The sequence below is a fragment of the Furipterus horrens genome, unplaced genomic scaffold (genome assembly GCF_987537825.1).
Source record: "Furipterus horrens unplaced genomic scaffold, mFurHor1.1.pri manual_scaffold_13, whole genome shotgun sequence".
Lineage (NCBI taxonomy): Eukaryota > Metazoa > Chordata > Mammalia > Chiroptera > Furipteridae > Furipterus > Furipterus horrens.
In genome coordinates this window covers 14,269,594-14,410,783 of record NW_028327183.1, presented here as the reverse complement: position 1 = coordinate 14,410,783, position 141,190 = coordinate 14,269,594, and the positions used below count along the sequence as shown (strand labels likewise).

Here is a 141,190-nt window from a genome sequence, read left to right as displayed (position 1 = left end):
GGGACCAGTATGTACAGAGCAGCCCTGGAGTGACATAGGGCAGCAGGGAGAGAGGGAGGGAGAAAGAGAGAGAGAGAGATGAGAGTGGATGAGAAATAGGGAGTCTTCCCTTGAAGGCTGAAGGACCTAAGCAACTCAACCGTTGCAGACACTTAAAATAATCACGTCTGAAAGGAGGCTGCACAGTTGGCACCTGTTACGGGTCCCTTGGGCTGTTGTAAACAGAAGTTTTGAAACTGAATTCTTTTCTTTTGATTTTGAAAAAATTAAATCTATTGAAGGTTGACATAATAGTAAAATAAACAACCCACACACACCATCTAGTTTCACTAATGATTAATATTTTGCCACATTTGCTCTTTGAAAGTAAATTACAAAAAAGACAGTTCTTCCCCGAATCCTTCAGCATACACGCCCCCAGCGGTGTACTCTCTGCGCCTCCAATGGGGGTGATTTTGTCCCCCGGGGGACATTTGAGAACGTCAAATGGAGACATTTTAAATTACATTTTTATTGAGAAAAAATGCACCTAACATAAAATTCACTGTTTTAACCATTTTGAAGTGTACAGCCCAGTGTTTTTAGTGTATTCATGACACGATGCAAACATTATTACTATCTAAAATATTTTTGCTTGTTGCAATTGAAGGGGGGGGTGTGCTCCTGACATCTAGTGGGCAGAGGCCAGAAATGCTGCTAAAAATCCCAGAATTATTTGGCCCCAAATGTCAAGTGTTGAGGTTGACAAACGCTGCTTTACACAATTACAGCACCATTATCACACCTAAGGAAATCAACAGCAATTCAGTAGTATCATTCTCAGTTGCCTCAAGAACGTCTTTTTAACATTCAAATTTTAGTTCAGGAGCTCAGGTTCACGTATTGCATTTGGTTACATCTCTTTAGTCTCTTTTGATCTAGAAGAACATTCTCTGCCCACACTCAGCCTTTTTGTTTGTTTGAGTCATTGTGTCATTTATTTATTTATTTTAGTTCATGCCTGTTTTATAGCATCATATTCTGGATTTATCTGATTTCTTCTTCAAATTAGATTCGTGTTACACATTCTTGGCAAGAATACTACACTGGTGACTATTGCATCACATCAGGAAGCCCATAATATAAGGTGCCTGTATTATTTATGATGTTGAAATTGGATGATAATGTAGTTTAGAAGACAGAGCTAGGTGCAGCCTTCCACACCCCACCCACCCACGTGTGGCATGCAGGTGGCCACCCTGGTTGGCTTAGCCTTTCTGAAAAGTAAGGATAGCCTGGGGAAATCCTCACTAGCGGAAATCCTCAGAACCTCTTCCCTCCTCTTTGCTGCCCCACCTTCAAGGGTCAAGGGAAAGGTCCCAAGAGTTGGGTTTTCCCTTTGTTATTGCAGGTTGGCTGGGAGGACTTGGGAGGACTCCTGGGACTTCAGCTCTTCCTTGGTTCCCAAGAAGAAAACTAGAGGGCAGAAGTGGGCAGAGTCCCTCGAGCCTGGAACCCAGAAGCCAAGGGTTTGGTCCAATGCGGGTCAAGGGGTGATGAGGCTGGAAACTGCAGGGCCTGTTAGCATTTCTGCTGCGAACAACTATGCAAAAGCTGTATTGGAAGTCACTTCCTACCTTCCTCCTTTCAAGAAGCTCCCTACACCTTTAGGAACACCCATCTTAAATAAGACCTCCTTGAGGAAATCTACCAGGCTGCAGGAAGAAAGAAATCGCTCCTGTTCTCCAAGCACTTCAGGCTAGAACCTCATTGAGGACAGAAGTTCTATACCATTACACTGGAAGTGGAAACCTGATGCAACGAAAGAGAGGTCGAAGGGCCATGTGCTTTAGTGAAATTGAAGAATATTCCTGCGTACTTAAAATGCAATCAATGTAAGTCTGTGTTAAAATATATGTAATGCCCAGTGCCATTGTGTCTCAGCATCAATGCTGTGGTTGGGGGGGAGTTCACTGGAGTGTCAGACTCCTCATTTTGACTCACCTGGCTCCATGACTTACAAGCTATGTCGTGATCTCATACAAAACTGTGACGATACTCAAATGTCTCTCCAGTTTAACCCTTTCTTGATTGCTCAAATACAGCTCGACTACTTATCCTAGTTACAAAACACCTGAGCACGTGACTTTCAAGGCTGCGCTGAGGAAGAATGAGTTCCTACATCCAAAATCTTTCTTTTTTGTGAGCTGAGAATTTGCCCAAAGTCCATACCTGCTCAGCCCAAAATCTAAACCGGGCTCCCAAGGACAGATTGCTGGCCCAGGTGACCCACTCTACCTCCAAGGCCACACAGCAGGGGCAAGGCCTATGGAAATCAAGCCTTTTGTGGAAGTCACAAGCTGACCTTTGGGGATGCTTAGGGCCTGTGGGGCTCAGCTAAGGGTCAAGGCAGTACCGTCAGGCCCCACCCAAATCAGAGGAACTCACCATGAGTTCTCTAGAAAACCTAACAATAGCTTAAGCAAATTTTTGTTCCATGTTTGTTTCATACAATACAATATCAGCCTTCAGCAGTAGAAGCCAGCAGGACTGGGACTCAGGAATTCTGGGACAAAAGTGACTCTCTCCTATAGGAAGTGAATGAGGAAGCAGAAGACTTCAGAGACAGCTGAAGTCAGTTTGGATCTACAAGGGGAGCAAGCCTGAGAAGGAAGCATTTACCACAGAAAATGTGGACAGGAGATATAAAGAAATTGAAGATATCAGTTGGGAATGTGTTTAGCAACAAGTAAGAAAAAAACTAACAATGGCTTAAAATTTTTTTTGTTTTATGTTTGTCTCATGTAATACAATATCAGGAGGTGAGCAGACCGGGGTTGGTACAACTGCTTTACAATACCATGAAGGCGTAGTTCTTTTCTTGTCCATCATCCTTAGCAAGTTAGTCCATCCCAAGGCTGTCCCTTCATGGTCACAAGTTGGCTGCTGAAGTTCTAGGCATATATTCACATTGTGGGCAGGAACAGAAAGGGAAAAGAAGCAGAAGGGGGAGGTACCTTTGCCAGTGTCAACAAAAGGTTGCTGCCACCAATCTAATGCCAACGGGAGTCCCCAATCTAGGGTATGGTCAAAGAATAATCTATTTGGGTAAACAATTTGCAAAATGAAGAGAGACAGAGCCTCCCAGAGGAAAGTGAAAGTGCTCTCCAGAAACAAAGAGAAAGCCCACTTTTGTAGAGGAAGTTCCCACCCGGGGTCCCTGACTGGTTTATTTCTATGCAAATGAGGAATCCAAATCTGCACTGTCTGATTGGTCCAAATAGCACTGGCCTGATTGCATGGAATCGTGCATCCAGATTCGTCATTATGGAGCTGCTCTAATTGGTCAGTAGATGCAAATGAGGCAACTAGCTGTGCCTGCCACACTAAGTCCTTATAAAATCAAGAGGCACTAAAACCAGCCCTATTTATAGGAGCCAGTAAATTATTTTTCTAATTTAAGATAGTTTGACTCAAGCTTTCTGTTCATTACAACTGACATCATCTCACTGGTACCATTTGCTTTTCCTTTTACTATTTTTATTGTGCATTATAAACAACAAAACCCACTAACATACGATACTGCTTTTCTTCACATTTGTACGGATTTTAGGAAATTATTGCCTTTTCCCTCATAGGAATAACCTAGAGACAAAAAGGTAGCACCACATTGTGAAATCTACAAATCCCAGAAGTCAACATCTTGAAGACAATCCCCAGGGAAGAAAAACAAGTGTCACAAGAGACAGACAAACAGATAAGAACACAAGCTGAGGAAAAGACCATTTTCTATGCCACTGACCCAGAGAGTAAGTACCGTTTTTCTCCCGGCACCCTCTGCCACCACCTCAGAGGGGTGGTTTTGGTCTGCGGTCTGAAGAACTCTTTTAAAATGACACAATGATTATTTTGAGGAGAATTGCAATGAGAAAGGTACAAGTATGAATAAGCATCATGCCAAAGTCCAAAGGCAGGAAAGAACCCACAATGAAAAGGAAACCTGTGCAACCACCACCCAGATCAAGATACAACAGTCTCCTCTTATCCGCAGAGGGTACATTCTAGGACTCCCAGTGGATGCCTGAAACTACGGATAGTGCTGTTTTTTCCCTACACATACATACTCATGATAAAGTTTAATTTATAAATTAGGCACAGTAGGAGATTAACAACAATAACTAATAATAAAATCGAACAACTGTAACAGTATATTGTAATCAAAGTTATGTGAGTGTGATCTCTCCCTGTCAAAACATTTCATTATACTGTTTGCACCTTTCACTTACAGGAAGCACTTTATGGCTTCTCTTTGACACACCAAACTGTCAGCATCACTATCTTGTGCTTCGGGGCCATTAAAATAAGGGTGACTTGAACACATGCATTGCCATAACAAGCTGGCTACTAATGGGTGGGAAGCTCTACAGCGTGGCTACCCTGGAACAAAGGGATGATTCACGTCCTGGGCAGGACGAAGTGGGATGGAATGAGATTTCATCACGCTGCTCAGAACAGCATGAAATTTTAAACTGAGGAATTGTTTATTTCTGGAATTTTCCATGTAATATTTTTGGACCTCAGTTGACAGTGGGTAACTAAAATCTTAGAAAGCGAAGCCTTGGATAAGGGGTCACTAGTGTATAAAATATTTCCAGCACTACAGAAGCCTTACTCATTCCCCTCCCGCAGTCACTATTCAGAGTTCTATTGCCATTTATTATAGTTTTGCCCAGTTTGGAACATCACGTAAATAGAATCATACTATATTTGCTATTCTGTGGCTGGCATCTTTTGTTCAGTAGTAGGTCTGTGAGAGTCATCCATGTTGTTGTGTGTACCATTTCATTCGTTTTTTAAGTTGTTTTGTGTCCAGTTGTGTGTGTGTGTGTATATATATATATATATATATAATTATTTGTCCATTTGATGGATATTTGAATTGTTTCTAGCTTTTAGCTATTATGAGTAAAATTGCTGAGAACATTTTATACATGCCTTATACTAGATGTTGCACTGATTTTTTTCGGGTTTGTACCAAGGAGTGAACTTGCTGGGAAGAAGGTCAGGTGTAGCAGTTATAGTAAGTATTACAGTTACCAGTTCCTCGACCACACTCAGTACTGTCAATCCTTTTCATTTTAGCTCACCTCATCAGTGTATCTCATTGTGGTTTTAATTCGCATTTCTCTATGGATTAAATTTCTCCAGTGATATTGAACACCTTTCCACATGCTTATTGGCCATTTGGAAATCCTCTTTCATGAAGAGCCTGTTCAAGTCCCTTTTCCTTCATGATGGTGGAATTTCTTACATATTCTGCATGAGTGTTTTTTTGTTTGTTTTTTTAGTATGTGGATTGCAGTGTTCTTTTCTTTTCACTTTTATAATTGTCTTTAATTACTAGCCAGAAGGTCTTAATTTAAATGCTCTAATTTGTCAAACCGATGGGTAGTACTTCGCCTTGTTTAAGAAATATTTGCGTATTTCAAGGTTATAAAAATGTTTTTTTTTCTAAAAGCTCTATTGTTTTACCTTCAACAATTATGTTTTATAATCCATCTTAATTTTTATGGAGGCTGTAAGGTACAGGTAAAACAGTTACTTGCTCCAACACCATTTATTGAAAATATCTTTCCCGCACTTAAAGAAGCTTACATAATTTATTTTCAATCATTCTTTTATAATATACACACTTAAATATTTACATTGCTTTAGCTGCATCCGATAAGTTTTGGTATATTGTATTTCATTTTCATTCATTTTGACACTTTCCATTTTCCCTTGTGATTTCTTCTTTGATTCATGGATTATTTAGAAACATCTCTAAGAGCATAAGGACACTTAGCACAGCTCCAGCAGCCAACTCAGCCCACGGCCTCATGGGGGATGAGCTGAGGGTGGGTGGAGCGGCTGCTTGCTTTTGTTTGCACACCGTTCCCGCCTAGAGCTCTGTGGATGGGTGAACTGCTTCCACAATCAAGAGGTGTGTGGGGAGACACCTTAGGGCAGAATGTCTGATGTACCTTCTGCCCCAGACACACACACATACACACACACACACACACACACACACACACACACACACACACACACACACACACGATCCTTCTCTAGCTTTAAAACATTCCCTGGGCTATATACGAGGAAGAAAGGAAAGCAAGCCAGCCCCTTCCTAGGTGAGTGATAGCAGGCACTTAACCTCTAAGCCCCGATTTCCTGCTCTTTAAAACGGGGATGATAATGTTTAGTTCAATGTTCTGCTGAGAGTTAAATGTGTGAGATGGGGGTTTTGCTGTGGAGCACTGGATAATCGTGTAGCAAGTAGTAAAGGGGTGAGGCGGGGAGGAAAACTTGCCTCTATACCAGATACCGATACAAGGTCTAGCTTTGGGCACAGTTGGGAGGAGGACACTTACCAGGGTTTGGTAAACAGTTTATGCAGGACCTACGGCTGGCAGGGGTGGGGGGACCCTGTGAGGTCCTCCCATACTGGGCTGGGGCTTTGGTACCTAGGAGATCGCTGTGCCCCAGGGGGGCTGGTTTAAGCTGCAAGGTTATCTTTTCCATCTAATGTCCCCAGTGACTGCTCCTCTTGTAACTCAACTCCCTCAAATTGCCACACCTCCACCTCCCAGGCCTGCTTTTCAGCCAGAGGCAGAGGATGGGATAGGGTAAAAGCAGAAAGGAGAAAGTCCAGAGGATCCTGGGAACAGCTGCAGGTCTCTCTGCTCTCTCCAGCTGACCCTGAGCTCACCTTGAACCTGTTGAAAGCCAGGCATGGGCTCATCCTTGTACCTGGCATCCTAGATAGCATCTTCTAGCCTATGTCCAGAGTTCCCGCAGCCTCTGTTCTTACCTTCACAGACCCTGAGTGAGCAGGTTGGAGAGCTGCTGGGTCTCTAGCAGAAAGAACGGTTTCTAAGTTGAGAATGATTTCCAGGTAATTCAATAATTCCTGTTGTGCAAATACCTTTGTTGAGCCACTGAACATACTCAGGGAGTTGGGTTGCTCCCTTCTATGGGGATGGATTAGGAACAATGCAGAGGACATCCTGAGTGCACCCTCCCCAGCCCAACAGGGCCGTGCCTCTGTGGATGGCTGCTGGGACTCAAAATGTACCTCCCCAGAAATCCTGTAATACTCAGGGGTCTTCTCACTGCCTGGAATGGAACAAGCTCCTTACCACTTTGTGTGGGGTTCCTCTGAATATGGGGGCTGATGTCCTGCTTTGGACATGAGGACTCACCCCAAGGCAGAAAATAGGGTGCTGCAACACCCCCAGAAATTAGATTTCACACAGAAAAGTGGGGCCTGGCAGGCAGGATTTGGACACTGTGGCTTGTAGATGTCTTCAGGAGGGGCTGGGGCCAGAATTTAGGATGACCTTTTCCACCTTAGAGGGGCCTGTGATGCAGACTGCAAGCCATAGCTAGTGAGTCAGATTGGCTGGGACTATTTGTCTTTGTCATCCCGAACCTTTTGTGAAGTTTCATCTGAGCAGTCCAGCCACAGCTCAGCTGTTCTGGGGACCCCAAGAAAGGGCCCATTTTCAGCACTGAAAGGGGAAAGGGTGAGGGAGTTAGGCAAGGCTCAGAATCTCTGGGCCTCCTTACAATCTGGTGTTCTGCCACCAGCTGGTCCTGTACCTTACCCCACTCTCCCTTGCTTGACTCCAGCCTACACTTTCTTTTTCTTCTTTTTCTAAAAATATTTGATTGATTTTTAGAGAGAGGGGAAGGGAAAGATAAAGAGAGGGAGAGTAAATCCATGTGTGGTTGCCTCTTGCATGCCCCCAATTTGGGACCCGGTCCGCAACCCAGGCATGTGCCCCAACTGGGAATCAAACCAGCAACCCTCTGGTTGGCAGGTGGCACTCAATCCACGGAGCCACACTAGCCAGAGCCAGCCTACACTTTCATTGCCAGAAGGCAAGTCCACAAAGCCTCGCTGACCCTAGAATCAGAAGCTGCGGGTCACCACGGCCTTTGACCTAGTCTCAGTTTAGATGCCTCGGCATAGTGCTGGTCAGGTAGCATGCCCTCAATAAACAGTTCTTGAATAAATGCGGTAATGGCAAGGGCTGGCATTTATGCAACAAATGTGACTCCCATCCTGGAACTCCTGATCACAGTGGGACCCCTGCAGCTGAGGGCTCCAGATACCAGCCTGAAATAACCCCTATCCATCCTGCTCCCCTCTCCCAGTGACTGAGGAGCTCATGTATCTTTAGATATCCTATGCCTTTTGGAAGTCTTAAAGATGAGCCACAGGGTCAGGGGCAGGGTCAGGGGCAGGGGCAGGGGCAGTGCACTGGGTGGGGACCTGGGTTTCAGAAAGAAGCTGGATTGGGGAGAGCCCGTGGGTGCTTATGGCTCTGCTGTCCCCTGCTGGACAAATCAGGAACAATGCCCTACTTTCAGGAGGAAAAAGTGTGTGGCGGGGGAGGTTCAAGCACCTCTCCTTGTCCTCATACTTGGTCTCTGGCACAGAGCATTCACACTCCCCTTTCACCTCCCTGAAGACAGGGTCCTTATGTTTGGGGTTTCCAGACTCACAAAATAAGCTCTGCATCCCCCCAGGTATCCCAAATCTTTCACCCAGAACATATCACACATTTCTGAAGTTCTTTTGCTGATAAGCAATGTCCTGGTGAAACTAGAAAAGCTGGCATTCATGCTGCCTGTCACTGCCGGAACCAATAAGTAGAGACAAGGATTGAATCTTTATGGGCACTTTATAAAGATGTTGGTGATCTGAGAAGACAATGGGTTATGTACCCTCAAAAACCGTCTTAACATCTCACCTCACACCGACCTTTTTATAAGGAGAAGAAAATGATGGTAAGGGGTTTGGGAAAAAAAACTAATCGGATAAGAGTTGCAGTATGGTGGCAATTTTCCTAGTATTTCTTTATCTGTTGATCAACAATTCTTTATCTGCCTCACAGATGTTCCCTCCCTGGGACACAATGGCTCAGATACCCTCTCCAACACTTGCAGACCCCCTGGGGCACAAGGTTGAATTGCTTATAGACCTTCTGGAGTCACGTAGTCATTTATTCCAGTTCCTGGAATAACAGTTTTCCACATGCATTAATCACTTAAGCCTAGCAACTATGGCTGAGGCTAAAATCGTTAACTCTTATGTTCCCTTTTCACTAGGCCCATCGCGTCAGTTCCTCACCAGTAAAATCGCCCATTTGGTGCATTAGGGAAGGAAATGGGCTCCTGAGGAGGGGCCTCTTGTAGACTACCAGAAGCAGGCAACTATGTTCATCAGGATGAAAGGTAAGTGTAAGGACTGACAAACCCAAGGAAAGCAGAAAATGATAGAAACTTGATTTGATAAACCAAGCCAAAGATTGGTTATTTGCAAAAACTAATAAAATTTGATTGATAAGCCAATGAAAACTTCACTTACATATATAGATATAGATAGATTTATCGAGAGAGCTATAGGCCATTTTTGGGTCAATTCCGTGGTGTCAGGAGGTAGGTGATACCTGCTGGAGGACAGAAGGAAGGTAGGGTGGGAAAGAGCGTAAACAAATGTTGATTTCCACCTGTGGACGCCACTTCGGTTCATGGGTGGCATGAGTGCTGCTGTGGTCTCAGCCTGCGCACACTCACAGCAGCTGGACACTGGGAAGGTGACTATGGATGTTTGCTGATTGACTCATGGACTGAATCAGCTCTGGGGGTAGCTGACTCCCCGGTCTGAGGTGACAGAAAACTCTACTGACTGTTTACCAGGGGCCCTTCAAGCAGGAAATAAGATTAGGACAGAGCCTTGCCAGCGTTAAGCTGTATAAACCGTGTGCCAGTTTTGGGTGCAGGAAACTTACAGTGTTCTTGCCTGGAATCTCTTCAACTCCTAATCAAGCATCATGACTGAGTAAAGGTCTCCTACCTTAGGAAGGCTTCCCTAGTCAACTTTCTTCCCTGTCCCTCGGTGCCCATCCTGTTCCCACATATCCCTGGGACATTCTTTTATCAAAGCACTGATCCCACTGCATTTAAATTTTTTTCTTTTGTTCTTAATTTTCATCACAAAAAATTTCTAATGTAAACAAAAGCAGCAGTGATAGAATAATGAAGCCCATCTACCCATCACCAACAACTTGTTGGTAATTTCAACAATTACCAACTCATGAACGATCTTGTTTCATCTATATCACCTCCCACTATCCCCCCTACTTTGGATTATTTGGAAGCAATCCCAGACTTCCTATAATTTTATCAGTAAATACGTCATTATGTTTCTCTAAAAGATGAGTCCTTTAAAATATTTTTAAAATATTTTATTAATTTATTTTTAGAGAGAGGGGAAGGCAGGGAGAAAGAGAGAGAGAAACATTGATGTGAGAGAGACACATTGATCAGTTGCCTTTGGTACTTGCCCTGACCAGGGACCAAATCCGAAAACCAGGCATGTGCTCTGACTGGGAAATTGATCTGGTGACCCTTCACTTTGCACAACGATGCTCAGCCACATGGGTCAGGATAAGCCCTTCCTAAAAATGGGAGGAGGATAAGCATAACACCATTATCAACACTAAAATAAATTTCAGTTATTCCTTAGTGTCATCAAATATTCAAATATCCAATGTTTATATTTCTCTGATCATCCCACTGCATTTTGATGGTTGGTTATCTTGCATCTCTCCGACTGGACCTGATCAGGGACCCAGGCTGCTAGTGTGAGTGCCTTAGCCCTAGTCCATTACTATTCATGGGGCTGATACACCTGTATGCACACACCCAGCTGAAGACAGTCACTGCTCTGTAGCTGAGTAAAGACACTGAGTGCCTGAGTGGGAGGAGGCTCCATCCTAGAATATGAAGAGCTCTCCTTAGCAGGGATGCTGACCAGGCCCACTTCAACTCAGTCAGGGCACCTTTCTAAAATCCACAAGCAGTCCCTGCTCCCTCCCCACTATCTCTTCAGTCAGAAACCCCAAGGATGGAGCCAGGGCACAGGGATTTGGGGAACGTGCCTCAGGTATATTTGTTCTTTCTACCCCCCAAGCAGCCCCACCAGGATGGGGTCACACGTGGGTGCCAGACACCTTCACCCTGCACCACTCTGAGAAGGGGAAGCCTTGGGGTGGTCACCAGGCCCAGTTACAGCCCACAGAAGAGAAAGATCAATGTCCAGGAAGGCCTTGACACCAGGTTAGCTTTGTGACAGAGCCACTAAAACAGCTAGCACCTTTCTCAGGGTAGAAACGGGGACCAGCCCTTTGCTGTAGTATCAGGGACCACTTTCTCAGAGAACTTTTCCCTGAGTCCCCAACCCCTACCCCCAGCAGTAGTGTAACCCCTTGAGCTCCTAGGACAGTTACCCTCAGCCAAACATAAGTGATCCCAGTGCCAACCTGATCCTAGAATAGACATCAGTGCCCATCTGTGGAAGAAGCTGCCATGGGACCACACTCTGCGGAGTGTCTCTTCCTTCCCCATGCAACCCGCACCCCAACACCAGTTGGTGTTGACACCAGACCAAAGGCTGTCAGATGACAACCTATGATATCTGCCTTCTGCTGAGAGAACTTTCTCAGGCCTTTGCCTGGTCAGAATATCCTGTGCGAACGTGGGTCAGCCCAGTTTGTACACCGAGGCCTCCAAGCTGATGGGCAAGGTGTGTTGATAAATCACCCTCCAGAAGGGCGAGGGAAGGCAGGGGTCCCGTGTGTCCTACCATCTCCATAAAAGAGCTGTTCTCACTGCAGCCTCTACTGATGAGGCCAGGTGTGGGCGGAGACCTAACAACGCAGGGAGGAAGGAAGCAACCATTAGCACTAATGAGGCCGGCAGCCTGAAAGCTTTTTACTGTGAAGCTGCTCGCCCACCCAGGGAACAGTCTGTTCTGCTTATTTGGCTTCCAGGAACCCTAGGCAGAAAGGGATTTGAGGGCCGGAGAAGGAGTGGGGGTCTTGGAGAAGCTCGGAAGGAGAAGGAGGAGGGGAGGCAGAGCCAGAGATGGAAGCAAGAGGGCCTGCGTAGGCTAGGCGGGCTTCTTCCGTTCCTTTCTCCCCCAAAAACCTCAGGATCTACGTCTGCACCCCATATTTGCCCCACTCTGGCCACTGGCCCATCACCCCCTTCAATGTCCTTGACCCACGCATGTTCCTGGAAGCAAAGTAAACAACATGCTCTGAGTATCTCAGTGAGCATCTCTGGGGCCACAAATTAAATTAAGCTCTCAGGGCCGCCTGCCTTGTTACTGCTAATGGCTCCAGCCTGCCCACCCTCAGGTCCCTGGCCTGTAGAAATTTTGGGGGCTCTGGGCACCCTATCTTGTTCCCAAGCTTTAACTGGCTCCTGGAGACCTCACCCACAATTGGAGATGGTCACCCTCTTGCAGAGCACCCAAAAGCTAAGATTCTAGGGAGAGAGGCCTGAACTGTACCTCCCACCCCTCTGGGGAGGGCTCCTTATGCCCTGGATGCAGGGAATAGTCACGTGTGGGCCCTTCATTAGACCCTGCTATATAAGTTGAGGGCACAGGGTGGCCAGGAACTCTCCGGGCAAGGATCCAGCAAGCAGAAGTAAGTCCTCAGGTTGTGCAGAGAGTCCTACTCTCTGGGGGGCTCTCTTAGGGGTTGGGCATTTAGAGGGTGCTGCAAGGATTAGGAGGGACTAATTGGTGGGTCTTCCTGCCGAGCCAGGACATGCTGACCACAATGCTGAGCTGTGCCCTGCTGCTGGCACTACCTGCCATGCAAGACGCCCAGATGAGCTTGGCACCCCTGGAGGGCATCAGAAGGCTTGACCAGGCCCTGTTCCCAGAGCTGTCAGGTTAGTTTGGGCAGGGGTGGGTCTGGGTAGAGCCTGGAATCCTCTGGCCACTAACTATTTTGCCTGGTATGAGCCCCCTCTGTCCCTTCCCGATCCCAGGCTGGGAGGTGGGTGTTTTGTGTGTGGGGGAGGAGAGGTGGGTGTTTTGTGCATGGGGGAGGGGAGGTGTATGTGTTCTACCCTCACATCATCTGTCCCAGGCCTGCGCCTGAGGCCTGGGCTGAAAAGGACAACTGCAGAACAGGCAGAAAAGGTTCTGCTGCAGGAGGTCAAGGACTTGGCAGAGGTAACTGTTCAGGGAAAGGGGTGAGGTCATAGGTCTGGCAGGGGACATCAGGCATCATCCCCATTCCCCATTTCATGACCTCCTTATATGGAGCAACATTGCAGACCCCTATGCTCCACAGCCATCCCACCTGAATCAGGGCAGGTAAGGTCCCTGGACCTGTTCTGGGAGGCCCATACTCCCGCATCCCTGCAGGTGCTAAATCCGGAAGGACGAGAGCCACGCTCCCCACGTCGCTGTGTGCGGCTGCACGAGTCCTGTCTGGGACACCAAGTACCATGCTGTGACCCATGTGCCACGTGCTACTGCCGGTTCTTCAACGCCTTCTGCTACTGCCGCAAGCTGGGTACTGCTGTGAACCCTTGCAGCCGCACCTAAGTGGTCAACGTCAGAGTCGGGGCTGGGATGGGGGGGCATGAATAAAGTTTGGGACCAACCCCAAGGCTGTGGCATTATTTCAAACGTGGCCTTTGGAGGGGTAGGTCACGGCAGGGATGGGGATGCCACACACACTTACCCCTGGGCCTGTGCTACCACATCATCTGAGTTACATGCACGCTTTTAGGGCACCAGGCGTCGTTGAGGGAAGCAGAGGAGAGGTGCTCTCCAGCCCTCAAGAATCTTGTATAGTATATAAGAGGAAGGGGTGGGGGGTGCAGCGCAGGATAGAGGCTGCAACTTCTGGCTGGTGAACAGGCATTAGGCACCAAAGCCTGCTTGCAGCTAACTCGATGTGTGACCCCTAGCGAAGGCCGCCCATGCCATACTTCAGCTCCCCTACGGAGAAGGCTGACTCAACAGTCTGGAATATTTCCAAGCATAAATAGCTCCCAACTTTACTCCGCATGACCCCCACAGTAACAGATTCACCAGACCCTGGAACGCTAGAGGGCCCAATCCAATTTCCACGGCCACGGGCGCCACCGCGCGGCGGGCCAGGGACACTCAGCCGACCCCGCTGGGAACCCGACACGCGCCTTCCCTCAGCGCGCAGGCGCTAGAGAGCTGCCCCGGCCCACACCCGCTCACCCGTTCGGTTCGAAGCCACCCGGAAGACTGGCACCGCTTAGAACCCCTCCCCTTTGTGGTCATTTGATGCTCTCGCGAGTCAGCTGACGCGCTTGACAGTCGGCTGCGTGGGCCTGGTCAGCTGATCTTGGAGTTGCGCTGCTTGTCTCCCGGTCGGGGTTCTCGGGTTCCACAGCCCCCGCCGCAGCCATGTCGTTCTTTCCGGAGCTTTACTTCAACGTGGACAATGGCTACTTGGAGGGACTAGTGCGCGGCCTGAAGGCCGGGGTGCTCAGCCAGACGGACTACCTTAACCTGGTGCAGTGCGAGACGCTCGAGGGTGAGCCCCAGAGCCGGGATGCCCGGCTGTGACAGGCCGGCAAGGAGGGCTGGCCCGGGTCCGAGGGTTCCGACTTCTTTGGGGGGGTTTTCGAAGGACCTGAGAGGCCTCGCTGGGAACTCGGGGGCTGGTGGATGCGCCAGAATGGGATCTACCCTCCAGCTGCGGCATGGCCCAGGCCCAAACGCAAGCGAGGCTTTAAAACCGCGATCGGTCGCCTCTCCTGAGGTTGCCTCTTCCACCATTATGCCCTCCATGTAGTTTGGCAGAGAGGGTCTCCCGGGAGTGGTTGGTCGGTGCGGGGTGCGCTCATGCAAGCCCCTTTACCCTGACGTAGCCAGAGTGAGGTGTCCGGTGGTAACGTCTAGGGAAACTAAGCGGAAAAGAGCCCCACTTCTCTCCCAGTACATACACCAAGGCATTTGGGATCATTGTGTCTTCTCGTTGGCTGCGGGGTGAACCTTCCTGGGGAACTGTGAGCCCGCTTAGTTTTCTTCCATCGCGGAACCACTGGCTGAACAGAGTCTTCTGAAGGCGGTGTTTGGGAGAGCAAGATGTGGCCCTACAGGTCTGGAAGTTCATACACGTGTATTTGGCCAGTAAGACTGAAACCCTCAGCTTGAAGGATGCTCGTCGGAATAGGGTTTCTTAGCAGAAGGATTGTGAGAAGCTGAGTTCTCCTTCTCAGCACGCAGAGCTGAGATGGACCTTCCCAAGATAGAGTTGGCGTCAAATTTACTGAATTAGAGATGTCCCTAATTCCAGTCTTCACCTCCCCCCTCTTCTCCAGGTGGTAGTGAAGGACACTGTGACTAGGATGTGAGTTCCCACCCCTCACCCCCAAGTGGACTCTTGAGCTGGTCTCATGGTAGCTGGAAGGGGAAGAGGACCAGATGAGTCACCCTCTGGAGAAAATTTTCAAATAAAAAGTGTATTGAGGTTAAAAGTGAGCTCAATTTAAAAACTAGTTTTTTTAAATCTTGCAATATGCAAAAATACATACCTTTAAACTTTATAACTTATTGAAATTAAAATACACGATCGTGTGTTTTATGGTTTTAATATAAATGTAATTTTAAAAAAGGTTGTTCACCTCCCTTATGGAAGCGAAGGATGTGGGGAAGGGAGGAGAGCACTTAGGGTGCTGGATTGTAAGGGCCTATCAGCAAACTGATTGCCCTCACCATTGGAAAAGCAGGAGAAGCAGGGAGGCTGTCTGGCGCAGGGCCTGGCACACAGTTGGCACTTAACGTGAGTTTTATGGACTGACTGGGTCTGGAGGAAGATCTCTGATGGCTTAAATCTGAGGGTGAACGCCATCGATTGCCAACTGGCATTTGGTAAACTTGTTTCTCTTACAGGCTTTCCTCATTCTTGCTGCTGACTCCTCCCTATCCCAACCTGCACCCCCTGTGCCCCAGCTTCTGAGGCCACAGGGTTTCCATTTTTCCAGCAGACCTTTCATCATCCTCCATAAACATGTGAGGCCACTACAACACTGCTCCGGACATGGCCCCCTTGTGGACCACCGTACAGACCTTTAGCACAGCACTCAGGGATTCCCTTGCTCTTTCATGCATATTCTTTTCCTTCACACAAGCCATGCCCCCAGTTCTTGGTGCACATAGTGTGGTGGACTTTGGAGTTGGACAAATCTGACTTTGAATCCCAGCCCTGCCAATTACTGGATTACCTTAGTCAAATTATTTAACCTCTCTGGACCGTGGGTTCTTCATCTAATATAGTAACAGTGCCTACTTCAGAAGGTTGTGAGATGGCCACTATTATATTTAAAACACTTAGCCCAGCACCAAACACAGAGCAAGCACTGGGTAAATGTTAGTTCTTGTCTTCAGTACTATTTGCATCTGCCATTCCCTCTGCTTCCTTCTTGTCCCCATGAAGCCCAGTGACTTCCATTCCTCAGGGCCCAGCCCTAGTAGTGTCTCATCTATGAACTTCTTTATGGCCATGATAGGCTAGAATGTGGTCCCTTATACCCAATTAGAGCTCCTGTGGTGTTTGTGCTGCTTTTCTAGATGTTTCTTAAAATAGAGTTTGGGATTTTTGGTACTGTGTATGCTGGAGATGCTCAGGACTTTTGGGGGCTGGGGATAACCAGAAGCAAGAAGTGATCAGAAACCCCATTTTATTCTCTACAGAAAGGCCGTCTCTGCTTCTGAAAGTGACACCAGAGGTCTGGCATCCAGGCCTTTGTTGCTGGATATTTTTGCCTCCCCATCCCCAGGGGAAGGTAGTGGAGAATGGGAGGAGAACACCAAGGAGGCCTGTGGTGCCTAGTGACATCTGTAGCAGTGTCCTGCGGTGATAAGGTTTCCACAGAACGTGTTTCAGGTGTTTTGACATTTCTCAGAAGGTACAGCGCCTTGGTCAGAGGGTGTTTGCTTGTTTTGCAATTTAGGGCAAATATAGACCCCCACCACATCCTAGCCTTCCTCCATGGATTCCACTCCAGCAGGGCATCTGCTACTGACCTCTACTCAGTTTCTTAGCATCTCTGAAGCCCATATGCGCTCCATTGTCCATCTTGCTTGATTGTCTCTTCTAAGAGGTAGGATAAAGAACCTGGAGAGGTCCTACCTTATTTGGTGAGCTGATGGGACAGAAAAACTTGATGGTCATAAAAGTTCTTTCCAGCTCTGAATGTTTCTGGATGTGTTGAGTACTTTTGGGAGCTGAGTCCCAGCTGGTGGGGAAGAGGAGGTGGGTCAGAAATGTACAAAGAAAAAACATACAGTATTACTTACTTTTAATGTTTTAATTCATTTAACATATACTTTTGGTATTTTCATTTATTCAATATATAGGAGCTGAGATACATTGTTGAATGATGTTCTCTTTTTTTTAAGGTAAAAAGCTATTTATACAACAAAATATTAGAAATCATTAAATAATAAGTAATGGTAGACAATTAAGTAGATTATGGTGAGGCTTTTAATTAATATAATAATTAAAATAGTATTTTAGTTCTTTATTGGCATGTAAAAGGCTAATTTGTTATGTAAGAAAAATGTATAGATAAGAGATGTATAATAAGTTTTTTTTCAATTATAGTTAACATTCAATATTATATTAGTTTCAGTTGTACAACATGGTGGTTAAACATTTATATAACTTATGAAGTGATCCCTGTGATGTCTAGCACCCCCCTGACACCATACGTAGTTACTACAATATTATTATTTTTTAAAACATTTTATTTATTTATTTTTAGAGAGAGGGGAAGGGAGGGAGAAAGAGAGGGAGAAACATTGATGTGAGAATGAAACATCGATCAGTTGCCTCTTGTATGTGCCCTGAGTGGGGACCGAACCTGTAACCCAGGCAACCCACTGACCTTTCACTTCGCAGGACGTCACCCAATATACTGAGCCACACCAATCAGGGTGGGATTGTTTTAATTTTTTTTTCTGATAGTTTGTATAGAAGTGCAACCAATTTCTGAATATTAAATTTGTATCCTGCTACTTTACTGAATTGATCTATTAGTTCCCTAATATTTTTTTGTGGACTCTTTAGGGTCCTCTCTGTATAAATAAGGACAGTTTTACTTCTTTCTTTCCTATTTGGATACTTTTATTTCTTTTTCTTGTCTGATTGCTGTGGCTAGGCCTTCCAAAACTATGTAGAATAGAAGTGGTGAAAGTGGACATCCCTGTCTTGTTCCTGATCTTAGGAAAAATGCTTTTAGCTTTTCATTGTTGGGTATCATTGATATTAGCTGCAGGTTTGTCATATATGGCCTTTATTGTGGTGAGATGTGCTCCCTTTATTCCCACTTTGCTTAGAATTTTTAGCATAAGTGGATGCTGAATTTTGTCAAATGTTTTTTCTGCATCTGTTGATATGGTCATATAATTTTTATCCTTCGTTTTGTTTATGTGGTGTGTCATGTTAATTGATTTGCAGATACTGAACCAACCTTGTATCCCAGGAATAAATCCCACTTGATAATGGTGTATGATCTTTTTAATTGCCCAATTTGGTTTGCTAATATTTTGTTGAGGATTTTTGCATCTATTTTCATCAGGGATATTGGCTTATAATTTTGTTTTATTTTTTGTAATATCTTTGGTTTTAGAATCAGGGTAATGCTGGTTTTGGAATAGTTTGAGAAAGATAGGTGTTAATTGTTTTTTGGATGTTTGGTATAATTCACCTGTGAAGTCATCTGGTCCAGGACTTTTATTTGTTGGGAGTTTTTTGATTACCGATTTGATTTCTTTCGTAATTATTGATTTGTTCAAATTATCTGTTTCTTCTTGGTTCAATCTAGGACGATCACATTTCTAGGAGTTTATTCATTTCTTCCAGGTTGTCCAATTTGTTGGCATTTAATTGTAGTATTTTCTTATAATCCTTTATATTTTTGTGGTGTCAGTTGTCACTTCTTCTCTTTTATTTTTGGTTTTATTAAGTTGAGTGAATGATGTTCTTTTCACCCTCATAATCTGGGAGTGGATGTCAGTGGGGGCAGGAAAACACATTTAGAGATCAGTGTAGCATAGCAGTTACAAATGTGGGCTTACTACTTTATGGCTCTGTGGCCATGTAACCTCTCTGTCCTGAGCTTCATCATCTGTAAAATGGTATAATAATGGCACCTGATGTGATGGTTATGAAGGTTAAACAAGATTATCCTTGTAAAGTATTTAGCATGAATTTGGTACATGATAAGTGCTGAGTCAGTTTGTTAGCTGCTGTTATTGTTATTTTGTTTTTTAAAGATTTTACTTATTTAGCCCTGGCTGGTGTGGCTCAGTGGATTGAGTGCCAACTTGTGAACCAAAAGGTCGCTGGTTTGATTCCTAGTCAGGGCTCATGCCTGGATTGCGGGCCAGTACCCTGTTGGGGGCATGCCAGAGGCAGCACATCCATGCTTCTCTCCCTCTCTCCCTCCCTTTCCCCCCTCTCTAAAAAAAATTAATAAAATCTTTAAAATAAAAAGTGAAAAAGGTCATGACTAATTTTTAGAAATAACCACAATACTGTTATTTATCTTTTAAAAAAATCAACAATAACTGTAAATGTCATCAGATATTTATTTTGTGTTCATATTGCTCCGTCTCAAATTTTAAAATATATGATTTGTCTGTTTCAATCAGGATACAAATATGATCTGTACATGTCAGTTGGTTGATGCTATCTCAGGTCTTTTAATATATAGGTGCCCTGTCTCTGTTAGTTTTTCTTTTATTTATTGAAGAGGCCAGGTCATTTGATTTATAGATTTTCCCTCCATCTCAATTTTGCTGATTGGATTCCTGCTGTCTAGTTTAACATGTTCCTCTGTACCTTGTTTTTTTCTGTAAATTGGTAGTTAGATATAAAGGCTTGATTAGATTCAATTTTTTAAAATAATTTTTAATAGGTAATATTTGTGTTTCCATTGGGAGGCACATAATTTGTTGTGGTCTCTCTTTTTGTGACATAAGGAATCATTGACATTTATTGCCATAATCATTTCAATAGAGCTTGTGAAATAGTGATATTCTACATTTCCTTCTGCAGTTGCTAGTTTGAATACTTTTATACCTGGTAACTACTTGATTACTCTGCAATACAGTTTGTATAGGAGAGGCAGGATAAATTCTTGATTCTTTTCCATATTCACCAGCTTTCAAAATAATGAGTTGGTTTTCTAACATCCTCCAAATATGGCTAATGAAGTTTGTTTGTTCTTTCTGTTTTTGTGTTGTAACACGGTATGGATTTTAATATATTTGTTGTGCTTTAGTCTTTTAACTTTATTGGTGTTCACGTTGACCCTTGGACAGTGGTAGCTCGTTCAGTAGCCTGCCATGCTTTTGGATACAACTTGTAGACTTTGAGAGCTTCCTTACTTCTGGATGACAATATGTTCTAACCTTATTCTGTACATTTCCTGACCCAGATCTAGAATCATCATTTCTCTTAGGGGACCTGGTTGTTTATATTGAAATATGGTATTTGGAGACCATAATTTAAGTCCAAGGGTTTCTCATTGCTACTGGGTTGGTCATTGTTTCTAGGATTTTTCTATGGATTAGCTCTTTTATTACTCAGAATCCTATAGAAAACATGAAGACACGGAAAATACAGAAAATTGTATAGCTTGCTGGATTATGCAGCCACAACTCAACTGATGGTACCAGATGCTAGCTTCCTAATTTGGAATGGAGGCACTACCTGACACTTGGGCCAGTCAGGATATCTTCTTCCTGTTGTAGAGAAACATAATTAACATTCAGGAGGGGAAGAGCCCGTGAGTTAGATACTTGGGGAACATGGCTGAAGAGCTCACATGTGTGATAATGCTGGCTGTCTTTCAGAACACTTTGTCTCTCCCTGTCCTGAGCCACTTGTCTTCTGTTCATTACAACATCTCCTTCTGCATTTCAGCATTATTTCATAAGAGACAGTCTCATATGGGAAGAAGAAAGAGATTCCAGACTGGGCTTGCCCAGTCACCAGTCACATGAAACTGCAGATGCAAGTGTAGCCAGTGTCTTCCAGGAGTGACAAGTCATTCACTGCTAATTGTGGTGTGACTGGAAAGTTATACAGAGATCAATCAGCTCTTGAAGGATTGCAAAGGCCATAGGAAGTGCTTTTTCTTGGGTACAGCTGTTGCGAGGGTAAACCTATTGGACTGGCACTTTAGAATGTATCTGCAATTTTTTAAAAAAGATTTTATTTATTTTTAGAGAGGGGAAGGGAGAAAGAGAGGGAGAAAACATCAATTGGTTGCCTCTCTCACACACTGACTGCGAATTAAACAGGCAACCTTTCAGTTTGCAAAATGACGCTCAACCCACTGAGCCACACCAGTGAGGGCTAGCTGCAGTTTTAAAAGTGGATTGGAGAGAGTCTTCTGGTCCAGATGGCAGATGCAGGAGAGGAACATGGCATTTGTGTGGATATTTTTTTTGCTCTGAGCAGAAGGTCCTGGCACTGAACATCCGGAAGCTTGTCCACTAAAACAAGAAAACAAAAACAAAGAAAAGGAGAGTGGATTGAAGGTAGGGGCCACATTAGAAGTGGGAAATACAGTTTGCATGGTCTTGTTGTAATCCAGGGCAGAGATGATGGCTCTCTGTTCTCAGGCATTGTCAGGGAGCATTGTGGGGGGATTTGAAGAAGAGGAACTGATAGGATTTGAGGGTTGGATAAGGAGGCTGAGGAAGAATAAGTCAAGGCTAATGCCTCACCTCTGGCTTAGTCAGTTGTGCAGAGTGAAATTATGGTGGCATGTCGAAAGAACAGGTTGGAGAAGGAGTGAGAAGATGGGATTGAGGAATCTGTGAGCCATCTGAGTGGTGATTTGGAGGCTATATTTGCTGATCAGGTGTGAGATCTGAGCTTGAGAGACAACTTGAGGAATCAGGGTAGAAGCGTGGCCATTGACCCCAAGAGAGAGTGTAAAGTCAGAAGAGGAGAGGCCCAAGATGAGAGCATCCCCTAGGAAGGACTTCAGTTAAACAAGATGGGCAAAAAGATAGTCCTGTCAGAAGGCCAAAGGCAGCCCCTGAGAGGTGGGTAGCCACAGGGGAGGACCTGAAAGAACAGGTGATGAATGCCAGATGTGGCCAAGAGATTGAAATAAAGTCAGACAGCCTTCCATTTGGTTTTGCCATTCAAAGGTCATTGACAACTTGAATGAGGACAGAGGCGAGAGGGCCTAGGAGCTGACGGCAGTAAGTGGAGTGGATGGGCAGAGACAGTGTCCAGGCAGAGCAGAGTTCACGGATCAGCTAATCTCAGCTCAGCCACTTACTGGCTTTGTGACCTCGGGCCAGTCATTTATCCGCAGCTGTACAATGGGAATATTAATAGGAACTCTTTGAAATATTAGTGGAGTGTAAGCACGGGGCCTGGTGCCGAGTGAGCCGTCAGAGAAGTCAGCTGCTCCCACCATGGTCATTCCTTCCTGTCACTTCTTGGAAGCAGGCGCCATGCTGTGCCTGGAGTAGGTAACGAAAACATGTCACACAGGTCTTGCTTAGGGGCAAGTGTACCTATCTAATGGGCAAGGTGCTGGACATCAAAGCAGCATTAAATGCACAGTAGGTGCAGGGGACATTTTGGGGCGCTAGAAGCATGTAAGGAGTGACAGTTAAAGGGTATATGGTTTCTTTTGGGGGTGATGAAATGTTCTCAAATTGCTTGTGATGATGGTTGCACAACTTTGTGAACATACTAAAAACCACTTAAATGGGCAAATTGTATGGTATATGAATTATATCTCAGTAACACTGTTATTTAAAAAAATTAGCCAGGCCAAGGAGGTGGGAAGAAGGAATGACATTAGCAGTCTCAGAAACATGAAACTGCATAGTGCCAGAGGAGCTTCAGAAACAGGAAGAGGGAGTAGAGGCCATGTCAGGGGTATGCAGGGCTGAGTGAGGAGAGATGCATCAGCTGGTTCGTGGAAGGGTTTGGGTGTCTTGGAAGGACATGCAACTCAGGAGGGATGAGGGTTATAATTCAAAAAAAGAGAGGCACACACATTCTTTAGTTAGATCAAGGATAATGTGTGGGAAATATCTTGCCTAAGATTTTCTGTTTATGTTCTTGCCTGAAAACATTTTGTATGTTCTGTTTTGTTCATCAAAGGAGACTATATTGAATTAGTGAAATTAGATCACTACAACTTGGACGGAACACAAGTTTAGCTCAATCCAAATTTCCTCAGAGTCAGATCTGGTCCAAAGGAAGAGATAACACAATCCTGACAATCCAGTGGTCACAAGCAAGAGGGAAGAGCTCAGGGGACATTGGGAGAATGGTGTGTTGAAGGTGATAACTGGGGAATGAAGGGAACAAGCTGGTTGAGTCTCTGAGCTGTGAGAGCTGGGCCCCACACATACCTGAGGTTTTTCCCTTGGTGTTTGAGGATCTGTGTTGTTCCGAATGCCCTGCATGGAGAGACCCCTGATGCCCTGTGACCTATGATCTGGCGTGGATCACTGGTGGTGACCATGGCAACCTGCTGCCTTGTTTGTTCCTCTCCAGCTTGCTCTTGCTGCAAGAGGTTGGAGCCCCTGAGCAGGGGAGGAGGCTAGGGATAGGCAGGAAGGAGGTCTCGCTGCCACGAGCCAGCTTGGGCTTGATCCCTCCATGGATGAAGAAGGGGGAATTGTGGGAGTGGACAGTGATGATGTGATGCAATTAAAAATTTGGTCTGGGGCCCTGGAGGGTTGATCTAGGAGGAGGCAGGCAGCTATTCCAGCTCTCCAGGAGAGCATATGGGCTGAACTGGGGCAGGAGAAGCATGTGCGGAGGTCAGACAAGCTATGGGATGAAATACACAGGACTGGGCGAGTTTTTATTAGATATGAGAGTGAGAGGGTTTAGAAGTCTGGCTTCTGACGCATAAGGGACTGGAGCTGCTTCTCAGATGGGGACCACCAGAGGAAGAGTGGGTTAGGGATGTGGATGGGGTGGTGGAAGAGGAGGTGTTCTGTCTCAGATGTGCTGGGTCGGAGTGTGTGAGGGAGGTGGCCTTGTGGGCCTGGAGCTTAGGGGAAGTAGCACTCAAGACACCAATCTGGAAGTCATCAGTACTCTGGCTGGTGGCAGTTCAGCCCACGCCCGGCCATCTGTTGGCTTGCAGTCAGGGCAAGCCTCCCTTAGAAGCCTAGTCCTGCCCATGAGTCCTGCCAGGAGACTGGAGAGCAGCCTTCACGGTGGGCCAAGTGAACACAAGCAGACACAAGCATGCCTGACAAGGACACCTGGCACGGAGCCTAATTTGGCAAGTGGAACAGGGAGAGCAACAGCCGGGGATTCCCCTCCTGATCCCTGCCGTGCCTTCTCCTGCATGACTGGCATGGTGATTTTTTAAAAAGCTAAACATATATATTTTTAAATTCCAAAAGTTAAGTTGGTGGAAGTGTGACTCAGTGTGAATCCTTTGGAGGATGTATTTTCAATACCTTGTTAACATTGCTTGTATATATGTTGTGTAACTCTATAGCCCCACTTACAGAATTGTATCCCCTAGATTAACATTAGATGGCATGTATAGAGGTGTTTATGCCAGCCTTATAGGTACCAGTAACCTGTTAGAATCAGTGGGATATCCATCGACAGGGGTGTGGTTAAATAAACCATCATCTGTGCTTACAAGGGAATACTATGCAAGACTGATTTAGAAATACATTGTATGGTGAGAAGTTGCAAAGCATTATTATAATATATTCCCATTTTAGTAGAATACCAAGTGAATGCGCGTGGACGGGCATGGGAAGCATAAATATCAAGCTGTTTAGAGTGACAGCCTCTGGGGAGAGAGACTAGGGAGGTGGTGGTGGGGAGTATTTCAGCTTCTATTTTATGTACCCTTCCACTGTTTGAAGGTATTACTGTAGACAGATATTTTATAATTTAAGACATTTGATAAAGGTATCTAAAATAAGGGAAATTAGAACACAGACATAAACAAAGAGAAGATACACCTAGCAGTCATCCAAGCTGAGACCCCTGCTGGTGACCCTGGAAATTTGACTCTAGATTTTGGTTTGCAGCATCGTGGGACAGGCCTGAGTCTTAGGGAACCCTCATCAAGCCCCTTCTCTTGACACTTGAAGACTCAGAGTCCTGGACATGGTGGTTGAGGGCCCAGGCCAGGGCTGGACACTTCATGTCCCCCAGGCCTCAGATGCCCTATTCTGGTGCAGTTCCCTTGCTCACCTCTCACCTGGCTATTTTTCCTTAGTCTCCTTCCCAGCCCCACTTACTGCATTCCCTTTACTAGATTACATCTTGCACTGGTATATAATTTAGCCTGATGTTATCTGGGAAGCTGTTTATGGTCAACATAGCAACAGTCCACATAAGAACTGATAACCCCCCATTTCACCCAGGAGGTTGAGTCAGAACTTGCTCCAGTGGGTAATAACATGCTTTTTCTTGGATTTACTCAGTGATTTCTTGGGCCTGGTTTCTGAGGTGGCGCCAGTGTCTGAACTCGTGCCTACGGCCTTTTGAGGTGCATAGGCAAATGTCAGCCATCCAGAACCTTTGAAGATAATAAGGCTTTCTGGATAACCAGGGTTTCTGGATGGCAGAGTGGGAAAGGCCCCAACACTTTATTTTATTTTATTTTATTTTTTATTTTAATTTATTTTAGAGAGAGAGGAAGGCAGGGGAGAGAAGCATTGATTTGTTTTCCACTCCTTATGCATTCATTGGTTGATTTTTCTCTGTGCCCTGACGGGGGATCAGACCTGCAATCTTGACATATTGGGATGACGCTCTAACCAACTGAGCTACCCCAGGGCCCAACACCTTATTTTAGACTTTCTGCAAAAAGGACTTCTGGAATGTATTAATCTCACTTTCCCTCTTTCTTAGCAGCATGCACTGAACATAGCAAAGCTGTTCCTGCGTTAGGGCTAGTAGACTTGAAATGAGATGGAACAGAACTGCCATCCCTGAGGGCCCAGGTCTGCCTCCAATAGTTTTGTACCTGGCCCCCTGTCAGGCTATCCCCTCACCCTTCCTGCCATGGTCAGAGTGCCTGCTACAGCACCCCAGACCCCTTTTCTTACTTGTGTCTGTTCTCGTGCTTTGGGCTCTGCTGCCAGATACATTCCAGCTTGTTAGGAGGGTCCACAGCAAGAATGAACATGATGTAATTGTCTCTCTTGTGACTCATCTGCCCCTGCTCAGGGTCAGGACCCTGAAGCCACTCTGAATTGACTTTTTGAGTTTTGTGTGAGGCCAGGCATCAGGCAGACCATGGCTTCCTTTCTGGCTAGCTGTGTGATGCTAACATGTGACTTAATGCCTTGAAGCTTATTTGCTCACCTGTAGAATGAAACAGAAATCAGTTGCACTTTCTTAGGATTAAACAGCACAATGCCTATGCCCTAGCCAGAGTCAATGCTCAATAGAATATTTATATGATTGGATGAGTGACAACGCTTTATTGGTATTGGCAGGGTACTGGGCTTTGAGGTACCGAGGAGGAGAAGCTGAGCCCGCCACCCACCCCCCCATCCTAGAGGGGTGTACCATGTCCTCGAATGTCCTGTTTCTGGACTGTTAAGTACTTGATATTTTTAGATGTAGCATTCGGCAGTAGAGGCGGGGTAGAGAGCTGGATAAAGGAATTTGGAAACCTGGGAGGGTCTGGCTGAGCTGGAGAACAAGAGTGTAGAGGTCTGAGGATGCCCACGCTTCCTTTACATCCTCTTCAGTTCTGTGCCTCAGACTCAAGCCCACCTCATCTCCATTCTGGCTTCCCCAGATTCATGTCTACCTTGGGCCTATTCCCTGTTCTTTACGTTACATTCCTGCATGGCTCTGTGGGTGCCTGCAGCGTACTCCCTCAGGGGTCGAGGTCTGGGGGAAATGCAGACCAGGAGGCTCGAGGCACTGATTAAACTGGAGGGTTGTGTTGAGAGCCCCAGAGCTAGAGGATGACAACGTCATCCTCCCTTTGGCCACAAGGGGGTGCACCAGGACCACTCCGCTGCCAGAGAGCTGAGGTAGGGCTTGTGGCTGGAACAGTGAGTCAGCTAAGCTGAGTCTCAGCACCTGCCTATGGCCACTCTCCCCGCCAGGTATCTTCCTGGGGCCCTACTTCCTTCACTCAAGTTCCCGATGACCTTCTTAGACTAAGTATGGCTCGTGCCATGGTTCCTCCTGTCTGTCCGTCTCTTCCCACTCTCCTCCCCCTGTGCCTTAGCTTCCTGGGTTGGGAAGGGGAAGGCCCTCTGCCTTGACCACCAAGCTTTCCTCATTTACCTCCACCTGGGTCATGCTGGGAGCTCTCAGGGTCAGAGCAGCAGCTGCAGCACAGTGTGCTAGCCGTGAACCAGGGGCTTGGGGCACCAGGTAGAATCTTGAGGCTGTCGAGGGGTTAGGGCCACGCTTTCCAGGCTCCCAGAAGTACTGCTTCTCTCCAGGTGGTCTGCACTCTTGTCCTGCCGCCATGGTCCCTCCAGGAGAGGGAAAATCAGCCTCAGGACAGACTCCTCCCAATCTCCTTCAGCTCTTTGGGGGACATGTAGGGGTGTATGTGGCAGGTACGTGCATGTAGAGTGACTCAGAAAGAGGTGCAGACCAGGTACCCCAAACTCTATAGGTACTATAGTTACACACAATTGTGCTTGAGTGGGGTTGTTATTGAGTGATTGACAATTCTCTTCCTATACCCCAATTTGGGGGGGGGGGTTGATTGGCCTCCCTGGCTCCTGCCCCATTCAACAACTACTACTTGGATGACTTTTTAGAAGAAAAATCTATCCTTCTCTGGAATATTGACATTCCTCTTCTGTTAGAGGTACAAACATCAAGGCCCTGAAGGGCCACTTAGTAGGCTAGGCTGCTATTGCATAGTCTGATGCCTGCTCTGCCTGTCTGCATCTAGCACCCTGCAGCTCACCCTGCAGTTTGAGGGGCAGGGCTGGGTTGTCCTTGTGTGCACACGGTGGTCCTGAGCAGTGGCAGGCAGAATTATGACAGGGGGCAGTGGTGCTTGGAGGAACAGCCCTAACCCGGGTGCTGGATGCTGCTTTCCTGGCCAACTCTGACCTGGCTGTTGGCACTTGTCCCAACCTAAGCCACTCAGGCAATGTTTTCAGGCCTTGACCTCAGCTAAGGCTCTGTGTTTGGCTGGTGGACGGGGCTTTCCCATCATCTGTGGTGTACCCGCTGCTGCAGCTTGGCCTTTTCTGCCTGCCCTTGCTCTGGTGGCTGCTCAGACGCTCTGCAGCCCTCTCTTGCGCCTGCTGGCTGTTCTGCCAGGGCTGCTCCATGGGTACTCAGGCCTCTGGGCTCATCTCGAGTACCTGAGTGACCCTCAAGAGCTGAGGTTACAGAGAATCAGTGTGATCCAGGCCTGATTAGGTACAGTGTCAGAGCTGGCCAGGCCCTTCTTATTTTTACCTGAGAAACTGGGTGCAGATGAGGCCCAAGGGCTTGCCTGTGGCCTCCTGACACCCATCTTGGCTCCACCTGTGCAAATCACTACGTTTTCCAATTTATTCCTTCATTTGTTCACTGAGGATTAGGCCTCTGTGTGCTTGGCCCCCGACTCAGGAAGGGATGGTTAGGTGAAAGAGGTCCTGTTTCAGGGGCCCTTGCCTTGCCATGTGGCATCTGGCTTGGAGATTAAAGGGGTAGGAGTGGAGGAGTATGGATGACCCACAGCCTGTGACCTGGCACACAGGACCCTAAGGCTTCCAGGTCAGGGACTGTGGCACGCCCATGTTCCCTGACCCTTGGCTGTTTAAGCCTGGGGGAAGTGAGGGTCCCGGAGTGTTACCCTTCAGGCCTGGCCCAGGCTCCATGTTACCCTCATTCCTCCCTTGCTTCTGTCGTTTAGACCCAGCTGCTGCTTTGAGGCAACCTGAGCAGGCGACCACCTCTCTCCTAGGGACTGGCCTAGGTCCACAGCGCTGATCATGCTCAGTGTGGCATGTTACAGCTTCCCTGGCACATGTTCTGCCGTGCCCTTTCACAGGGTGGGTGAGGGCGTCTGGGGCCCTCTGCAGGACCAGCTTGGATGCTTCCTGTTCCTGCCACCTCCCGCATGGCTCAAGCCTATTGGCTTTGCTGGTCATGGGTAATGAAAGGATGAGGCTACACAGACCAGTTTCTCTGAGTTGCAGGGAATGAGGCTTCCTGCTGGGAGTAGCATGACTTGCAGCCCCACACGAAGCTTGATTCTGTGAGCCCATCCATGAGGCCCAAGTCTAAGCAAAAGGAATAATATTTCCATAGCTTTAACTCCAGACACCGTGGAGCTGGCAGGATGCTGTAGCCAGAATCCAGCCTGACCTGGCTTAAATAATCTCACTGTTAACAGCTTCTGGTAGCTGTAAAACTGCCCTCCCCCATCCAAGGGAGCTCCAGCTTTCCTTAGTGTCCTTCCTCCAGAGGTCTACGCATGTAGAACAGATACCCAGCATCAAGGGAAGACAGGATTGCTTAGGTGGTGAGGGCCAGCAGACCTGGGAGCCAGCTGCCTGCCACAGCTGGCCTTCCCTGGGCTGCCTTGCACGTGGCCACTCTGGACCGCTTTACCTCTCTCACTCACATTCAGGCATATTTACATCTTTGGGAAAACGAAAAGAAGCTCTTCCTCACAACCCCGGATCCACTCCAACCTCTAGGTTTTGTAATTGGAGTGTCAAACCTGGAGAATGAAGAGCTTGCTCAAGGCCAAAGTACAGGGCAGCAGCAGAGGTGTGGCCCTTGCCTTCCAGGGCACAGCTGGGTCTCCTGATTCCCAGGCAGGGCTGCGTTGAGGCAACACATAGGCAAGTTGCCCTTCAAGCCCTATGTCTCCTGGGATATGTCCTGTGGAGCTGTAGGGCCAGGGAGGGGTGTCCTGGTGAGGGGCTATCCAGATGGATCGCTGGATCTCTGCTCAGAGGAGAACTTCTTGGAACTTGCCCCGGGTGCAGCCGCAACCAGTTCTGCCCCTCCTTTTGGCACATGGGACCGTCACCTACCTGGCACCCTCCTGACTGTTGCATGGGTTGACTTCCTCATGGTATATGAGAGATGCTTTTATTCTTCCAGCCACAGGGACGAGGTGTTCTTGAGAGCATAAGGGTAATTAAATGTGGCTCCACCACCACCTGCCACCTGTCTTGGAGCAGGGAGAAGGGTGGTGAACTTGGGTCAGATGTCCCGCAGTCTCCTGGACATGGGGAGTGACACACCCATTTGATTCCTATATTTGATATGCTGGTGGGCGGTGCCACTGGCCCCAAGTTTTAGCGGGGCCACCTCTGCAGATCAGTCCCATCCCCTTCTGCAAATGCCTCCAGCACGAAATGAAATGCTGGTTCCGGGACCACGGAAGGAGAACTTACTGTCCTTTCCCTGCAGAAGCCCTTCCTTGCACCGACTGAAACCCTGTAACTTGCGTGTGGCTGCGCCAGCAGTAGACTCCAGGTTCTTCCCGAGATGGCTGGCCCGCCGGCCTGGGGGCTTCCCATGGGGCAAAAGTTGCCCTTGGCTTCACCATCTTCTGCTTGCTCCCGCAGTCCCCAGGGTAGCAGCTCAGGGTGTAGCAGGTGGTGCAGAGTTGGGTCCTAGCCTCTGACCAGGTCCCGGGGGCTGCCCATAGCTCTATGTGATCTTGCTGGTAGGTAAGGTGAGACGCGGGCTTGGGAGCAAGAGTCCCAAATTTCAAGCCAGCTCTCTTCCTCCTTTGCCGTGAGATAGCAGAGTGGGGTCTGTGTGTTTGTATGCCCAGGCTGCACAAGGCCCCACACAGCCTTCATGACGGGGAAGAGAACATGGCTGAGCCCCGGGGAGAGGGGAGGGACAGACCATGGGAAGGAAGGGCAGGGGGCATTCTGTGGAGCCCTGAGCAGCAACCCGGAGTCAAGCACCTAGATCACCTGATGGGGGCTGAGGGTATTTATTGGGAAGCTTTGGATGCGATCCTCTCTGCTAGGAGAGATGGACTGTGGTGGGCTGTGCTCAGTTCCCTCTGTGTAATGCTGCCTCTGTTCAGGGTCTATGGCAGGTGCCCTGGGAGGCTGGCACTAGAGGGACTTTCACTAGGTGACCAACCTGGAGCCTGAGTTCAGAGACATTCCACAAGATGCTCAGGGCCAAACTGTGGGATAGGTTTGAACCCAGGGGACTGACTTCAAAGCCCAGGTTTTCTCTCCCCTTCCCCACTTAGCCACCCAAGGAGCAATATCCTGAAACCAGTGACGGGGCTGCAGAGGGGGCCTGGGGCTGTGGCATGGACCAGCTAATGGATGATGGGTGGACCCTCTACTGGCCAGGGAGAGAGGCCGTGGGCACCTTAGTTGGGGGCAGGGGCAAAGCGAAGGCTGTGCATGTGGAATGGCAGATGGCTCCTGAGAGAGGGGAGGAAGAACTGACATTTGATAGGAAGAGTTGGAAGCCAGAGTTAGTTGGTATTGCGTGAGATTTTCAGGGAGCCTGTGATGTGCCCTGGCAGAGCCCTGGAGGTGAAGAGGATGCTAAGTCTGTACTGCAGGCCCCAGGTAAACCCAGGGTTAATGGTTTCCATGCCATGGCTCCCACACTGGGAGTTCCAGATGTGGTGCTCTCACCCTGCAGAGCCCGGCAGCCAGTGTACACGTCTGCTTTGGAGCTGATACGAAGATACCTCACCCACCCCCAGAGCCTGTGGAGGAGACTCAGGCACAGGACATTTGCCGAGGGGGGTGGCTCTGGGTCCATTGGGCCACCAGCCTGGCCATCTGGCCATGTCTGTCCATCTGTTTGAGTTTCCCTGCTTTGAGCCCTGGAAGTTGCAGCATCAGAGAGCCCCTGGGGCAGAATGAATATCAGAGCTAGAGCCAGGTCCAGTTCCTTCAAAGCAGACTCCTCACCTGGGTCCAGGAGAGAGGTGTAATAGGCTCCAATGCCCTCTCCCCCTTGCAGGGAGTGGCAGGGTGGGCACACTAGACTCTAGGGAGCATATTTGCACATCTGGTTTCACTCAGCAGGCCGCAATTCCTGAAAACCCCTGAGCTCCCCAGGAGTGTCGTTGAGTGACCTTTGGAAAAGCAGAAGTAAAGTCTGGGAACACACTGTCCTCTCACAGTCTGCCGTGGCCAGCTGGCCAGTAGGGTCCCTCCGTGGGCCATGAGGCTGTGGGTGAATCTAGAGCAGGGGGCTGCCCCGCCTAGTATGCTGTTCCCGGGGTTGCCTCCATGCCTCCTGGGCCCCTGGAACATCATGGAGCCAAGACCCTCCCTTCCTGTCTTCCTGGGACCCTTGGGAAGGTGCTGCAGAGGTGTGGAGGCTAGAGAGGCCATGTGCCTTCTGTCTTTGGGAGCCCTGGAGGGCTGAAAGATCACTTTCAGGGCTGGCAGGATCAGGGAAAGATTTTAGAAAGTGGATAGGGGTCAGACTGCCCAGCTGCCACCTCTCAAATCCTGGCTGGGGACTGGCTGCCACGCCCACACTTCGTCCTGCAGAGAGTAAAGATCAGGCTAGGGATCCTCATGCCGTCCTGTTGTTAATCAGAGGTGCCAGCTGGGGCCAGTGCTCTGCTGCTGAGGGGTCTTGGACCAGAAGACCGGGGTTGAGGAGCAGCCAGGAGATGGAGGGACAGATGGAAGCTCGGGGCCAGCTTGAATCTGGTGTGGTCCTAACTAGGAGCCCTGGGAGGAAGAGCCATGCCAGGTGGGTGTAGGGCTGCAGCCTGCTCAGACACCTTCAGAGAGCTCAGCGGGATCCTGCTGGAACTGGGGCAATGGTCTCTGACACAGACAACCTCAAGGTGGACAGTAGTGCCTGGTAGAAGAGGGAGGGCAGGGACTCTCTAAGCTGGGGATGTGCCCTCCCAACTCAGCCTTTGTGGCAGGGCCTGATGGAGCAGCCCTGTTTCCTGCATTTCAGGAGCTTCTTTTTGGGAGGCATCCTGTGGACCTCCCTGGAGCACTTGGTTGGAGCAGAGGTCACAGGCAGGTTGCCCTAGGTGGCGAATAGCACTGGTAGGGCCCAGGGGTCCAGGTCTGAGGCTGAGGCGGTGCTAGGACTGAGGGCATGGTGCTTCTTAGGCTGAGGGGAGGAGGCAGGGATCTAGTTCTGGAGCCACAGGGGCCACTGGGTAAAGGTAACAATGACACGTTTGAGTACTTTACTCTCATGATGGTGTGGAGAGTAGACTTGGGAGCAGGGAGCCACTATGTGAGTCAGGAGGCCAGCAAAAGGGCACTGTGGCAGTGAGGAGCCCTGGGTGGTGCCAGGAAAGGGAGTTGTGGGCAAGAACACCAGGACAGCAACACTGGGAAGCAGAGGAGGTATGGAAAGGTCCTGGGTGGGGTGAGGGGTGCTGAGGAGCAGGCCCAAGGCCCTCAGGGGAGGCTGGAGGCACTGGGAAGCTGTGTTGGTCAGCTTCCTTTGTGGAGGGGTATAGGTCAGACTGCAGAGAGAACTTCCTGATAGCAGCAGCATCTTCTTAGACATGAGAAGGCAGCCTCTGAGGAAGCCTTTGGTGTGAGAGATCCCAAGCTGCCCAGGCATTCTTGCTGCTGGGCCATAGATGGGAGGATTTTGGGTAGACAGCTGGGCATGTGGGGAGACCAACGTGGTCCCCAGAGTCTGTGCTAACCAGAACTGCTCAGCCACAGCCCAGGCACGTCTGGGGCTCTCTGGGGCCATCTCTGAGGCTGTCAGGCTTCTGAGCACAGAGCAGAACTAGCCCCTTCCTTCCCAGAGCCCCTGGCGTCCTCGGCTGCCCTCGGGGGCTGGGCCAGGGCTGGGTGGCCAGGTCTCCCACGAAGCTCTTAACAAGTTCCAAGCCGCTCCTCCTGTGCTCAGATCCCACCCCCCAGTCACACTCCCTTCCTCCTCCTTGCATCCCTCAGAGAGAGCAGGAAGCTGGGGTGGGAGGTGGCGGGAGGTTTCTAACGGGCCTTGTCCCAGCCCTGAGGAGTGTCTAAAAAGGCTTGGGGCTGCCATCCACTGAGCCTGGGCGCCAGGTTTCTCGAATAGGGTCAGAGCTGGTTCAGAAGCCCTGTGTGGGCCAAGCTGAGGCATCCAAGTCGCCTTCCTGGCTGGCAGGCTGTCCTCTCTCCCTGGGTCACAGGGAGACACGAGGCTTGGCCAGGGAAAGTGGTCTGGAATGGCCCTTTGACATAATCCCTGGGGACTTTTAAAAATGAGTTTCCTGGTAAGGAAGACTCTCAGGCCTTGGGCAGGATTCTCGGTAGAGTCTCCCGGGTTTGCTCTGATCTGACAAACGCCAGCAGAAACCACCCGGCTGTCTGCCTTCCAGCAGTGCTGGAAGCCGTGGCTTCCCCAGATGCAGCGTCAGCAAAACGAAGCAGCCAAGGCACAGGGGTGTTTGCTTTAAGGCCCGTCCTGAGCTCCAGGGGGAGGCATGCAAAGTAGAGCCCACCCCTTGGCTTTGCCCCTCTTGGTTAAGGACACACGTTCCTGCTTCTCAAGGAATGGCTGTCGCCACAAGTGGTGCCAGAGGGGCTCATCAGGCAGGTGGACAGTGAGTATCTAAGTTGCCTTTGAGGTCATGCCCTCTCTCACCTCTCTGCCAGCTCTTGTGGGATCAAAGTCTGCTGGGACTAAAGTCTATATTTGAAAGGCCCATCCTGGGCCAGGGGGGAGTGTGGTCAGGGATGTAAGGGAGGAGAGGAGACCAGAGTCGGGGATGGACAGCACTCCCAAGGCCTGATCCACATCTCAGCCCCTCTACACCTGACGGTTGAACTCCGGTCAACTTTCATGTTCCCGCTGACTTCTGTCTTCTGAGTCTGTGTAATGGTCATGCCTGGAGGGCCCAGGATACAGGTTTTTCCTGGCAGGGGCTGAGTCCTCACCAGGGCCCCATCTGTTTCCAGTTACAGTGGTCTTAATTCCCTCTTATGTTGGGGTGCTGACTCCCACTTGACCAGTGCCAGGTGTCGGATGGGGGCTGGAGAGGGGAGAGGGTAATTGGCGGTGGGGAGGTTGTTGAGTGAGTGAAGGGGAGAAGAGTGGACCACTTTGGGTCTCGCGCTAGGCTTCCAGCTGCTGTCTGCTCCACAGCTTCTTCTAGTGGGGATTTGAGCACTTGCTGTGCCGGGGTCAGAACCCTTGCCCACTTTTTTTGTCAAGGATCACAATGTTTATTAATAGATAAAAGTATATGAATCAGGGCATTGACATGACTTGATAAATTAATTAGACTGAATGCTATAATAAGAGGGACTAATTTGTATCCTCACTATTTGTTTCATATCCAGAAAAACCACTTGAAGGTCATTAACAATCTCTCAAAGCTGATGAGTTTTGTGCAAGTAAACCATGTTTGTTTTAAAAGGACTTGTGCCCTTGCCCAGTATCAAGAATATTAACATCTAGCACATAAAGCCCATTACTAGAGATAAAAATACAGTTGATATACTATTATATCAACAACCACCAGTGACAGTTAAGAATTTTTCTGTAACAACCAAATGGATAATGAGGTATTGCAACAACTGAAGCATTACTAAGCCAAGCACCTTCTCCCACCCATGCTTTATTCTAGGCATAAGTGGCATTTGGCCAGACTGTGGTGAGGCTAAGGATAAGCAGAGCCCAGGGCAGCGGCTTATGGCAGATGAGTGTGCACATATTTGGGGCAAAAAGGCAGCAGGGTCTATGTGACAGAGCAGGAGGCTGTGGGCTTCTGCTTGTTCTACCTTGCTTTTAGTTCTGTTCCCCTTTGGTTGGCCATGGGAGAAAAGTAGATGTGAATGGTAGAGTTACAGTGAAGCCAACAGATGGTGAAGGCCTCCTGCAGGCTTCATGAGTTTAAAGTCCACTCTGTGTGTGCCCAGGAGCTACAGAGAACCTGAGAGCTGCTTGCCACCCAGATGTCACCCAGAGATGCAGGTGGAAGCGGTCTACCCCAGTGGCATGCACAGTCCTCCTTCCCTCTCACTGTTCCCCTCCACATACTCTCCCATCTTTCCTTTAGCACACCTGATTCTAGGCTGGAAGCATTCTTCTCTTGATAGGATACAGAAGGGGGGGCATCACATCTGTAGATGGGTTATGTGCTCTACTCTTGCTTCCTCTTTAAGCAGCCCAGGATAGCATGGCCTGCTAGGCCACAGACACACGCAGGAAGGCTTTGGTCAGGGGGGCTTGTGGAAATGCTCATCGTTCCTGTCGTCCTCCAGTTAACTTCCCCAGGGGACAGAAAGCATGCAGTCCCCTGCAGCAGAAGCTAGCCCCAGCTGTTGGGCCTTCATACACACATGCACGCACACATGGTCCCTTCTCAGCCACTGTCCTTGGTATGCCAGCACTACCACAGTGTTCCCGTTTCAGAATTCAGTAGTAACCCCTCTGTTGTCTTCACCAACCCTCTCCCCAGTCTTTCATTTATTCCAGTTATTTACTGAGTATCAGAATGCACCAGAACTATTGTGTTTTAGATTGTAAGATTACACAGTGACCAAAACTCCCTGCTCTCATGGAGCTTATATGTGCTGTGCAAGGCGGAATGTGTGTTACAAAGAAAAGTGGTGCGAGTGAAGGCTGATGGGGTTGTAGGAGAGGCCTCTGTAGAGGGTGTGTTTGCGGAGCAGAACAATCCTCACTCCCCAGACAGGGGGCAGGGAAAGGCCCTGCGGTGAGGATGTACAGACGATTGATGTGGTCTGCTTTGTGTTTTAAGACCACCGGGCTGTGTGTGGAGAATAGACTGGGGCAGTGGAGAGCAAGGCCAAACCTGGGAGACTGCTGGGTTGTTGCCATGACCCCCGGGGCTCACCTGTACTGCCTCTATCCTTTCCTCCCTTTTTCTTCCCACCTATCCCTACGAGTTCAGGAGTCTGTAGGATTGGCTTGTCTGCCCCCAGCCACTCCTAGGGAACGGTCAGTCTTTTTTCTCGGCTCCCTCTCCCCCTCACACATGTGACCTATAGGTCATTTGTCCCTTACACTATCCTTCTGGCTGTTTCCCTTTGTATTTTCCTGTCCCTGCCCTCTTCCGTGGCCCAGCCTAGCATGCCCTCTCCTCCTCTCAGTCCTAGTTTGGTGCCTTCTCTGCTCTAATTCCAGGGCGTGTAGCTTCTCCTTTATTTCATATGTATTATTTCTTCCTGGAGGTAGGTTGGATCACTCTGCTAGCCCTGGAAGGCAAGGCTTGTGTCTTATTCTGCTCCAGGTTAGGGTCATCCTGGAGCCCACCATGCAGAAAGGCTGCAAAGGCTTGTGAATGGCACCTTTGGTTGGGGTTTCCCAAGCCTTGTCATTTGGAGAAACAATGGTTCTGCTTGTGCTTAGACTCTGTACTGTACTTGGAAAGTGTACTGGCTCATGGCCCAAGGGTCTGGGGCATCTCCAGGGCCTTGGCTGACTGCTTTGGAGTAGGCTCTGAGCCAACAGGGAGGTGGAAGTGAAGACAGGAAGTCAGGGTAGCAGCAGAACACAACTCTAGGAGAGAGGCTGGGCCCCAGAATCAGGGTGGAGATGGGGACTGGAGGCCCTGGAGAGACTCAGGATGGCCAGCCCTCACACCCCACCCTTGGGTTTCAGACCTGAAACTGCACCTGCAGAGCACCGACTACGGCAACTTCCTGGCCAACGAGGCGTCGCCACTGACAGTGTCAGTCATTGATGACCGGCTCAAGGAGAAGATGGTGGTGGAGTTCCGCCACATGAGGAACCATGCCTATGAGCCACTCGCCAGCTTCCTGGATTTCATTACGTGAGTGTGCCCTGTAGTGCCTCATCCCATCCCCAGCTGGGCAGGACAGCTGTACCTGATGGACCAGGCCCAGCATGGGCTTCGGCCAGCTGCCTATAGAGTCCTCCTGGGGTATAAGGCTTGGCTCTTCACTCAACAACCCTGCACCTCCAGGCCACCACTCATAGAGTAAGTAGGTTCACCAGGCTCTTCACTGCTGGCTGGGAATCTGGTGGGCAGGCAAGTGGCCCATGTTGTGGTGCTAGATGAAGCCCCTCCTCCTGCACCCCTGGTGTTGCAGAGATTAGGGTGCAGAGACCAGGGATGATAGGAGCCTTTCTCACTCACCTTCCGGCACCTACTATGAACACTCACTGGGCCCTCAACCCCCATATCAGGGTCAGAGCTCAGGGGATGGACAGAGCTCTGAAGAGCCAGGTTCTTGAGATGGACCATTCAGGCTTTCTGGTCCTGGTCGTGTCTGTGCTAAGGCCCATTCCTCATCTCTGACCATGGCCCTGGGTTTCAGGGAGAGGGGATGGTGGGGTTGGTGGGGGGAGAGGCTAAACACATTGTTGCCTTTCCAAGTTTTGGCCAGGCTCCCATGCTTATGACTCTTCGCTGCCCAGATTTCCCATTGTCTAACCCTTGGGTGCAGCCCTGCCTCCATTAAGCTCCTGGAGATGCTGAAAGAGGAAAGGATTTGGGACCTGCAGACTAGGGGAGGGCACTTGGACAAGACAACCTCTGCTTGCCAGATGTACCTATGCAAAGCAGGGAGGTAGAGAGAGCCTCCTTTGCAGTGATGGCCCAGGAACCATGAGCTAGGGCCTGGTAGACAAAGAGATGGCCCCTGTCCAGGTAGTTGCCTCATACAGTGGTGAGCAGAGGCGTGGTCAGTGGCTGGCTTATATTAGTGGGCTCTGAGTTGGTGGAGTGTGAGTGTGTGTTCTGGGTACCACCTAGTTTTTACCATTCCCTGATTGCAGTGTCCCTACCCTCCTCCTTGGGACCTGACATACCTGTCCTGCTTATCATCCCCTATAGGGACAGGGCTAGGTTTCTGCTGCCTGGCCTGATATCCCCTACCCCCCACCCCCAGGAGCAGCCACTTTCTCAAGAGCAACTATAAGGGCACCATCCTTAGGTGATGGTCATAGGCTGGTACACCCAAAGGACTCAGGGAACCTGCCCAGTTTAGGAAGCAGGCTCTCTCCTGGCCACAGGCTTTCTTCCCAGGTGTCTCCTTCTTTTCCTGGCTGGGGCCCATAATCACTGCCCTGGCTCTGGTCAAAGTACAGCTAACATGGTCCTACTGGGGCAGAAGGCCAGAGGTGAGGTGTGTCTTGTGCTGCTGCATTGGGGAATCGCACCACAGAACCCCATCTGTCAATCAGCCCCTACCCTGGGCTTGTGTATGCTTAGCCTCAAGGCCAGAGGTGAGGACATACAAGGAAACTGTGTATTTATTGCCAGAGCCCGGCCTTCACCTTGTTTGCACAAGATTCCTTCAGTTTCCTGATGAATGTTCCAGTCTTTCTATTTAGGCTGGCCAGAGGAGGCCTGACCCAACCCCATGCCAGTGGTCAAAGGGCAGATGTCCGCTTGGCCACCTGCCTGTGTAGCTTGCCCCTGGCCTGTCTTGGTGCCGTCGGAGACTTGGTCTCAGCCTGCCAGGCCATGAAACCGGAGAAAACTCTGAGCATGACTGAGGCCGCACACCCGCCAGCTCTTTGCTGGAGGTTGGCTGCAAGCACCAAGTATGCTTCAAGCAGCCAAGCATTGTCCTGTGGCAGGCTGTCACATCCCGCCTCTTTCATTCATGGGTGATTGTGGCTCACAGTGTTCCCATCCCTTTACTCCTGCCCTCACTTAGGAATTGCTCAGCAGCCACGTGTCAGCCTATCTGAACCTGTGGCTGCTCAGTCCATGACCTTGTCATCCAGTGACCCACTCCTAAGCTCTCCACTTCAGCCGCCCCCAGTGATGGCAGCCCAAGGCCATGTCACCACCTGGAACTGCTCCACTCTTGAAATCGCTGAGTCAGGCACCCCTTCTCTACCCACAGCCTTCAGGCCCTCCAGCCCACTCTTAGTCCCTTGTGGAACGCGGGTTCCGGACTCAGCGGGACACGGGGCTTTGCTTCCTCCCTTGCTGCCCCTCTGTCTTCATTTTGCTCCCTCCCCAGCTGAGGTTCCCTGGTCCATCATTCGAGCACTCTTCTGCCAACATCCGTAGCTCGCTTGGCCGCCCATCTCATGGTCCCGCCCGGCTGGCATCCTCCCAGCCCTGGAGGAATCCCAGCAGCCTTCAGCCTGGAGGTGCCCTCCCCCACCTCCGCTGCTGGGAGCAAAGCTGGGGAAACCGGCAGCATTGGGTGGGTGATCCCTGATGCCAGACATGCACGCAGACCAGCTCAGCTGGCTTTGGCTTGTCCCTGCCCAGGCGGCCGCTTGCTTTTCCTGCTCAGCACCCTGGAGCCTCCCTTCATGGGTGGGAAGACCACCTCCCCATTTTAAACACCAGCCCTCTACCACCTCCCAGCCATCTCTCTGGGCTGTTGGTCCACCTCCTGCCCCACAGAGACAGCAGAGGCCGGTCTGTCTTCCAGCACTGCATCTGTACCTCCAATCCCAACCCAGTGGCAGAGATGCGCTCCTCTTCTTTTGGTCCTACTGCCAATGTTCACTGTCCTTTCACCCCATTCCCTCGACCCTGAGTGGCCACTCACCTGCACTTCTGTCTGTGCAGCTGCCTTCCTTTCCAAATTCTTCCCATCAGCATCTAAGAAACCTCAAATCTTACACCATTTAAAACCATCTCTTGGGCCCTAAACGTACACATTCACTGTCTGTCCTCTCACCTGCCCCCACCCTTCCAGTCCCCAGTCAGCTTCCACAGCCCCATCACTCCACCACAAGGCCCTGGCTCAGGTCACCACTGACTTCCATGTGGCCAAGGTCTCCAGGTCTAATCAGGAGCTCCACGCTGTCACTCCCACTCCAGTAGTCTGTCCTCTCACGGTGTCCCTCTGATTTAACTCCTGTCTCCACTTCTCCACTCCACCCCCTCCACCTCCTTCACTCTGGCTCAACCCAAGAATGAGGAGTGGCATTGCAGAAAGGGGTGAACCCTTCCATCGGGGCCTAGGATTTCCCCCAGGCTGGAGACTCAGAACTGGCTTCCCTGAGGAAGTGGCTTTTTGGTTAAGAGGAAGGGTATTTAAAGGAGAAATAGGGGAGGAGGACTCTAGACTGAGGGAGCCATACATCCAGGGTGAGCAGCTGGAGCATGGAGCCCCCACGCCCCAGAGAGAAGGGTGCAGTCCCCCCAAGCAGTGGAAGTGTCAGCTAGCGGCTCCATCCTGGGTGTGGAGACTTGAAGGAACAATGCCATTGTTGCCCACAGGCAAACCTGGTCGAGCTGGGGCAGAGGTTGGGACCACAACAGAGGTCACCTCAGCTCCATCTCTCAGTCTCTCCGTGGCCTTCAGAGCTGCCCCAGGGTGGCTGGAATAGGCTTCTGCAGGAGGCAGTGAGTTCCTTGTCACTGAAGGTGTGCAAGCAGAAGCTGGTCAAGACTTCCTCTGCCTTCCCGTGGTTAAAGACAGTGTCCAGTGTAGATTTCCACCCAGCCTATAGCCACCACACGTGACCAATATCAGCTCTGGGCCAGGCCCAGTGCCAGGAGGGAGGGAGGGCGATGTATGGATGCAGTGAGGTGGGTGCCAGCGGCGGTGGAGATAGCTCCTGGAGAGGCTTGTGAGCAGCTGCCACAAATAGAGCCAGGGGTCACGGGAAGCTTCCCAGCCCTGAGCGGACTCCAGGACCAGGTGGGGTTAGAGAGGCCACTGGGGAGAGTGGGTGGCCAGAGCAGAGGCAGCTGCCTGGCGTGGGGCCGACAGACCCGAAGTGAGAGAGGTCACCCTGAAGTAGACTGTTATCAGTCATATGGTCTTAAGATGATTCAGCTCTATCTCATGCAGTAACTTGTAATATGTCACTGTACCAAGAGCTTCTTCCAGGGCCAGCCATTAACTTGCTGTGGGATAGAGCTTCCAATAGGATTTTTTGGCTTCGGAGAGGGTTTTGATTTGGACCATTCCTTGATGGTTTCCCATGTAAAAGGAGGTCCCTGGAAGGGAAACTGGGAGAGTTGCTTGTGGGAGAAGTGAGTCTGGTCTCTGGGAATTCTCAGGTGGGCCCCAAAGACCTTTGTACTCAAACGAGCGAGCCTCCCTGAAGGGGCCACTCCCAGTGTGCAGTACCTGCCTGCACCGCAGGCACCCATTGGCAGAGCCTGGGCACGGGAACCATCTTTCTCCTGGACCGGGGGCCTCAGTGCTACCAGCCTGGGGTGGGCAGCTGGAAGGAGGCTTTGTTTCAGGACAATAGCCTCAAGCGCCCAGTGGGCCTGTTAGCACACTTGCCATTCTCCCCAGGACTCATTACTCCACCCTTGGGCCCTGCTTGGGCCCTGCTGCACCAGGTTTCCAGGACAGGTTTCCTCCCTATCCTGGCCATTCAGCCCTCGCTGCCCACAGCTAGTGTTTCTGCGTTGACGGCAGGGTCTCGCTGGTTACGGCTCTAGGCCTGCTGTGGTTTCTGGGTCCTGAGCTAGACCTGGTTCCTACCGTGAGGGGGAGCCAGTCCCCACACTTTTCCTGAGCCTGAGGAAGAGCACACAGGAGCTTGTCAAGGCCCCAAAGGCTCAGGTCACGTGGGAGGACCCAGCTGCATCTCTGTGGTTGGGGTAGGATTTTAATGAGGAGTAGGTCAGGGCCTCACTAGTTCTGCTATGGGCCACACTATGGTCATCCTGATTGCGGAAAGGAAACTGAGACTTGAAAGGTGGTATGCTGAGACCATAGCTTAATATGTCTTCACTTTGCTCCCTGGGCAGGGTTCTGAAGGACTCAGATGTGACTGAGCACAGATACTGTTACTAGCAGTTCCTGTTGGGGAGATTTGGATGGCCAGACTGGCAGGGATACCTACTCATCATGCCCTCACCAGTGCCAGGCTGGCCCCCAGGGGGATGGATGGTGAGAATGTAGAGTAGAAGTAAGCCATGGTGCTCCAGCAGGTGGCACCAAGGGCACAGCAGAGGAACAGGGCTTGGCTAAGGGACTCTGAAGACTCCTTGGAGGGAGTGTCTTCCTAAACTCCAGCCTGATATTTCTGTGGGCCCCCGCTGGACCTACAAGGCACAGGGCAAGGGAGGGCCTTTGGGCAGAGAAATACAGGCTGCCCCACTCCTACCCCCCGAGGGCCTCTTTGGCCTGGCGGGCAGCCGCCTGTCCGCTCCCCAGCTGTCTTCCTCTGGAGGGAGACACTGACCAGCTGGAACCTCAATCTCTCCCACTGAGGCCAAATGAGGGGAGGACTGTGGAGTGGCTTTCTGTGGGCTGGGAAGCAGCTGCTAAAGCCAGGCAAGGAGAAGGAGGAGGATTTCCCTGCCTGCTGAAGTCCTTGGGAGAGAAGCAGACATCTGGGCCAGTGTCATCTCTACCAGGCCTGCCCTGCCTTCTTTGTCCCAGGAAAGAAGATTCTAGCCCTTGTTGGGCAAGGGAGAAAATCAGAGGCAGCTGCTACAGCAACCCTGTAGTTGACCCAAGGGGAGGAAGTGCTGGACCTGGCACAGGATCATTCAGGCCCTGCCTAGCCTGGGTTTGACAGGGGGCTTGGAAAGGGCTGGTGGGCTGTGATCGCAAGTGACCCTTACTTGGCCTAGTGTTTTCTTTGGTACCCAGCTAGGTCTTCTAGCAGGAGAGGCTGAGGGCAGCCAGGGGATACTACCACCGGCCCCGAAGTCTGCTGTCAAGGCTGAAAAGTGAGTCATAGTTGGCCTGTTCCACACCACTGGAGGGCTAACAGCGGGGCTGAACGACGTGTCTTCCCACAGAGCTCTCCTCTGAGGTGGGGCCACGACCCTGAGGCACCTCCTTTGGGCTCTGACCCCAGCCCCACTTGCAATGTAAACTAATACCCTGAGTTGTGGGTGCAGGGAGTAGGGATGTTTAGATAATGAAGACTGGCTTGTGGGGGTCCCTCTGAGAAGACATGGCCAGAGGGGGATTGCAGAGCCCTAAGGCATGGGAAGCCTGGACATGGGTGGGGATGTGTGGACATTGGCCATGTCTCATGCTATGACAGGCCTGGTGCATGCACTCTCTGTGCTTTATTTCCTCTGACAGCTGATGATGCAGGTGGTTGTGAAATCAATTGGATGGTACTCCCCACCCCCACATCCTGCCACCCAGAGGGTTGTGAGAGCGTAAAAGAGCCTCCTTAGGTCCGGTGGGGGTCCTTGTGGCTCTCTCAGGAAACAGGATGGCTAGAGCGGGGCTGCAGGAGGTGCAGGCGGGGTGTTGCAGGACGTGAAGCATAGCATGGTCCTGGGGTAGGTGAGATTCTGGAGGCATCAGGGTCAGGAGGGATGCGCTGTCCAGTGCAGAGAAGATGCAGGCTGGGGCCAGAGACCAAGGCACTAAGCTCTCTCTGAGGTGCCTCCACTTTGCCAGCTGTAAGGTCAGGGCCAGCAGGCTGGCCGTTTGGGCCTCTTGGCTTGCAGCTGCAATGAGCCCTGCTTGAAGCCCTCCGTTTGAGAAGGGGGGCCTGTCTCTTCTTAGCACACATCCTGTAGCTGACCCAGCCAGGCTGGGGTGGAGGGAGGGCAGCTGTCTGGCTCTTAGCCCAGGAGAGCAGAGGTTGTAGCAGGGCGCTGGGCTGGGTGGTAGCTGGGGGAGCAGCAAGCAGGCAGAGTGGGGGTCAGACCAGGACAGGAGCTGTGGCGTCTTTCTCCTGCTGCCTTCTGGAGGGCCCTGTGGGAGCTCCCCGAATGGCCAGCCCTCTGAGCTGAAGCCTGGACCATCAGCCTCCTTCCCTTTCTTCCCTTGGTTTTGGGGGCCACTTCTTACTGGGGTTGTCTTCCTCAGACAGCATTCACACTGGTGCTCAAGGTACTGTTACAGGGCAGGGGCCTGGCTATGGCCCACACAAAAGTTCAGGTTGGGCCCATGCTCAGTGCCTATTTTAGGGCAGTAGCCTCTACCCAAGATTTCACCCTTCAATGGGAGCCCCACTTTGGCCTTGGGGGATGTCCTCCAGGCCTCCTCCAGCCCCCTTGTGCCCTGAATTCATCACTGGTGCAGCTAGACTGTAGGAATGTTGTGGCTATGGCAGCTGGACTGTGGCCTGAGGCCCTCCCCCGCCTTCACCCCATCCGCACATAGGTGACCGCACAGAATCTGCCCCAGCCCATTTGTGGCATTGTTGTAATGGTCGGAGGCAGAGCTTGTCACTTGCCAAGTCTGAACTGGGTAGCCCCACCTTCCCCAGATCCACAGTCCCTTCTGCTGCGCATGTACTACCCAGAGCAGAGAGCCAGGGGGAACCCCTGCCCGGGACTGACTGTAGCCCAGCGTCCCGTCCAGGTCTCTGGGTCTCCTCCAGGCCACCCTGGGCAGGCACCTGGCCCTGGCCTCAGGCCCAAATATGGGAGGCGGCGCTCAGTCTTTGGAGTGGGGTGCGCAGGGCAGCTGTCTGGAACCTTACTCCAGAGGCACCTTCCCACTGGCTCCCCTCTGACCTTTCCTAGAGAAGCTTCTCCCCACCCCACTTCTCCCACTTTTCTCCCCTTCCCATCTTCCCCTCCCACTCTGTTCCTACTCAGCAGCCAAAGTGACCCTAACTGGACTAGATACTCACTGCTTACATCCTGCTCACAGATCCCTGTGCTCAAAATGAAGGCAGGACCCTCAGCCTCACCTGCAGGACCAGTCTCCAGGCCCCAGCCTGCTGGCAGCACTGCCCTGGTTCTGTTCCTTCTGCCAACCCTAGCTGACTGTGTTCAGTTCCTCGAATGCGTCTGTCACTCAGTGAATGCTTGCAGGTTTTTGCACACACTGTTCCCTCTTCCAGAACACACTTTCATCTCCTAGTTCTTTCATCCTCCAGGCTGGCCAGTGCACCTCACCGCCGTGTGCCCATGGTCCCTGTGTCCTGCCAGAACACTGTTCACACCCATTTTTCAATCATTGGTGGGGCCGAATTCTATCCTCCCTCCACCAAGGGAGGGGCCACGCCTGTCTTGTGCTCCTGGTACTAGAGAAGGGGCCACTCTTGGGCAGGGAGTTGAGCCAGTGGTGCTTCTCTGCAGCACCCTCGAGGCAGCATTCATCATCAAGGAACTGATGGCCTGCGCCGGGTTGGGGCAGGGGCGTGGTATCAGGACTTCCAGCCCTACCCTGACAGGCTGCCTGCTGTTGTGTGCCTCCCGTAGTTACAGCTACATGATTGACAACGTGATCCTACTCATCACCGGCACGCTGCACCAGCGCTCCATCGCTGAGCTTGTGCCCAAGTGCCACCCACTAGGCAGCTTTGAGCAGATGGAGGCCGTGAACATTGCGCAGACACCTGCCGAGCTCTACAATGCCATCCTGGTGGACACGCCCCTGGGTGAGCCGCTGTGGTGGAGGAGGGAGGAGGTGGGCATGAGTGTGAGGTTTGCGGACCCCTGGGGGTGACTCTCACTCAGAATTTGAGGCCTGTCCACTGCTGCTAACCTTTTTGTCCCCCCTTGACTTTCTCTCCCATTCTTTCCTCCTCACCCTACCTTCTCCTTTGCTGTTGCTCTTGCTGGGCCAGGAAGGCTACCCCTAGGACCCAACTCAGACCATCTAACTTTGCGAAACTGGATGATTTCTCAGAATGCAGGGGAGGGCTGAGCCCAGGGAGAGTGTGAGAGGCTTGGGTCCCTTGGAGTCTTGGGAGTACTGACATGTCAGACTGTGGCCGCAAACAGGGTGGAAATAGCAGGCTGCCCAAGAGCAGAGGAGGGAAGCAAATAGCTTTACTTGCCTCTATCAGGCAGGTCCCAGGGGCCTGGATGCAGGGTTAATGTTAGAGGCCAAGGAAGGGGCTCTGGGAGCTTCCCGCAGGGACCCGCCTAGGCACTGCTGGCTCCTGCCTGCCTGTGTTGGCTAGGTAGAAGGCACTAAGGCCATCATCAGCTAGTGCCTTCATGGCCAGAGTCCTAGTCCCCTGGCACCACTTCCAGGAAGCCACCAGGGTTGAACCACAGGGCTCCAAGCTGCATTTGGTCCTACAGAAAGAGGCCTGAGCCCTACCTGCTGGCCTTGTCTGTCATAGAATCTCTCAGTAGTTCTGAACTGTTTGTGGCTTCTTCAGTTTCTCCATATTTAAAGAAGAGATAGACCAGTGAGTCCACAGGTTCCCCTTGGAGTAGGGTGGCTTTATCCTGCTCCAACCTCTACTTCCAACCTGACAGTGGCCCCTTGGATCTGGCCTATGCCCACTCGGATGTTGAACACATTCCTTGTCCTAAGGAGGAGGCTGGTTTTCCAAATATGGGCCCCAGGTCCTTCTGGGGGATGCAGAGAAGTACAATCACCCCATATCCACAGTTGCCCCTCAATAAGAGAGGGTGTCATGGCCTTTTATGCAAGCCTGTCTTTGGCATGGCAGCGCTTGGGTCTGCCCCAGCAGCAATTAGATCATGCTATGGCTGGCTGCCACCTTTATAAATCAGTTTTAAGAGTAAGAAGGCAGGAGAAGCTTAGGTCAGTGTACGTAGTCCAGAGTATTGCTCCTGCCACTTGCAAGGCAGTAAGCAGGGTGGGAGGCCCCCCAGTACCCAGCCAGATGGACCTCATGGCAGGGGCCCTCCATGCCCTGCAGGAGCGGTTGAACACCAGCAGGATTTGCATCTAGCCTCTCCCACCCCTCACACCGAGTCTTTTCTCCCCAGCGGCTTTTTTCCAGGACTGCATTTCAGAGCAGGACCTTGATGAGATGAACATCGAGATCATCCGCAACACGCTCTACAAGGTAGCCCCCCCTCCATGAGCAGTGGGGGGTTGGCCTGCATGCGGGCGGGCTGTGGGCGTGGTGGGCCTGTGATTTATGTAGGGTGCTGGGGCAGGGTGCAGCTGCACCGGGCTCTAACCCTAGGGGCTTGTGCACTCACTTCCTGGCTCCCGTGAGGGGTGCAAGGCTCCATGGGACAGGTTTTGTACCCTGAGGTGCCCACAGTGGGCCTAGATAAGATCAACGGGAGTGGCGGGTGCTCCACAGCTTGGCTTGTCAGAGCTGGCTCCTGGATGACTGCTCTTCCTGCATCCTGGAGGGTCACGACCACCCTCCAGGCCATAGCTCTCAGACATACCTCACCTAAACTGCTGCTGGCGAGGCCAGGCACAGGAGCAGAGGCAACAGTGTTCTCAGTTACAGTGGGGCAGGGACCCTGCCAGGAGTAGCCAGGTCACCGTGTCCCTGTCAGATTCCCAGGCCTAGAGCCAGTGCCACGTCCCATTATTCTGTTTCCCACCAGACTGTGGCACAAGCTGGTGGGTGACCTCCGGAGGTAGAGTGGGTTTGGGATTCCTAGGTCAGCACTGCCCTGGCCTAAAGAGGTGAGGAGCAGGGCTGGCCAGGGACCAGTGAGGCCCATTTGGAATAAACTAGGCTATAATTGTGGTGAAGTACTAAGCTGTGGTGCCAGGAGGCCAATGGGCTGCAGCCAGGAACATGGGTCAGCCAGCCATGGGCAGGCCCTGGATAGCACTGGCCAAGGGCCCTGCTGACCTAACCCTGAGAACATCTGTCTGTCGGATTTTTTTTTTTTTTTTTTTTTTTTTTATATCCTTACCTGAGGACACATTCATTGATTTGTTAAAGAGAGAGGGAGAGGGAAAGAGAGAGAGACATTAATGTAAGGGAGAAACATTGATCAGTTGCTTCCCATTTGTGCCCCAACTGAGGATCAGACTGCAACTTAGGCATGTGCTCTGGCTGGGGATTGAACCCACAGCCTTTTGGGGTATGGGATGACACTCCAACCAGCTGAGCCACCCAGCCAGGGCATCTAAGGGATCTTTATAGCCAGGGTCCTCTCCTGCCCTGGTTGGAGTTAGGTGGCCATCTCTTTGCTTCCTACTGAGCCCAGGCCCTCCAGTCTCCCTGCAAGGCTCTTGGCCAGAGTGCAGGGAGGGTCTGGTGCTAGTGAAGGGTCTGGTGTAGGCAGAGGAACAGCACATTCAGAAGCAAGCATGGAGCATGGGCCAAGTGGCAAGCAAGATTTGCAGGTTCCAGATGGAAAAAGAAGCAGGCATAGGATCAAGTCACACAGGCCAGGAGTTTGAACTTTATCCTGTATGCAGGGCCAGCAAGTAAAAGTTTCCAGCAGGTCAAAGTATCAGGAAGCCCCTCTGATTGCAATGTGGAGGACAGATTAGAGGGGAGGAGGCCAGAGGTAGGAAGACTCACTTCTTTATAATCCTCAGGACTGCCCTAGGAGCTAGGTAGGCATCAGTCTTCTCATTTGTAAGAGGAAGAAACTGAGGGCTCAGAGAAGTGGGGTGGGTTGCTGGAAGCCACTTACTAGACACTGGCAGCACTGGGGATCCCGCCTGGCTCAGCCTGTTTGCAAAGCAAGTGCTCTTATCTACCTGCTAGTAGGGAGGCAGGTTAGCGAGTCGGCAGAGAGAGAGTGTGCGTGCGCTCCTGCCCACCCAGCTGGCCTGTTGCCGGGATCCCTGCCCTGAGACAGGGCGAGGGGTGCGGCTGTCCCCCCAGCCTTACCCAGACCCTCACCGGGCCTGACTGGTTCTGCCCGGAGTCACTGGCAAGGGCTGCTTGGGCACCAGCTTGTAAACCCTGATCCAATGCTGCAGGCGCAGTGCCAGGACCGCCCACCCAGCAGGCAGTGTCCCAGCCCAGTGGCCACAGATGGGAGATTAGGCAGACCCTCAGCCGTCTACCGGGTGGGAACTCTAGGCAGCTGGCAAAGCAGCCATGAGCTGGCAGATTCCTCCAGGTCACAGAGTGGGGGTGTGGGGGTGACCATGGTACCTGGGCCTTTGGGTCTTGCCATTTTCTTCAGCTTCCCTAGCCTCCAGAAGAGTCTGGGTCTGTCCCACCAACCTCCTTCACCTGGAATCAGCCTCTGCAGAAGCTGGTGGCTTCCCCCTAGACAGGAACTGCAGACCCCACTAGATGGAGCATGCCTGGGGATTTGGGCACAGCCAGATGGCTGGGTGCAGGGACAGTGCTAGAAGGACTGAACAATACCACCAAGCCATGGTAGGGTTGGCAGCTGTTTCTGTCACTCTGACTCCTGGAGATCTGCTATACTGTGGCCCACTCTCCCCTTCTAGCTTCTTACTCCCTAACCTGTCCTAGACTTTTGTTTTCTGCGACACCAGTGGTCACTCAGGCCTTTCTCTGAGCCTTGCTTGCCCAGTGCTGCTGGTCAGGATGAGCCTGGGCTGCTAGATCTCATCTCACCTCCTCCCTTGGGGGTAGCAGAGTTGGTGGCCCATGTCAGCTGGCAGTGGGCGCAGAGGTCTCTGCACCTGGAGGGCAGACCTCAGTATGGAAAGCATTTTCCACACCTCCCAGCCCTCACCCCCAAAATAGTCTCTAGCCTGTGAAGCCAGAGTCTCTGTGACCATGCCACCAGATGGGACTCAGGAGGATCTGAGTGAAGGGAGCTCTCCAGGGAGGCTGCAAGACCATCCCCCTTTTCCTTGACATAGAGAGGTGTGGGGAAGGAAGCCTGGGTCTGCCTGCCTTTAAGAGTGAGAGCTGGGAGGGACCCAGGGCCTGGACTGACCTGTCTTCTCACGCCCAGCAGATCCAATTTTCCTGGGCAGGAAGTGCTTGTTCCCTCCAGCAGCCAGTATGTCCGGCCATTGCTGTGCAGGGCTGACGTCCATGTAGGCAATAATCATCCCTCAGCAGGAACTGGGCTGACAGTTCGGTTCCTACTGTGTGATGCCTGAGGGATGGGAGGAGGAAAAAGTGTTCTGTAAGGTGGGTGGCCAAGAGGGACCAGGACACCCAGTCCAGGCCGTCTCTGTGAACTCTCAGGAGTAACCGTCCCTCACTAGCCCATCAACGTGTGGTTTTCTGAGGCTGAGGGGGGAGGATCTGGGGGAAAGGCGGCTAGAACAGCCAGGGGAAGACAGAGTGCCCCTCTGAGCCTGGCCTTCTGTGGGATGAGGGTGAGGGGGACACTGCTCCCTGAACAGACTGTCAGCCAGAAATTGCTGTCACTCCTGGGTTGGGGGACAAGACAACAGGCTATCACTGCTTGACTGGTTAACAGTCGGAGTTTGTAGCTGTTTCCTGGGCTCTTATATGGCCAACCCATGGGTGTGATGTTTGGACTCACCGTGAAAGGGGCTGGGAGGGAGGGGGGACTATGAGTAGGAGGCCCGGCAAGCCCCCTCAGTCTCCCTGCTTAGCCTGAGCAAGCCCCATGCCCTGCACAGGCCTACCTGGAGTCTTTCTACAAGTTCTGCACCCTACTGGGCGGGACCACGGCCGATGCCATGTGCCCCATCCTAGAGGTGAGTGCCTGTCCACCCTCCCCACCTGCTGGAAAGAAAGGCCTAGGGGAGGTCCTGCCAACTGACTGACTGTTGCCTTCCTCTCCTCCCTCTCTCCTTGCCTGTGCTCTGATCCTACAGTTTGAAGCAGACCGCCGCGCCTTCATTATTACCATCAATTCCTTCGGCACAGAGCTGTCCAAGGAGGACCGTGCCAAGCTCTTTCCACACTGCGGGCGGCTTTACCCAGAGGGCCTGGCCCAGCTAGCTCGGGCTGATGACTACGAGCAGGTGAAGAATGTGGCTGACTACTACCCAGTGAGTGTTCTACAGGACTGAGGGGTGGGCATATTGACACTTGAATCTCCACCCCACAGCCAATAGCCCCCTCATGCTTATGCTTCCCATCATTCCCCTGGGTCAGGAGTACAAGCTGCTTTTTGAGGGTGCAGGCAGTAACCCTGGAGACAAGACCCTGGAGGACCGATTCTTTGAGCATGAGGTAGGTGCTGGGCCTGCCCGTCATAGGGAGGGGTTGGCGGCCCAGGCCTGCCTCTGTGGTCATGACCACCTGCGCACCATGCCTGCCTCTGTCCTCAGGTGAAACTGAACAAGTTGGCCTTCCTGAACCAGTTCCACTTTGGTGTCTTCTATGCCTTTGTGAAGCTCAAGGAACAGGAGTGTCGCAACATCGTGTGGATTGCTGAGTGCATTGCCCAGCGCCACCGCGCCAAGATTGACAACTATATCCCCATCTTCTAGCGCCCTGGCCGAAGGCTCCCCCCACGTACGTGTGTCTATGCGTGCTGGGACCAAGGCCACAGCTCACATGCTGGCCCTGGGGGTAGCACATTGTCCTAGCAGCTGCCCAGCTTCCCTGCTCTTCTGAGATAGCTCTTGGGCTGAAAAGGGGCTGGGTACCTGCTCCCTCTACCAAGGATGGACCAAGTACCCCTCCAGATCAAGGAGGCCCTGTCAGCCTTGTTACAGCCACTGATATGTCTGAGAAGCATGTGGTCACTTTTGTGCCCCTTCCCAACCTGAGAATCCATGGGGGCAGCGTGAGCTTCCTCTCCCCTGTGGGTCATCCCCAGAGCCAAGGGGAGCAGTGTGTTTGTGTCCTGGGGGCATGGGGCAAGTAGCTGTGCATACCCCTTCCTCAATTTTACCCCTCTGAACAATAAACTGCCCTCTCTAAGCCTGGCTGTCTGCTCTCTCCTTTGAGCTCTAGTTCCTTTCCCAGACTGCCCGTTTTCCTTGGGTGCACCCTTACTGAGTCCACCCCCACCTAGTCTAAGCCTGCTACCTCCCTCATTGAGTCTCTGTTGGCAGCCCCAGGCTGGCCCTCTCCTGAGCAGCCAGAGTCCTGCGGGCAGGAGTCACGGGAGGATAGCTCCTCTGTCTGTTGGAGGCTTGGGTCCTGGCCCTGCAGGTCCCCCAGGCCTCCCTGTTTGCTTCATTGAGCTCCACCATTCCCCAGACCAGGGTTATTACCTCCATTTCACTATGAGGAAACCTTAACCTATGGGTAAGTGATCTGCCAAGGTCAGTGAAGGGGGTAGCTATGAATTATGGTCTGTGCCTAGAGCCTCATCCCCCATGCTAAGCCCCAGGGGTTCCCCAGGTAGTACCCAGCATGTCATACAGCCACAGCCTTTCACCCCTCCAACACAGTGTCTACCTCATTCTAGGAGAAATTATAAAGTTTATCTTTATTTTTAAAATGGCAGTCAGGCAAGTAGGGTATGCAGCCTCCCTGTGGCTTGGGGTGGGTGGTTTGGGGCCCTAATTCTTGAGCCAGTCAAGAAATAGTTGGGATTCACCCTTTGAATCAGAGCACTGAGGCACTAGTGCTGAGAAATAATCCTGAGAGGGTCAACAACCTACCCTGTCACTTCTTGGTTTGCAGAGGCACTGACTGGGATCCTATCAAAGTCTACAGCTATGTCTTACACTATACTCCCCATCCAGCTGGGTTCTCTAAACTACAGGGTGGAGCCTTGTGCCCTGGAGGGTCTGTTTGGGCCCATGAAGCAGGAGAGAGACCCAGAGGTTCACTGGGAAGCCTCAGCTTCACCAGGCCTGACCTGGGGTATCGGCAGTGGGGTGGCGGGGGCTGGGGGTCCTTTAGGCAAGGCTCTAGGGAAGATTTTGGGGTCACAATGCTCAGGGGAGGCCAAGGGCTCATGGGACCTCCTCTGCTGGAACAGTGTACACTTCTTATTGTGCCACTGTGGGGGGAGGGCCAGGGTTTGGGTCTGGTTCTTGGGCTTCATCCTGGGTGGGGGTAAGGCCAGGCTTGCCAGGCTGCAGTGCTCTTGGCAGACAGGGACTAATGAAGAAGGTTTGCAGGAAGCGGCGCCGCAGGCCCTCGGGCAGGTAGTAGTGGATGAAGTACATGAGCCCCACGCCAGGGCCGGGGTAATAGCGCCGTTGCGGCTGGGTGGCCAGCAGCGCCTCCACGATGGCATCTACAACTGGGCTGAGGTCGGGCACGGCCAGGCTCAGCGAGTGCAAGAACTGCCCGTATATGTGATCGATGTAGTCCTTGCCATAGGCCTGCAGCAGCTCCTGGGGCAGGCTGGTGAGCAGCTGCTGCTTGCGCCGCTCCCAGTGGTTGACATTTTTAACTGACTCTGAGGAAAGAGTGGTAAAATCGGCATGGAGTCAGCTAGGGAAGCCAAAGACCCAGGCCTAACTCACCAGTGACCCGCCTCCTGCCAAAGCCACACTCATTCTATAGACCTGTCCCTGCCCAGGTAGGACCATAGCCACCCCCTCCCCTTTTACCGCCCCAGGTCTCCCTCACCACCCAACTCTGACCTTCACCTGTCTTGAAGCATCCAGGCTGGATGACGCTGACCTTGACTCCCCAGGGCAGAAGTTCACTGCTGAATATGTCCATGAGCAGCACCATAGCCGCTTTGGAAGTCCCATAGGCCCCCAAGCACGGATATGGCATGTCTCCTGGGGATGGATTGGGGGTGAGGCAGCTCAGCTTGGGCCAGGGGCTCCAGCATCCCTCCCCATCAATGGCTCCTTTTCTGCTGCAGTGTGGACGTGCACTCACCTGCTGGGCTGCCCAGGGTCACAATACGGCCCCTGGAACTGCGCAAAAGCGGCAAGAGGCCCTTGGTCAGCTGCAGTGTGCCAAAGAAGTTCACCTCCATGCAGTTGCGGAATGTGGCCACTGGAGACAGCTCTGCATCGGCCACTACATCATTTAAGCCCGCATTGTTGACCAGGCCCCATAAGCCTGAGGACATGGAGCAGGGAGGGAAGCTGTGGGTCAGCCCTGCAGCAAACCTACAATCACTGCCCCTTCACGCCCACCCACCCCAGCCCTCTCCTCGAGAAGCTGCACCCGCTGACCTGTGCTGGTGGTATGAGCCTTGGTGAACTCCAGTGCACGGCTAATATCAGCTGGTTTGGTCAGGTCCATCTGTAGCAGCCTTAGGTTCGGGGAACAGCAGGCACGCAGCTCTAGGGCGCCAGGGCTTTCCAAGTCCAACACAGTGGCCAGCACCATGAAGCCCAGGGCATCTAGCTTCTTGGCTGCCTCCTTGCCAAAACCAGAGTCACAGCCTGGCCAGAACAGGGCAGCCAGTGAACTCCCACTGTGGCCCAGTCCAGCCCGAGACAGCCCCAGGATCACCAGAGTCCAGACAAGATCCAGACCCCTGGTCACCCAACCTACCAGCAGTCAGAAGCCCTCCCTCCATCTCTGGCAGGTTTTGTCCCCTGGCTAAGCACCTGCGCATCAACTCTTACAGCTGTCATCTATCTGACTCCAAATTGCAACCCCAGCAAGCATGGCTCATGAACCCCGCTTTACAGATAAGGATACCGAGACCTACTAATGCTAAGTTGCTTCCCAAAGTCACTCAGGCAGCAAAGAGTAAGGTCAGGACTCTATCTCAGGTCAGCCTGGGACCCAATCCCAGTCCTAATGTCCTTCTGCCTGCTTGATATCAAGCTTCTGCTCAAATGCTCAGTGTTACTGCACAACCTCCCTTTTTTTCTCACTGTTCTTGCCCAGGCTTCTTCCTCCTACCTGGACACTGAAGCAGCCCCCTCTTTAGTCCCCTCCCATCTTAGTCCCTTGAATCCATTCTCTACCTAAGCAGCTACAGGGATGTTCCAAAAATTGACAGTATAACTGTTGCCGAAAACCTTCCCAAGGCTCCCACAGTGTGTAGGCTGAAGCCCAAGCCCTCTGCTCCCATCCTCCAGGCCCTGCCCAACCTGAGCTAGCCTGCCTTCCCAACCTCAACATCCCCTACTGTTGTTCTGGGCGCTCTAGGCAAGGAGGAGGCCCATCCCCACCTCACCCCTGATCCCCCACCCTTGGAATTTCAATCAGTGGCGACAGTAGGGCATTCTCTGAGCTCCAGACCACTTGCCCTCAGGACAGGGACAATGATGGATGGAGAACAGACCTGCATTTTAATCCCTTCCCACACCCACCAAGTGTGACCTTAGGTCAGTTATCACTCTTGAAGGATTAACGTTCTGTCTTTGGTATGCAGAGAGAAATCACCAGGCAGGGCCAGGGTCGGTAAGCCCCTGCTTCCTTGATTGTTCGCATTTTGGTTCTGTGGGCAGCCTCCTCCCTCACTGGCCTTGCCCCTGAGCAGAAGCTGCAAAGCTGCCCCGCTTCCCCACTCCTGGACAGTTCTGCACCCGCTCCCTGCAGTGAGGCAGACAACACAGCTGGGCAGGGGGCTTTGAGCTGGGCTTTGTGGTGCTGGGGGCCTGCCAGCCAGCCCAGGCTGTGAGAACATGGGGGTGGGGGTGGGGAATAAGCATTGGGGTAGGGGGCTTCCTGGGCCAATCGAGCTGAGGCAGGGGCATGAGCATGTGTGTGTCCACTTGCCTAAGAACTGCCCCCACCTCAGCGCAGACAGGTCCTTCACAAGGAAACTGAGACCTCCCAGAGCCTTACCTCTGCTGTCCCAGCACAGTTAACCACACCTTGTACCTGCTTTTACTCACCTGCACGCACATACCTGTACCTACCTCCAACCTACCTGCAGTGAGCCATGAACAGCACACTGGCTCACTCCCATGAGACCCTTGCTGCCATCAGTGCACAGATATGCACATGGCCACTCGTCCCAAACCCTGACCCTAGGGATGAGCTTTGTGCATAGCTTTGGCCAGTGGTTCTCAGGGAGAGGTGGGTGGCAGCGCTGGCAGGAGGGGCAGGGTCTGGTCACCTACATGACTCATAGTCAGGTGGTGAGGGAGCTCCAGAACTTTCAGGTACTGGGAAAGTTGGAGACTTATAACTGATGCTTAGATGGGATGGGCAGTCCCCTTTCTCTTCCCCTCCCCCATTGTGGGGCTTTGCAACCAGAGATGGGGGAGCCCAAGTCACAAAGGCCTCCCTCCTCTCACCCCCTCTCAGACTCAAGGCTAGAAGTAAGCAGTACCAAAGCCTGAGCTGAGGGATCTCAGGAAAGACTCCAGTATGTACTTGCAGAAGGCCTCGGTGCTGTTGAGGCAGCTCAAAATTTAGATGGCAGTATGGGGGCTACCCAGTCTCTGAGGACAGATCACAATCTAGTCCCTACTTCATACCAAGAGGGTCTATCATCTTTCTTCCTCGAACTCTTAAAACTGGGGTCCCCAAAAGGTTCACACTGCACCCTGAACTCAGGTCTCTCCCGTCCAGCTGATCCCTGCTCTGTCTCCACTCTCTTTGCTGGGAGCCCAAAGCCCTCGTGCCACCTCCACCCCACCCCAGCTCAGTCTGGCTTCTTGTTCAACGTTCAAGGCCCCACCTGAGGAAGATAACTTCACATCCCAGAAGCCAGACGGATCACTGATTGTCCCCTACCCAGACCTTGCTCATTACTGCCTCAAGCCTTTGTTCCACACCCTTTGCCTCATACAAAACACCTTCCATACTCCACCTATCTCCACCCATCCTCTGAGGCCCAGCTCTAGGATGGCCTCCTCTGGAAAGTTCTCTGAGCTCCATCTGATCATGCAGGGCTCACTGCTGGACCCAGATCTCTGAGAAACCAGTCTGGTGGCTGTCCCCAGACCAAGCTCAATGCAAAGGCAGAGCCCTGAGCACCTGTCCAAAGCCACTAGGGTTGGGGGAGAGACTAGGCTGCCCTCCCCCCATACAATGGAGCCAGTGCCCCCTGGCCTTTCTCCCCCTCCCCACTTCCGGCTGGGCCTCAGCCCCCCTTTCCCTTCCCTCAATCTGGTGGCAGATTTATTCCCTGCTCCAGATAAAGGGAGCTCAGCCAGGCTGCCAGAGGCACCTTAGCCCAGCTCTCTAAGGCCTCCTTCGGGGGCACAGAGGACCAGAAGGAATGGCAGAAGGGGTGCAGACTTTGGGTTCTACCTCAGTAGTTCGAGGGTGGTCAAGTGGATCTGAGAGGCAGCTGAATGCCCAGCTGCTTTTCATGGTAACCTCAAGCCTTTCTGGGCTCTAAGGATCCCAGTCAATTGGGTGGTGAGGATCCCAACTACCTAAGCACCTTTCTCTGGCCCCAGGAAAGAGATGGGTCATCCCACTGGGGATGTTAAGCAGAGTTCAAGGGGTAACCACCCTCTTAAATCCCTCAGAGATTGCTCTCTTGGGGAGCATAAACTCCAAACTCCAGGAGCCTCCACCTTTCTCAGTCACCAGTTTCCCCTGCGCACCTGCCCACTCCCTTCCTCATTTTCCCTCCAGCACTCTCCGCAGTGGCATAGTTAACCCGGACTTGGGGCGGTGCCTTGTTTCCTACTCGTTTGCTCCCTGCACCCAGGAAAAGGGGAGTCTCCTTCTCTTGCGCTGTGGGGTCCGCCTTGCTTTGGTGTGCCCATAGGATCCTTATGGGTGTCCGGTCCCGTCCTAGAGCCTGGAGTCCCCGCGCTCCGCGCACTCACCGGTGATGAGTACCGTGCGAGTGGCCACGGGCAGGCGTGGCGGGCGCGCAAGGCAGGACAGCGCGATCCAGCCGGCAGCGGCCAGCAAGACGAGTGCAGCCAGCGGGGGTAGCAGGCGCTGGCACAGCCAGTCGAAGGCAGCCAACAGCGCCAGCGCCGCCAACAGCGGGCGGCCCAGACGCAGGTCTGCGCGCAGTAGCTGCAGTAGCGCACGGGCTGCCACGAGCAGCCAGGCGGCACCCGACGGCCAAGACCATTGCTCCATAGCTGCCGGCCGAGCTGGGGAGGGTCGGGCGGTGTCTGGGCTGAGGCTCGGGGAGAGGAACTCGGGGCCCGGGCGAGGCGAGGAGCGCGGGATGCAGCAGAAAATCAGCGAGGGGTGGAAGGAAAACTCGCTTTCTCGATTCGCCCTCGGGCCGCGCTTATAAAGAGCCCCGGGGGCGGGGAGAAGGCGGAGCGGAGGCGGGGAGGGGGCGTGTTTTTTCCCCACCCTCTGTCCTGCACCGGGTGCGGGACAGGTGCCCCCCGCCTCCGCCCCGCCCCCCGCACACAGAACCGCTTTCGAAGAAGCTGGAACAAAGTCCCAAAGTTGCGGCTGGAGAAGAAGACGCCTTGCCGCGGGTCGTGCCAGGGAGGGGACCGGTCGGTCTAGCCCTCGTGGTCCGCACCCGCTCACCTCTGCGCCCCCGCCACATAGTCCCCGACCTCTGAGCTGCCGCTCCCAGGTGAACACAGTCCGCTCACACTTTCTTGGGACAAGTGATACCTGCACAACCTCCCTCCAAGCACGCTACACTGACAGCGCGCCGCGGCTACCCGGACTGCCGGAACACCGCGGGAAACCATCCCGTTCTTCCCGGCAGAGTGGCCGCTGCGGCCGGCACGCGCGCCGCACTCCTATGCGGTCCGGGCCGCAAAGCCATCTCACAAACGTCCTGACGCGCGCTCACACCTAAGCTGCCTGGGGCCGCAAAACCGGCTGGGGGGGTGGGGGTGCTGCAGGAAGCAGGATGACCACCCGTGTCTTGGGCCGGGTTCCTCGTAGTCCTTGACCTGCCTTCCCCTTCCCAGCCCTGGGGATGCACCAGCTCCACCTCCTCCTGCCACACAAGTTTATGTGTGTGGGAGCAGTGTCTAGGCCTCCCATTACCTTCACCCCAGACTCCTACCCCAGGGACTCCAAGAGCCAGGCCAATGGGGACACCTGGAGAGTCAGGGAGGGCAGCCTCTAGGACAGGGTGATGCCTGCCCTGTTCTCATGATTCTCCAGGGGATAAAACAAGTGATGAGTGTGGGTGCGTTTTCCTCCCTGTGTATATGAAGGTTTGTGCTTGTGTGTGGCCTGGCGGCCCCCCACCCTGCCCACCCCCGTGTTTGGCACTTTATGCTTAGCATTCATGCCAGGGCTCTGCCAGGCAGTAGGAGTTGTTGCCAGTACCTGGCTGCCAGGCCCTATGCTGAGGGCAGTAGGTGTAGCTATGGTTCCCTGCTTCCTGTGGACTTCTGGGCCTTGCCCAGTGTCTCATCCATGCCCGAACTAGGTCTTAGAAGGTCATGGACCCCTCCCAGCTCTCTTGCCCATTCTATATTTTACATGCCCAGGCTCTGCCAGGGCTTCAAAGCAATGCTTCCACCAAAGCCTTCCCTGCCACCCAGGCATGGCACCCTGGTGGGCCAGGGGATTTTCAGTAAGGTGGCTGGGGAGCCCGATCTACCTATGGGGATAGTCTTTGGGTGGAGGATCCATTTTCATCTTTTCCTCCCAAAAGTACAGATGACAGACTAGCCCTGGCCCTGGAGGGCAGGATTTGCTTGGAGAGGGTGTGTGTGCCTGACCTTGGTACATGACCTTGTGTGTCTATATTTATATACATTCAAGTCCACAGGCACCATGGCTTCTCTGTGCATTTATGCAGTGTCTTTCCCTGTGCCATAATGCTGGCCTGTGAGTACATTAGTGTGTTTCCAGTAACTTTCTTCCTTGGTCCAGGTCATCCTTTGGAAACTCAGGGCTACATTTCTTTTCCAAAACCTGCTGATTCCTGTTACTCTGAATCTATGGCCCAGACCCAGAGGTAGGCACAGCACCCTTGGCCTGGCTCCCTGATCTGAGCTGTATACCCTGGATTGGTGGGACTCCCCCTCCAGTTCTAGTCTCCTTACATAGAGTCTGGCTGTAGTTTCTCCAGCTTCAGTCCATTAAAGGCTTCCCTTTGGGGCTAGGGATAGGGTGTAGAGGAGAGGGTGAGGTGGGGATCCCAGATAGCTTTCAAGGCCAAGGCCACATAAGTAATACCAGCACCTGCCAAGAGCAGGTGTTGAAGGGTAAGGAGGTGAAAGTGGGAAAGCAAGGTGAGAACAGAGACTGCGAAACAGGAGCCTCTGCTGTCCTAGGAAGGAACCATGGAAGATCCTGTCTCACTGAGATGCCTGCAATGGGGAGAAAGACCTACTGAGAGAGGGTGTAGGGAATTGTCTTTCGCTGCAAAGTATAGGATGGCTAGGAAGGGGAGGGGGTTTCTGGCCCAGCTTCTGGGACATTGCCACCTTGGACAGAACCATTAGTCTGTGTCATCTGCGTCTTATGGGGCTAGATGATCTGCCACATTCTTTTTTTTTAAGATTTTATTTATTTATTTTTAGAGAGAGGGGGAGGGAGGAAGAAAGAGAGGGAGAAAAACATCAATGTGTGGTTGCCTCTTGTGCACTCCCAAATGGGGACCTGGCCTGCAACCCAGGCATGTGCCCTGACTGGGAATTGAACTGGTGACCCTTTGGTTCACAGGCTGGAGCTCAATCCACTGAGCCACACCAGCCAGGGTACACATTTTTATATATATGCCCTCTTGACATACTTCTTCCTACCTCTAGGCCAGGAGGCTATGCTTCCTTCCTAGGATCTATGCTTCAGCTCCCTGCAACCTCCTCAAGGTTACGGTAAGCTAACCCCTTATCCCTCGTCAGGTGGAGATGTCCTGGAAGTAAATGGAAGGTGTTTCGGGCAGTCATGGCTGGGAGTGGCTGACCCAGCCCTGTCTGGGGCCTGATGCCAGGTGTTCCTGCCCAGGGGCAGAGAACCAACCTCTGCCAGACCCAGGAGTCTGGGTTGACAGGGGCCTCCAGGGAAGAGAAAGCAAGGGGAGCAATAGCCCCAGCAGGTAAGGCAGGGCCTGGCAGGGACCATGAAGGGGAACCAGAAGGAGCAGAGCCCCTGAGCCACCCCACCCCAAAGCCATCAAGCCCAAAGCCTCCCTTCGTTCTTAGTCCTCCCCACTGATCAGAAATCAGGCTCTGGACGGCCACAGAGTTGCTGGGGGGCTGGAGGGTGGGGGAGCCACCCCCTGCTCTGGTCAGCTCCACCCGAATCCAGCAGCTCACTGGCACCATCTGCTGGCCTTTGGGGGAGGGTGTGGCTTGAAAGGGATAAAGCCAGAGTGACTGGGGGATTTAAGGATGGGAGAACAAAAGTGCTGGGTGTGGGGTGCCAAGTTGCTGTGTTCAAGAGCTCAGGCTCTGTCCCCCGACTACACATAGGGTTCCTGGAGTCATATACTCCCTTATCATCTCTTCCCCCTTCTGTGACCCAGCTCAGAGGCGGCAGCAGAGCCGCAGGGAGGCCCTGCCCTGCACTGTGTTCACCCCTGGCTCCTCTTTACCCCTCCCACCTGGCACAATGGTAGAGGGACCCCAATGGTCAGCTCCTCCTCCTGGGTTCTGGATTCCAGCCTCAAAGACAGCAACCTTCTATTGAGTTTCTACTGCATGCGAGGCCTTGTGCTAGGCACCAACCACTGGCCTCTGCCCAGTAGCACACATGCGCACTCTGGCCTCTCCCACTGGTAACACAGTAAAGAACCTCTTTCACTTTGCTCCACTATCCTTTTACTCAAGCATTGTTCTCACATACCCCTGTCCCCCATTCTCAGCCACATTTCTCTAAAATTGTCTGCAATCCCTGTTATCACTCTCCCCTCCCCCAGTCTAGCTCAGAGCCAGCTTCCCCTTCTGACCTCACCAAAGGTCACCACTGAATGACAGTTTAGTCCCCAAATACCCTAGACACATCTCTGCTTTCAGTTAACTTGGCTTCCTTGAAACTTCTGCCCTGTGGCCAGGCCTCAGGCCCCAGCCCCTTTCCCCCTTGGGTACTTGTGAAGCCACCCCTGTGGGTGTCCCCCTAGCCGCCTGGCTCCCCTTCTGGAATTTCTCCTTCTTTGGATGAACCTCTGGCTGTGAAGACCCCTCCCCCAGCATGAGCTCATCTTCCTACTCACATGCTGGTGACTCCCACGCTCCTTTCCAGCCACAGCTTTGCTCTTGACTCCAGGCCCACATGTCCAGCTGCCCCTGGACGCCTCCCTTGGACACCCATAGGCCCCTTACACTCAGCATACCGAAGATGGTCTCATCATCTTCCCTAGTTCTGACAGCCACTCTCCCCCTACGTCATCCTTACTCTCCATTCCATGAACTGGCCCCCAAACCTCTAATTCTATCCCAGCCCTTGGTTTGGTGCAGAGGCCTCACACTAGCCCTTTGCGGTAGGTAGCATTATTACTATTTTATATTCAAGAGAACTGAGGTTTCCAGAGGCATCTTGGACTCAAGATTCAAATTCAGATGTCCGTGAGTCCAAAGTCTGGACTCTTGAGAACTATGTTAATCCAGGGCCATGTTTACAGGGCTTCTCAGATGTCATTATGAGGGACAGGAGAGCTGGAGATGGCTTTGAGCAAATGAGACCCCTGTTCTGGTTAGCCAGGAAATGGATTTGCAGACAGGGAAAGAGTGGAGGGGCCAGGGGAAGAGTGGAAGCTGGGGGTCCTATTGCTACATGCAGACAAGGGACAGAAGCAGAGGTCTGTTTGGGACAAATTGAGCCTGAGGTGCTTGTGGACATGCAAGATTGAGCCCTGAGGTAGCCAGATGCCTGTGGATCCCAGCACATGACTCACATCGCCTGGGAGCCTGGGAGACAGCTGACTCACCTCCTCATGCTCTGGGCATGAACTGAACCCTCTCCTCATTTCCTGAGGTACCCCATCTAGGCTGTGTACCTAGAGATCAGGCCCTTGGGTTACCTGGGAGAGGAGAAAGAGATACACAGGAGCATCACTTGTATTTTCAAATGGTGTCTGGTACCCTCCTCTGAACTTTTATTTTGCCTCCAGGATTGAAGACAGGTGTTTGGGGATTAGGGCCCTCGTGTTTGGGAAACACTAAGACAATGAGTCCTGAAGGGTTTTCTGGACCAGTCCCAGGGGAAAGGCAAGTCCCAGCTGGGAACACTTGCAGGGAGAGCTTGGCTGACTCCAGGTGAAACTGGCCTTCTTGGATCCTACTGTGTGGCTTTGAGCTATTCATTTACTGTGTTTGCCGTATGCCGGCCCTTGTGTCCAGCCTGCTCGTACTTTATTTACTCCCTGTCCTCACATCATCACTGTGAAGCAGGTCCTATCGTTATCGCCAACCCATACATAAGAAACCAGACTCGGAGAGGTTAAATGACATGCCCTATGTCACATAGATCTCCCAACACTACGCTCCTATTCTAAGCAGCACTGCTGCCTGGCCTTCAGCCTAGGAGGTTGGCATTGCGCCGTGGGCAATACCCAGCAAAAGACCATCAACCTTTTAAAATTTGCTTCTGGATTAGAAACATGTCTCTCAATGGTAGAATTAAGACAAGTTGTGAAAACTAATTCTAAAACTTCCTTCCTTACAGCTTCCATCACCCCTTTTCAGGCCTTTTCTTGGCAGAACAACTGCAAAAAGATACAAAAATTAGTTGCTGTTGGCTGACTGGTTTAATTTATTTGTATATACATAATTCAGCCCCACTCCTGATGGCTAATACCAGGCCTGGGGAAGCCGCGGCTGTTTTCTGATTGCTGGTGGGGAGGCCTGTGTGTGTTGTTTTTTAAATAAACTGAAACCAGATGGAAGGGGGTTTTGTTCACAGCCTGGCCTAACATTTTCTCAAGCAAATTCCTTGAAAAGCCAACCACCTACCAGTGGTGCCTATTCTCCTGGAGGTCCCTCACTGCCGGTAGGCAAATAGTGAGCAGGGTTGGGCTTTCTCAAAGTGAAAACAAAAGGCAGTTTAAAAGAAGCTTCTAGGCCCAGGGGCACCCCGCAATGGGGTGGAGGGTGGGATTATTTCCTGATCTGTGTCCCGGGCTGGGGCCTGAGTCAGAATCACCTGGACCGACAACTTGGTGAAAATGTGGGATCCAGATCCCCCACATATACGCCATTTGCAGCGCTAACTACCAGCAGGAGACCCCAGCTTTCAGGACAGGTTGATTTTCTGACTCAGGGCAGGGGGTTATCCCCCCTGGAAAGGGGCCCAGGCCACTCTCATTCCCATTCTGGGAAGGCCAGTTGTTCAAGGCGATTACTGAAATATTTTTAACCACCAGCCAGGTCGAGAGCGTTGTAATGTCCCAGGTGCACCTCATTAAACGATTCCTTGTTCAGAGAGATGAAGCAAGTGCACCCCGGGGTCACGGTGCCAGGGGTTTCACATTTTTCTTTGGAACGTGAACTGGGTATTGTCATAGTGAAGTGAGACCCAGTCCCCAGGCAGGGAAAAGCACTTCTTTCCCAGCTCCGACCTTCATTCCTAGCTCAGAGCATTTTTCTTTTGGATTCTGAGACTTTTCAGATAATTGTGTCAGGTTAAACAAGGTTTCACAGAGTTTCCTTTGAGACATGACGTTCAAAGGAAATTCCACTGGGAGCAGGCCTGAGGAGTACCCGCATACAATTTGCTTTCAAGTATCTGAGGGAAAATGCAGGTATCTCAGCCCTGCGCATTTCTGAGAAAAAGTAGGACTAGCCAGCATCTTTGCATGTACGTACCCTTCCCCATAGAAATGAGCAAAGAGATAGCTTTCATGGTGAGTGGAAATACCCTTCCCCACGGAGCACATGCGGGATGAGGTGGAATCTGTTGCAAAAAAGGCCCGCTTTCCCAGGGCTGCATGACGTTCAAAGGAAATTCCACTGGGAGCAGGCCTGAGGAGTACCCGCATATAATTTGCTTTCAAGTATTTGAGGAAAAATGCAGGTATCTCAGCCCTGCGCATTTCTGGAAAAAAAAAAAGTAGGACTAGCCAGCATCTTTGCATGTACGTACCCTTCCCCATAGAAATGAGCAAAGAGACAGCTTTCATGGTGAGTGGAAATACCCTTCCCCACGGAGCACATGCAGGGTGGGGTGGAATCTGTTGCAAAAAAGGTCCGCTTTCCCCGGGCAGCCTTGGAAATCCTTACCAGCCTGGGATACCTTTTTCCCCTCTTTTCTGCATCTTAGGTAACACATGTGGTAAATATAAGCCTTCAGTTTTCCAAGAAACATAAAATAAAGAACTGAATTACTGGCAGAGAAGCTTTAACCTCATTGGTTCCTAGGACTCGGCGAACACATTTTCCACACACCATGATTTTATTTCATTTGCCTCCAAGGGACGGGCCTGGAGCAGCTCTGTTGCATAAGGTGCTGTTTCCAAACACCTTGTTCCTAACTAGAGACACAGAATAAGTTTTTTCTAGATCCGAGAGAGTTCTGGAGGGGGTGACATCGTGTTCCAAGCTGCACTGGTTATAGTCAACAGTGGGAAAGTTGCCAGAGCCTTCTCACCTAGGAAGCTGACGGAATATTCTAAATACTGAACAGCGGTTCTTGCTTAAAGCACAAAGTGCTCATAAAAACCACTTAACTAAAAGCTAATGGGAGGAAAATGTCTTGAATGTAGCAAATAAAAAACAACTTTATGAGGGACATGGGAAAAATAGATTTACTACGGAGGGATGGTAATATAGAAAAGTAAATATTACACCAAAAATAATTCAACAAGTAGTATTTATAAAAGCCTCACAAAAGAATTCCTATAAATAGCAGTATCCTTCCCTTTTTTTTTTCCCTTTCCCTCCTTCCTTCATTCAACAAAGGTCTATTGGGTACTTATTGTGTTGGGAAGCCAAGGGGAGCTAGTACAACATCATTCCCTGCCTTGTGGTCTCTCTGGCTAGCTGGAGGGACAGCCCCTAATCAGATCGCTACACGATCAAGGGATCAAGGAGCCCCTGACAGAAGGAACTAGAAAGCAGAGTCCCATGGTGCTATGGCAGCATGCTTCTTCTATTCTGAGGGCCAGAGCACACTTTCGTGGAGGAAGTGATTCCAGGTAGTGAGAGCATCACATGCAAAGGCCCTATATAGAAGGAGCCTGGTCCTTTGAGGATAGGGGGTCACAGGGCTGCAGAGGTCAGCGGGAGCCACGGGGCAAAGGAGGTCTTCTTGGAGGCTGTGGTGAGGAGGAGGTTTTGATTCTAATTTTATGGCATATAGAAATACCGCTCCCTGGGGGAGCAGGGAGAGTCACTGAGGGTTGTAAGCAGGAAGTTCAATAATCAGCTTGGCTTAAAAAAAAAAAGACAGCCACAAGCTGTGAGGAGAATGGACTGACAGTGTGGGGAGTTCACAATGGAAGCAGAAAGACCAGTCAGGAGGCCGCTGTGCTTGCTGGGCAAGAGCTGCTGGTGGTCATGGGGCTGAGCCAAATGGACGGGCTGACTCATCCAGGGCTCGTTGGAAAGGGTACTGTGACCCAGATGAAGTGGACTCAGAGGGCAAGAACTAGAGCTGACCACATCCCACCCAGGCTAATCTGATCATTAAAATTTAATTCTATTAGTTGATGAAATGGATAGCATCATCCCCGGTCCAAAGACAAATAAGGTCCAGATTATGTGTGTTAATGTCTACTACCAAATGAATGCTCTGTGTGTTTATGGGCCTAACCACATTTTTCAGGCCACATTATAGTCCTATGTAGTAGCTATTGTTACCCCCATTTCACATAGGTGCAAACTGAAATTTAGTGAGGTTAAGGAATTTGCCCAGCTGGTGCCTGGCAAAACTGGGACTGAAACAGATAACTAATGACCTGCCCTGGGACAAGTGATGAGTCCCAGGAAACCTGGGCACACACTGGCCATAAGGATGGGCTGTTGGTTCCAGCCCAGGGTAGGATGAGCTGCCTTTGCCCACCCACCCAAGAGTGTCCTCTGGCAATTCTAGAAGCCATGTAAGCCAGCTCAGGATCTCCTTCCACATGTGTGTACCCAAGCCTTCCCAACCACAGCTGAGCTTTTTCCCCCCATGGCCTGGGCTATTCCACCCAGGGCAGACCTGCCTTGTAGGTCATGGGCAGCAGCTCTGAGGCAGAAACAAGGCCTGACCAAGGGGCTACTGACTTCTGTTCCAGAAAAATGTGTCACATTTTCATAGAAACTGGCCAGAGCGGGTGGGAAGAGTTGGAACAATACTCTAAGTCAAGGGAACCCTGAGGGAAAAGGCCTGGGGGTGGGAGTGAATGCTGCAGTTTCCAGGAGTTGCACAAGGGTCACAAGGTACAGAGATGACTGATTAGGTGATGTTTTCACGTTAAAAAGATTTCTGCCATCTGCCTGCCTGGAGCAGGCAATGCGTGGCCTTCCTCAGTAAGTAACGCCCTGGGCAGTATCAGGTTCTGGATTGGAGACCACATGATAAAGACAGATTCAGAAGAATGTGATCAAACTGCCTATGCCTTTTAAAAGGAACTTTGGCCTGAGGGAGTCCTCAGACAGATATCAAGGGAATCTGAGCTGTCATTGCATTTTTGTTTCAAATGAAACAGCATTAATTGGTTAGATGTATATATACTGAATCCTATTTGAAATTTACTAGTGTCCTGTTGCTGCTATAACAACTTGCCACAAATCTACTGGCTTAAAACAACACAAATTTATTTCCTTACAGTTCTGGAGGTCAGAAGTTTAAAATGGTTCTCACTGGGCTAAAGTCAAGGTGTCAACAGACTGGTTCCTTCTGGAGGCTCCAGGAGAGTATATGTTTTCTTGTCTTTTTCAGCTTCTGAGGCCCCTGCATTCCTTGGCTCATGGCTTCTTCCTTTATCTTCAAAGCCAGCAGCATAGTATCTTCAAAGCCAGCAGCATAGTATCTTCACATTTCTGAGTAGGCTTTCAACATCACATCTCCCACTTTGAACTTCATGCATCCCTTGTATAAGGGCCCTTGTGATCATACTTGGGCCTATGTAGATAATCTTCCATTTCAAGATCCTTACTCAAAAGTCCCTTTTGCCATGTAAGGTAGTATATTCATAGGTTTCATAGATTTAGAATATGGACATCTTTAGGGGCTGTTATTTTGGGGACTTGATTTGTTAAAGTTGGACTACCTCCTACTTTAACAAACTAAGGGAAATAAGGATAAGTCTGGCAGCTAGAAGGAGGATGGACTGGAAGCAGGAGGATTGATGTTAGGGAGATCAAACCAAAGTCAGCAAGGAAGATGCTGGTGGTCTGGGCTGGAGTAGAGAGGGAAGAATGAACACAGGGCATGTTTCAGAGGGAGGATTGCCTGGTACTGGGAACTGTTGGGGTTAGATGGGCAAAGACTAGAAGGAGACTGGGTAGATGGTAGTACCCCTTTGTAGGTCCCAAGAGGAGGAACAGGTTTGTGGCAAGAACAAAGAGGTAATGTAGGGATGGGTTGCTTCTAGACACCCATGGGACATTCAGGAGAGGTGCCTGGGAGGCAGGTGGACCCAGGGTCTAGATAGCTGTGACTCTTGGAGCCTTCCTCTCCCTGAGGGCATACATACATGGGCTCATTCTCCACCTTGATTTCTGGGTTACCATCTCTGTTTGACCCTAAGTTCTCCTATTCCACATAGGAGCTGAGGAGCTATCTTGTATTTCTGAGGTCAGGGTAGCACTAATACATATTCCACATCAAGTTTGTGTTTATTCGTCCTAGAAACAAGACTTTAAATCATAGAGAGATAAAGTCACTTGCACAAGACTCTCAACCAGCATGCAGTAGGGCAGGAGTTGTTGAGCATACATTTTAGAGACTGGGATGTTTTAAGCAGGTAATCAGCCAGCTGCTCACCATTTTAGAGCCTTGGAGATATGAATGCTACCGTTGGTGGAAGGCAAAGGCTCTTCCTTTCTTTTACCTGAGTTAATGGTTTTCAGGGAAACCAAGTCCACAGGGACGTCCATAGGCAGGGAAAGAAGAGTCCGAAGGCCCTGGAACAGAGGATGCAGGTGCCTCCTGTGTGAGCCCCACAGGGGGCTTAGGCTTTGGCCTCAATGCCCCAGAGGGTGATTTTCAGACTGTTAAAAAAGAAAAAAAAAGACTTTATTTATTTTTTATACAGAAGGAAAGGGAGAAAAAGAGGTAGAGAAATCTTGATGTATGAGAGAAACATCAATTGGTTGCCTCGCGCACACAACCCAGGAATGTGCCCTGACTGGGAATTGAACCAAACTGAGCCCACAACCTTCAACTGTCAGGCCGGACCTCAACCCACTGAGCCACACCAGCTGTAGGTGATCCTGGTCCTTGGAATAACCGGGATAAGAGGAGCTCAGGGGAGACCAAGATTGAATTTCCCACCAACCAGCCTGGAAGATGGGGGGTCCCAGTAGGTTTTTTGCTTGATTTACAGGAAATAAAGGGGATACTTTGTACAACATATTTTAAGCTCTTATACTTCACACTGTATATTATGGGGGCACCTGTAGAGTTGTTTTTTTATTTGTCTAGCTCTGTCTTCCCCTTAGCAGGGATCTCATGGGTGGTCCCCCTAATACGCCCAGGGCCCTGAACCGACTCATTAAAATGTGCAGGAATCCCCTTGAGAATGGTGGTCTGGGGAGAAACTGGAAGGGGCGCTTTTGCTACAAGTTAGGGTTTCCAGAAGACAAGCTGTGCATCGGGGTGGTGAGGGAATGAGTTTCCTAGGAGAAGGGCTGTAAAGGAACGAAGAATGGGCCGGCTGGGGAGCCAAGGGGTCCTTGTAGAACCACAGCTCAGCCGGGGTGCCGGCGCGAAATGACGCAGCGCGGTTTGGCCGCTGTGGGGCGCCGTAGCTCGTGCCGTTGCCAGGGGAACGGTTCCAGCGCCGGACGAGGCCGAGCCCGTCTCGGCCTGGCCCGGCTGTACAGCCATCATACCCCTGGATCCGGAGCCCTAGGACTCGCCGTCCTAATCTCCGCCGCGCAGCCCGGGGTGGGGCTCCGCTCCGTAGTGTGCCACCGCCCGGTTCCGGGGGCCGTCCCAGCCGCGAGGGTCTGAAGCGCGGCCGGCCGGGGAAGGGGGTGGTGGGGTGTGGACGGCCACATGAGAGGGCTGAACCTCTGGGAGACCTTGGCCGATATGGCTCGGCCTAAACGACGCGCAGGTGAGGAGCTACCGCCGCGGTTCTCACCTCGAAGCCTGGCCCGAGCCACCAGGTTGCGGCTACCTCTGCACAGCCTTGTTCTGCGCTCGCCTGGGCCTGGAGCCCGCGGCGTCGGCTCCGGGGACCCGTCAGAGCGGCGGGGCTCCCTCTAGTACTTACCAGGTTCACAGATTTGCATTGAGAGCCTACTGTGTGCCAGGGGAGGGGCCAGGGAGGGCTCCAAACCGCCAATCTCCAGACCCCACAGAGCGTTCAGGTGGGGAAGGGGGGTTGGGAACAGGCGCCAGATTCACGACTGAAGTGATTTCAGGTGGAGATAAGTGCTCTGGGGATGAAATGGAAGGAGGTGGCCCCCAAGGAGGGTCTGTTGTCAAAGCTGACTCTGAAGCTAAGACCTGAAGGTTGAAAAGGAGCCAGCACTGTGAGCAGGGGAGGGGTGTTTCTGGAAGAATGAAAAGCAAGTGCAAAAAGGTCTGGAGTCAGCAAAGTACAATTAAGGAACAGAAAGGGTGAGGGAGCCCTGAAGGATGTGGTGGGAGTTTCAACTTTATTCTAGCAGGAGGTGGAAGCCATTGAAGAGTTTTGATGAAGTTTCGAGTTTTGAAAAGCTCACCTCACTCTGGTTGCTGCGGGCAGCGTGGTGGAGACAGGACGCACCAGGAAGCCAGTTGAAGGCCATCCTAGTTCTGCTGGTCACCAGGGACTAAGATGCACTTACTTAGTCTCTCTGAGCCTCCGTGTCCTCATCTGTGAAAGGGGGATGTTGCTCTGTATGGGGTTTACAAGCGAGGAAGTGAGGGGCCTGCTATCCCTGAGGCCAATGACCGGGGGGTCTGTGAGGACAGTTTGAAATTATAGGATCTAACTCAAGAGAGTTGTGAGAGTTTTAATATGGAAATTCCTTCGAAGTATTTAAGGCAGTGCCTGGCACTGAAGTGCCCTCTAAATGCTAGTGGTGGTGATTATTGAAACCCTGTAGGGGAGCAATTATTGCAGCCTTGTAGGGGAGCAATCATGGAGGCTTGGGGTAAGGCGACGGCAGCAGAGATGGTAAGAAGTGGCCTAACTTCCCTTATGAAAGGAGAGCTGGGTTTAGAAGTGGGTGAAGGGTGGTCCCTGCTCTTGTGGAACTGGTGGTTCACTGTGGGGGACGGGTTTATAAACAGATAATCTTCCTAAGATGGAACAAAACAACATTGGGGCTTAATTAACTAGTTTCCTTCTTTCGTTTTTCTTACTCTGTTCTGTCACAACTTGGTTCTTAATGACTGTTTCTTGGTGGGTGTTCCTCAGGGCTGGCTCCTATAATCAAGTGAGTTGATTTCCTGGTTGAAATCAACAACCCTTGCCTCTGCTCCTGGGCCTTGTTACTGCTCCACGTTACTCTGTCCTTGTCCCCAGTTTGCGGTGGTTCCTTCAGGAGAATGGCACAGAAAATGTTTGCAGACCACATCAACTCAGGAATGACTGAGGTTTCAAGCCTTTCTTGCCCTAGCGTCAGACCCCTGCATGTTGTTTATGTGAGAAGCACAGCCTTATCTGAGACCAATGACTGGAGAGATCTATGAGAATGGCTTGAAGTTCCAGTTCATTTTCTGGGAGTTGTGATACGCATCTCTTAGTCAGACTAGAGCACTGTCTAGAATTTTAAGGCCAGACTTCTCAGGACCTGTAGGGAATTTTAATAAACAAAGCACCTGTCCCTAAAAGTTCTTTTTAAAGACTTTTTATGCTGTAAAACAGTGTGCACCATGCCCTCCTTTAGGTGGTTAAATTGGGCATCTGTTAAATCTTGGTGAAAATTATTTTAAAAGTAGATCCTGGGAGAAAAACAGATAATGTGTTTAGAAATATCCATAGAAAATCTCTCACACAGTAACCATAAATCCTGTAGCTAAAATAAAAGACGGTTGGGAGCAAAACCTTCCTGGGGCGTGTGTCTTCTCTTTGGGTTTGGAGCTGAGTTGGCCCTTGGCCAAGGACTAGAACAAGGTCCTGCCCAGCAACTCCTCTGTTGTGCTGTCTGGTTGTCTGATTCCCGCTTGGACAAGACCCCCAACACCCTGTAGGGAGCTCTGCGGCTCTTCCTTACAGCTCTTTAGCTAGATGAGTCAGAATTGCTCTCGAGACTGAGAAAACATTGACCTAAAACCCGAGCGCTCCTGCTGCACGGTTGTCAGCAAGGAGTTCCTTGTTTGTTTGGTGTGGTACAGGGCCCTGGATCACATGAGCACATTTGGTCCTCATGGCAGCTTAGTGGGGCCAGGAGGGCAAAAGGTGACACCACTCTGTGTTTTATTACTTGACAGTTTTTTTTTTCTTCAAAAGCAGTACATGCACATGATTAAAATAAACAAATAAATAAAGTAAACCGTACCAAGGAGTACATAGTAAAAGCAAATCTCTGTCTCACTCCCAGCCTCTAGATCCCCTTTCCAAACGCTCTGCCTGTGTTTGCTTCCTTGTATTTCCTTCCAGAGAGAACCTGTGCATGTAGGAACACAGATGTCTGTCCACCGCCTTTGATTTTGCTCCCCTGTTGGCACTCTCTACAGCCACCACACATCTGGCTTTTCCACTTACTTGTCGTTTCTTCCCTCCTTGTTTCTGATGTTGACTAGCATTCCGTTGTGTGGATGTGCTACAGTTTTATATATTGTTTTTCTTTGTCCTTTATTATTACAAACAAGACTTCGGTGTACTTTTGTGTACTTTGTGAGTATACGAAATGGAATGTGGGCCTAAGGGCATGTATATATTCTAAAGCCAAATTGCCTTTCAGCAAAGTTTTTTGAAAGGTGAGTGAAGGAGAGACCCAGAGGTGGCTTTATGAAATTTGCACCCCTCTCCCAGTTCCTCGGTCTGTGAGCGGCAATGCAGGAACCAGAACTGGGCTCAGTCTCTGGGCTTAGCCCTCGTCCCTTGCTCCAGCCTGCCTCTCCTCATTGGTGGCTCAGGACTCTGGGACCTCCAAGCACCCCCCTCTGACTCCATCACTCCTCTGACCCTTCCTCCCAGTTCCGTGGCCTCCCTCCACTAGTCCTCTTTAGTAACTGAGTTAATTGTTTCTTGAAATCCTCAACCGTCTTGCAGGAATCCAGGAATGCCCTCTCCAGGGCTGTTACTTTTCCCTAGTTTGCTTCTTTGGACAACACCATGCATGAATTTCAGAATTACATTTCTAAATATTTTTTTCGTGGGAGTGGAGGTGGCAAGAGGAAAGTGGATCAGTCATGCAACTGTTCTACAGCTGCATGTTCACAGTTCTCATAGAGAACCTGAAATGTTAAGATTTTCCCCATTTAAATAAATTCAAGTAGCCTAACCTTATTTGGAAAATGCTGTTTTAGGCTTTTAGCAACTGAACGTTAACATGAACAGATTATTGTCATCCTGGCAATGGACTTCCCCTTGCGAGGACAAGGCGGGGGTCCTGCATAGTTCGTCTAGCCTGCCTTAGAAGCCAGGTGGCTCCTTAGCTTACCAAGGTGGCAGCTGCCTTTGGCTCTAACATTCATGGGGCCTCTTCCCTCTTGTCTTCTCTCTTGTCTTCCCTCTGTCTCTACCAGCCTGACTCTGTGGTTTGTTCTGTGGCAGCAGAAGGTACATGGAAGAATCTTTTTTTGCCCTGGCTGGTGTGACTCAGTGGGAAAGTGAGCATGAGCAAGAGCGAAAGGTTTTGGGGGGCGGTGACACCACAACAGTTCAGCAGCCCTGTACTTCGGGAGGAGATGGCTGGGAGATAGTAGTCAAGCTCACACTCTCCCCGCTGCCCCCAGCTGCATCTTTAGTGGGCTGAGAGCTATGTAGGCCTTGGATAAAGATTCTTTGCCCTGGATGGTGTGGCTCAGTGGATTGAGCGCTGGCCTGTGAGCTGAAGGGTCAACTGGAGAGTTGCGGGAGGCAACCAATCTCTTGTGCATTGATGCTTCTCTCCCTCTCTTTCTCCTGCCCTTCCCCTCTCTAAAAATAAATAAATAAATAAAACTTAAAAAAAAAAAAAGCTTTCCAAAAGCTCTATCACCTTTCTGTCACTCTTCTGCTTTAAACTTCCTATGACTCCCTGTGGCTCTTTCAACAGTACCCACTGTTTCCTCACCTGGCCCCCTGTGATCTAACCCTGCCGCTCCCCAGGGCTCATCTCTCTCTCTTTCTCTTCCCCTCCCCGATCTTTGCCTGCCCCACCCCGGCCCCTAACCCCATCCACCTGTGTTCTGTCACACTGAATGGATGGCCCTTGCAAGGCTGCCAGATCACCCCTTCACCCATTGCCCTGATGTCTGTCTGGGTCTTTCTGGGCCCCAGGAGCCTGGTCTCATCTGTGTTTACATCCTCAGTGCCCATAGTGTTGATTGGGCCAAGGTGTGAGTGTACAACTGGTCACAGTGTCCAGGAGCAGAGCCACGAATCTTTCAATCTGGTCTTCTTGAGACGTGCTGAGACGGGAGGAAGGGCCAGAGAAGTCCCTGGGTCTGGTGACTGTACTTAGTCCTATTTTGGATTCTCTCTGACCTCCCAGTTATTTTGATCAAAATCTTCTGGGCCAAAAGAATGTGTGTAGTCGTCATCTCTACAAGGGAAAATGTCATCAGTTAAGAGCTGACGGCCCAGGCTTTGGGGCAGGTGGCATGTCTCCTGACCAGATCAGGTATCTACTCTAGAGTGCTGCCATTGCTTCAAGGGACTTAAACCTAACAGCACTGTCCCCTTACCCATGGTCTCATCAGTGCTACCTCTCTGGGCCAAGGGCACCCTGGTTTTGAGCAGAGCCACACCAAAGGCTGTTTGTATAGGCTTCTGGCCTCAGATGCTATCTCCTGCCTCCCTAGGTACCTGGGCTGCACCAGGACTGGGGGTCCCTGTGGCCACTGCTGGCCCATTCTGGGCAGCAGGGATATGTCAGCTATGTACCTCTGCCTCTTCCTTAGAAAGTCCCTCAAGGTATAGGGCTGTTAAGGTGTGGGGATGGCAAACAGAAACCCAGGATTTAGGGATCCCTTCAAAGTCATTGCCCTGGTGATGACATCACTGGAGAAGCGATATGCAAGCCATAGGGGTTTGCCCCCACCCCAAGCAGAACCACCCAGCTGAACTGTATTCACAGGGCTTGACCTGGTAACCTTTGACTGTTTCCAGAAATCAAGGACAAAAATTTGCTACCACTGGGGACATCCAAAATAAAGAGAAGCCAGCTTTTTAGTCACCTTTGACTGAAGGTGAGGTTAGAACAGTGATCCAATGGCCCAGCTCTTATGACAATGGGTTCCCTGGGGCCATGGATGTAAGAAGGCAACTTCAACCAACCCCAACACTTTGGACATAAACTTCATAGAATGTCAGATACCAGATGCCTCAGTCGGGAGAGATGAGAACAGCCACCCAAAGGGCTGTTTTAAGGCTAATTATGACAGCTACCATTTAGGGAGCATTTATGTGTCAGGCTTTACCTAGTGTCGCCGATCTATACACAGCCCTATGTAGGCAACCCTAACCCTATTTTTCAAATGAAGAAACAGGCCATTCAGCTAGTAGGTGCAGAGGCAGGACTTAAACCTAGATCTTTTTCCTCCAAAGCTGGAGCTCTTTTTTCATCTTTTGCAGCTTCTTATTGAAGACAAAGCAAATGACCAAAGGATTCCAGTTGAGTCCCTAGAAAAACACTAAGGTCATTTCATTTAGCCTTGAGATGAGGCTACTCAGAAGTGGCTTCAGATATGCCAGGCTTGGTGTTCAGGAGGCTCTGAGCCTCAGGCTAATAGCCAGTGGGCAGGGGAGCGGTGGGGGAGGAGGTGTGGGTGCATGCCTTCTGTGTGGAACTGGTGAGTTGTGTGTGCGTGGCATTGTGCAGATTGAGAACAGGGCAGAGCAGGCCAGATGGCTTTGGGGGGACCAGAGTTCCACACCATTTACCATGCCCGCATTTCCTTTTATTTCAGATGTTCTCAAGTCAGCAAACATTTACTAAGTACCTTCTCTGTACAAGGTATGTTCTGGGTACTTGGGGAGGGGACGCAGAGAACAGAGCTGAATGAATCGGAGCATACTTACTGCCCTTAGGGGAAGCTGGAGTAACGGGGCAGACACAGGGGGATGGCAGAGTGTTCCCAATGGCAAAGTGACTTGCTCAGTAAAGACTGAGCACGAGGTCCCTGACTCCACTTGGAGTACACCTGGCCGAGGAGATGCTTTCAGTGGGCTCTACGGTCAAGTAACATTTGTTGGGCTGAGAAGTGAGGCAGGCCCATGGGCACGGACTCCTGAGAGTCCAGCTGTCAGGGTTTGTCCCAAACTCCTGCCCTTCCTACCAAGAACTCCAAGTGGGCCTATCTCTCCACCAAGGATGGTGCTGCCTGCCCAGGCTCTTGCCCCACCTCAAGCCAGGAAGATACTGTGGTAGGCTCTTCTTCCTATAGCCTGCCTGTAATTTTGGCAGCTAGGACAGCTCTCATTTCTAAAGATGGCTGAGTGGGGTAGTGCTGCCATCTGGTGGCAGACTCTGGCCGAGGCCTGGCCTTCCCGAGCTCCCTCAGGTCAGCCTTTCTTTTCTTTTATTTATTTTCAGAGAGAGGGGAAAAGAGGGAGAAAGGAAGGGAGAGAAACACCCATGTACGAGAGAAACCAGTTACATGAATCAGTTGCCTCTCTCATGCTCCCAACTGGGGACCTGGCCTGCAATCCAGGCACGTGCCCTGACTAGGAATTGAATCAGTGACCTTTCAGTTCTCAGGCTGGTGCCCAGTCCACTGAGCCACACCAGCCAGGGCTATCCCACCTTTCTGTTCTTGGTGTACTAGGCCCAGATTTTACTAGGAGAGACATGATTATTTTCTCTGCTTGTGGGAACCAAGGAGGAATCCTTCCTTCTCTCTTGTGTGCTGGCTCCTCCCCAGCCATGAGGCCTCAGCAGCCCTTCTGAGGCACAGGAGAGACTGTCCACAGTCCTCCCAGTCCTAAAGGGATTACATGCTTGCCTAGGAGCAGCAGCCAGCTTCCCCTTCTGGACGACTCCACTCCCTGTTTCCCTTAGCAAGTGGTAAGGGGTTCTCTCTGACACTTGCATTTGGGCCACAGGACAGAGGTGACTAATCGTAACAGAATCAGCATGTGTTCTCATTGCTCTGGCCCCAGCCTGATATTGTTACCAGATGAGAACATGTCTTATTGGGTTTAACTTTGATGGCTATGGAGACAGAACACTTTGAGTAACAGGCAGCCACACTGTGTCCTGAATAAACCCTGGACCTTCCTCCCTTGTACTGGCCAGGGCCGGGGCCACGGCTGGCTCTGGGGCTTTGAGACCACACTGCACTACTATGCTCCCGCACTGCCCGCCTTCATCATGCTAGGACACCGGGTTCCCCTGCAGAGTAGCTGGGAGGTGGCTTTACACCCCTGCCTACGTCCCCACCTGCTGAAAGCTGGCTGCATGGTGGGCTCTGGGCTCCATCCCGGGCCTCCTCAGGCTAATGTTCTCTCTGCTCTTTCTCCCTCTGGAGATGAACATCTGCAACAAGCCCTCCAACAAGACAGCTCCTGAGAAGAGCGTGTGGACAGCACCCACACAGGCCAGCGGACCCTCCCCAGAGCTGCAGGGCCAGCGGTCACGCCGGAATGGGTGGAGCTGGCCCCCTCACCCGCTCCAGATTGTGGCCTGGCTGCTGTATCTCTTCTTCGCTGTGATCGGCTTTGGGGTCCTTGTCCCTCTCCTGCCTCACCACTGGGTGCCTGCTAGCTATGCTGTATCCTTGGGAGAGTGTAGGGCTGGTGCATGGAATTGTGGGGGCATTGGATGGAGAACGTGGCAGAGGCCTGAAGGTGGGCTCCAGAGTTTCAGCACAGGCAGGTGTTGTCTCTTCCCCAGGGGTGGGGGGGCGGTGGGACCAGCTGCCTGCCTGCCTGCCTGGCCTCCATCCTCCATCTGACCCCTCTGCCCGATGCAGTGAGCCTACAGAGCTAAAGTCCCTTGGAGCATTTAAAGCCCCGCAACAGAAGGGAACCCCATCAACCAAGGTACCACTGGAAAGCGCTCTTTAAGCTAATTGTGTCCAGAGCTCAATAAGGGATAGAAAGTAATTATTTCATTTATGAAAGAATTTTTCACTTTTCAAAAAGGGTTATGGTAGCATTCTTTTACATAGTAAGTTTTCTGGTACATTTAAAATGTGGCTTTATTTTGGACAGATTATTATGCTATACTCATTGATTTTCTAAACTATGCCCTTATACGGTAAGGTTGAATTGACAAGAGGAGGGATAAAGACACCCTGGAGGCTCCTAGGAACAGTGACGAACATAAACATGCATGAGCCTAGTGGTGTGACTGCAAAGGTCGTGGCTGCCCAGCTGAGAGATTGGAGTGCAGTGGGCAGCCACGTGCTCCTGTCCAGCGGGTGCCCACATGCATGTGCCCTGGAGTGTGTGCTTCACGGAGACGATTCCTTAGGCCTCTCAGGGAGGAGGGCTAGGATGAGCTAAAGGAGGTTAGCAAGGATGAACCTGAATACCTCTGACATAGCAGCGGAGCTTGGTTCCAGCTCAGCTCTTTCAGCGCTACCCAGGGCTAGGCAGCTTCTGCCAGCTCTCTGGGTCTTAGCTGTCTGACTGGAAGAGTCTGCCTGCTTTCCGGGGTGGGGACAAGGAGCACGCAAGGATGTGTGTCTGAGCACCAGAATGCATGAGCCCTAAATGTAAGCATACTGCCTTGGGAAATCACAGAGCCCTGGGCTGGTGAGTGACAGGGCAAGTGTGTGGAGAAGGACTCTATAGAGAAGGGTGCCATCCTCAGACACCAGTAGTATCATTGCGGGACTTCCTGGTTCACTAGGCCCGGGCTGGTCAGCTCCGTGAGTGGGAAACTGGACTTTCCCTGAGGTGACCAATAGGCCTTAGTCAGGGCTACTGATTAGAATGCTTCATGGGATTTTCTTCTCATGATGTGGAATGGGCACTCCCCTCACCCAGGGTTAGCTGGGTTTGTGCCATGTGGCTTGAAGTGAGTACAATCAGAACAAATATCAGGAAACAAGAGTAACTATCACTTACTGAGCACTTATATATGCCAAGCCCTGGGCCAACTCCTGTACCTGGATTAGCTTATTTGATCCTCAATAATTTGAAGGTTTTCCTCCCACTTTACAAAGAAATCAGAGCTCAGAGAGTTTAAGTGACTTTCTGAGGTCACACAGCTGGTACCTAGTGAGGCCCGCAGAGATGCTCAGGCACTGGGATGGTTTGAGGGTTTTGCCCTCTCCACATTCACTGCTTTGGATGATGTGGGGGCTCATAGAACCACCCAATCTGGCACACCATTTCCAGACCTGGGTGGTTCTCCTTTCTTCTCAAAGCCCCCGCAGGTGAGGTAGGGTAATAGTGAGTACCAAGCACCCACCACAGGCCTGGATCTGGCCTGGGACCGAGGGTTGCAAAGATTAGCAAGACGGGGCCACAGCCCTGGGGTGCTTAGCCTCCAGCTGGGGGAGAGCTTTGTAGACTGGAGATGGTCCCGTGGTGAGTGTGGGGGTAGGGGCTCATAGAACATACTGTGGGGGCAGGAGGTGGGTCACTAGGCCAACTTCAGCACTGGCCCGGACGCACACCTGCCGCTCACAGCACGCCTCTTCACCAATGCCTAACCCACCCGCCCAGTTGCTCCTGACTCTGCCCTTTTTCTTCATCACCTGTATCCAGTCAGTCATCAAGTCCTGTTGATTTTACCTCCTAAATAGCTATCAAATTGCCCTCTTTTCTCCACTGCCATCTGCCTCTCTTGTCTAGAGGACCATATCCTTGCCAAACCTGTCCCCTGACACACTCTCACTCTGGCCAATCCATCTGTGTCTCTGCTGCCACCATGACCATTCAAAAACAAATATGATGAAGTCATTCCCCAGCTAAATACCCTCTAATGGCTTTTTTTTGCCTTAAGGAATGAGAGTCAAGATGCTCAAGGCTGTGTTCTTGCCTCTGCTTGTCTCTCCAGCCTCTTATATTATTTCCTCTGTTGCTCTCTGCTGTGACATTGGTCTCTGCCTGGAAGCCCCTGGCCTCTCTCTCCACCCTACACCCAGCTAAGTCAGAAGTCAAGAATTGACAGCCCACGAACCAGATTCGGGTACAGATTTTTTACATTTTAATTGAGGTATAATTAACATACGAAAAGCACAGATCTTAAATGTTCCTTCAGAGCAGATGGGTTTAAAAAAATTATTTCCTTGTCAACATTTAAAAAAATAAGAGACCTCACATAAAAATCCAGATTTCTGGTTCCTTTGAAAAGCCAGAATTTGGTGACATGGACCCTCTTTCTTTTTGGAGGGCGGGGCCTCAATCTTGCATGGCAGCTGTGGGCTGAGCTGGAACCACCCTGCTCTGGTTGGAACTCCACTTGCTTCCAGTAGCAAGCCAGGCCTGCTTTCCGCCTTACACTACCTGCTAGGTTGGGTCTGCTGCATGGGCAACAGCAGACCCTCCATATCACCCTGCCCAGGCTCTGTAGCTTCAGCTTCACTGGAGAGGACACTCCAGCGTCATCGCAAGATGTCGATTTAACACGGGAGGAGACAGATACCGTGTCACTCCCAAGTCGGACTGCACAGCCATTCTCGGCGGTGCAGATAGACTTAAGAAGCTACACCATCGTCTCTCGAGACGGACGGCTGCCGACGACCTGCTAGGTCCTTGTTACCCATTCCTCTTCAAGTCTCAACTGAGGCAATACTTTCTCAGGGAAGCTTTTTGGATCCCTTCCAGCTAGCTGAGGTCACACAAACTCACACAGTCCCATGAACTTTCTTCATTGTAATCAACCCATTATTTGATCAACATTTGTGTTTCCCAGCAGACTGTAGGCTCCTTGGGGCTAAGGACCATGTCTGTCTTGCTCCTGCCATATCTCTCAGTGTCTGGCATAGAGAAAGACCTCTGTAAACAGTTGAATGAATGAACCAGGTTGTGGGGGCGGGAGAAGTGTTGGAACAGGCAGGGAACTAAATGTTTGCCCACAGTCAGTGTGTCTGAAGAGAGGCTGGAATGGTGAGGAATAGAGGTTGCTGATACCAGAGGGGTTTGAGAGGGGCCAGAGCGTAAGGGGCTTCAGCACTGAACTGAAGAGTAAACTTAGCTTGAGGGCCATTGGGAGCCAGTGTAGGAGTTCGAGCAGGCAAGGCTTTAGGTTTAAGCTCTTCAAAGCTCACTTTGGGACCAAGTAAAAGGCAGATTCAAGGGGAGTGAGAGAGGAGGAGCAGAGTTGGGAGACTGTGGAATAACCCAGGCAAGAGGTAAAAGCCTGACCCACAGCCAGGGCCATAGAGGGGTTTTGATGGGTCACAGGATTGTCTCCGTGAACTCTACAGCACATTAAGATGGATCCTGGCTCATGCAGACATGTAGGGGGATTTGAGGAAGAGGAGGAGGGGAGAAGAGGAGGTAGGACAGCTGATGGATGGAAGATGATTGTATGGTGGAGGGATGATGTTTGCCTGGCTAGCAAGAGTGTCAATGAATGGAGGACAGATGGCTGCCTGGGTGGAATCTATAGGTGAATTTTTAAACATTTAAACTTTGTAGGAAGTTGTCAGCATACTCATCTCCAGCATTTGGTCCGATAACTGAGCAGATAGGTCCTGGAAGAGCTATGTTTCAGCTCTAGGAACTAGGTAGGCTGGTTCTGGTCAGGCCCTGAATGCATCATGACATCCTAGATGCGCAGCCCCGGGGTTCCATGTACCTGGCCTCCAGGTCAGGGAGGCAATGGGTGTATGAGGCCTGCCTGCAAGTGAGTCTCTGGTCCAGCTGCTGAGACAGGATGGCTTTTTCCCTTTCAGAGTAGACTTCCTGTGAAAGCAAGACAGAGAAGATTAGAACTTATATTTTGGGTCCCTCGACTTTAGAGCATGGTCTCTTTCAGTCTCACTGCACCATTTAGAATCTGAAACCAGACCAGAATCGGAGGTCAGACCAGGCAGGGCCTGTGCCAAGCCTGAACCAGCAGCAGGCAGTGCTGGCTTGTGAGCTCTGTTACCAGGTGGCTGCTCTCCTCGTCCATCTGGGGCTGGGTACACTGGAGAGGTCCGACAAGGAGGTTCTCAGTCTATTAGTGAAGGAGTCACATGGAGGTGGAGAACAGCTCTCTGGCCACAGAAAACAGGGGTGGGGCTTCCAACTGGCAGTGTGTGGAGTGAGCCTTTAACCTGCTGGGCCAGTGCATGGGCGCCATCTTTGCCGGCCACCTTGTGGTGCACCTGACTGCTGTCTCCATCGATCCAGCAGATGCCAACGTGCGAGACAAGAGCTATGCAGGACACTTGCCCATCTTCAACCGCAGCCAACACGCACATGTCATTGAAGACCTGCACTGTAATTTGTGCGACGTGGATGTGTGAGTGCACATGGACTGAGTGTGTGTGTGTGGGCGATGAGTGTGCCTGGGAACTGTCAGTGGGAGCTCAAGGCAGAGAGGGGCATGCCCAGGGCTTTACAGCCATCCTAATAACACATGTGTTTTACACAGTCAAGAATCTTGATGGAGTGACAGAGAATTGGGTGAAGGAGAAGGTAAGGAGAAAGTAATTGGAAACAGAAGATGAGGAATAGCATTTCCAACGGTATAAGTAGGAAACCTCTGGCCTGACCACAAACCCACGAACATTTCTAATGACTAACGCTGCCAATCACGATCCCTCACCCCAATCTCACAAGCATTCGCAGATAGGGACAGGGAGGGAAGTTGACACTTGAGTACCTACTGTGTGCCCGGTACTTATGAACAACCACCCTGCAGGGTGGGCAGCATCTTTCTCCACAGAGGAGGAAGAGCCCAAAGCTCACAAAGTCTGAAAGGCCTGCCTGGGGTCATGTGGCTATTGGGTGACAGAGCCAGATTCACCACCAGCCTGCCTGGTGCCTGAGCTGATATGGTCACCCTTGTTTACCCATGAGGACTCTGAGGCCCAGAGAGGCCAAGTGACTTGCTCCAGGTCACACTGCTAGTGGAGAGATGAGTCAGAATGCACAGAGCCCATACCCCCTTGGCTGGTCCAGACTCCCTCCCTAGAGCCCTCCCCACCCTCCTAGAGCTTATCGTCTCCCAGCCTCAGGTAGAGGACTGGGCATGGGGGTGTGGTCCAAGGGCAGCTCCGTACTTCTAATCTGAAGACCCAGGCAGCCTGTCGGAAGAGGGTCTGTCCACAGGACTGCGAAAGAGTCCGTGGCATTAAGTAAGGCGCTGAGGACTTCGGCATCAGACCGTCCTCTCCTTCACTAGGCAGTAGTCAGTGTGGTGTTCCTCGGTGGGTGCTTTGGCAGTTGCTGCCCATTCCAGGGCTCCATCCAGCCGTGGGGGAGGTCTCCCCACTCTTTCACACTAGGCGCTCCATGGGGCTTCCCCAGTCCCTCGCTGGGGCTGGGAGACTCCTATTCCTAATGTGACTTCACCTCATCTCCAGTGAACTGCCCTGAGTTCACCCAGGTGTCATCTCGCTCCTCTTCCTTTGGCTCCCTTTGGATGAGCCCAGACAAGCTGAGGTTTTCTGGGAGAATGCCAGGGAAACAGGCACTCAAAAGGAGATGTCAGAAAGAGCAATGTAGGCCCTGAGCCTGGCTCCCTGGCCCCACACCTGCATCGTCTCCTGGTTCAGTGCAGGGGTCCTTGCTTGAAACGGAAGCCCCATTTCCGTGTCACACCACTGTCACCTGGTGCGCCGTCCCCAAGTGGGAGAATGTAATACCCTCCACCTGTCCTGCTTCTGGGTCCCCAGCTCTTCAGAAACTCTGCTTCCTCCGGGTGCCCCGCCCTTCAGTGCCGGCAGAGGGCGCGCAAGCTCCCCAGCACCAAGCTCCGCGTCCCGTGGAGGCGCCCGGTGGGTAAGTGGGTAACCCGCGGGCCAACCGCACTGTTCCTCCCCCTCCCGCAGAAGTGCTCGCTCCAAGCACTGCAGTGCCTGCAACAAGTGTGTGTGCGGCTTCGACCACCACTGCAAGTGGCTTAACAACTGCGTGGGCGAAAGGAACTACCGGTGAGAGCAGACGCCTCGGGATGTGCGGGTCTGAATGTGGGAGTCGCAATGTTGAGACTGCAGTAGGGTGGGGCGGGGCTGAGGGTATTTGGAGGAGCTGGGTGCCCGTGTGTGTCACTGTGTGCTCCTGCCTCCTGGGACTGCTGAGGGTAGGTTTGGTTGGGGTCTTCCCTCTGCTGGACCAGGGAAAAGTGGGGTCCTGAGGGGTGGCCACCCATCTTTGCCTTTGCCCTAAGTTGGGTGAGGAGTTGGGGCTGTGGGATCAGGCCTCGCTCCCCATCCCAACCATGCATGGGTCCTTCTGAGCTCTGGACCTTACCCAGCTGGAGCACCTGGGTGCTGACAGCTGCCCACGGCTGGGCCCAGGCTTTTTCTACACAGTGTGGCATCTGCTTTACTGGGTGTCCTGCTCCTCGTGTTGGTGGCCACTTATGTCTTCGTGGAGTTCTTTGTCAATCCCATGAGGCTGCGTACCAACTACCACTTTGAAGGTCAGTTTGGGCTCCAGGCCTGCTCCCACCCCTCAATCCTGGGTCTGTTCTGGTCACTGGGCACAGCCCCAGCTAAGCGCAGTCTGCCTGTGCCTTACAGTCTTAAAGAATCAGACGGATGTGTGGTTCGTGTTCCTGCCTGCTGCTCCCGTGGAGACCCAGGCTCCTGCCATCCTGGCTCTGGCTGCGCTGCTCATCCTTCTGGGCCTGCTCTCCATAGCCCTGCTCGGCCACCTGCTCTGTTTCCACATTTACCTCAGTAAGTGCCCCTGCACTCCTGCCTTGCAGGCGGTAGGGGTTCCTGGGCTGCAGGGAGGTTCCAGCTGGGCTGTAGAGCTCTGAAGCCATGCCCCTTCCCACTGCTGGCTCTCTGTGGTAGCCTGGTCTCACGCCACAGCTTAGTGTGTACAGTAGGCCCTCTCTATATCGCGGTTCACTTATCACAGCCGCACTGTATTGCGGGATTTTTAAAAATATTATATTTATTTATCGTGGATTTTTCGCTGTATCACAGGATTTTGCAGTACTGTATACATATGTTGTTAAAGTTACGTAGGTTTAAGAGTGTAGAATATGTTTAAGAACATAAGTAGTGTTTATAAAAGTGTGGAAAAGGTTAATAAGGGAGTGGGAAAGGTTAATAAGGGACTGGGAACGGTCTCTAAGTGTGAGGGAAGGGTTTATAAAGCCTTAAAATATATATAAATATTAAAATAAATGTAAGGTTCCTACTTCGCGGATTTTCACCTATCCTGGGGCGGAGGGTGGTGGTTAAGAACATAATACCTGTGATAAGTGAGGGAATACTGTATAAGGACAGTGGTTTCAATCTGGGACTTGGTACCCTCTCTCAGCTTCTGAACTCCAGGGTCCCCTTTCCACTGCATTGAGCCCTCTCCTCCCCCCCTCAGTGTGGCACAAGCTCACCACCTATGAGTACATCGTGCAGCATCGTCCACCACAGGAGGCCAGGGGGGCCCACAGGAAGTTCGAGTCATGTCCCCCCAGGATGCGGCCCATTCAGGTATAGAAGTGGCCCAGAGGGCTGAGGGGGTGGGAGATGGGAACAGGGTGGTGGGCTGTGCAGATAGCAGCCAATGGTGAGAAAAGGCAAAGGGAAGCAGATCTGGAACAGCAGCTGGGGTAGGGGTGCTGGGTATCAGGGGTGCAGCCAAACCTGTACTGAGCACATGCCTGTTTGCTCAAGTGTGGGCATAGCACAAAGGAGCCCTGTGTTTCCCTGACCCCATGTGACCACCAGTCTGGGCTCCAAGCATGTGCTGGAGGATCTGGAACCTGGGAGCCTGGAAGCGGGCAGGGTGGGGCTGTGGCGGAAGAGAAGGATGGACCAGTTATCTCCACCTATGACCCTGAGCCCTTATACCCTATTTAGTCCTTAAACCAATCCATGAGGCAGGTCATGTTGGCACATCCATGTTGCATATGAACACACTAAGGCCGAGAAAGGTTAAACAGAAGCTGAGTTTGGGAAGAGTTAAGGTCTCAACACTCTGAAGCAGAAACCCTCCAACCCAGGCTAGGGCCTGGCCAGCCCAGCTGCTGACCAGCCTATCCCCATTCCCACGCCCCGTGGCTTCCTGAGGTCAGCAGCTGAGGGGAGGGGAGGTCCAGTCCTCAGAGCCCCCAGGGACTGGGAAGGCGGGGGGCCCAGGCAGGCCCTTGCTGGGAAGGCTGAGCCCTGAATCCCAAGTCCTCATGGCAACTAGACACAAACACAGCCTGGTGGGCGGGCTGGGAGAGAACTTGGGACCCTGCCTCTCCTGTTCTCATTGCCCAGGGTGGGCCAGGCTGCCAGGTCTGGAGGAGTGCTGGCTATTGGTGGAGACCCCTTGCCACACCACTGTGTACCTGCCTTGGTGCTGGGCGCTGACCCCGTGTAAGCACAGTGGCAGCCATCCTGGGGAGTGGGCATCATCCCCACCTCCACTTCACAGAGAAGTCAGGCTCAAACTGCACAGCGGTGCCCATTGAGGCAAGGCTGGCCCTGGGATGTCCAGGCTCCAGAGCTCTGGGCCTCTGCCCTTGTAGTCACTGCCTACCTAGGCTTTGGAGCCAGATGTGCCAGCAGCAAGGACATTTAACATCATCTGCAAAAGACCTGAGGGAGGCCTCCCCAATGGGAGGAGGGGCGTGCAGAAGAGAAAGCAGAGGCTGAGAGGAGCCACAGTACCATTCAGGAATGTGCACATGTTGAAGACCTCTGAGGGAGGAGAGGAGAGGAGATCTCTGAGCTGTGGTGAGGGGAGGGGGATTTGAGTCAGGACACCCTGGTGACGCCCTCAGACTTCCCCAGCTGTCTAGGGCCTAGCTCCTGCCCTGTCCTGGCCCCTCGGCCTTCTGGGACCATCCTCTATGGATACCAGCTTCCTCTGCCCAACCCTTCTGGAGCCCAGGGACACCAGGGTAGGCTTTACCTGTCTCTACTGGGCCTTGGAGGGGTGCTAGGTCCACAATGCGGCAGAGGAACAATGTGGAGGGAGGATTACCTTGAGGTCCCAGTCCTTGTGACTGGCCTCAGACCCCTTCCCCTTTCCCAGGGTTCTTCTGCTTAGGCTGGCACACCCACGCTCCTGGCCCAAGGGCCAGCCTGGGCAGAGGTTGCACATGCAACTTGCCCAAGGCTTCAATCTCTGCAATTGTGCAGCCAGCCTGTGGCCAGCTAGGCTTGGTCCCCTAGATCTGCCAGTGCCCCAGGCAGCCTCCCCACCCCCACCCTGAGCAGGAATGCGGGAGGGGCCCCACTCTGGAGCCGTTGCCCCCAAACATAGGCTTGTTTTAGAGACCGCGTGTGCTGTTACATTGTCGTCTCTGCATTAGTCAGGACGCTTGGGTCTCCATAGAAACAGCTGCGGAGCAGGCGACAGCTGTCAGGGTGTGGGGTGGGGTCAGGACCATGACCAGGCCCTGCCCCACATCCTTGGCTGGAGGCCTTCCAGGGCTGGTTTTTTCCTGGCTTTTGTTTCCTCACCTGCAGTCCTCATGGGCGTACAGCTGGAGCATGTCCTGTGTGCTGGGATGGAGGCCTAGGCCACTCCTGTGACTCCTTGACCTCAGGCCCCACTGCTTGCAGGCTCTGCAACAAACTGGTCCCTGTTAGGATCAGCTTCTAAACAAGACACAGAATTTACCCATAAGCCTGGTCCTGTATCCCCCGGGTTGTGGTGCTGTTTTTTCCACCACCCACTGCTTTCCCTTTCTGGTTAGGGGTGGGGGAGATGGAGCATTCCCCGATAGCCAAGACTGTGGTTGGTACCTTGAGGATTCAGCTCAGTGCGAGCTGTGAAGCCATGCACACAACCTTGGGTGTACACCTGGCCTGTTAACAGCCGGCTGCCCCTTTTCTCAGCTTGGGAAAAAGATAGGTTCAGAGACCGGAGTCCTGGGAGGGGCTAGGAGCATGAGGGGCCAGTCTGAGTACCTCTTCCCCACCACCACCCTTGTCTTGAGCAGCTCTAGATGATGCATGAACCCATGAGGCTGGGGGGCTTCTGGGAGGAAGTAGAGTTTGACAAGATGAAATGAGGAGGTCTGTGGGGGTGGGGTGAGGTCCAGAATGGATGTTTTAAGCTTCATCCTGCAAAGGGGTATTTTTCCAGCATAGCTTGGGAGCCTCAAGGAGAATAGCAGAGCTCTGCACCCAGACTTCCCACAGAGGCCTCCGGGGGAGGTGTTATGTCCAGGACTCGGTGGGCTCAGGACCTGTAAAGCCCTGGGTTCACACCTGGCTTCCCAGCCTCCCTGACCCCCACTTTCCCAGGAGATGGACTTCTACATGCGGACCTTCAGCCATGTGCGTCCAGAGCCCCCTGGCCAGGCCAGGCCTGCTGCAGTGAATGCCAAGTGAGTGTGATCTGGGCATGTGCCTGCTGGGCATCTCCCACTGTCATGGCAGTGCTATCTGAGGTGGGTGAAAGGGGGTGGGCCAATACCAAGGCCAAAGCAAGGGTCTGGGTCCAGTCCAGCCTCGCCTTGGACAATCAATGCCCCTCTACTGTCTGCTAGGAAGGGAGGCTTATTTGAGGACCTCCATCTGGGTGGGATTTGTGGGATCATCCACATTCAGAGCTTACCTTCCCACTTCCCCCTCAGTCCCTCCCCATTTCTTGCCACCAGCAGCCAAGTGGAGCCTCCACCGCCCTCTTCCCCAGAGACTCTGGCTCTGCCCCCGAGGATCCGACCCCAGGTATGGGGTACTGTGCTGGGCTCCCTTCCCCTGTGGTGGAAGGGGTTGGGAAAGAAGCCTCCACCCTGCCTCACTCCTCTGCCTCTTTTGGTGGTGAGGGACCTGGGGAAGGGGCACTTAGGCTCCCTGCTCTCTCTGCAGAAAAAGAGGAAGCCGGGTGAGGGCCCTTCCTGACCGGATCCTGCACCGGGAGCTCCGAGGGAAGGAAAGGTAGGGGCCCGAGAGAGTCGCAGTCAGTAGTCTCACGTTTCCCTCCACCCTGCAGGGCCCCGGGCCCCGGGCCACAGCTCCAGCTCGTCGTCGGATTCTGCTGGCGCTAGCCCGGTGCACGCCGCTGGCCCTGCAGGCACCTATCACTCGGCGTCAGCCGAGTCCATGGACGAGATTCCCGTGGCTCAGACGCGCCTGGGCAGCGCCGCCCTGGCCGTTCCTGGAGGCAACGGCGGAGATCCGGGGCTGGCGTTGCAGGCGCGTGTGCCTGCTGTTTTCGTGAGCCCAAGCAGCGGCGAGCCCGGGGCGCGGGGCGGCCCGGAGGCTGGTCTGGCTTAGCCGGGCCGGGAGGCAGAGGAGGGCTGAGGAGGAGCGCCGGCCGGCCCGACCCGACTCTATGCAACACCCCCACCCTCGCAGACCGAGTGCACTTTAGGAGCCCCTACGGCCAGCGGGATCGCCCCCCCGCCCCCACGACTCAGCAATACCTGCCCCACTGGCCATGATGCTCCAATAAACTTTTTTATGCTTTTGCGGGTTTACTGCAAACTTTTTTAAAAGCAAGGGCCGCGGACCCTCCTGGAGTTGGATCATTGCCCGTCAGCCTAGGGGCAGAGGATGGGTGGGTGCCCTTATAGTAGGTTGCCACCCAGTTTGTCATATGGAGATAAACGAGGACCGGAGGTGCTCAGACACAGGGCTCCCGGTTAGGAAAGATCCTAGAAGGCTGCTTGGTGGAGGCTGTTTTTCTTGAAGACAGAGTTTTCACTTGGATACATGAAGGGAAGCAGGCTTTGCGTGCTGGAGGCAGCAGCGGGAGCGGAGGCCTGGGAAGTCCAGGAGCTTTTTCCTGGCAGCTGGACGGCCGTAGGTGTACCAGGATGCTGGAGCTAGGCACTCTTGATTCGCCCATTGTCCCTTCTCCTAGTGCCCGCAAGTTGTGACCTGGGGTGCCACACGTTAACTGGCGAGGCATGGTCTTGAGCCAACTATAGACTCCACCGCCCTCTGGCACTGAGGGAAGGGAACCGTCCTGATCTTCTGCCCCACCTCTCTCCCTCCCGGAGCCCCCACCCCCCACCCCTCCTTCGGTTGTGGCTCTGGGAAGCTGGGTCTCTCCCGGAGGCGGAGGCCTGCTTTGAACTTTGAGTGGAGCCCAGAATGGGGGATTGCTTTCCCATTAGGAAGCCATCCGAGGACGTCCAGAACTGCAGAGGACTGGTCTCCCGGGCGGCGAAGGCCGCAGAGCTGCCCAGGGAGCGAAAGAGGAAGGTTATCTCTGCGGCTCTGCTCACGCGAATCTCCGAGCGTTGTTGGGGCGGGGTCCGGTGGGTGGAGCCGGCATGACCTTGGTCACTCTCCTGCTGAGACAGCCCCGGGGGTGGGACTCGCTGTCTCTATGGAGACCGAGAAACAGGGGATAATACTGCAGAGTCGCCCAGGCTGCAGTCCCGCCCTGAAGCCGGCAGGGAGCAGAGCTGCGGAGCCGCCAGGTCTCCGGCGTCCGTGGGTCCATTCTTGTGTCCTCCTGTCCATCGAACGCGCGCTGCAGGAGCAGCCACGAGGTAGAAGTCGGTAGGAGATCCCGGCGTCGACCCCCCTACCTCAAGAGTATCCTGCACGATAAGAAAAAGGGGTGGGGGTGGGAGCGGCCTGGAAGGGGTCCCAACCCTGGAGGGTACCGAGCTTAGGACGCCAGCTGAGCCGCCCTGCCCTGGGCCGAGCGTTCCATTCCCACCCCCACCTCCTTGCTGGGCTGATTGATGACTCCAGCTGTCCCAGCCGGAGCAAGCTGGTGGCCCCAGTTCACGGGCGTGGCTGCTCCATCCATGGCCTGCAAGCCCCTGGGACTGCAGCCTGTGACCTGGCTCTATCTAATCAGCCCCGCAATTACCAAGAATCTATCTTCTCATTGAAAAGAGTGAATGAACACTGGATGCAGGATCCTGCCAGTCTCTAGGACAAGCATCCAGTGGCACAAAAGCTGCCCTAGACTTGACCCTCCGTGAACCCAGCGCTGGGTCCCTGGGGATCCCTGGTGGAAGGTTGCAGTGTAGGGAGAGGGAAGGTTAGTGCAGCGTGGATTGAGATTGTGGACAGAGTTGCTGCAATGCAACAGATGTGAGTGCTCCTGGTTGCAGAAACTGCAACTTAGAGATGGGCGAGTGTGGTCACTGGCCAGTGGTAGCGGAAGAGGGGGTAGTTGGGCAGAGGCACAGGCCACGGTCACTGGAGGCTCTAGTATAAAATGCAGGGCTATAAGATGGTTGCTGAAGATAAAGCTGCGGTCAGGAGGCTGTAGTGGAGGAGGTGGGTTGCTTAGGGGGTTCTCAACACAGGGTGGGTCCCCAACATAGTACCTGGGAACCTGGAAATGCATGTCTGTGGGTGTGGACTCTGGGAGGCTTCAGTGCAGGGCTGAGAGTGTGGCCAGAAGATTGTGGGTATGTGGACAGGGTGGGGGTATAGGGGAGTGGTCAGGGCTGTTTGGAGAGGGGGTGTGTTGTAAGGCTCTGGTTGGGGGTCTCAGGAAGGGCTGAGGCTGTGTGGATGGAGCTGCCTGCAGTGCAGGGCTTAGGGTGTGGTCAGGGAGGCGCCAGTGCTGGGCTGTGGCATTACATGGTGCAGCACTGTGGCTGTGGTCAGAGGACTGCAGGGGGACTGTGGGGGTATGGGGGACCCTTAAGTGCAGGGCTGAGAGCAGTACCGGGGAAGTCCTTGGTACAGGGCGATTAGTATCTGTGTCAAGGATGGATATCTAAAGAATGGGCCAAGCCCTCAGTCTCAGGGCTGCTGGTGTGGTCAGCAGAGTGCAGGAGGGTGTGAGGGGGGCCCTTCAGGGTGGGGCTGTGGGTGTGGTCATGGAGGTCTGAGTACCAGGGGAAGGATGTGGTGAGGGGGAATAAGGCTGGGGCTGTGAGGCCAGGGCAGAGTGCACAATGCTGCGGGAGTGTGGGCTGGTGTGGCGGTGCTCAGGGTTGGCCAAGGGGCCTTCGTGGAGGGCTGAAGGTGTGGGGAAGTGTGCTTTCATGCAGTGTGTAGGTGCAAGGGTCACAGGGCTGGGACCACAGTCCCACTTACCAGCATGCCTCTGGGGGCTTGTAGCTCTACAAACCCTACCCTAGGCTAGCCCCCCAATCTCCTGCTCCTCACCAACTCCACAGATTGGGAGGTTACAGCCCCAATGGGTGGCAAGGGACCAGGAAGCCATGGCTGTGCCCCAGGTGCTGGGAGTGCTAGTGTGCCCCACCCGTGGGCCCCTGTTCCCCGGCCCAACCCAGCCCAGCAGCAATGGGAGCTTCTCCCGGAGCCACACTGACACCATCCTGCCCTTAGCAACATTCTCCAAGTAGCACCACCCTCCCTTAGCAACCGTCTCCAGGCTTCACAAACTGTGGCCAGGCCAGCCCCAGGCTCCTGCTCCCCTCATGTTTTTGTTTAACAGCAAATAGTAACAAGGTCCCGGCTGGGCCAGCTGCACCCCTGCCTAGGGCATGTACCCCTGCCTGTGCTCTGGCTCCCTTCTCAGCCAGGGCTGGGTCTGGCTGGCTCCTCATGACCCTGACACAGACCCTGTCCTGCCTAAATACCTGACTAAATACCTGACTAAATAGCAGCCTAGCCTGGCCCTGACCCAGCTTGGCATGGAACTCCCAGGGAGGGAGGCCTGCTCTGCCACTCTCACTTCCCCCTAAGCAGGCCTTGTGCCAGGGCCAGACAAAGCCATGATCCCAGCTGCTGCCCTCACAGTCTTTCTGGACAGTGCCACTCTGTTCTCGGCTTGGTGCGGGCATCATAATTTCACCTTCTGTGCTCCACTCCAAGCCAGGGCTGGCGTGAAGCAACAGGACCTTTCCTCTTGGGGCTCTTTCTCAGGGCTCGGGGGCCCAGGGAGACATTGATTGAGTGCTGGCCCCTCTCCACAGGCAGCTCCCACCCCAGCTCTTGAGGGTATGTAGCCTAAGTGCCCCCAGCTCAGACCTTGCAGATTTTGAGGCAGTGGCAGTGATGTCTGTGCTGTGGGGAGGAGAGGAGCAGCTTGGCTGGGAGGTGACCGAGGTGGATCCCTATAGGGTGGCATGGCGTCGAGCACAGACATGGCTGGGCTGGAGGACAGCTTCCGCAAGTTTGCCATCCATGGTGACCCCAAGGCCAGTGGGCAGGAGATGAATGGCAAGAACTGGGCCAAGCTGTGCAAGGACTGCAAGGTGGCTGATGGAAAGGCCGTGACAGGGACCGACGTCGACATTGTCTTCTCCAAAGTCAAGTGAGCCCCAGGCAGTCTCTGCTTCTGATGTTCCCAGGTGGGGAGTTGAGGGGCTGGAAGTAGGGAGGACATTGGGAAGGGGGAAAACTCATGGTGCCCACATACCTGGCAGGGGGAAGTCTGCTCGGGTCATCAACTATGAGGAGTTCAAGAAGGCCCTGGAAGAGCTGGCACCCAAGCGATTCAAGGGGAAGAGCAAGGAGGAGGCCTTCGATGCCATCTGCCAGTTGGTAGCAGGCAAGGAACCAGCCAATGTGGGCGTCACCGTAAGTGCCCTGCTGGTCTCAGGGAGACCCTGAGGGGCTTGTGGGGAATTTCAGCTGGGGGTGGGAAGGGCTGGGCTCCCTAACCAGGTGCTCCTGGGGGAACTCTGTCCAAACAGAAAGCAAAAACAGGGGGTGCTGTGGAACGGCTGACCGACACCAGCAAGTACACGGGCTCCCACAAGGAACGCTTCGACGAGAGCGGCAAGGGCAAGGGCATTGCTGGGCGGCAGGACATCCTTGATGACAGTGGCTATGTGAGTGCCTACAAGAATGCAGGCACCTATGACGCCAAAGTGAAGAAGTGAGGCCTGGGAAGAGCCCCCCAGCATGGCAGCCCCAGCCAGAGGCTCAGGCCTGGTCTAAGGGGCACGTGGAACAAGAAAGCGTGGTCCCCTCCCAGCTGGACCTGCCATTCAGAGCTTCCTGCCCAGCCCCATGGGGCCAGCCCACCAGGTCTCTGACCCAGACTTCTCTATGTCCCCTTTCCCTTTCTTCCATGACTTCTGTCCCTTGAGGGACAGTCTGCCTATAGCCTTACCGCCCCAACCTAGCCCCGGGCATGGCTAAAAACCCGACTGCTTGCCTCATATTTAAGCTGCTGCTCTGGCCAAGTGCCTAATTCTTACCCAGACCTCAATAAAGACACCTTTTGTATCAATATGGCTTGGTCACATATATGACAATGTGGATAATGACATTCACACCCCTCTGACCCCTCAGTATCATCACCCACCTGCCTGTCACATTGCTGATCCTTCCACTGGCAGCCCTGCCCAGAAAAAGACACACAAGTCCCTTCCTGTCAGCAGAGCCAGCCTGCCTGAGGATGCTCCTTAGGAAAATCAAAGCCTCTACCTCTGCCCTGACCCAGAGGCCTAGCACCACAGCTTGCCTCCCTGCAGTTAGGGCCTCCGTCTCAGCCTTGCTGCTTCTACAGCAGGAGGAGGGATGAGACAGCAGATCTGGCCTGTGCCGAGTGTTGGCAGGGGGCCCAGTGCCGGGCTCGGTGTCAGCCTGCTGACAGGCCCCCACTCCAGGGGGCTACTGAGGCGAAGCATTTTGGGCTCCAGCTCAGGATATCAGAAAATGCAGGAAGAACTTCAAGGGGTAGATAGTCCGACTCCCTAATTTTACAGCTGAGGAAACTGAGGCCCAGAGAGTAAGGGGCCTCTGCAGAATAGGTGCCAGAACCATGCCACTTGACTCTCAGGCCAGGCTCTTTCTCACACAGCAAGCCCCAATACGATTTCCAAAAATGGGACTGGATGGCCCGTGACAGAGCCTGGCACCTAACACCAGCCTTTGGCAGGTGAGCAGGGCACCCCAGGGTGAAGGGGCTTCTTCCTTGCTGACTCCCTCCCACCTGTTCAACATCCCAGGTTGGGAGGAGGGTGGGGGCCTCTCTGGTCCTGAGGCCTCCTGGGAGTTTCGGATTAACCTTTTCTCTCTGAGGCTCTGGTGGTTAGGCCAGAGATATAACAAGCTCAAGGCTTTGGGGCCAGCTCTCCTTCCTGCTGACAAACAGGCTGGATGGGACTGTCTTCCCTGTAGAGGGCAGCTCCCAAAGGGGCTAGAAGGGGCTCAAAGGCACACACACGGAACTTTCTTTCCCAACCCTGTTAACATGACGAGGTAGCACAACAGCTTATTTCTTCATCCCACAGACTGTTCTGGGATATTCCTGCCCTAACTGGCCCCAGAGTCCCTTCCCTGAACCCATGTTCTTTTGGGACTGGAAGTACAGAGGAATAGTGTGGCTCAGGACTGGGATGCTGGGGAGGCGAGGTGGGAATTAGAGGGCCGAGGATCAACACCCGGCCACAGCAAAGCCTTGACACACAGCTGGCAGCTGTGGGCTCCTCCTGACTGGCTGTCCACCTCGCCTTGCACTGGCCCAGGGAAGAGTTTCAGAGAGCTCTACCTCTCCCACCAGCAAAAATCATTCCTCTATCCTTGGGGAATTTGTTTCCATTGTAAGCTTACTTAAATGAGCATAATGGAAGTGAAACCCAATCCTTCCGGCTTTCACTTGCTAAAATATCCTCACAGTGAAAAGAATTGAGCTGGGTTGCAAATTGGTCCAGGCTATTAAGTGATTAAGCTACAAGTGAGAGTACCATCCAAGAAATTGGGGAGCAGCAGCTCAGCACCTCCTATGACTGGCAGTGTGGTTTAGAGGAACACACACAGAGTACTGGGTGAGCCCTGAAACTGCTTTATAGGCGTAAAGTTCCCTTTTCCTGAAAAGTGGTCATGGAGCCCACAAGAAATCAAGACCCACCTAGAGCCAGGAAGAATCTTAAAGACAATGGGTCCACTAGCAGAATCTGGTACAAGGCAGCAACTGACCAAACTGCACTTCGGCCCCATAGTTATCACCCTCCACAGACTCCTCATGGTGGAAAGCTTTGGGTACGTCTGCTAGCAAAGCCAGGTGTGCAAGGAAGAGTAGTTAGGATCTGCGGGATGAAGCCGTTAAAACCTTCTACAGCCCTGGCTGGTGTGGCTCAGTGGATTGAGCGCCAGCCTGTGAATCAAAGGGTCTCTGATTTGATTCCCGGTCGGGGCACATGCCTGGGTGGCAGGCTGGGTCCCTAGTCGGGGATACGCGGGAGGCAACCACACATTGATGTTTCTCTTCCTCTCTTTCTCCCTCCCTTCCCCTCTCTCTAAAAATAAGTAAATAAAATCTTTAGAAAAAAAAACAAAACAAAAACCTACAAAAACGTACATATAGCTGGTGGGAAGGCCAACTCTTTCAGAGTGGCTCTGCCCCTGCTTTGGGCACAGAACTTCCCAGAGGACTCAGCCCTGTTTCCTTCTTTCTCCCAATAATGCCAGGCCTTGAGCAAGGAATTCTTCTCCAGTTGTTTTCTCGTTGCTTCAGGAGACTTGCCCCTTCCAGGCTGAGCTCATGTAGCCCCCACAATTCTCTGACACTTTTAATCCCTACACCTGCCCTCTGGAACAAGGGCCACACAAGGAAAATCAGAAACACAGTCAACTTCCCCAAGAGTGGCCATCAACCCTAGAGAGGTACCTGGCCTGGGGAAGGGCCAGCCACTTTCAGCGGCATTAGAAAATGGGTGGAAAGTCACTCACTCTGGGTCAGCTCTTTGCTCCTTCCTAACGTTACCCTGAATAGGCTGGGGCTGGCATTATCAGATGTTCATAGGGGAGGGAAGGGAGGGCTGGGGCTGTAGGAAGAAGTGTGTTATCTTCCCTCTCAACAGTCTGCCCAGTGGCTTGCCCTGTGTGCTGGGCTGGAACCCTGAAATATGGTAATTCAGGGCTTCAGGTCACTCAGGTTCCCTGGAGAACAGGCGCAGGAAAGCGGTGCTGGCAGTGGCGGGTGCTGATCTTACTGACATTTCTGCGGAGCACGAGCTCATTCTAGTTCCCTCAGAAATGCACGGCTCTCCTGTACATGCTCTTCTGGGAACCCACATAACATCCAGAAGTCTGTGGATTTGATTTATAACTTAGAAATGGGTGATCTTGGTTGTACTCGTCGTCATCTCATTGCTATGGCAATAGCTTGCCTGCCCTGCACAGCACCTGGGTCAGGGGAGCGAATAAGTATCTAATCTGTCCCCTGGCTCCTCTCTCTGACTTGGCCTTGGAGAAGTACAACGTGCCATCAGGTCACAATCCTTCGGCCTCTGCACACCTTCTGGCAACATTAGCTCCCTGGGTGACCCTGAAGCAGATACATACCACTTTCATTATCTTTTCCCATTGATTTAAAAAATGCCCCATCAATCAGAATTAAAAGAAAGATTGTGCCTCTGCCTGAGCCCAAAGCTAACACCCAGGGAGCCGCAGCTCTGGTCTGGACTTCACCAGCCTTTTCTCTCATCTCTCTGCTCCTCGCTGGTCCTTCCCCACTCCACACAACCGTCACTCCATTCTTCTTTTTTGTTTAAATTTATTTATTGTTTTTCTATTACAGTTGTCCCACTTTTTCTCATATTGACCCCGCCCCGCCCGCCCACCCTTCATTCTTCTTACAGACAAAGCTTCTCAGACACAAATCTGCCACTCCTCTGCCTTCCCAGTCAATCCCCAAGGAGCCATGCGGCCTCACTCCTGCCTATCTCCGCTCAGCCCCCAGTTCCAGGGACCATGTTCCTTCCCACTTCAGAGCCTTTTCATGTGCTGTATCTCTGAAGCTCTCTCCGTTGCTTCCGCTTTAGACCCTGTACTTTGCCTAGTACCCTTCTCCTCATTCTTCAGGTCTCGGTTCAAAGATCATTTCTTTAGGGGACATTTTTCTGATACTACACCTTCCAGGCTAGGACTGGTCCCCGGGTTATATACCCTATGGCACCATGAGCCACATCTTCCTTGCCCTAGATCACTGGGGGCTTCAGACTCCTCCACTGTTTGCCCGAGAAGGCTCTGCATAGTCTCTACCTGTTCCCATGCTACTCATTCAGCAAGCTTCCACTTAAACAAGTCCTCGCTGACGCCTTCTCCAATTCCCCAGGTAGGAGTTTCTCTCTCTTGGTCTCAGTCCCTCTTCTTTCCAAGATACCTTTAAGACTTGTTTAGGCCTGTTTGGTACCAATACCAAGCTTAGAGCTCTATCACATGAGTTTTTGCCTTCCTCCCTGACTAAATCTCCAGGGCAGACACCAGATCTTGCTACCTGTTTACTATGGTGGAAGAAACTTAAAATAGGTTTAATGAACCGATAAATGTGGATTCTCTGAAATTCCTTCTAACGTAGAACATACCTGGTCATGGATGTTCTTTTTAAATGTCCTACCACACAGTTTCAAGTGACATTTGGGGAAAATGTCTAGTGTTTCTTCCTTTTCAAGATTCCTGCTAAATGTCTTTATGTGATACGATGCTCAGAGAAGGAAAACTCTGATTCCAAAAAACCTCCGCTGCCTTGCGGCATACCTCTTCAGGGGAAAGGCTAAGGGAGTAAACCCCGACAGAAAATCCGGAGCCAGAGTCCCTAAGGCGGTTTGACGTTGTAGTCAACACCGGCAACTCCTGCGGCGCACCTGAAGCCAAGCTGTATTGACTCCGTCTTTCCCTTGGATCCTTCAGCTGCGAAGAGAGGGGGGGGGTCTGCTGCATGGGCAACAGCAGATCCTCCATATCACCCTGCCCAGGCTCTGTAGCTTCAGCTTCACTGGAGAGGACACTCCAGCGTCATCGCAAGATGTCGATTCAACACGGGAGGAGACATATACCGTGTCACTCCCGAGTTGGACTGCACAGCCATTCTCGGCGGTGCAGATAGACTCTTAAGAAGCTACACCATCGTCTCTCGAGACGGACGGCTGCCGACGATACGATGCTAGGACTAAGTGCCACCTACCTCTGTGGGCAGAAGGAAAGAATGACTTGATGGGAGGAGATAAGAAAAATAAAGAGAAGGACCATCACAATGTAATCAGAATAGGTTTTTTTCTTAATATAGTGGCTAAAAACCACCATACTAGTGGCAATGACAATGAGAGCTCCCGTGGCCGAGAGGGAGGCTGCGGAGAAGGTGTCCAGTGCTAGCTCCATTAACTAGGCTCTGGGACAGAGTCTGAGACACTCTGTATTAGATACTGACCCGTGTCATGTGCCACCAGCGAGGAGGAAGACAGCGTGCTTTTCCTAAAGGGGGATGATCTCCCCAAAAGATGGCTCTTCTCAGGAGGCAGGAGTGTTTTCCCAGAATAACCTTTCTGCTCTTTATTCAGCTGCTGCAGCAGATACTCAGTAGTTACCACCAGGGATCTGAGGCATGGGGGAAAGGCAGTCATGACAAATATAAAATGAAGTCACATCTTTAAATAGAAAGAACTGTCCAATTTATGAGTGGGTTATTTTAAAAGCAGGCTGACAGTTTCTTTCTTCATTAGAGTTCCTTTATGGTCCAGACTGACTGTAGCAGTAACATAGTTCACATTTTATTCAGTGACTGTTCTGTCCTTTCCAAAGCACTTTCATGATGAGGTAAGTAGAAGCACTGGGAGGTTGGCTTCTGACCAGGCCTCCAATTTCTGTCTCCAAATCTTAACTTCTACTTCTTCTAATCTATTCTGCCTCTGCAATTAACGAGTGGTGCTAGTCATGGCTGTACTCTTGGACTCTGTATTACCATGTAATGTTAAAAGTCATCAAAGACTGGCAAAAAAAAAAAATGATGCATGCACAATCCTATTTATTGCAGTTTTACTTGTAACAGCAAAATACTGTCAACCTAAATGTACATCAATAGAGGAATAATTAAATAAACATACGGTGGAGTCCTATAACTATAAAAAGAAATGAGAGCTGACTCTATACACCATGTGAACTGATTGCTAAGATAAAATGTTAAGATATCATTATGCCTCTTTTTATATAATAGAATCTCCCTCTACAAATACACACCCACACCTACAATGGAAGGCTAGTGGGAGGGAAGGAAAGGAAAGAGGAGACAGGTAAGGAAGCTAGATTTGTCTGCATTGATCTCATTTTGTGGGCTTGACTTTGGAACCATGTAAAAATGTTTTACATAATTATAAAACAATATTAGATCAAAATAATAAAAAATTTCCCTATGAATCAAAATCAAATTGAAACAAATTGAACCTATATATTGAATTGATGGTTTAACAACACAGGTAAAAATTATTTCAAGTTACTTTAAAATATAGCAATTTGACTATACATCACTAAAGAGGTATACCATATTGTTCTCAACGTGTGGTCCCAGACCAGCTGAAACAGCCTCACCTGGGCACTGGTTAGAAATGCCAGTTCTCAGTTCCCAACCCAGACCTGCTGAATCAGAAACTATGGGGGTGGGGCCCAGCAATCTGTGCTTCAACAAGTTTTTCAGGTGATTCTGATGCACACCTGAGTTTGAGAACCATAACTTTATGCTACCTGCTCAACTTCTATATATGTTTGAAATAATTATAATGAAAAGTTTAAAAAGTTAAAAAGCCATCCAGAATGGGTCTGTGTCTAATTCTCTGAATATAGTTATTCCAAGGAAAATCAGGAAGTAAAGTTTGTGGCTAAAGATTTGGGGATGGGGTTCTTATATTTAAATTTAATTGGAAGTCCTAGTAAAAATGTTTGCCATATCGAAATGTCCAGGGTTTCTCTAAATGTACAAATAGTCTTGAGGCCTCTTCTGATTTGTCTAGGCTGAATTTTGAGGGTACTGTTCTTTGAAGAGGCTGATGCAATTTGATTCTTTCTCTATTATTCTGTGTGCTCAGCATATTTTCTGTGACCAAAGAGAGGCATGTATTTTCCAGAAGAGCCAAATGACTGATTTTAGGGGCACATAATAACCAATAAATCTAGCTAACTCAAACAAGGATCCTGTTGGATCTAGAGAGAAACTACTAATTATTGAGGTGGTGCAATTCATGATTCTAGCAAAGATATTTAGTCCCTGGTGTCTCCTGGAAAACAGTACTTTGGGCCCTGAAGCTAGCTTGGCCTAGATACAAGTGGCTTATATATAAAATGGAGATAATTTGAAAAGTATATAGATTTTAACTTTCCAGTAAAACAAAGGACATAAAGGAATGTAAGCACCTGTGAGATAGACCCACGCCTACCTCTGACTTTCATGGAGAAGGGCCACCGTCGTCTCCAGCTTTTTCATCTGGGCAAACTCCTGGTTCAGACAAGCCATCTGCATGTTCAGCTCTTGGTTTTTGTGCAGCAGGTAATCTACAAAGAATATAGTAGCCAGGAGTGAGCAGGATCCCAAGCACCTGATCTTTGACATCTTGGAGAATTGGGGGTCCCCCTCATTGCACCGTCCTCCATACTCCATTCATTCCTTCCCTTAGAGACAGAGCTATGGTGGCAACAAACAGATCTGAACTAAAATGCAATCACTTAATATCGCATGCTAGTTCCTTTTTTCTCAGGTTCACTAGAGCTGATAACCCTGCCCCAAAGCACTATTATGAGGGGTCAGTGAGACACCTGTCCTCATTTAGCACAGCAAGTCAACAAATATTAGGTTTCTCTGTATTCTCTATTTTAGTTTATGAATGTATGTCCTTCATTCTCTGTGGAGTATGTGAAAATATCTAGAACTGTATCGGGCACATCGTAATACAGTTCACTTATTACGGTTCACTTATCGCAGCCTCACTGTATTGCGGGATTTTAAAAAATATTATGTTTGAAGATGGAGGTGTAGATTAGATACACTACATCTCCCTCCACAACTAAGAAGGAATACAACTACCTCAAAACTAGAGACAACCAGAAGTTCCAGAAAATCAAACTGCATGGAAGTCCGGCAAACAAAGATATAAGGAAGAAATACTCATCCAGACAGGCAGGAGGGGTGGAGCCGGGGCGGAGAGGACGCGGTGTGGTGGCAGCGGCAGCGGCAGCAGCGGCAGGCCAGCAGAAAGCCAGTCACACATTTAAAGTCAGGAGGGACACCTGGGGAGCGTTCCCAGCTCCTCACCGGACCTAGCAATACATGGTTCCAGCAACGGGGAAAATCAAGCCTCATTGCTTCTGACTGTGCAGACCAGTGGGGGTTGGGGTGGATGCAGAAACTGCCAGTCTCTCAGCAGAATCCGCTTGTTTAAAGGGCCCCCACGGTCCTAGAACATCCGCAGACCCACCCACTCTGGGAATGACAGCCAGGGCAGCAACTAGAGGGGCGCCAGTCCGGTGCAGAAGTGGGAGAGGTGCCTGGAAAAGGGGCAAGTGCTGGGCAGGTGGCATTGTTCCCTCTTGGGCCCCTCCCCCACATACAGTGCCACAACGTGGTGAAATGGGTCTCCCTGTACTGACGAATCCCTAAGACTCTACCCCTTACAACATAACAGGAGCAACAGCTCCACCTGGGATGCAGAGGCAAACAAACACAGGAGCCTGTCAGAATGAGACAGAGAAGTATGGCCTAAAAGGGGGAGTGGATCAAGGTTCCAGTGGGAGAACTAAGCGAAAAGAAGATAGCCAACCTAACAGATGAGGAGATAGACAACCTAACAGACGCAGAATTCAAAACACCAGTGATAAAGATGCTCACAGGCTTGACAGATGTGCATGAGTACGGCAAACTCATAAGAGAAGAAGTGAAGGCTATGCTAGGTGAAACGAAGGAAAATCCACACAAAATCAATGGTGAAGGGAAGGAAACTGGGTTCAAATCAATGATTTGGAACATAAAGAAGAAAAAAACAGTCAAGCAGTGCAGAATGAGGAAGCAAGAATTGAAAAAAATGAGGAAAACTTCCCAAATTTTGTGAAGGAGATGGACATACAGGTCCAAGGAGTACGGAGGGTCCTGGGCAAGCTGGACCCAGAGAGGACCACACCAGGACGCATCATGATTGGGGTGCCAAAGCTGAAAGATAAAGACAGAGTCTTGGGGGCAGCACGAGAGAGGTGGAGAGTTGCCTACTGGGGGTGCCTATAGGACTATCAGCTGATTCCTCAGAGGACACTTTGCAGGCAGGAAGGGACTGGCAAGCAGTATTCAATGTGATGAAAGGCAACCTGCAACCAGGATTACTCTATCCAGCAAGGCTATCATTTGGAATGGAAGGGCAGATGAAGTGCTTCTCAGACAAGGTAAAGCTAAAGGAATTCATCATCACCAAGCCATTATTATATGAAATGTCAAAGGGACTTACTTAAGAAAAAGAAGATCAAAACTATGAACACTAAAAGGACAACAAACTTACAACTATCAACAACTGAATCTAAAAAATAAAAACAAAATCCAACTAAGCAAAGCAGAATAGGAACAGAATCATAGGTATGGGGATCATTTGGAGGGTTACCAGCTGGGAGGGGGGAGGGGGAGAAATGGGGATATGATGCAGGGATTAAGAAGCATAATTGATTGGTACAAAATAGACAGGGGGAAGTTAAGAATAACATAGGAAAGGGTGAAGCCAAAGAACTTATATGCACAACCCATGGACATGAACTAAGGGGGTGGGATTGCTGAAGGGAAGGAGGGTACTGGGCAGAGAGGAGCAAAGGGAAAAAAAATTGGGACAACTGTAACAACATAATCAATAAAATATTCTTTAAAAATATTATATTTAATTATTTATCATGGATTTTTTGCTATATCGCAGGATTTTGTGGTACTATATATGTATGTTGTTAAAGCTACGTAGATTTAAGAGTGTAGAATATGTTTAAGAACATAAGTAGTGTTTATAAAAGTGTGGAAAAGGTTAATAAGGGAGTGGGAAAGGTTAATAAGGCACTGGGAACAGTTTATAAGTGTGTGGGAAGGGTTTATAAAGCCTTAAAATATATATAAATACTAAAATAAATGTAAGGTTCCTACTTCACGGATTTTCACCTATCGCAGGGTGGGGATGTCTAGAATGTAATACCTGCGATAAGTGAGGGAATACTGTAACTCAATGATTGCTCGCAGATATTGAATTTGTACCCAAGACACATACATATTTCCCCAAATATATCACCAGTGCCTACAATAACAAGGTAGGTAAAAGCACAGGAATTCTAGTCCTAACAACGTCTCCTAGAACCATACTTCTTAAACTTTAGTATGCTTACAATGTTGACATTGTAGTCAACACCGGCAACTCCTGCGGCGCACCTGAAGCCAAGCTGTATTGACTTTGTCTTTCCCTTGGACCCTTCAGCTGCGAAGAGGGGGGGGGTCTGCTGCATGGGCAACAGCAGACCCTCCATATCACCCTGCCCAGGCTCTGTAGCTTCAGTTTCACTGGAGAGGACACTCCAGCGTCATCGCAAGATGTCGACTCAACACGGGAGGAGACAGATACCGGTTATAAGCTCATTCGATTGGCGAAGGAAACGAGCGCCAGAGGTCTCCTCTGACGGCGGGAGAGGTCATCGCACCCCACTGGACAGCTACCGCCCGCCTCAAGCTGGGCAGCCCCAGCCAATTAGGTGCCGTCTCGCCATGGCTCGTCTGCCCCACTGGGTGCGTGGGGATCAGAGAGGCGCCTCTCGAAAAGTGGGCCACAAAACGCCCGCACCAGTTAATTCCAAGCAAACAACAAGAAAGAAGCCTCCAGCTCTTCGCCTCGCTAGCTGGAACATCAGGACCATGTGCCCCGGACTTACTGCAGACCTTCCGTGGATCAATGGTGCCAGGAAAACCGCTGTCATCGATAGGGAACTGGCACGACTAAACATCGACATTGCGGCTCTACAGGAGACCCGGTTGGCCGACAACGGAACTATCAGAGAAACCAACTACACCTTCTACTGGCAAGGGAAGTCTCCGGACCAACCAAGACAGCACGGTGTTGGGTTCGCTGTGAAGAACACGCTTGTTAACTCCATAGAGCCACCCACAGGAGGCACAGAGAGATTACTTACCCTCCGATTGTCAACAACTTTCGGCCCAGTCAGCATTCTTAGCGCGTACGCCCCAACCCTCTGCGCCACCATCGAAGAGAAAGAACAGTTCTACCATGCACTGGACGAAGCGTTATCCAAGATTCCCAGAAGTAACGCTCTCTATCTCCTTGGAGACTTCAACGCAAGAGTAGGAGCTGACCACATGGCCTGGCCCACCTGTCTTGGAAACTTTGGGAGAGGAAAGATCAATGAGAATGGTCAGCGACTGCTTGAGCTTTCGTGTCACCACGGCCTGTGCGTGACAAACACATTCTTCAAGTGCAAAGAGATCCACCAGGTGTCATGGAGGCACCCCCGCTCCCGCCATTGGCACCAGCTTGACCTCGCCATCACCAGAAGAACGGATATTGGCAGCACCCTCCTCACCCGCAGCTACCACAGTGCAGACTACGACACGGACCATGCCCTCGTGGTAAGCAAGGTGCGCATAACGCCAAAGAGGTTGCACCACTCCAAGATGAAGGGTCGCCCACGCATCAACACCAGTTGTGCCAGCAACCCAGTTAAGACCCAGCAATTCATCAACAAGATGGAAGATGCACTCGGTGAGGGAGTGGCGGCAGATGACATTATCGAATCTAATTGGCTACGTCTCCGCGACGCCATATACAACTCCGCCATTATTGCTTACGGGAAGAAAGAGCGGAAGAACGCTGACTGGTACGAGGCTCACTGGGAAGAAATGGAACCCGTGATCGAGGCTAAGAGGAAGGCCCTACTGGCTTACAAGGCCACGCCCACTCCCAGTACACTTCAAGCTCTATGGGCTGCCAGGAACAAAGTCCAGAAGACCACCCGCCACTGTGCCAACACCTATTGGCTAAACCTGTGCAGAAGCATTCAGGAAGCCGCCGATATAGGCAACGCACGAGGAATGTATGAGGGTATCAAGAAGGCAACAGGCCCAATCCCCTCCAAGATCGCCCCCCTTAAGTCCAAGACAGGTGAGGTCATCACTGACCAGGAACAGCAAATGCGGCGGTGGACCGAGCACTACCTCGAGCTGTACGCAACGAAGAACACCGTAACAGACACTGCTCTTAACGCCATCCCAGACCTACCAGTCATGGAGGAGCTAGACACCCCACCTACTGCGGCAGAGCTCAGCAAAGCCATCGACCGCCTCGCTTGCGGGAAAGCACCAGGAAGCGACGGAATCCCTCCAGAAATCCTAAAGAGCGGGAAACCAGTCCTGCTACAGCCGCTCCACCATCTACTCTGTCTCTGCTGGAAGGAGGGTTACATCCCCCAGGATATGAGAGACGCCAACATTATCACCATGTACAAGAACAAAGGAGACCGCAGCGACTGCAACAGCTACCGGGGCATCTCTCTCCTCAGCGTCGTCGGCAAAGTATTCGCCCGGGTCGCTCTTGCCCGCCTGCAGACCCTTGCTTCCCGCGTCTACCCAGAGTCCCAGTGTGGCTTCAGAGCTGGCCGATCAACAGTGGACATGATCTTCTCCCTACGCCAGCTGCAGGAGAAGTGTCACGAGCAGCATAAACCACTCTACCTCGCCTTTATCGACCTTACGAAGGCGTTCGATCTGGTCAGTCGAAGCGGTCTCTTCAGCTTGCTACGGAAGATTGGCTGTCCACCACATCTGCTTGCTGTGGTCATGTCCTTTCATGACAACATGCACAGCACGGTGTCCTACAACGGCGCAACCTCTGAGGCCTTCCCAGTCAGCAGCGGAGTAAAGCAGGGCTGCGTCCTCGCGCCTACGCTGTTCGGAATCTTCTTCTCCATGCTCCTCCAATACGCCTTTAAGGACTGCAGCGAGGGTGTCTTCATTCACACCAGATCCGATGGCAAGCTCTACAACCTGGCCCGTCTACGAGCCAAGACCAAAGTCAAAGAGGTGCTCATCCGTGAGATGCTCTTCGCCGACGACGCAGCCTTGACATCACACTCCGAAGAGGGACTCCAGCAGCTAGTCACTTGCCTTTCCCACGCATGCAAGGAGTTCGGACTAGCCATCAGCCTGACGAAGACGAATGTTATGGCTCAAGGCACGGGGACTCCCCCATGCATCACCATCGACGGATACACCCTGGAGGTTGTCAACGACTTCACTTACCTCGGGTCCACCATCTCGAGCTCTCTGTCAGTCGACTTGGAGGTCAACGGGAGAATCACCAGGGCAGCCACAGTTATGGCCAGACTGAACCGGCGAGCGTGGAACAATTCCAGCCTCACTGAGAAAACCAGACTGCGCATCTACCAAGCCTGCGTACTCAGCACTCTCCTCTATGGCAGCGAGACGTGGACCACTTACGCAAGGCACGAAAGGAAACTCAACAGCTTCCACATGAGGTGCCTACGACGCGTCCTGCATGTCGCCTGGCAGGATAAGGTCCCCAACACCGAGGTGCTGAAGCGAGCCAATATGAGCAGTTTGCATGCAGTTCTTAGCGAGAGATGCCTCAGGTGGCTCGGCCATGTCAAAAGAATGGATGCAGGCCGTATCCCCAAAGACCTCCTCTATGGCGAGCTAGCAGAAGGCAAGAGGATGACAGGGCGCCCAAAACTGCGGTTCAAAGACATCTGCAAAAAGGACATGACACAATGCTCCATCAATCTCAACACATGGGAAGTTCAAGCAGACGACCGCCTAGCCTGGAGGCTCGCGGTCAGGCAAGGTACGTCACGTGCAGAGGCTGCGCGTAACGAGGAGGCGGTCCAGAAAAGATCGAGGCGGAAGCAGCGTCAACAGCAGCAACAACAGCCATCTGCCTTCACCTGTAACAAGTGTGCCAGGGATTGTCACTCCCGAATCGGACTGCACAGCCATTCTCGGCGTTGCAGATAGTCTCTCAAGAAGCTACGCCATCGTCTTTCTAGACGGACGGCTGCCGATGACGATGATGATGACGAGTATGCTTACAGATCACCTAGGGATCTTGTTAAAAAACAGATTCTGATTCAGTAGTCTGAGTTGAGACCTAGTAGTCTACATGTCTAACAAACTCCCTGGTGATGCTAATGTTGCTGATCTGTGAATCACACTTTGAGTACCAAGATTCTAGAAGGTAGAAAACAGGGCTTCAACAGCTGTATTTATCACCAGTAAGCCAAAATCCAGTACTGGGCCTCATGGCTGATTGAAAGTAGGTACCTAAGTGAACAAACAATGACCCGTTTTCAGAGTAGGTAAGTGGAGATGTTTTGATTAGTCAGGCATGTAAAATCAGATAGTGGTGAGACTGAACTCTGGAAATTCAGTGCTGACTTACAAATCAAGTTTCTTATGTAAACTGAAATGCCCATAAGCTTTGTTTAGGGGTGCTGAGATAGAGAATTAAAGTCAAGGGTAGACTCTATCTAAAATACTGGCCTAAACTATGCTAATAATATAGTACAAGTCAAAACTTCAAGGAGATATTAGTTTTATTTATAACTATGGCAAAAAAAAAACTTTAAAAATACCCAGTGTCATCAAGAATAGAGTGAAAAGAGCATTCAAACACACTCATTGCTGATGTGGGTATAAATTGAAAAAATATTTTGGGGACTAATTTGGCAATGTGTAACAAAAGCTTTAAAAATATCCACATCTTTTGACCCACTAATTCCACTAGAAGGAATGTCTCCTGGGAAAATAGTCTGAAAGGTACACTAAGATTTATGTACATAGATATTAATAGCTGCATTATTTATTGTACTATAAATATTAGGACTCTTAGTTACATCAGAAGGGAAGAAGGACAATCTCAGAGAAGCATTTTCACTCTCAGATCTTTTCTTTGCTTTCAGGGCTTTTGTATGTTTGGAACTTCTTCAAAATTGCTTATATTATAAACAATGGCAGCTTTATTTACAATAGCTAACATTAAAAATAACTATATAGGGGACTAGATAAATAAGATATATTTGTGTAACATTATAGGAAATGCCTAAACTATTAAATTAATAACATTAGGATATAGAATCCAATTGGTGATTGTCTAGGGTAGAGAGTGGGGGAAACGGCACAAGGGTCTGAGGGTACTTTCTGGAGTAACAGAAATGTCCTGTAATTTGATTAGGATGGAATTAAATGAGTGTATATATTTGTCAAAACTCATCAAACTTAAGATGTGTGCATTTTTTGTATGCAAATTGTTTTTTAAAAGTCAAGACACAATTTTAGTTTTGAATTAAAAATAAATGTATAAGAGTATGGCAAAAGAAAATATAGCAAAAACACTAATGGTAGTTATTGCTGGATAGTGGACTTTTATTTTTCTTATATTTTTCAAACTTTCTATAAAGAATACCATCTTCTGCTATAATCAGGAAAAAAACTAGTGTCATTCTCAAAAATAATAACAACATTCATACTTGCTTTACAATGACAAAAAGCTTCATCTGGGAGTTCAAGCCACCTGCATTGCAACTCTGAGGCAAGATGATGGTTTCCATTCAGGGAGCCATGTGGCTCTACATAATGAAGCTTATTAAATGGGTCATCTATAAGCAAACAGTTGTCTTGAGACACACCACACTCTGCTCTCCTGAACTTACCATAAGTGCAGGGCTGGGGCCCACTCACAACTGAGGTGGCAGCACCTTCCTCCAACTGCTGGATTTTTTCTGATAAAATGAAGTTTTCCTCTAGCACCCTGACCAGTTTTTGCTTCAAACTTTCCTTTGGATCAGTAAATAAAACACAAACACATTAAGATTCTGAAATTCTTAGGGAGAGCATTTTGATGGTTGCCAGATGGGAGGAGGGTGGGGGGAATGGGTGAAGAGGTGAGGGTATTAATAAGTACAAATAGGTAGTTACAGAGTAGCCATGGAGATGTAAGGTACAGTATAGGAAATGCAGTAGCCAAAGAACTTATATGCAGGACCCATGGACATGAACAATGGTGGGGGGATTGCCTGACGGAGTGGGGTGTGCTGGGTGGAGCAGGGCAAAGGGAGAAAAATCAGGACAATTTGAAATAGCATAATCAATAAAATATAATTTAAAAAAGAATCTGAAATTCTAAGGAGTGCTTTTAGAAGACTGAAAGAATCTTTCCTCTAGTGATAAACTAACTGAATGGAGGTCAGCATCTCTTCTCACTAGAATTTTGATTAATTGGTAAACATAGCTCAAGTGCAGCAAAGAAATTTATCACAGGAAATTGCAATTTTTCCTGTGATTTATCCACTATTTTGGCAGAACAAGTAGCCATTTGACAAATGGCTAACATTCTGAGTCACCTATCTAAACTTTGTAGAAACTGAACTTGATGTCCGAAAATCCTCTAAGGTTAAGAAAAGCAGGGAAAAGGCTTAAGGATATGAGTTCTACCTTCCTCTCCCAGAGCCAGCAGCCTGATGCTCTAGGCCTGGCCCCTGGCTCAGGGCTCTCTGCTCCACCAGAAGGGGAGGAAAGATAATCCCAGAGATATTTACCCTCTCTCATCAGAATCAAACCATGACCTTCAAGGCCATGATCCTAAACATTTTCACTCTAGGGTCTTTTTTTCTCCTTCCATTTCAAGACTTTCTTTAGACTTTTGGGATGAGAGCTAGGATTAGGGAGTCATCCCTTCAGAACCTCTGAGTTGTCCCTGTCCTGGTGAGTTCTGTGTTCCTGATTTGCCCTGAATGACTTTTCTGTATTTTGGTTCAGCAACATCTCGGTGTTCACGGTGCTGATGTTCACTAGGGGACAGGGCTATTCTAGTTTTGCTGCTCCATCCTTTTCTAGTAAAGGAAAAGTAGGAAAGGAAGATGAAAGGCATACCATGTCATTAGGGACCACCTGCCCAGCCTCCTTCAGTTCCATCTCCCTCCTGCGGGAGGCTTTTGACGCATCTTCTGGATGTGAGTGACACCACTGCTGAGAAGAAGCAGGGACTACCAAAGTCAGAAGCAAATCTCGGGCAGGACCTGCCAAAAGTTCAGATTGAGCATACAGGCCAATCTTAAAAGCTAAATCTCAGAATTCCTAGTCAATAACTACCAGCTCTGTAGAACAAATAAGGTAATCTAATATCTCTTTTTATAAGAATTTAGTAAGTGGCTGTAAAGGTGTTTCATGATGGATAAGAAATTACGTCCCATATCCTCTGGAGAAATAACAGACCCTCCTGAATGTGGGCTCTGTGCTATTTTCTAGTCACTGAGAAGTGGCTCCTGAGGATAATTTCCTACAAAATGAGAGCAAAGTGTCACTATTGGAAAGAAAGTAATTGGGCTAAGATTTCTTTCCTGTATGTCCCTTCAGAAATTTAAAAAAAAAAAAAAAAGTTAAGCCCAAATAACTAGAGTTTCTAGTTTTTACTTAAATTTTTCCACTACCAAAAGCTCCTTGAATTCTTGTCACATTAAATAGCAAATAAACATACTGCGTCAACATTTGCTAAACAGATTTTCCCCAAGTTCCTAAAAAACAAACAAACAAAAAAACCAGGTCATTTAGTCACTTGAATTTTTCAAATAATATTTCAACAGGCATCTCAGAACTCTGATGATCAAACCCAGTTTCTACTGTGTTTATTACTGGCACTTTCCCAAGGATCATAAAGTCCTTTCGTAATTATGAACATGACCACATGTATTTTACATCTCTCATCACTCTACATTATTATCTGGAGACTACCAAAAAAAATTATAAGCAGAACAAAATATTTGGTACATGACAGAAGCGGGCCGATAAATAAAACAAAAGAGAAGAAGATTATGAGAAAAACACAGATTTTTCAATTGCTGTGTCACTGAGAAATTTTGGTAAGTGGTCAAGAAAACATCCTTGTATAGTAGAAGCAAGGTTGGAGACCTCCTCCTGGAGCCGAGAAAGCACTTACTGAGGAACTTCTTATTAAGGAGGAGGGAGCCAGAGCCGGTCCAGTGCTTATCCACAAGCTCCAGGAGCTGTCTTAGGACAGTGGTCACATGGGAGGTTCTGGCAGAGATCTGGGGACTGTGGTTTTCTGGCAAACCATGCAAACTGCCCAGGTCACTAGAGAGAGGCTCAAGAAAAAAAAAAAAAAAAAAATGTCATTCTTACACAATAAGGCAAATAAAAATCCAGACATTTAAAGTGTTAACTTTAAATTTTTTTATTTATTTATTGGTATGAGAGAGACTGAGGAAGGGTGGGGTGGTGGGGAGAAACATCGATTTGTTGTTCCACTGATGTATGCATTTATTGGTTGATTCTTATATGTGCCCTGACTGGGGGTCAAACCAGCAACCTTGGCCTAGCAGGATGACGCTCTAACCAACTGAGCTATCCAGTCAGAGCTCTACAGTGTTAACATTTAAGAAAAAAAAAAAAAAGATGATGCCATCTTTCAGTTTAGAATTGAATAGAATATTACTTATGTCCAAGGCAAATATAATAACACAGTCAAAGATCATTTTAAAAGTAACAGTGTCTTCTATCATAATCTTCTAATTTTTCATAATATTCAGAAGAAAACAAAAAATGTTTTCACACCTACATCATTGGCTCACTATATTATGCTATGTAATAAGGAAAGATTAAACTGCAGAACACTTTTAAAAGTTATTATACATCATAAAATAAAATGGGGAGTAATTAAAATTATAAACCATACTATAGTATACTAAATATAAGCTTATGATTTATATTAATATATACTAAATATAAATGTTCTATAATATTTTAAATGTTAATTGTTATTGTTGGACCCAGTACTAAAGATGTATTTTATTCAGTAAGAATCTTTATATATAGATGTAAAAGTAGATCTGTCCAGTAAAAGTCATAGTTTTTTATTCATTCAGACATGAGCAAATAAATATGTAGACATTTATCTGAATGAGTTTAAAAATTGTGGATTTTACTGGACAATCTATCTTCCAATCCTTTCTGTAGGGTCTCATGGACTTCAAGAAGGCTGACACACATTAAAAACAGCCAAATTATTTTTCAATCTTTGGCTCTTTTGATATAAAGATATACATGATTATTAGCTAATGCTGTCACATCTGACAACTGTGAAGCAGAATAGCAAAGACAATGATATTTGTGTGACTTGAGTCACACATGTGGCCTATGATTAATAAGGAAAGGCATTACAAATGGTATAAACATATATTCAACAGATCTGTACTAAGCACTGATCATGTGCATTGAAAGTTCTGTATAAGGGCTGTGAATAAATGAAGAGGTAAAAAGTGAGGCCCTTTAGGAAGTTAAAGACCTGATTGGGGGGAAAAGTTATAGAAAGTCTGGTTATACCACAAGGCTACTTTAGAAGGACTTGTCAAAAATGAGTATTTATTATCCTTAGTTTCTCATGTATTGGTAATTGTGTGTGTGTATCAAGAAGCAACATATATGCCTTTACAGATTTTCTTTCATTTATCACAATGTGGAAAGAGTTGGGAATAAGGTTTATAAGCTTTGGAATAATTTTATTAATTATTGTTTTTTAATTTTTAGCAAGTTATGGCTCATGGCTTTTATTTTTTTATCCTTATCCAAGGACATGCTTATTTTATTTTATTAAAATTTTTTTCTTTTATTGATTTTAGAGATGGGGAAGGGAAGGAAGAGGGAGAGAAACATTGATGTGAGAGAGAGAACATTGATCAGTTGCCACTTGAATAAGCCCCGATTGGGGACTGAACCTGCAACCCAGGCATATGCACCCTGACTGGGAATTGAACCCATGACCTTTTGGTTTATGGGATGATGCTCCAACCCACTGAGCCACACTGGCCAGGGCATGGCTTGTGGCTTTTTAAAATAAGCTTTCATAATTTGCCTATCATTCTGAAGTCAGTTGGTCAAAAATAAATTTTCTAATCATGAATTCATGTTCAGTTTAATTTTGTGTATCATGGGATTATTTTTAATAACTTAAAATGCCCTTTTTAACAATTTTCTTATTTATATAATTTAAGAAACTGAACAGTTTATTTCTTTTATATTTTCATCTAAGTAGCTCTTCTACAACTTTTCACATAAAGAAAAATAGTATCTAACAGAAAAAAAAACATTAGTTTTTATGATTGTAAAAAAAATGCATTGAGATTTTAATTCCTATTTTAACAATATATATGAAATAGAGGTGAAAAAATTTCCTAGAAAATGTCTTACTAGAATAGCATCCTAAATATCCTAACTGTTCCTGTAACCTGCACCCTAACATACATTAACACACAGTGTTCTTGTCTAGAAAAATAGGTATCCAGTGGCTGAAAACGGGGTGGGGGTGGGGGTGGGTAGGGGAAGGACCAAAAAGCCAAGAAAGTATTGCAAGACTGCCCCCTTTTGTGTACAAAAATTATAGCCATCTCTGAAGTTTTTAACACTGAATAGAAAGTATTTAAAGAGTAAAAAAAAAAAAAAAAATCTAACTTGTAAACTCATGTCAGTGTGCAAAAATTTCTCACAACTGAAAAATAAGTGACTAGAGATAGCTGTTTCTTGACCAAATCCTCTGCTTCCTTATAGGACAGTAAATTATTAAAATAACAAATAATTCATATGACAAAGGATCAAGGGTTCCAGGAAAGAGAGGGCTCTGAGAGCTGAGGTTCCTTTAAATAAAGAGAAAAAGGCTTCATGATGGAAGTGGAATCTGGAGAAAATCAATACTCAAACAGATGAGAGGAGAATGCAAAGCATTCTTTATGGATGATGTATGCAAACGCAGTGACAAAACTTACCTACTGAATAAACTGAAAAATAATGAAGTTCTATTGTACAACACTATCATACTATAATTTTATAAAATGAATTATATTGTATATGTGGAAATGCTTCTTGATTTGTTGTTCATTCTCTGAACCACTCTCAGCTAAAAATACCTTGAATAATCTAATTCATCGTCTGCTTGCTGCTACTTTGGAAAAAAATTGGAATAATTTTAATTTCTAGACAGAAAAGTGATGCTTTTAGAAGAAAATTTTCAAGCAAGTTAGTTACTTGTGGCCAAAGCAAATGTGTAAATATTATAAACATTCATGCTACAGAAACCACTCTTCAGCCAAGCCTGAAGCCCTGGCAATTTTTGCATTCCTTCCTGTGCTAAACACTAGCGGCCACTTGCTATTGTTAAAGTACTTCCTCACGATGTTTATGCTCTGGGGGTAGATTCTCTCTGTGGCAAAAATGAAGAAATGTGGTAGAAGGGGAATGACTTTCCCAAGGGCAGAAGAAAATCACAGGCAGTAGTAACCACCAGCCAGACTCTGAAACCCCCTTTGAATTTCTAGCACTCTTGGTCAGAACTACTGCCATTCCCCAATTTGAGGCGATTCAACACAAGCACAAACAAGCCAACACTTGCCTCGCTGACAGTAGCATCTCTGAAACCATGCTTTGGATTCAGTGTAGCAAGGATACTGTCCTTCCGTTTGAATCCTCTCCTTGATGGGCTTAACGACCCCTTGGCCAAACTCTCTCTGTTCTCTGAAGTCCTGGTAGGCAACAGCAGTGTGCGTAGAGAGTCTCCCTGGGCGGCGTTGTTTGGGAAGGAACCATGTACTGCTGCTAAATCCCCGAGGCTGGTGGGTAATTGTTGCTCTACATCAACCAACAGAGCAGGGTCACTGTTGAAATGGGTTGTGGCATACAGATCTGCGAAGGAAACAGGCTGGGAGATGAAACTGCCCTTCAGTTCTCCCTTATCTCATTTCGATCCTTACCCCACCCGGAGTCCACGGGTCATTCATACTTGCCCTAATATGTATCCTCTACTCTCTGGATTCTTTCCTCTTCCACCTGACAAAACCCCAACTCCAGTTAAATTCCACTGTCCATATAGTCCAGGCCTACGCCAAAGCAGTGGGAAGTGGCTGGAGAAAGACATGCATCTCTTCGCACTGTCCTCGCTTTGAATTTATGACTGCTATGTTAACTGGGCCCCTGTACTGCCCAGCTACCCTAATACACTACTCTAGTCAATTTACTCTTCTTTTTGAGATGACTACTTCACATCTCTCTTCTCAAACTTACAATACCATCTCCTGCTTCCTCTCTCAGTGCTGATCTCTTTATTCCCTGAGAAAAACAGAGGCAATCAGAGGAAACATCTACATGGTTCCACCATTAAATCTATGTATTCATGTGCTTGTATGCATAAATTCTCTGAACTCTTTCCTGCTATAATAGATGAACTGTCTGTGTTTCATCTAAGGCCAACCTCTCCGTTGGTGGACTGGGTTCCATCTCCTCTTGTCTACATAAGGATTTTTCTCATAATTTTCCCTCTTCTCTCCTGCATTACCCATTTTCCCTTTACTGGATCATCTCCATCATGATTTCCTTGATCCTTCCCCACTCCAGCAACGGTTCCATTTCTATGCTCCCCTTCACTGAATAACCCCTTGAAGGGGTTGGATATATTCAGTAACATTGCTTCTCTTTCACTTCTTTCTCAAGTTCACCTCACTAAGGCTTTTATTAACCATGAGTCTCCTGAAGCTTCTCACTAATACGTAGTCAAATACTGTAATCAATTCTCAATCCTGGGCTCACTCCCTCTCTATTAAAGACACCTGACACAATATTGATCACTCCTTCTTCCTTGAAACATATTCTTCATTTGGCTTCAAGGACATGACTCCCTCTTGGCTTTTCTTCTCCTACCTTACTGGCTGCTTCTTTCTTTCTCTCCATACTGGTTTCTCTTCATCTACTGGATTTCTAATTATTGAAGGGCTCAAGATTAGTCTCAGATCTCTTTTCTATGTTGCTCCTTAGGTGAGATCCTATCAGGTCTAGTTTTAATGCCATCCATACTTTCAGTTCCCTGAACTCAAGACTGATATGTCTAAATATCAAGTTGGCATCTCTGAGAAGTTTTAATAGGTACCTCAAATTTAAGACGTCTAAGACAAAATTCTTGATATCTACCCTAAAGCCTGGGTGTGCCACTCTTTTCCATCTTAGTAAATGACAACTCCAATCTTCCAGTTATTCACACTCAAAAATTGGAGTCATCCTTGACCTTCTGTCTCTCATGCTTCATCCTCAGTCCAGAAAATCAGAGGATGTTATCTTCAGAACATATTCAGGATCAGTACTTACCACCTCTACCACTAGATAGCTTCTTAAATGATTTTCTACATTTCTACCATTGATCCCAATTTTCTATTCTCACCCCAGAAGCTACAGTAATTCTTAAGTTAAATTATGTAACTCTGCTACCACAAACTCTTCAATGTCTTATCTAACCCAGAATAAAAACCTGACCACCTGCTTCCTCTATATACTTCTCTTCACTCATTCTGCTGCAGCCATTACTGGTTTCCTTGTTCCTTGAACATGCTAAGCATGTTCCAGCCTCAGAAACTTTGCACTTACTATTTCCACTGTCTAGAAAGTTCTTCTTCAGTTATCCACATGGCTTATACTCTCACTTTATTCAAGTCTCTACTTTTATATCTCATCAGAGAAACTTTCCCTGACCATTCTGTCCAAAACATCACCTCCCCCTTATTACATTCTATTCCCATAAATTATTTTTCTTTACAGCACTTACCATAACCTGACATACAGTTATATGCTAACTTGTTTATCATCTGTCTTACCTTCCTTAAAATGGAAACTCCATGAATGTAAAGACTTTTTTTATTATGGTAAAATATACATGGAACTTTCTTTTTATTTGCTACTTTATCTGCAGAGCTATAACATTATCTGGCATATACTAGGTATTCAATAAATTTTGTTTAGTATATTAATAAATAAGAAGGTGTTTCCATCACTTGCCCTGAAACCAGCTTTTCCTGAAAAAGTAATTCAGAATAGAAATGACTGTGGCCAGATAAGACTAAATGCTACAAAATATGTCCTGGGTTGCTATTAAACTAAAATAATATATGTAGCTCATATGTCATCAATATATTTCTATAATATATCTCACATTTCTCTAATAGATCTATCATGTTAAATTCATACCCTACAGATTTCTGGAGGTTCTATGGACCACTGGCAACTCTGAAATACAAATTAAGTAATGCTAATACAATTTAAGAAATCTTAATTTCAAAATTTCCAGTTATACTTTCCATTTTAGTACCTATGAATAAGGCCTATAAACTGACAGGAAGCTATTACCTGAACTAAGTTTCAAAAGCCTTCTGGCGCTGGAGTCAGGGTTTGACAGAGAGGTCAGTAAATCTCCACAGGCATGGGATGTGGTAGCTTTCATGTCATTTGAAGACTTTATACTATATTCACGGTTGTTCTTGCTTCTCTGAGGCCTTTTACCAAGACTTCCATGCCGCGATAGAGTTTGAGAATAATGACTATCATAATTCTCCAGCCCAACATCTGAAGGTAACTGATAGGAATGAATCTGGCTAGAATCACCCACATCTAGGCGTTTACCCAATAAGGCATCATGAGTAAGCTGATAAGTATCAGGTTTTGGTATCATTCCCTTATCTGGAGAAGAACCTGATGACTTATTGTCCACAAAAGATATTCGGTACTCTTCTTTAGCCATCTTCTCTAGGGATCGGACTGTCGATTGGCGAGGCAAGTAGTGTCTGAATTCTAACCACCACCAAGGGGAAAAAAAGAACAAAATACAATGAGAACTCTTCTTGGCCTAGTTAGGGTACCTTTCTACATTGGATATATCTCTGTCTACCAGAAAAATTTCCCAGGAAGAGGTGGTTTATAATTTTGATAAATGGTTGTATAAAATGATGAAAGGGCTTCTACTTGGAACAATACACACACACACACACACACACACACAATGTTGGACATTATCTAAACAGTGAAGAATCTGTATCATTCTGGAGATAAATTTCATGTCAACCTAATCCCCTAGGAATTTCCCCCTGAAACTATCATGACAAAGTTTTCTGGACACTATTTTCATATAAAAAAATCTGGTGCCCCCCACCACATGACAATAGTTGTGATCTTATTTATTCAGTCTATAGACAATAGTTGGAAGGTCTGTGATTTCATAGACTCTCCAAAATAAAGCTAAGCCCACTCCCACTGCCAGAGGTTATAGGTTCATTAATTGGGAACCACTATCCTAAGCCAGTTAAATTGCAGAAAATGCAAAACCTGTGAAAATTCCTAATCTAGCTATAAAGCATTTGTCTCAGACAGCTGTATCTGTCATTTCCAAAAAGCCTCAGAGTGGGACAAATAGAGCCGCAGACAGAAAGAGAATTCTTTGTGCTCTTTGGGGTGGGCTTCCAGAGCTGCATAAGCTTAAAGGGCTTCCTTAGGAAAGAAAAAAAAAAACAAAACTATTTCTGAGTTAATCACATTAACTTGAAAAAAGTGGAACCAAGGAAGGTCTATAGGACCTATAAGAATAGCAATGTTTTACCCAAGGCCAGCCTATACAGTTGGGGAAGAGTTGTAAACAATATCTTCATGTAACAAAAAGAATCTAAGAACAAATAATGAAATTAGATAATTCAGGCTATTCCTCCTGTTGAAGATATTAAAAAGTACGGTGATATATGTTCTTAAAAGTATTAAAAAAATCTAATGAGCTGATGAGGAATTGGTAGGCCAAACTCTAGGAAACAGCAAGAACTCATATGAGGGGGGACCCCCCAAAAAACCAATTTATTTATAAAAAATTATTTATTCTTACATGTTCAAACTTCAGTTACCTTCAATTTGCTTTCCATTTGATGCAATACACCTATTGAGACATTTTTCCCACTGTTTAAAAACACTTTTTGAACTTGTTGATTTTGATGACTTTTAGCGCTTCTGCCGTTTTTTGCTCATCTCTTCCACATTGGCAAAACATTTCCCTTTAAGGATGTTTTTCATCCAGGAAACCAAAAACAGTTGCCTGGGGTGAGATCAGGTGAATAGCGAGGGTGGGGCACAGAGGTCATACCATTTTTGGTCAAAAACCTTTGAATACTCAGTACAGTGTGGACAGGTGTACTTGTAAATCACCCCTCATGAAACAGGTAAACACATTGAAAAGAGTCTTCAAAAAAAAAAAAATTCACTGAAGCCAAATGTAGCCTCTTACAATAACACCAGCTGGCACACTGATACAGATGGGTTCCTAGAATAGTCACCTAGTAGGGGAAGCCTATACTACAAGCAGCCCACCCTCCAGGAGATAATTCAAGTTTTTACCCTTGTATAGATAAGTCTAACTCTTAAAGTGACTTTTACCCTAAGGAGTTTTAGGGTGACAGGGACACAAGTCCAAGTCCAGGATCCATCCATTGTGAAGAATAGGCAAACCATCCCACATACTCCCCCCCCCCACCACCACACACACATTAAGATAGAACCCTGGACAGAATAGAACCTTCAGAGCAAAGGTAAACTGGAACTAAATCAGCCCTTGTAGTAACTGGTAATCCAAGTTTACATCACCAAGGGGGTCTAGGGAACCTCAAACCTTGAGTTTGGATTAAGGTGATCCCAAACTAATGGTGCCCCAGGCTCCTGGTAGAAGGAAATGAAAATCTGAACTGGAAAAGATACCTTCACGCAAAACTTTAAATCATTCCCACATACAGTAGTCCCTCTCTATATCGCGATTCACTTATCATGGCCTCACTGTATTGCGGGATTTAAAAAAATATTATACTCAATTATTTATCGCGGATTTTTCGCTATATTGCGGGACTTTGTGGTACTGTATACATATGTTGTTAAAGTTATGTAGGTTTAAGAGTGTAGAATATATTTAAGAACATAACTAGTGTTTATAAAAATGTGGAAAAGGTTAATAAAGGAGTGGGAACGTTAATAAGGTTCATAAGGGACTGGGAACGGTTTATAAGTGTGTGGGAAGGGTTTACAAAGTCTTAAAATATATATAAATACTAAAATAAATGTAAGGTTCCTACTTCGCGGATTTTGACCTATCACGGGGAGGTCTAGAACGTAATACCCACGATAAGTGAGGGAATACTGTATAGTTTTCCAAATACGATAGCCAGCAAATAGTCAAAGCAAACAAACAAAAAAGGAAATAAGACAACACAAATGAGAATGAATAGAAAAAACAGAGAACAAACACTGACTCACAAAAACTTCATATACTGGAATTAACAGATGTAGCCTATACAACATCTATGTTTATTATGTTTAAAAAAATACATATTTAAAAAAAGAAATATAAAATAAGCTGGAAATTTTCTGCTTATACAAAAATGTGACCCAGCAGATTTAAAAAAGAATGAAATCAAATTTATGGAACTGAAAAATAAAGCAATTGAAATGAAGAATGCAGCAGACAGCAGATTAGACACAACCGAAGAGAACTTAAAGAAGCATAATTGGTTGGTACAAAATAGATGGGGGGAAGTTAAGAATAATATAGGAAAGGGTGAAGCCGAAGAACTTATATGCACGACCCATGGACATGAACTAAGGGGGGTGGGATTGCTGGAGGAAAGGGGGGTACTGGGTGGAGGGGAGCAAAGGAAAAAATATTGGGACAACTGTAACAATCAATAAAATATACTTAAAAAAAAAAAAAAGAAATCCATATGACATAATGAAACTACAGAAAATCAAAGACAAATGGAAAATCTTGAAAGTAGCCAGAGAAGACACATTATCCTTGCAGGACTGACAGATTTACAGTTGACTTCTCAAAAGCAACCACAAAAGACAGAATACAGTGGAATACCTTCAATATTCTGTCAACCTAGAAATTCATATCCAGCAAAAATATCCTTTAATAATGATGGTGAAATAGAGGCATTTTCAGACAAAAACTGAAAGAGTTCATCAACAGCAGACCCATACTAAAGGAAATTCAAAAAAATGTACTATAATCCAGAAGAAAATGGTGTAAGAAGGGAAATTTGAGGTGAAAAAAAGAAATAAAGTGCAAACAAAGTAGATAAATTGAAATGAACATTAACTTCCTAAAAAATATCGTGTGGGTTTTAAAAAATATAGGGAATTAAAATCCATAACAGTATACATAAATCAGGAGGGATTAAAAGGAGTACTTTACAAGCAAAGAGTTAAAGGTATTGATTAATTTTAAAATTAAGAACACATATTGTAGCTTTGGAAATAATACTAAAAGTATAGAAACAGTGTATAACTTACAAACTAGTAGGGGGAAAAATGGACGAATAAAAACATAATAAATCTAAGAGATGGCAAGAAAGATAAGCAAAAGAAACAAAGAATAGTCAACCAATACAAAAAGTCAAGAACAAAGGAAGTCAGAATATCCATCCTTCGATCAGAACTGGCTTAGAGGTCTCTAAACATTGAGGGCAGCCCCTCACAAAAGCAGAAAAGAGTTAGTTGAGCGCATACGACTGAGACATCTCCCAAATCCCATCACATCTAGATTTCTTTTATTAGTGTGATGAAAAAATACCCAGTGAGCAAAATATTTACCATCTTCCTGATGATTATCACTTGGCATCTCCCTTCTTGACACTTCCTGCATCTAAAAAAAGTTTGAAAGTTTAGGAGGTGAGCTTACTACACCTGTGATTCAGAATACCTTTCCTGTTGGTGAGTAAGTCAATCCTTGCAGACTAGGGAAACAGACCTTCAAGCAAAGGTCCAGGTTCAAGCCTATTTTAAAACTGCCACAATGCAAAGTTTCCAGTTGCTTTGGATTAGGTAAGGAGACTCTTTGAAAATACAGAAAATATTCTTAGATGATAAAGGACACACCAGTGAAACACACTATATATTTCCCGCTCAGATAACTCAGCATAGAAGTTAGATGGTACTACCCTTTCCACCTCTATTTTTTCTTTTTGAATTCCCATACTTACATTACCTTCTGGTAAAGCTAGTATCCACCCTAGGAGCTACGGAGAGTTCTAATAGGCTGAAAATTTATCTGAGGCACAATTGATACAAAATAGGAAGTCAGCCATCTAGGGGTTTCCTTTTCAAAACTCATCTTAAACTATTTAGTATATTTTTGGTAGTTACTTATGCAGAAAAGAAATCCCTCTTCCTAGTTCTTAAATGAAGAGGATACACAGCAAGCTATTTAATTTCCTTTTTTTCTTTCACTTCAAGAAGTAATTTCAAAAAAGTTGGGTATATTAATCTAAAAAGAGCTACTTAACTTTAACTGTACATTGGAATATCCTTTATCTCCATTTTATTTAAATCAATACTAAGACATTAAAAATGGTAACTGAGATAGTTTCTAAGTCACCCAAGTAGAATTTCCAAAAACAAAGAAACCAACTAAATGCTAATCTGTCTTTTTATAAGATAAAGGTATATACTCAATCTGAAAAAATATTACTAACTTTTTACTAATAGTGTTGATTATCCAAATTATGGATTAATCAGAGCTTTTGCTTCTTTTCTTCTCCTTCTGGCTATTTTCATTAATTTCTTTGCTCATAATATATTTTAAAATGTACACAAAAGGAGAAGTTGAATATAAAGAAGTCAATTCTGCATTATACCCACTCTTACAAATAAGTCTTATATCCCACCAATTTTTTTCACTAAAAACTTATTTTAAAAATTTCCCCCATCTTGTATGATCTCTACCTCCCCATTGTCCACAACTACTATGGCATTTTTACCTGATCTTTTCTTTTTGTTGTTGTTGTTCCAATGAAGGGGTAGCTTTGGAAAAGTCATCTCTGAGATGTAAGATTTAGTAATCAAAAGACAGAGGTAGAAAATGTAAAAAGCAAGGTAATAGGAGATGGAGACACTGGTAGAGGGGAGACATTTAAAAACCAGCCAAAAATTCTAACAATTGCATCCCTGTTTGAGGGCCAAACTCCTTGGCATAAAATGTGCTAAAGTTATATGTATAAATACACTGCATTTAATAACAGGTTAGTGGGGGAGAGGGAAAGGGGAGATTGAAATTAATGCAGAAGGTCCCCTGCATTCTGTCCTGCCTTTTTCTTTTAAAGGGTCTAAAATGCCTCATCAAACAAGTCCTATTAGATCTTTAGAAATAATTGAGAGTACACTGAATTACTAGTATTAATCACTGACTAGTCAACTGATCAGCAGGAAAGTGAATACATTACCTGTGTCCCCATTGAAAAAGTATCTAATTTCTGATCTGGTATAATGTTGCACTGGGTTGCAGAAGTGCTCGTTACGGAATCCTTTATTTCCCGGTTGGGAAAGGGAATAAATAGTCCTTTGTTTGAGTCTGTGTAAAAATAAAAGGCATACAATGGAGCACTGACCAGACATCAAAGGCAACATGTCTTATGGAAAGATACTAAAAGGGAAGTCAAAAGATTGAGGGCTAGTTCTGGTGACACTGCTTGGAAATGATGTGTACTTGGGCAAATTGCTTAACCGCTCCGAATCTCTCACCTCACTTGTAAAGCAGTGATGATAAAACCTAACCTGCCTATCTCCTAGGGTTGAGGTGAGGTTAAAACAAGATAATGGGTATGAAATGGCTTCATAAATTATAAAGTGCTCAGTAGAAATTAAGAAGGCAAGTGTTATGCACATTTCCTAAGTGAATAAATAAGGAACTTGGAGACCAATAAGTTCCTTATTCAACAATCTCCATCTACAGGAGGTGATGGTTAGGAACAGACTCCTGACATCACACATGTCCAGGGCTCTCATCAGCAGTCTGCCATGATTTGTCATTTCAAACCAGCCTCTTTCTGCCTTGATTTCCTCATTTGGAAAAAGAGAAAGACTCATCAGGACCTTTACATAGAGAAGAATGTTAAATGCTTAGATCTCCCAGTATTATTTTTTTCACCTATGATTAGAGAAACAACTTTAAAAAGAAAAAGAAAAAACAAAAACAAAATTTTTATTCTACTCCTGGCCACTCTGGAAACTATTTTTAAAAAGAGCAAGTTAGGCCCTGGCCCGTGTGGCTCAGGTTCAGTCCCCCGTCAGGGCTCCTGTGAGAAGCAACCAATCAATGGTTCTCTCCTTCTCTTTCTCCCTCCCTTCCCTTTTCTCTAAAATCAACGAGCATGTCCTTGGGTGAGGATTTTTTTTAAAAAGAGCTAGTTAGGATTTCTATTCCATTATAACATGTATACAAAACTTTCCGCACATTTTTGATGAATGCTTATTTATTGTAGAATTCTGGGATTTGGGGTCTTCTGGGGGTAATGTGGATGAAAACAGAACTTTTTGTTTAGGGAGGTTTTGTCCCTAGAAGGATTGTGTAAGACGTAAGATAGTTTCAAAAACTTGGGCCTTAGGCAAACATGCACCTTCTGCTAGTTCTTATCTGTAGGCCCTCAAAACAGAAAGCCACTGGCAGCCAGGACAACCGAGAACACAGAGTGAATAAAGTCAGCCTTTTGAAAATCCAGCCCTTCAGTCCATTTGGGGCTCTAAAATGCTTCCTATTTCTGAGTTGCCTACTGGGACTGAAATGTCTTATGATTACAACCCAAGATCCTCTTCCACTATTGTACTTGACCAAATTACTTTTCTCAAAGTGACATAAACTCTCCAAGTTTATGTTCTCTGGTTCCTATAGTACTAATAATACAAAAGAAAATATAAGGTGAAGCAGAAATTGCTGGTTTTAACTTGGCTCTTAGTGAAAAATGAGAATGGTTACTAAGCTATGACTTTGGGTTCAAGGCTCCTCTTACCCCTATCCTACAGAACAACACTTACACTTACTTCCCAGGTGTCCAAGACATTGCTCCAACTTGGTTTTCCTTCTACCACACTAATGCCCTTCTTTAGATTCACAAGTTCCTTATCTTTCAGCCTTCCTCTTGGTTCAAACAAGTCCCTTGAGGTCTAAACTCTTTGCTGAATGCCACCATACCTTCTCTTTGGTTTCAGCTATCACCAAAAGCTGAATGACTCTAAATCTAAGTCTGTTAATTATGATCCCTCTTTTGATGTCTAGATCTAAGTTTCTTGAACTGCTCCCCCTACCACAAAGAGTGCCCCATAGACAACTAAAAAGTCAGTATTTTCTAAACCAAACTCATTATATTCACTTCCAGACCCACTTCTGCTGACAGCACTCACCTCCACCCCTTACCTGAACCTTAGTATTGGCATTATTGCTCACCCAGTCCTCCAAGATAGAAAGTTGTTCTTGGACCCATCTCAAATTTCAATCAATTACCTAATTTTGTAGAATCACTTATTTTTTTTTTTTTTTTTTTTTTTTTTTGGTGGAGAGGAAATCTTTTTTTAATTGAGATACAATTGATATGCCACACAATTCACCCTTTTACAGTATACAATTTGGTGATTTTTAGTGTATTCACAAAGTTATGCAACATCACTACTATCTAATTTCATCACCCTAAAAGAAGCACAGTTATCTGTCACTCTCAATTCTCTCCTCCCCACAAGCTCCTGTCAACCATCATTTACTTTCTGACCCTATGGATTTGATATTCTGGACATTTCATGTAAATGAGATAATACAATATTTGACCTTTAATGTCTGGTTTCCTGTCACTTAACACAATGCTTTCAAGATACACATTGTGCTGTACCATGTATCAGTACTTCATTCCTCTTTAGGTTGAATAATATGCCTTATATGAATAAACTGTGTTTTATTGCTCATTCATTAGTGATAGGATTTTGGGCCATAATGCTGCTTTCATTCCTGTACAAGTCTTTGTGTGGATATATATTTTCTTTTTCTTTTTAATATTTATTTATTTTTAGAAAAAGGAGAAGGGAGGGAGAGAGGGATAGAAACATCAGTGTGTGTGATTGGTTGCCTCTCGCATGCCCCCAACCTGGCCCACAACCCAGGCATGTGCCCTAACTGGGAATTAAACCAGCGACCTTTCAGTTTGCAGGCCAGCACTCAATCCACTGAGCCACACCAGCCAGGGCAGGAATTCTTCATCTAGAATAGATACTAGACCCTTGGCAGATATATGGCTTGCAAATATTTTCTCCCATTCTGTTAGTTGTCATTTTACTTTCTTGATAGTGTCCTTTGAAGAACAGGCGTTTTTAATCTTATGAAGTCTAATTTATCTATTTTTCCTTTGGTTGTTATGCCTTTGGTGTCATAGCCAAGATATAGACTCACTCCTAAAAAAGAAAAAACTGATGCCTTGCCCTGCTGCCATTATAACTAAGCATGCCATTTACCCCAATTAGGAAAAATCAGGAAAAAGCAGCTATTCTCATTTTGAGACTAGCTTTTTTTCTTGTCTTATACTTCAATTTACTTTTTTCTTTTTCTTCAGATATCAAAGATACCAGAACTTAATTCCAAAAGCAAATAATCCAGGTTTTACACCTACCACAACCAGTGTGATAGAACCATAATTCAATATATTTTCATCACTGAAAATTGTTTTATATTTGTAATGACAGAAAAATGGCTTTATAATGCTGATACAGGTGCAACTAACTAATAGTTGGCTATTTCAACTACCAGTAATCATAGTTGGATGAGGCCCCATTTCACATTTTTGGCCAAAAACCTTTTCATCTCTGTGAGGTTGAAACACAGGTGTGCTGCCCAGATCCTTTCCAGGGAAGGACTTGTGGCTCTTCAGAGTCTCAACTTTAGAGAACTGCCTGATGTCATACCCTTCCACAGGTGGTCTACATCCAGTGACTAAATGAGGCGCAGGCATTTGCCTGGTATAGGACATTCTGGCAGGTGGTCCTTGCTCTAGCTCTCGCTCTGCTCAACCTTCCCTCCTCTGTTTCCTTTCAGTGTTGATCTCTAATAAACATCTTGTATCCTAGACTCTACTGAGACAAATTTTTAAGAGCAGAACTGGTCTAGCACTAGTCTCCAAAATAAACGAAGCCTTGAGCCATTTCCTTTAAATTGCTAATCCCAATGAAAACAACTTAATCTCTGACTTTTGAAATATTAATATATGATAACTATTGCAGATATGATAACCACGGAAGGAAATCAGTGGCTTTTCTCCCATCATAAACAGAGTACCAGTAACCTTAGTAACCTTGTATATTTCCCCTCTTAAATACCTGATATGTCTTTTATTTAGAAATTCAACTCTTCTGAAGTTCGCACTCCCTAGCAAAACACTGAAGGTAAAAATACTTAAGGCTTTATCTCCAGGTTTCCTTCTCATTCGTTAAGGATTTAATCAATCTGTACTTCCTCATTTGCATTCACACTGCTGTTATTGCCCTGTGTCAGGCAGCTCTTCATTTTCCCCTACTTCGACTACTGCCTCTAGTTGCTGCCCATCTAACTAACTCTAGCTTGATTTGTCTCTATAAATCACACAGTTAATCATGCCTTTCATATAAAACATCTTTGGTACCCATTTTCAAGAGCATAAAATAAAAGAGGCCCTTTGCAACTTGATTTGAGTCAAGCACCTTCGCTCCAACCACAAACCGAGTCAGTCTCATCTGTCGAACTTGGATTTGCTGCTGCTGTTCTCACTGCATTGACTGATCAACTCGGTCCACTGAATTCTATTTGAACGCCCAATTTAAATATCTCCCCTTTTATGAAACCTTTTTCTAGGTCCCAGTCAGTGTAAACTGCTGTTGCCTCTGTCCCATGTGTGTGTGTGTGTGTGTGTGTGTGTTTTAAATCTCTGCCATAGTTATCTCAGCCTTACTTGTACCAAATCAGCTACACCCTATATGCTTAGCCTCTACCACAGGATTTGTCCAGTAGACATATACTTGTTTGCCGAGTTGCTCTCACTTCCACTGTGGCAGAGATTGTCTTTATTCACCTCTTAAGAAACTCCTGCCCTCATATAAAAGCTCTAGATTGCCAGCATCTGGGTTTCTATATGAGAGAGAAATCAACTCACATTGACATGGGATGGAGTTCAATGAGTTATAAAGAAGACAACGACACATATGCTAGACTCACGAATGAGCCACTGAGGGTGATTGTGAAAAGTTTTTCTTCTCTATTTTTAAATAATATACTCATTAGATCAGTATATTTTAGATGTGATTTCATTTAAAGGCAAAAGAAATGGGCTAAAAGAGTAAGCAGGACCCCTTTCAACTCACAAAGCACATGGGTAGGTCTATGTATAACCTACAGGATAAATGTAAATTATTTTCAGTAAGGCATTCAGAAATCTGACCTTTTCTATACAACACAAACCTTCTATCCAAACCACATCATCACTCAACTGCCTCCATGACCTGCTATGTTCATTAGCACTTTCCACTCCGTTCACACAATCCCCCCAACCCATGCCCCCCTCCTCCTTTCAGGCCATCCCAGTGCTCTACAGCCCTCAAGGGCTGATGGATTTGTTTCCACATCTGCCGCAAAATCTTTCCCCCCTGCTCCTAGCTCACTCTGAGGTTCTGTAGTATGAGCCCATCTACATGTTTAAGTTCAATATCCTCATAAACTCTGAGAAGGTGAATCCAGTTTGAGAAGCTTCAATTTAAGAGACTCAGTATATAAAAAGATATTTTAAAAAGAGGATTATATTGGGTGACACTTGGTAGTTTCTTACAAAACTAAGCACTTGGATATTTACCCAAAGGAGCTGAAAACTTAGGTACACACAAACACTTGCACGTGGGTGTTTATAACAGCTTTTTTTTATAATTGCCAAAACTTGAAAGCAACCAAGATGTCCTCCAAGAGGTGAACGAATAAATGTGATATAACCAGACAATGAAACATTATTCATCATTAAAAAAGAAAGGACCTATCTAGCCATGAAAAGACATGGAGAAACCTTAACGGCATATTTCTAAGTAAAAGAAGCCATCTAAAAAGGCTATACAATGTATGATTCCAACTATATGACATTCTGGAAAAGGCAAAACTATGGAGACAAGAAAATAGGGTGGAGAAGGAAGCACTCTGTATCTGTCTCCCATCTAGGCAACAATTATGCTGGCAGAATCTGTCTAATATAATTATTTTGGGATTTTGAGGCCTATTGAAGGCTTGTATCTTCCAAAGAAAGGCTTAGAAAGTAAATTGGTGTTAATTTGGTCAATTTTAGCTCTAAGCACTGTGGCAACTACCCATGCCACACACCTCATGCAAAAGAATAAAGTTGGACCCTTGCCTAACACCATACCCAAAAACTAACTTAGCATGGACCAAAGACCTAATGTATGACCTAAAACTATAAAACTCATAAGAAAACAGAGCAAATGCTTCATGACATTGGATTTGGCAATGTCTCAGATGTGATACCAAAAGGCACAGTAACAAAAATAATTAGACGTCATTAAAATTTTTATGCATCTAAACGCAATATCCACAGAGTACAAAGTCATTTTCTATTTCCAGAGTATATGAACCAGAAGATAAGTTATGTGGGTTTATGAAAAAAGAAAACTTTTTTTGGTTGAAGCAATTTTAAAAGTTTCACTAAAAGGGATAGACTTTGAGTTGGGTCATAAAGAAAGGGCAGGATTCTGATTAAAGCATTCCAAGCAGAAGGGACAGCGTTAGTTTAGGGGCAGAGTAGGGCAAAAGGAAGAACTATTTGAAGAAGAGGGGGTGGGTTGGTTTGATTGAAGCATTGGACACCATAGTTAAGAAATAGGAGATAAGGTTACAGGATAGGCCGAAGAGAGAAAATGCAGCCAGAGTTTAGGGGAGGCTTGTATATCAGATTAATGAGTCTTAATTTAATGGGTGAATGGGAGCCATAGAAGTTTTTGAGCAGGCAAGTAAGTATGAGTATCACAACTGAGTTTTAAGAGAATTAATCTCTTAAAAAGTACAAAATACACTGAAGGAAGAAGAGACTGAGAGGCAGCATGGTGTAATAATGGTTAAGTGGACTTTGATGACACATGGACCAGAGTTTACATTGTAGTTCTGCCACTCACCGTATAACTAGAGCAAGTTGTTTCACCTCTTTGAGTCTCAGCTTCCTCATCTTTAAACCAAGGATAATTATAACTACCTTCGAGTTTGTTGTGAAGATGAAATGAGATAACACACAGGGCCTGGCCAGTGTTTACACTCAGTAAATGACAGCTACTAAGCATACCTCTTAGAGACTATTAGGAAAGAGAAAGAAAGGGTTGTCAATTGTGGATCATACTATAGAGTATGAACATTCAGCTGTGCTTTAGGGGAGAAAGCAACATCAACCACTAAGGGTCTGAGCCTGAATAATGGCCAAGTGGTGGATGAGACCCTCGATGCGGTTTAGAGCTGGAGGGAAGGGGTTCACTTAGTTTTTTTTTAGCATGTTTAGCTTGAGAGGTTGGAAAGTTATCCAGTGGTGACTTCAAGAATATATTACTAGTTGGTCAACAGAAATGGGGGACTGGTGCAGAGGGAGATTGATACAGTTTGTCAAAGCTAGACCAATATATTTAAGAATCATAGGGAGGAAATAAAGCAAGCTGTGGAAATAGATGAAATCAATAAGGACGAGGAGTAGAGAAAGAAGAGTGTTTAAAGACATAATCTAGATATGCTTATTTCAGGGGTGTGGGGAAAGAGAGGAACCTCTGAAAGACACAAAGATTACATGGTTAGGACAGTAAGATGAGGATCTAAGACAGCAGTTTCCTGGCCTATTCTAAATGATTGGTGGGAAAGCACTGTTCTGAACAGCTGAGCTAGTGAGAACTGTTCTCCAAAATGTTTTCTCCTAGCCTGTGGAAGGACCATTACCATGATAACCACATTAGTCATATTGAATTACCAACAGTACTTACAGGCAGAACTCCCCAGGGATCTAGCTCAAACATAATTTCCAGTGGAAAGCAAAGCTCTTTAATGTTTCAAAATAGCAAAATAAATTTTATAGTTTAAAAAAATCCAGGCAACAGCTGGAGCTTCTAAGAACCTTTAGAAATGGGCCCTGTGTCTTAAGTAAAGCAGTTTGCTCTCAGTAGCGATTATGTAATTTAAAACATCTTAATTCATGGAGTGAATCTTTGTGTGTGGTAATGATGTAATGTGACATAAGTAAAATTTAATTCAGCTCACACAAAAAGACAAATAATGCTTCAATGTATCTTTGTCTTTCTGGAAGTGGATATATAAATGCTTGTACCTAGAAAAGAGAGGAAGATTGTATACCAAATTAACTGAGATTCTTTAGGAAAAAAAGTTTGTAAGTGATTAAAATATTGTTCTTCATGCTTTTCAATTTTCCAAAATTATTACAATATAATTTCATCAATTCTGAAATATTAAAAAAACTATTTAAAATAAAATAAAGATGCCCTGGTCGGATGGCTCAGTTGGTTGCAGCATCATCCCGTACATCGGGTTTGATTGCCAGTCAGGGCACCTACCCAGGTTATGGATTTGGTCCCCAGTCAAGGTGCATATGGGAGGCAACCAATCAATAGTTCTCTCTCTCTTTCTCTCTCTCTCTCCCTTCTTCTCTAAGTTCAATAAACGTATCCTCAGGTGAGGATTGAAAAAACAATTAAAATGAAATCAAGAAATGCATGGTCCATGACCCATGTGCATTGAGACTTTCAAGAAAGAAAAAGAAAATCATACCTCACTATGGCTTATTTTTCCATGAAATACTATAAGAATGACTTGTCAATAAATGTCCACATGGATAGATAAGTCAGGAAAATAAAAGACTATATGTTAAAAACTGAAAACCCTTAATGTCTAAACTACACAGTCAACTTACTAAATATATTGCTGGGATTTTAGGATTGACTTTTAGAGTTTGTATATAATTCAACAGATCCTTCAGAGGGACAGAAGCCTCAACACAGAAGAAAATTTTCTTTAGTAAAAAAGATCATCTGACGAGTGCCAGGTTAATCCATAAGGGTCTATGGCATGCAATTTCTCCAGTGGAAAGCCTTCCCCTGGCCTGTGAGCACTACCATGAATGTGGAATAACTATTGTTAATAATATTAGGTTACCAACAATGCTTACAGGTAACACTCCCTGGGAATACAGCACAAACACAGATTCTGCAGCTGCAAAGGTTCCAGTTGGAGAAGGCCAGAAAGTGCAGGTTGTGAGCTGCATTGATGGCAGATGAGTCAAGAGTCTCTGGCTAATGAATCAATCATTTTAGCAATGCAAAGGGTCCATGGGGAACTGGCAATGTAACTTTCAGGATGTACTAATGATGTAAGGTGATATAAGTGAAATTGAACTCTGAGTACAGCTTGTGCTTTGATTGCTTCTGGCTTAGGCTTGCTCAATAAATAGGGCTCTCCTGGCAGTGAGAGAAAGGAAAAACACAGCCAGTAAATCTTTGCTTCAATCTATGTTATTTCTCAACTATTTTGTCTTCATTCTACCCAAGATTCGCCACAAAAGCTGAAGCAACTAATGTTTTAATCATTTGTGATTAGAGAGAAAACTTACCAGTTTCAGTCTTGTTATCGACATCAGCACCAACTTTGGAAGCAGAGCTCTCATCTGTTGCACAGTTTTTCATTGTCTTCTCCCTGGAGCTGCCACGTAAAATAATTGATTTAAAACTCAAAAGAAGCTTTCTGAGATCACCAATAAATGCTATTTAGAAAACACTAATTCTTAATGATCATATTTTAAAATGCTCTAGAACATGTTAACTTCACAAAAATTTCAGTTAAAGCCATTTTTAAAGTCATATTTTTACTGGGAACGTGACAGAGAAGGACACTTATAGCTCAGCTTTTAAAATATGAAAGCCAGAAAATTCAGAACTCAGACACTCTGTTTTCTTGATGCAAACTTAGGTCTGCACGATTTTGAAGGAATAAGATGTTTTCTATTGAATTAAAAAACTCAAAACACAGAAAGGAAGGTTCTGCTGCCAAGAATTATAGTGGAGACAACTATAGCCATTAATTAGAAAAACAGACAAGAAAGGGAAGTGTTTGCGCTTCCCTAATGTACTACAGTTAAGTTGAGAAGTACAGTAGGTAGACAACCTCGACAATGAGCCAGGCACTTTACACCCACCACTTCACTTAATAATAAAAGCTCTCCTCTGATCTGTTATCCAGGTTTTATGGGTTGGGGGAACTGGGGCTCAAAAAGGCTTAAAAAATTGTTTTCACCCAAGGTTAGAGAGCTTGTAAGAGAATACTGGGCACCTGAGTAACGTTTTACCTCTGGTTTTGCAATGATTATATGGTAACTAAATAGGAATATCATGGCACTAATTATTTGCCTTACTAGAAAGTTTATTCATTTATACATTAATTCATCTCTCTATTTCTGCAGTAAGCAGAGTACACCAATGCATTTAAAATTAAAATTATGCCCTAGCTGGTGTGGCTCAGTGGATTGAGTGCTGGCCTGGGAACCGAAAGATCGCTGGTTCAATTCCCTGGATCAGGGCACATGTTTGGGTTGCAGGCCAGGTCCCCAGTAGGGGGTGGGGCATATGAGAGGCAACTAAGTGATGAATCAATGTTTCTCTCCCTACCACTCTTTCTAAAAAAAAGATAATAATAGGTAAAATCTTTTTAAAAATAGAAATTACTTTATAAAATACATATATACAAAAGATTTTTTTAAATATTTATTTATTTATTTATTTTTAGAGAGAGAGGAACGGCGGGAGAAAGAGAGGGAGAGAAACATTGATTGGCTGCCTGTTGTGGGCACCCCTACAAGGGACCAAAACCACAACCCAGGTATGTGCCCTGACCAGGAATTGAACCAGTGACCTTAAGCTCTGCAGGACAACACCCAACCAACTGAGCCACACTGATCAGGGCTATACAAATGATTTTTAAGAAACATTTCATTTCTTTGTACTGCAGTGTGCATTATATAAATTAACCTCAATAAACCTGAGTTTAAAAAGAGGTAACTAGACTGGTCCGGTCAAGATGGTGGTATACACATATCTGGCTCACCTCTTTACACAACCACATCAAAATTACAGCTAAATATAGAACAACCATCAGCCAAAACCATTAGAAACCAAGTTGAATGGAAGCCTGACAACTATGGAATTAAAGAAACCACACCCATCCAGACTGGTAGGAGGGGTGCATACACGAAACGAGCTGATCTCTCACCCACATGGTGGATAAAAATTTGGGAGGGATATCTCAGGAGCAAGGAGTCCCAGCCGCACACCAGGACCCCCAGCCCAGGGTTCCAGAGCCAGGGAGATAAGTTCCCACAACTTCTGGCTGCAAAAACTGGCAGGGATTGAGTCAGTGGAAGAAACTGCTAGAGACCTAAGTTCCTCTTCAAGAACCCACACACAGCTTCACCCACTCGAACTTAACTCCCTAAGCTCCAGCACCAGGATAGACGCTTGAAAGGGAAAAGTGGTATACAGGGAGAAAGTGAAATGTCTCACATCAAGGTAAGCAGAGACCATTGTCTCTTTTCTAAACACTCCTCCTACAGAGCTGGGAAGTGGGTGCCATATCTGAGACTCCATCAACCTGGCTAACGTTGTTTGACCTGCCTTGGAGATCCCCAGAGACTCTGCCCCACCCAACTTACAGGCCCACCCAAGCTGCTTTTCTACATGAATGGCTGGTCCTGGCTCACACTTCACAACTTCCTAAATCCTCTCAAACAAGCAACAGCCAGCCTCAGTGAGCCCCTGGCCTGGCACTAACAGCAACAAGCCTAGATTCACAGCTTGGCTTCTCCTGGGAATCCCCTAGCCCGCACAAATACCAGCCATCTCAGACTGCTTTAGAGCTCAGGAAAGGTGGCCCAAGGAAAACACAAGTTGGGGCTGACCTTGGTCTGCACCACGTGGAAAACCCCAGGGCCAGCGCACCCAGTGGACAGCTACAGACCATGTCAGAGGACCACCACCCTGCCCCTGCACAGCTGATTTTCCATGGAGGGTGGAGGTTGGTGGTCAGTGGCCTCAGCCAATCCTTGCAGCTGACTGGCCTGGGTAAATCTCACCCATTGATCTTCCAACAGCAACCAAGTTTCAACTACAAGAGGAGGGTATACTCAGCTCACACAAAGGGCGTACCTTGAGTACCCAGCTTGGGTGACAGGGGAGGCTGTGCTACTGGACCTTACAGGACACCTACTACATTAGGCCATACTACCAAGACACGAAGTCAAAGAGCTCTACCCAAACACTGAAACAAACACAGGGAGGCTGCCAAATTGAGGAGGCAAAGAAACATTGCCCAAACGAAAAAACAGAACAAAACCACAGAAAAAGTGCTAAATGAAACCGAGATAGACAACCTATCAAATGTAGAGTTCAAAACACTTGTTATCAGACCCTGGTTGGTGTGGTTCAGTGGATTGAGTGCTGGCTTGTGAACCAAGGGGTTGCTGGTTCGATTCCCAGTCAGGGCACATGCCTGGATTGCGGGCCAGGTCCCCAGTTGGGGGCATGCGAGAGGCAACCAATCTCTCACATACCAATGTTTCTCTCCCTCTCTGTCTCCCTCCCTTTCTCTCTCTAAGAATAAATAAAATATTTAAAAAAACAACAACAACACTGGTTATCAGGATGCTCAGAGAAATGATTGATTATGGCCACAAAATAAAGGAAAAAGTAAAGGTTATACAAAGTTAAATAAAAAAATATATACAGGAAACCAACAGTGGTGGGAAGGAAGCCAGGATTCAAATCAATGCTTTGAAACAAAAGGAAGAAATAAACATTCACCCAGAACAGAAAAAAGAAAGAAAAATTGAAAAAAAAAAATGAGGAGAGGATTAGGAACCTCCGAGACAACTTTAAATGTATCAACATCTGAATCATATGGGTGCCAGAAGGAGAAGAGGAAGAGCAAAAAATTGAAATTTTACTTGAAAAAATAATGAAGGAAAACTTCCTTAATTTGGCAAAAAAGACATACAACTTCAGGAAGCGCAGAGAGCCCTAAACAAGTTGGACCCAAAGAGGAACATACCAATATACATCATAATTAAAATGCAAGGGTTAAAGATAAATGCTGGAAAATGAAGAGAGGCTGCTTATACTACCCTCATTTTTTCAGTTTCTTTTTTCTTCTTGTTCTGATTGGTTGTTTTTTGTCTCCTTATGTTCCAAATTATTGATTTGATTCCCGGCTTCATCCACTCCACTGTTGCTTCCCTTTTAATTGTTCTTTATTTCAATCAGTGTATCATGCATTTCTGACTGGATCTTTTTTATGCTGCCTAGGTTCTCTCTAAGTTCCTTGAGCATCGTTATAACCAGGAATGGCTTGGGGCTACAGCAGTTTCTTCCACTCACTCAATCCCTGCTGTTTTTTGCAGCCAGAAGTTGTGGGGACTTATTTTCCTGGCTCAGGAATCCTGGACTGAGGTCCTGACATGAGGCTGGGGCTCCTTGCTCCTGAGACATCCCTCCCGAATTTTTATCCACCACACGTGGGTGAGACCAGCCCGTTCCACGTCTGCGCCCCTCCTACTGGTCTGAATGGATGTGGTTTCTTTAATTTCATAGTTGTCAGACTTCCATTCAACTCAGTTTCTGATGGTTCTTGCTGATGGTTGTTCTATAGTTTATTCATAAATTTGATGTGGTTATGCAAAGAGGTGAGCCATGTCTGCCTATGCTCCCATCTTGACCAGAAGTCTTGTAAAGCCACTTTTTTAAAAAAAGCATGAGTTTTGGTTTACAAGATATGGTACCTTATTTTGATAGGATTTAGGTAACAAAGAATAGAAATTCTACCATTCAGATACTTTAGAGCTTCAAGGTCTGTTTACTTTTGGTTTTGTAAGAAATGCTTCTTTTATTATTCTTTAACAAATGTATCTCTAACAACCCTCCCCATGGTAACATAATGCTCCTAATTCAATAGGAAAAGACCATGTACTGATTTATAACTCTACCAAGAAAGGGTCTGTAAGCATTTGTGGAAATAATATGTTATCTCATAGTATTTTTATCTAAAACTTTGAACACATCTTTAGAGAATTTGCAACAATTGCATTAAAAACAGAGCCAATAATTTAAGAAAGCAGAAACATTCCCACTGAGAGCCAGATTCTCATCCCAGATAAATCTCAATATGCTGGATAGATATTTTTATTCTGGGTCTGAGGATCCTTACTACTTGTGGAGATTTCTGCTGGAAAATGAAGAGAGTTAAGCAGGAATTCACTGTTCTCTATGTCCAGAACCAAACTAAAAAACTTTTTGTAAATAATCTTCTTACCTTTTTTCCACCTCTAAAAGAAAATTTTCAGTGTTGCCCAGCTGACTAAAATGCAGCTTGGCCGCTTTTCTCTCACTTTCTCGTACAGCTCGGTCATCTGGAGGCAAAAACCGTAATCTGAGCATGTTCGTTTTTCAGAGTAAACTGTCATGAGTCAGAAAAGCATATTCACAGAGTAAAAACTAAAGACCAGTCTTATCTTTGTTAGAGACAGGTCACAAAGTAATGCTATTATGTTGTCACTGGAGCAAGTAGTAACTCAGGGAGACTACACAGATACCATGGCAACAACTGCCACGTAGGTGTGACCAGCCCTGCAGCAGAGCTTGGGCAGCAAACAACCCAAATGGCCCAGTCTTAAAGCTGAAAGTTACATCATTTCTGAAAGATTTCTCTTAGTTTCCCTACAATAATGTTCCCAGGAACATGTGAAATCAAATTTAATATCAATAAAGATATACTCAACAATAACATTATAAAGAAATACAGACTAGCTAATTTGAAGGAATATTTATTGTTCCTTGCCAGCTCAGCCCCAAAGAGTTATATCTATTTTCTATTACTAATACAGTTGCAAAATTGAGGCACCTGGAAAAATAAATCTCAACCTGGAAACTTTTTGTTGGGGAGGAAATGGTGGTGAAACCATCAACTGAAGAAAACTAAAGCTGGAAGTAACTGATAAAATCGTAATTGTCATTCACTAAACAATAAAAGAAGTTGTCATACATCCTGCCAACAAAAGAGTTACATAAATATTGACTAATAAACAAATATATCCTGCCAGTGCACAATTTGAGCCAAAACCGAAAAAGTTAAGAGGCAGCTGGTTTAAAGTGGGGCAAAGAACAGGGGAGGAGGGTCTCACCCAGTTTCTCCAGAGTTTGTAGCATGTACACAGTGAAAAGCCTATAATCTGTATCTTTCCTGACAACAGGATTGAGTCTCAAATCTAGTTCTTTGAGGAAGGGTAAAGGCTGTAGGCGGGACACCTCCACTAATGAAGGAATGTTGTTATAATATAAATTCAGGTCTTGGAGTGAACATAAATACTGGATGCCCTGCAAGGAAAAGACCACATTATGAAACTGCACGTTGATAAGGACTAGTAATCTCATAAATAAAGGTGGAAATATATCTATTACTTTCCATCCTTAGACATGTAACCCAAGTCATCAATGAGAAAAGCAGGGTTGAAACTACTATTTAGTTGCCTAAGAATACGAATACTGCAGGGTTAAGTAACCCACAGATCTCATACATCTCCTCCTTTACAAAATCTGACATTTACATAGCTGCAGTCAATTCTCTACTTCTGTTGCTCCCCGATCACTCTCCCAACCCAACCCGTCCAGTGGTAGCCAGGCCAAGTCGCTTTTGCCCGTCTTCCACTCTTGCCACGACCACACTCCTGACCCCAGAAACACCAAAATTTACAAGAGGAAGGGAGGCAGGCAAAAGAGGTGGTTCTGGGGGAGAAGGTCAATGGACTACATGGGAAAATAAAACAATGCTCTCTCCAGGTCTTCCCTCCTGGACCAGCTGGGAACTTGTTTCCCCTTTTAGAGTTACTGCCACCACATAAGCAAGTTCTTCCTTCTTCAGTTCTCTTTCTGTGGATTTAGCAACGCCAGCCCTCTGTCTATGTGGCCACAACAGAATCAGGACTGGGAAACTCAAAGGAAAAGCCACAATCTTCCTCCTTTGCTGAAACCTACTACTGAAGATAATTGTTTAATGTTCATGTATTTGACTAATTAGCTGCTTTCGTCCAGCACTAAATTTCAGGACAATACTTCAAAACATGTACATAATGTGTGTAATCACATACTTTCAGTAATAAAAATGCTTACCATAAAAGGAACTCTGTAATTGAGTTATTTCAGAAAGTTAAAATTATTTTCTATCATGTATTTATAAAATAATGTTTTCATTCTTCTTTCGCTTAAAACTGTCTTTTTCTCATTACAATAATTTGGAAAACTCAAAGATATATACAAACATTTACAAAGAGAACCCTGATTACACTCTGATGCATTTCTTTCTGGCTTTTTCAATTCCATTAGCTTCTATATTGTGAAAGGGTTAGTGGTTAGAATAGTTATCAGTGCCTTTGGCCCCACTCTCAGGGAAATACACAATTAGGACTGTCTTTAAATGTGTCTAATGCCCTAGCTCAAGAAATCTTTTAATGTCTCTCAGTGTAAAAATCAAGGAAGTGACTTCTCCTCTCTTTTTCCTAGTTGGCATGAATTAATATATTCCCCAAAGTTACACTAGAAATAACCATAAAACATATCTCCCCTGGGAAAACTAAGGAAAATGATTCAGAAATTAATATATGTAGATAGATCATAGATGCAAAAAATGTATATCATGACATATGCTAATTTGATCAATATTCACAACAATTTTATATCTATTTTACAGAAGTGAAAAGGGAGTATAAAAACAAATTACAGCAATGTTCACTCAGTTATTTTAGCATGAAAAAAATATATGTGAAGAGAAAATCTAAGCAGCTCTGACTAATACTTCCTGAATCTCATGGGCCCAATACAAATGGCTGCTACCTGATAGTCTAAAGCCCTAGGTTAACTTGACGTTTCTGCTTTTAGAGTCCTAGCTGGAAATTTGGTCTTCCTTTTTTACAGCCCTTAGTTTTAGACATTGATGTTGGGTCTGGCTTGTGTTGTCAAATAAGTATCCACTAGGAAGTGAAAAATCGGCAGAATAATTCAGGAGATCATGAACTAATCCTAGATAGCATCAGAGAGTCTTTCACCTTCTTTAGTCTTGCAAAGAAGAGCTTTATCAAGACAGGTACTAGCTGGGCAAAATGGGAACATGTGGAAGAAACATCATTTGGGGGTTTACCATGAAGAAAACAACTTGCATCTCTGTGTATGCATTATTATGTCCATAGGGTTCTTTTTGTGTGTTTAGTGAGTTTACTAATCTTCACACACTCTGCTCATTTTCCTGCACTGCCCTTAGCTCCACCATTCCCTGACCTGAAAATTTTTGTTTTCAAGACCACCATTTCCTTCTCTTCCTTGAAAAAACTCACAGTACCAGCTTCGTCCAGTGTTTCTTCATGTGTGTTCCAGATACCAGTACCATCAGAATCCCCTGGGATATGTCTTGAGCCATGTCAGATCCACTAACTCAGAATCTCTCTTGAAGTTAGGACTAAGGATCTATACTTTAATAAGTGTGTCTCATAATTTTTTCCACACATTAAAATGTGCACTATTGTTCTATGCTGTGATAGTTTAATATAGTTTTTCCTGAGTACAAAAGGAATTTTTCCCAATGTCTTATAAAAAATAAAAAATTTCAAACATAGAACAAGGTTGAAAGAATTTTACAGTGAATAATAAAATTTAGTTTAGGAACACTTAAAAGGAAGATCCAGTATTTCCCTGGTTG

The 141,190-nt window shown here is 48.4% G+C and overlaps 5 protein-coding genes across 14 annotated transcripts in view; 3 read left to right on the top strand and 2 right to left on the bottom strand.

Moving 5' to 3' along the window:
- AGRP (agouti related neuropeptide) overlaps nt 1-13,471 on the top strand; it is a 58,385-nt gene extending 44,914 nt beyond the window's left edge. Inside the window, exons 2-5 of one of the 2 annotated variants that reach the window (XM_090259574.1) lie at nt 9,142-9,267; nt 12,651-12,780; nt 12,981-13,066; nt 13,262-13,471. In XM_090259574.1, the coding sequence (XP_090115700.1) occupies nt 12,654-12,780; nt 12,981-13,066; nt 13,262-13,444 (396 nt within the window). In that variant the 5' untranslated portion in view covers nt 9,142-9,267; nt 12,651-12,653 and the 3' untranslated portion in view covers nt 13,445-13,471. Of the gene's footprint in view, nt 1-9,141; nt 9,268-12,468; nt 12,531-12,650; nt 12,781-12,980; nt 13,067-13,261 lie in introns of those variants that run through there. The other variant, XM_090259575.1, reaches the window with a different exon arrangement.
- A 700-nt stretch (nt 13,472-14,171) lies between these two features.
- ATP6V0D1 (ATPase H+ transporting V0 subunit d1) lies at nt 14,172-52,109 on the top strand. 2 transcript variants are annotated; one of them, XM_090260013.1, is made up of 8 exons: nt 14,173-14,414; nt 37,404-37,575; nt 45,838-46,016; nt 47,329-47,408; nt 50,855-50,932; nt 51,053-51,229; nt 51,336-51,413; nt 51,512-52,109. In XM_090260013.1, the coding sequence occupies exons 1-8, from the start codon at nt 14,285-14,287 to the stop codon at nt 51,671-51,673; spliced, it is 1,056 nt and encodes a 351-aa protein (XP_090116139.1). In that variant the 5' UTR covers nt 14,173-14,284; the 3' UTR covers nt 51,674-52,109. The 2 variants fall into 2 exon arrangements, with proteins under 2 accessions (XP_090116141.1, XP_090116139.1); XM_090260015.1 differs by lacking the exon at nt 50,855-50,932 and having other exon boundaries at nt 14,172-14,414.
- A 495-nt stretch (nt 52,110-52,604) lies between these two features.
- HSD11B2 (hydroxysteroid 11-beta dehydrogenase 2) lies at nt 52,605-58,180 on the bottom strand. 2 transcript variants are annotated; one of them, XM_090259787.1, is made up of 5 exons: nt 57,803-58,180; nt 54,284-54,496; nt 53,982-54,167; nt 53,735-53,878; nt 52,605-53,547 (listed from the first exon to the last, which is right to left on the bottom strand). In XM_090259787.1, exons 1-5 carry the CDS (start codon nt 58,065-58,067, stop codon nt 53,132-53,134), a joined length of 1,224 nt encoding a protein of 407 aa, XP_090115913.1. In that variant the 5' UTR covers nt 58,068-58,180; the 3' UTR covers nt 52,605-53,131. The 2 variants fall into 2 exon arrangements, with proteins under 2 accessions (XP_090115913.1, XP_090115914.1); XM_090259788.1 differs by having other exon boundaries at nt 53,741-53,878.
- Nucleotides 58,181-69,780: 11,600 nt separating this feature from the next.
- On the top strand, nt 69,781-94,176 carry LOC149994079 (tubulin polymerization-promoting protein family member 3). 7 transcript variants are annotated; one of them, XM_090261188.1, is made up of 12 exons: nt 69,781-70,068; nt 76,005-76,051; nt 77,565-77,807; nt 82,269-82,444; nt 83,979-84,080; nt 84,447-84,571; nt 84,672-84,830; nt 85,483-85,595; nt 88,350-88,432; nt 88,709-88,775; nt 88,917-88,932; nt 89,041-89,488. In XM_090261188.1, exons 3-12 carry the CDS (start codon nt 77,565-77,567, stop codon nt 89,322-89,324), a joined length of 1,368 nt encoding a protein of 455 aa, XP_090117314.1. In that variant the 5' UTR covers nt 69,781-70,068; nt 76,005-76,051; the 3' UTR covers nt 89,325-89,488. The 7 variants fall into 7 exon arrangements, with proteins under 7 accessions (XP_090117314.1, XP_090117313.1, XP_090117312.1 ...); XM_090261187.1 differs by having other exon boundaries at nt 88,706-88,775; XM_090261186.1 differs by having other exon boundaries at nt 88,682-88,775.
- A 4,864-nt stretch (nt 94,177-99,040) lies between these two features.
- LRRC36 (leucine rich repeat containing 36) lies at nt 99,041-137,883 on the bottom strand. The gene is given in 11 exon segments (XM_090259858.1): nt 99,041-99,266; nt 101,096-101,210; nt 109,398-109,521; nt 110,617-110,762; nt 111,680-111,845; nt 115,142-115,431; nt 117,916-118,356; nt 122,182-122,233; nt 123,810-123,937; nt 133,017-133,105; nt 137,759-137,883. Coding segments are annotated over 11 exon segments (1,902 nt in total).
- Nucleotides 137,884-141,190: the final 3,307 nt, after the last annotated feature.

Coding starts and splice junctions, on each gene's coding strand:
- LOC149994079 (XM_090261192.1), top strand. CDS start 77,565: ATGAACATCTGCAACAAGCCCTCCAACAAGACAGCTCCTGAGAAGAGC. Junction 82,445..83,978: donor AATTTGTGCGACGTGGATGT/GTGAGTGCACAT, acceptor CCCCTCCCGCAG/AAGTGCTCGCTCCAAGCACT. Junction 85,596..93,058: donor CCAGGATGCGGCCCATTCAG/GTATAGAAGTGG, acceptor GGATCCCTATAG/GGTGGCATGGCGTCGAGCAC.
- ATP6V0D1 (XM_090260013.1), top strand. CDS start 14,285: ATGTCGTTCTTTCCGGAGCTTTACTTCAACGTGGACAATGGCTACTTG. Junction 14,415..37,403: donor GCAGTGCGAGACGCTCGAGG/GTGAGCCCCAGA, acceptor CTTGGGTTTCAG/ACCTGAAACTGCACCTGCAG. Junction 37,576..45,837: donor AGCTTCCTGGATTTCATTAC/GTGAGTGTGCCC, acceptor TGCCTCCCGTAG/TTACAGCTACATGATTGACA.
- HSD11B2 (XM_090259787.1), bottom strand. CDS start 58,067: ATGGAGCAATGGTCTTGGCCGTCGGGTGCCGCCTGGCTGCTCGTGGCA. Junction 54,497..57,802: donor TCGCACGGTACTCATCACCG/GTGAGTGCGCGG, acceptor TGTTCTGGCCAG/GCTGTGACTCTGGTTTTGGC. Junction 53,879..53,981: donor GACCCTGGGCAGCCCAGCAG/GTGAGTGCACGT, acceptor ATCCATCCCCAG/GAGACATGCCATATCCGTGC.